Here is a 115,239-nt window from a genome sequence, read left to right on the forward strand (position 1 = left end):
TATGAGCATCCACAACGATAGAAGCATTTACCTTAAAATTCTGCAGCTGCAAATTTTAGGTGTGTGAAAAGGAATCCTGGAAGCGGTTGGCGACTTTACTCATTTGATTTACGATTGTATAGGATATAGAAGCCACATCGAGTACATACATAATCGCCAATTAATTGCACTGTAAGGGCCCATGCATTAATTATGTCTCGCTAAATCGAGGAGAAATTCTCCTAATGCATTGCTTGTCACAAAATCTTAGACCCCCTCCCCCTCTAGAGCGTGACATAATATATGCATCAACCCTAAGTTGTGTTGTTGGTGACAATAAATATAATAATCATAAATAAATTACGTCAAAATGACAATTTAAGTAGGAACTATTTAGGGTGGAGAACGGCTTCAGATCCTCCGTGTGTGTGTGTACAATATAACCCCCACTGTCCGGCAGTGTTATTATGGAAGAAAACTGCTTTTTATTATCCTTAAATTAAAGCAGGTTTAGTCCGGGAGTTATAAGGTGTTAGCTCTATTGCAGCTCCAGTGACCCGTTTCAGAATGCCTGGTAATTCACGACCACTCCGAGCTCACTTTTACTTACAATAAGCCCCGCATGTTCACTTTACCTTTATCAAATGGATAATGGTATCATAAACACACTTCCAGATTCAAAAAATATTATTTCCAAATCTGGCACGTATATAGTTTTGACATTTGTTCAACTGTATTAAACCGATTTGAATGGACATTTCTTATATATTTTTTTCTAAGTCTCAAAGCTCTCCGGACGTCCCCTTGAAAATGTATAATAACAATCTTCAACTGGAACGTACTCACCAAATCAATACATCCGGGAGCACATTCCCGATGCCTATTTTTCTCTCGCAAACCCGTCGTCGTCGAACGGCAAAAAAAGGGAACTCGGTGAACCGGGTTCTGGTCTACGAGACAGACATGGGACAGAGATCGATTAAGATCACAGCGAGAGTTCCACAAGGCTCCATTATTTGCCCAACGCTTTGGAACGGGATGTTCAACGCCGAAGCTGCCAAAAGGCGTTGAGATCGTTGGCTTGACGGTAACAGGTGAGACGCTGGACGAGGTGGAAATGTTGGCGACCGAGGCGATCGACATGATTGGTAGCTGGATGCAAGGAGTGAAGCTGCAGATAGATCACCACAAAACGGAGTTGGTATTGGTCAGTAACTGTAAAGCGGTGCAGCGATCAAAAAACATTGTCGGGGAGCACGCCATAGCCTCGAAGCGCGTGTTGAAATACTTGGGAGTGATGATCGATGACTAAGCTTCAACAGCCACGTTGATTATGCCTGTGAGAAGGCTTCGAAGGCCATCAACGCGATAGCTAGAATCATGCCAAACAGCTCTGGTCCCAGCAGTAGCAAGAGGCGTCTTCTGGCCAGTGTCTGGGCGTCGATACTGAGGTATGGAGGTGCTGCCTGGGTTGCAGCGCTGGAAACGAAGCAGAACCAAATGAAAACTGAACAGTACGTTCCGGCTCATGGTCATGAATGCGTACAGAACCATCTCGTCGGAAGCAGTATGCGTTATCGCCGGAATAATATCGGCATCACCCTGCACAGTGGGGCGAAACCAGTCGTAATTGATTTTTGATTGATTGATTTATCATGAATTGTTATTTTTATAATATTTTTTTTTTCAGTTTGGCTGATAGAATTTTGTCTCAAATACAAATTTTTAGGATGATCCAACAAGCACTGGACTTTGTGCATAGCAGTGAAGATGAAAATTCGTTGAAAAACTCTAAAGTTTTGACCAAGGCACACGTCTTCCTAGAAATTCAATAAATGTGAATAGTTAATTTCAATGGCTTCATATCTCTTTATATGATAACACGACCGTTGTAAGCTTAGTTTAACTAAGTTATTATATTTTTTTCTCTGTTCGGGACATAACACTACTGCGACCAGTAATTTGGTCTATTGTAGTATATCCCGTGTCCTTAGTTTAGTGCATGTCGTATTACTCCATCACTATTGAGAAATGATGAAGAATTCGGTTTTCATACTGTTGTCATTCTTGCCTTCATCGCAAGGAATCGACTCTAATTGAAAGGTCCCGCTATTTATACCCTTCAGAGTGTTAGGACCAGGGCGTCACAATATCAGCTTCAATCGACCAAATAGATGCGACGAAGAGACTGCTGGCTTTCTTTTTCTGTTAAAGTCGAACAGCTTCGCAGCATTCTAGAACCTCAGTCGGCGTGCAAAAACAAATGTTCAATCGCTTGTCTCTCTTTCTCCCGTCGCTCCATTGGTCTTCCTTTCAAGCTTCGTCGAAATGGATGAGCGAAAGAACGCTCGAGTTTGATAGTTTTCTCTTTCATGAAACACATCAACAGAGGTTTCATGACGTATATGACGGAAAATGAAATAACACATTTAAAGCATTTCTCACGTCAAAACACTTGAAGATTACACGTGATATTTCTAATTTATCTTCCATCCATATATTTATCTAAAAAAAATGATCGAAAACGGGACCTAACGCATTTTAAACAAATTGAAAGAGCGGTGATAGAGTGTTCGTGAAAGGGGATTGAAAGCCATAATGAAGTTCGTTTAACTAGAAAATCGACGTTAGTTACATTGAAAGCTATGAGCAAAGCAACGACGAGAAGTTCCACAGCCAGCCTTTCCTTCTAAGCGTCCTTCTTTTTTATTTTCGTTTCTTGCTGATAGTCTAGCTAGGCGTTATAGAAATGAAGCGTCGAACACGTATGTATGAGAGAAACAAAACACGAGTTCATTTTAGAGCTTCGAAATTGTAGAGCCCTGGTTAGGACACCCTTCAAAGGTGCGCCCCTTTGTCAGTCAAAACTGGATTCCTTAGCAACAAAAACAAACAATGACACCGATAATGACCATGCATCAGAACCCTAGTCTTAACCACTTCAAACTAGGGAACAACGAATAGAAGATTACTAAGATTAGGAATCACATAGGTGAAGACTAACTAACCCTTTTTTTTCCTTGTTTCAAGTTCATCCTCGGTCCAGCCAACCCGAGGACTTATTATCACTATCAACAAGGCATAAAAAGTAACAAGGACTAAGATGTGTTCCTTTGATTACTGAAAAATCCTGTTCCCCTAGTTTGAAGTAGTCAAGACTAGGAATCGGTGGTAGATCTCACATCCCGTAACGTACCACGATAAGGTGATCTACCCACGTTACAGGGCAAGTTATTATATTACTATTTAAAATTGAAAACTATAACTAAAATGCACCAAAATGCGTCAATATGTGGTTTGTATTGTCTGAAAGAGTTTTTTTTTTGTGACCTTTCTAAATATCTGTTCCACATTTTGTTCCAGTTTGTGCTTCTGTGTTAACTTGATTATTTCCATGAAAATCGATTTTTACGGTTACATGTAGGTTCCACCATGGTCTTGATCTAGAGCGCAAAACATGTAAATGGATATTAAAACAAACTTATACAACGACCCAGAAAAATATGCTACTATTGTTTTCAACTTGACATGATATTTGCTATAAAAATACCTATAAATTGTTAGAAAAACCCTAGAATATTACATTTTTAAATACCTCAATTTATGATTACCTCATTAACTGCGCCGGTGGTGTAGTGGTAAGCGTGATTACCTCTCACCCCAGCAGGCCTGGGTTCAATCCCAGTCGGCGCCGCCGGGATGTTCTGAGGCATAACATCTCTGATCACGCCTTCCTTCGGATGGGAAGTAAAGCCGTTGGTCCCCGGTTCATGAGTTGATGGGTCGGTAGGTAGGGTCCAGGTGTGGGAGCTGCCTTCTGTGGTGTTTAGCTTTAGCGTGCACCTTCTATGCGTACGCACACATGTCAAACATCGGTCATCTTCGTGCGATGTTTTCCGTGAACATTGCTAACCAGCGATCAGAGAAATAAACGATCGAACAGTTTACGTTCAAACGCCCAACCTACTAGTTCAACATTTCTCCTAGTCCGAAAGTATATCTTTTAGTTAAGTCTGTTAACAGTAGAATACAAGAACATAAAAGTGGCGACGACGGTGAAAATCGCGAATAGTGATAAAGTGCGAATGTTTAGTGGTCGGTAAATTTATCCCCCGACGGACAAATTCTCCTGTCAGCCATCAGTTTCGACGCGCTTCACTGGTCGAGGTACAGCAGCACATCAAACAGAAGAGGATTTTCGCTTTCTGGTCGTTATTTTTTACATTAACATTACCAGCTGACCGAAGACAGTGGTGATAAATAATATTATAGTGTTTTTATCACTGGTTCACATTTTTGGAGTTCTCGAAGGTACTTCTGCAGGCTGTAAAGTCCCGGTAGTACCGGTCGAGAAGCAGTAAAAGCTGCTGGAGCGTTCCGCAAGAAATCAACCCAGGATCGGTTTTTGGATCGTTTCCGATATCTGCTGAAACCAAGGGCGACTGAAGGTCGGTACAGAGACAAATTAGCTAGGTGAGTTTTTGGTTCACTATTTTCTTTGTGTGAAAATATTCATAAAGCGATAATTGAATTTCCTTTTGTTAATTGGATTTTATTGTATTTTGGTCTTCTTTGTTTAAATACCGGTTGTTTTATTGAATTTAAATTGTGGTGTGTGCTGCTGCCATTTTGATTAGTTTTTTTTGCCATTTTGCTCTGGATTATAAAATTTAACTTTCATTTACTAAGGATTGCCTTCTTGTCTTCTAATTAAAATCATTTGTTGGTATCCATTTTCCTTGGAAATAGGATTTTAATATGAGCGCCAATATGGCTTTTTCTATGGAACCATACCGGAGAGGCAATTCATTTAATGATTGGTTCACCCGTCTAAAATATTTTTTCCGGGTGAATGGTGTGAAGGACGACGATAAAATGGCGTACTTCATAACCCTCAGTGGGCCAACAATTTTTGAAGAGATCAAATTGTTGTACCCTGCAGGGAATTTTGAAGAAGTTCCTTTTGAGGATTTGATTGCTAAGTTGAAAAATCGCTTAGATAAAACTGAACCAGACTTAGTTCAGCGATACAAATTCAGTACTAGGGTGCAGCAGCCGGATGAAACCACTGAGGACTTCATTCTATCATTAAAGTTACAAGCAGAATTCTGTGGTTTTGAGAATTTTAAGGAAGTCGCAGTGCTCGATCGTTTAATTGCGGGCCTGCGAGATAAACATTTGAGGCAAAGGCTACTTAGCGAAAAAAAATTGAAATTGACGACGGCTGAAAAAATTATTGCTACTTGGGAGGTCGCTAAGGCAAATGCTGACACTGCTGAGAACCCTAAAAGGGATTCTCCAAACATGATTGCTGCAGTAGGGAATCAGCCTAGAGCCGAATATGGTTCTGCTTTAGGGAAACTGAACAAGGTTTATAGTTTGGCGAACAGATATCAGGCGGATAACTATAATGAAGGTGCTGGAAACAGCAGAGCTCCGGTGAAGAGCCGTTTAGGGTTCAAACCATACGAAAAAACGTGGCAGGTAACCAGAGGTGGGCACCAACATCCCGGACCGAGGAAGAGCAACCCATACCAAGGAGGAAGACGAGAGGATACTTATGGACAAAGACAACGACCTGATTATTCGCAAATGGTTTGCAATTTTTGTGGTGTTAAAGGCCATATAAAAAAAAATGTTTTAAGCTAAAAAACTTACACCGTGATTCAATAAATTTGGTAGAATCGTATAGGCCTGGTCCATCATCAGACAGACATATCCACGAACTTCTCAGCAGGATGCGAACAACGGACTCGGATGATGAGGACAGTGACACAGGTGATTTGGAATGTATGTTGGTGTCGTCCATCAATAAGATTAGTAATCCTTGTATGATACAAGTTAACATTGAAGGCAAAGGCCTCGAAATGGAGGTGGATTGTGGTTCTTCCGTTTCTATTATAAGTAAAAAGCAATATTTATCTAAATTTGACAATCGTTTGAAGGTTTATAGCAAGCAACTTATTGTTGTTAATGGAGCTAAGTTAAAAATTGAAGGAGAGGCAACAGTCTCAGTGAAATTTAATGGCAAAACGGAAATGATGCAGCTTTTGGTGCTTGATTGCGAAAATGAGTTCTATCCTTTATTGGGCCGAACTTGGCTAGACGTTTTTTACCCAAATTGGAGGGAATTTTTCACAAATTCTCTGATGATTAATAATTTACAAAATGAGCCCAGTGATAATGCTGTTGATGAGTTGAAAAAGAGGTACAATAATGTTTTTAAAAAGGATTTCTCTGTGCCTATTAGTGGATTTAAAGCTGAATTGGTTATGAAAGACGAGACCCCTATTTTTAAGAAAACGTATGATGTCCCATACAGGTTAAGAGATAAAGTAGCTGATTATTTGGACAAGTTGGAAAATGAAAAAGTTATTACACCAATTGACACAAGTGAATGGGCATCGCCAATTATTATAGTAATGAAAAAAAATAATGATATTCGTTTAGTAATTGACTGTAAAGTGTCAATTAACAAATCATTAGTTCCCAATACTTATCCATTACCTACCGCACAAGACATTTTTGCAAATTTAGCGGACTGTAAGGTTTTCTGCGCCCTTGATTTGGAAGGTGCTTACACTCAGTTAGAACTGACAGAAAGGTCCAAGGAATTCGTGGTTATTAATACCATGAAAGGGTTGTACACTTACAACAGACTTCCGCAAGGAGCTTCCTCAAGTGCTGCTATTTTTCAGCAGGTAATGGACAAGGTATTGGAGGGAATCGCTAATGTTTCATGCTATTTAGATGACGTTTTAATTGCCGGAAAAACCCTCGAAGAGTGCAAAAATAAAATTTTATTGGTATTAGAGCGGTTAGCTAATGCTAACATAAAAGTTAATTTCGACAAATGCAAGTTTTTTGTAACAGAGCTGACTTATTTGGGGCACATAATTAGCGAAAAGGGGCTGATGCCTTGCCCAGATAAAATTTCAACCATTGAAAGAGCAAGTGCCCCGAAAAACGAGTCGGAATTGAAATCCTTTTTGGGGTTGATAAATTACTATCATAAATTTATACCGCGGCTATCCTCAAGTTTGTTTCATTTGTATAATTTGCTCAAGAACAATGTGAAGTATGTCTGGGACGAAAATTGCCAAAAGGCGTTTGAAGAGAGCAAAAGATTGCTAATCAACACAAATTTTTTAGAATTTTATGATCCCAAGAAGCCGATAGTTGTTATTTCGGACGCTTCAAGCTATGGCCTTGGCGGATTAATAGCACATGTGATAGATAATGTGGAGAAACCGATTAGCTTTACATCATTTTCATTAAATCCGGCACAGAGAAAGTATCCAATTCTGCATTTGGAAGCTCTAGCACTAGTGTGTACGATTAAAAAATTTCATAAATATCTTTATGGACAGCCATTCACAGTATATACAGATCACAAACCTTTAGTAGGAATTTTTGGAAAGGCGGGTAAGAACTCAATTTATGTTACGAGGCTTCAGCGATTCATTCTCGATCTGGCGATTTATGATTTTGAAATAATATACAGACCATCAAATAAATTGGGCAATGCGGATTTTTGCTCGAGATTTCCATTACAGCAGGAAGTTCCTGTAGAACTAGATACGGAGGTTATACAAAGCATAAATTTTAGTAAAAATATTCCCCTTGACTCAATAATGATTGCGGAAGGAACTAAAGACGATGAATTTTTAAAAAAAATCATAGGGTTTTTGCACAACGGTTGGCCTGAAAGAGTGGACAGACGTTTTGTTGATGTTTTTGCGAACCAACAAGATTTAGAGCTGGTAGATGATTGTCTGCTCTATAAGGATAGAGTAATTATACCAAAAATACACCAAAAACAGGTGCTTAAAATTTTACACAACAACCACTTTGGTATCGTAAAGATGAAGCGTTTGGCAAGACGAATGGTTTATTGGTTTGGAATTAATACAGACATAGAAAAACACGTTGCAGATTGTGATGCTTGCAACAGTATGGCTACTTCCCTAAAATCTAAAGAGACATCCAATTGGATACCAACCGCAAAACCTTTTAGTAGAATTCATATAGACTTTTTCTTTTACGAACATCGAACTTACCTATTGATCGTTGATAGCTTCTCCAAATGGATTGAAGTCGAATGGATGAAACAAGGAACTAATTGTAACCTAGTGTTAAAAAAACTGGTGGCATTTTTTGCTCGGTTTGGGTTGCCAGACGTTTTAGTTTCGGACAATGGTCCTCCTTTTAACTCCAATGGTTTTGTAACTTTTCTTGAACGACAAGGTATCAAGGTGAAGAAAAGTCCACCTTACAATCCCTCAAGCAATGGACAAGCAGAAAGATTGGTCAGAACAGTTAAAGAGGTCTTGAAGAGGTTTCTATTAGAACCAGAAGTTGCGGAGTTAGATCTGGAAGACCAGATTAACCTGTTTCTATTTAATTTTAGAAACAACAATTTGACAATTGATGGCCATTTTCCGTCTGAAAGGATATTTTCCTATATGCCAAAGACAATTTTAGATTTAGTAAATCCGAAGAAACATTACAAAAAGCAACTATCTGTACCACAGCCAGAAGATGAAATAGTCCAACCAAAGCTGGGCGGGACAATCCCGAAGCATTCTAAGGATGCTATAGATAACCTGATGGCTGGTGAAGAAATATGGTACAAGAATAATAACCCACACCATCATGCAAGATGGATTAAGGCAACCTTCATTAAAAGGTATTCTCACAATATTTTCCAGATACGTGCTGGAAGCGTGAGCGTAATGGCGCATCGCAGCCAAATGAAGGTTAGCAAGGAGGCTTCAGGATGGCAACGGCCCAACATAGTAGTACAACAACGGAATACGAACCACGACTACGAACCAGATAGCACTACCACTATTAATGGAGCCGGGACGGACGAAGGTCATGAAACCGAAGGAGATACAGTGCCAAAACGAGTTTCCGAAGGGAGAAAAAGAAAACTAAGTAGCTCGGCGATCGAACAACCACGAAGGTCAAAACGAAGAAGAAAAATGAAGATAGATGAAGATTTTTGTTATAAATTCTGATGAATTACATTTTCGAATTCACTATGATGTAAATTTTTGGTTTTAAAGTTGAATGTTATTGCCCTTTCGAAATAATGTGAATATTATAGTTGGCGAAGGTCAAGCTCTGAAGTATTAGGATAAGTTCTCTAAAAGGGGAAGAATTGTGGTGTTTAGCTTTAGCGTGCACCTTCTATGCGTACGCACACATGTCAAACATCGGTCATCTTCGTGCGATGTTTTCCGTGAACATTGCTAACCAGCGATCAGAGAAATAAACGATCGAACAGTTTACGTTCAAACGCCCAACCTACTAGTTCAACATTTCTCCTAGTCCGAAAGTATATCTTTTAGTTAAGTCTGTTAACAGTAGAATACAAGAACATAAAACCTTCCTGGCACGTCGGTAGTATTGGTGCTCAGCACGGAAAACAAGATCGACGGAAAAAACAAACCAAAGGAAAAAAAAAAATGATTACCTCATTATGAACGGTTTTTGCATGAAGTCACCCCACTGTGCAGTGGGTGTAATTGATTTTTTTTTTTCAAGATTTGTTTGATTTTGTAGCATTTTTTTCAGACTCTCAGATAGATTTTAGCCTCAAAGGCAAAATTCCAGGATAATCCGACAAGAGTTGGATTTTGTGCATAGCGGTAAAGACGAACATTCGTTGAAAAACAGATAATTTTTGACCAAGGCAAGACACATTGATCTTTGAATAAATAACACTTTATATAATAAAATTACCAAAAACCATTATAAGATTTGTTTACCTAAATACCTATTTTATATTGAAACTAATGTTTAGACATCTATAACTAATAAAGGGTGTACCGTTGAAAATCCATTCTCAAAATTCGAGTTTTATCCGATTATCACCAAGTTTTCAGGAAGTAAAAATCGAGGGGGGCGACACATCTAAATCTCAAGTTTAGATGCTCAACAAATCTCACACTAGCGAATCAATCTTCGAAAAATCTTCTTTCATTTGTCGCATCTACTTGCATCGCGCATCATCTTTTTGCAGGAAATCTTCAGAATCGTCATAAATCTTCTTTCTATCTACTCAGCGTGCGCGCAGCTAGCCACAGCAAAACACAATCTTTTCTGCATCGTAGATAGAGTCGTTCCCCTCGGTAAAAATAAACAATTAAAGTTAGTTTTAGCATCACTCATTTATTTTATTTCGCCTTTATATCCCAATGCACGAACTTTGGCCTTAAACCCAGCCATAAGGTTTTGCACGACCTCAGAATCGACAGTTTTTTTGCATATTAACCCATGCTTTCTTCATTTCTTCTACATTATTCTCCACTTTAGGTCGTTTTAGAAGGTGCTCCTTCATAATGGCCCAGTATTTTTCTATTGGGCGCAGTTCCGGAGTGTTTGGGGGGTTCAGATCTTTCGGCACGATATCGACATCATTCGCCTTATACCACTCTAGCACGTCCTTCGTGTAGTTGCATGATGCCAAATCCGCCAGAAGATCGTCGGACCGTCGTGAGCCTTTAGGATAGGGAGAAGCCGCTTTTCGAGACACTCTTCCAAATACACCTGTCCATTCATGGTGCTTGCGGTAACGAAAGGTGTACTCTGCTTTCCGCAAGTACAAATCGCTTGCCAAATCAAGAACTTCTTGGCGAACTTCGACATCTTCTGTGTCCGGAGGTTCTCGGGAACATCACTGACGACTTTTTTCCGGATCTTCGCTTCCGATCAACAGTCAGACGTTCTTCGAACCGTTTTATGATACCAGAAGCCGTGGAATTCGCGATTCCCAACTTTTTACCGATGGCACGATCCTTATTCTCAAAGTACTCGTGCAAAACTTTTTCGCGTACGCACTGTTTATTCGTCGCAATTCTGAAAACTTTTGCGCACCTGATGAAATCAACTCACTGAGTGTAAACAATATACATTAAACTTTGTCTACGCAAAATTTCAATTAATTTTACCCAACGCATATGCGCATATTTAATTGCGGTTTTTTGATACCTTTCTAAATATTTAGACCAAATTTTGTTCAAGTTTGTGCTTCAATGTTAGAATTGATTATTTTCAAAAACATCATTTGTTTCGGTTCTATTTAGGAACCACTCTTTTTTTGGACCCCGATTAGATATGTTATATTATTATTAATAAAATCTCCACATAGACTAATACTCATTATTTCAACATGGGTGAACAGGAAACACGGAGAAGTCAACTTCCACCTAACGCAGTTCCTGTCTGGCCACGGCTGCTTCAGTAAATACCTGTATCGGTTCGGACATGCAACGTCACCTTGTCCTTAACGTGGAGAATGTCGTCGATGAAATGTATCGAGAAGAGGGCACTTTGAATCAGGGCTGGCAAATGTCATTTTCAAAGCCAAATCTCATGCGATATTGTCAGAGATATACTTCTGTCACTATCATCGGATGAGAAAACGATGATAGAGATTTTCACCCAAATCTCATGATTTTTTTGTCATGATAAAACGTGACAATGTTGGGATCATTGCAATTACTAGCTTATTTATTGATATTAGCGTTACATGAACCGCGACAATCTTAAGAATATATTCACTCTACAGATTACATACTGTTGCTTGCCTAAATTAATCTAAATCAGCTAGACATTTTGATTCCAAACCCGTATGAGAACTATTCTCATGAGTGCATGATCATTGGAAAATCTAGACTAACATTTGAAAAGGGCGTAACTCCAAAATGTAAACAAACCATATTTTGTTACATATAGAGAGAACTGTTCACAAACTACTCGATAAACACGAAAAAGTAGAAGAAAATATCACTTCAAATCACCAAAAACGTTTTTTCTTACATGGCGTATTTCCAACTTTCAACTCTATGATGCATCTGGTTGTTACGCCTTGCACCAGAACTACGAATTATATTGTTTTAATATGCCAAACGTACTGATTCTGTAGTAGGGTAGAGAACTACTTCGGCCTAATCGCCCATTTTGGGCCTATCAAGCAGAAAACTTCAAATAAATCCATGATTTCAGAGTCAACAAGTCAATTATGCGTTTGGTACGATACTTTAGTTAATAAGCTACCGAACGAAGTCCATGAGAACGTGTGATATGAAGCTTTGCACCCATTATTCCCAAAAACTAAAGAAGCGCTTTGACCGAATCAATTTTCATCTTCATCCGATAAGCCGAAGTGAATTCATTGGCGTTTCAATGGCGTTTCAATGAGTTAGGCCGAGTTTAAAATCCGTAGGCCGAGTTTGACGTCAAGAAGCAGTGTTAGACTTTTGACAATATCTCAACGATTGGTTTCTCTTTATCAAATCTTACGGTACGTACGGAAAGGTAAATAAATTTGGAAGCCATAAGTAATAATAACATTCCGTTTGGTGCTAAACTGCGCTAGATTAAGAAAGACTAAGTGCGGATTGTGCTTAATAGGCTGGAAATGGGGTAGTTAACCCTATGTAGTCACGTCCGATTAATTTGAAATGCATTCGATTGAGATTTCACGTGTAAACAACGATAAAAAGGACCAAAAAATCTCCGGGCGTAATTCCACTCTCACAAAATTTGCGAACGAAGAACCAAGGCGGAACAACAAAAAAAAAATCCCGAGTGTGTATTTCCACGGCGTATCACCAGTGTTGGCAGTTCAAAGGATGGAAGATCCGGGGGTAACAACATGTAAGAAATTATCAACGCGTAAGATGTTTTATTCTCAATTTCACGACAAAGAAAACTTTTTGGAGTTACGCCCTTTTCAAATGTTAGTCTAGAAATGACAAAAAGGCTCATGATAGGTAGTTTCGTCTCGTGATAGTGAGAGGACCTGTTCTCATTTTCACATGACGGTCGTGATATTTACCAGCTCTGCTTGGAATGCCGTCAACAGAGCCGTCACGCAGATTATGTCGGAGCTGCAGCGTAAATGGAGAGAGTAGTAGCGATCTAGTAACGCCAGCTAGCGCTGATAGTAGTGCATGAGTGATTGATGGTTTCGAAGAGTTTTCACAAATAATAGTCATAAGTATAACAATTAAATTCTGTAATTAGTTATTACATATTCTGTATTTAGTTTGTTCGAAAAAATAGTAGGAATAAAAAAATTAGCCATAACTAATCCATCTACCTTAGGATTAAAGTTATCGCGAACGTTGAACAACGCTTTTCACGGAAACCCAGTGATTTCAAGCAACAGCTTTGCAAATTAAAAGGATTGAAAAATGTGAAACTAAAACTGATAAATATTTCCAATTATCTAGTGCCGTAAATTGATCCTCCTCTGTAGTAACATGCAACAGTCAAAGCGCAGCGTGCAAAGCCCCACAGTACGCTGGGGACCAGATGTGTACACTCGTCTATACTGATTATAATGTTTGTTTGAAATCCTCGACATTTTATTTAGCTTCTCCATGATATAAGGAAGAGCATACATAAATGTTATACCAGCTTTACTTATGCCATGCGTTCACATTGCTGTTTGTATAGGATGACCACATTTGCCTCGAGGAGCGTTCAGAATTATGGGACCGCACGATGAGAATTGTACATTGTCGGATATAGGGTTAAAATCCGAAGAGCAAAAAAAATAAACAAACCTTCAATCCAACTCACAGACTGTGTGACAAAGCGGTAAAAGTCTTCCCTTTCATAGTACGCACGCAACTTTTATATCTAGTTTGTCGACCAGAGGCTTAACTACTTACTGGGAATATTACTACAAATAAATATGACAGCTGAAATTCATACGCCACCCTCTCGAAACCCAACTCATCATTCCAAATCTAGCACATTTGTCCGGCATTCACTTGAAACTCTATATCACTGAGGCAAAACTAGCATGGCACTCCCTCCTTCATTTCAGCAAAATAATGTAGGGGGGGGGGAATAAATTGCATAATAGTGCTAAAATAGAACTAGCATTTTGCAAAGTGGTACCGGACATTTCCGGGACCTTGTGATGAGGAAACTGGCTGATCCGAATCAACCCCATATCTAATTTCAAAAACTCTGAATTCATTTTCACCTAGTGCAAGGTAGCTTCCTAGCACTGCTCTGTCAATTTGAAGCAAACTCAATACGTACTTCATGGATGATGGGAAACTCTTCGAGAGACGAGATAAATATATCATCTCATAAACCTTGACCGCGCACTTATGTATGTATTACACTACACTGTGTCCTGGTAGTTTGCGCTTCTTCCGTTGGCTTCAATTAATTGAATTTAATTGATCTTGATGAGAGCAGGATCAATGTGTCGTCGTTGGATTGAAAATTTACACATCGTCACATATTACCCGCTACGATAGCGATGAGTGGGCAAGTTGTGTATGCAACATATTGTGTACTGTTCTGTTTCAATCCCAATCGATCATTGAATAAATTCTAGGCATAAAAAACAATCAATTGCCTTTCTCAGAAACTATGTTGAGGTGTACAAGATGGGAATTTAGCAGGAAAGTAGTCCTAGACCCTCTTGTTTAAAGTTTAAGACGGTTAACGTCTTCGACGAATTGTTTGTGTTTGAATAAATATTGTCTTCTTTTATGATGGCAAGCTCCAACTGGTATTATCCTCGGATTAAATCCCGACCAAGACTTTCCGGCTGCTTTGATGTCGACATCAGAGTTAATCAACACGATTCTAAGTAAACACTTTTCAGATCGTCCAAACAGGGACGGGATCAAAAGTTAATCCGAGTTGAAGCTTGCCGCCATGCTTGGCATACACAGTTTTGGTCACGAACTGCTCATTTGCTAATAACTTTGCACACAGTTGACGAAACATAATTCTTTTTTAAGCAGTAGATATAATAGATTTAAAGCTTGTTATAGGTACGTTAAAAAAACAGATTTAAATTCTAGTAATAAACCGTATTTGTTTTGCGTTGTAAAAATGAACTGAGAAATGCTCGCTGCACATCTCAGACTTTAAGTGTAAAAAATCATTAGTGTTGATTCAAATGTTGAGATTTATGTACTCTTTGCATATCTATAGTAAGCTATGATCCTAAGCTATCAATTACTTTAAAGAAAACCAAATTTCAACAACTGAGTGAAAAGTTATTAACAAATGAGTAGCTGGTGTGTACAACCATAGAGGTAACTCTAAGACTAGAAGGTCCCGAAGAAACGTGCTCAACTTTTTGGCTCAGGTCTGGTACTATCTTCGGTCCCAAGCTAATCCATTCACCCCTCGAAACATAGGAAAATCCACTAACCCCTCATTTTATCTGTCAAACTTTCATATCGAATCAAAACAAACATTGTGTAGTACTAGAATTTTGACTAGAATGGGGTACGTTAATCGATTTGCTTGGTACCAATAGGCTAGTCAAGTAGTGAGCCAATTTAAAATCGTTAGTTTCGTATTGATTGTTGGTACAACCACAAACGAAGTGACAGACGACTAACTGGCGAAGAAATCAATTAAAATAATGTGGTTCGCAGTAATAGAATTTTCTAAGAAGCTTGTGCCATCAGCCACTAGATGGGCTAGTATTTTTGTTTTGATTTGAACATAGTTGATTTTGTGTGCTATATGATCTTTGACAGTGTGCAAAGAGTGTATCATTTTGTCATTTTTTTATGCATTTCAGTTTAGAGTAGAGTGAAAGAGATAGAACCAAAACATTCTAGTACATTTGGTGAAAATGCTAGTTCAATCCAATAGTAGTGTTGCCATGTGGTACACTGAAAAATTACAATAGCAGGTTAGTCACCAAAGTTTTCGAGCCGCTCCGTCTGTCACTTCGTTTGTGGTACAACTGTGCATGGCAAGCATGCTTACCGCCATTAGTGATTGTAAACATTAGGGTGGTCCTTAAACTACCCATAATCACATATCGGTCCCATATGAATAGAAAATCAAGCAAAGCGGCATTGTACTGATATGTGATTATGGATTGTACATTAATTGATATGGTAGGACTCGATTATCCGTATTTTTGACTCGTTTATCTGATTTTTTTTTCAATATTTTTTTTAAGTCAATGATCCATGCAAAGGTATTATAACAGTTCGGAAACCATAGTGGCACGTTCATGCGGTCAAAAGACACATATTTTTATTTAGTTATTTTTTCAAATTTTTTTATTGTTTTTTGTTTCACTTTGTTTTAAATTTACTTTTGCCCTTTTGAAACAAAACATACAGAATTAAAATATGTTTTTTACGAATATCCGATGAAAACAAATACAATAAAAGCAGGCAAACGACGAAAAACAATTTAATTTGGTAAGATGCGATTATCGACAACCTGTATTCAAAACCTAACTTTCTTGTTTTTGAAAACAAAGACACATATTCGTCGGAAAAGTTGTAGCTGCACAGCAAAAAATAAATTTTAATATTACATCCAATAGGATGCACTTCAATCATGTCGAAAAGCTCATGTAATTTTTATGGCCACAAAAAGTTAGCGCCGGTGGTGTAGTGGTAAGCGTGATTACCTCTCACCCCAGCAGGCCTGGATTCAATCCCAGTCGGCGCCGCCGGGATGTTCTGAGGCATAACATCTCTGATCACGCCTTCCTTCGGAAGGGAAGTAAAGTCGTTGGTCCCCGGTTCATGAGTTGATGGGTCGATAGGGTAGGGTCCAGGTGTGGGAGCTGCCTCCCTGGCGTCGATAACATTGGTGCTCAGCACGGAAAACAATATCGACGGAAAACAAATCAAGGAAAAAAATGGCCACAAAAATAAACAAATGTAGTAAAAGCAGCGTAATGTCAGTTCATGCACTGTATTAATGATAATTAATAAATAAGGTAACTCTAAGACTAGAAGGTTCCAAAATAAAGTTGTTGGTACTACCAACAATCAATACGAAACTAACGATTTTAAATTGGCTCACCACTTTAGTAGCCTATTGGTCCCAAGCAAACGATTAACGTGCCCTATTCTAGTTGAAATTCTATTACTACACTATGTTTGTTTTGATTCGCTATGAAAGTTTGACAGATAACATCAGGGGTGTGTGGATTCATGCAGAACATGCAGGGGTGAGTGAAATAGCTTGGGACTGCTTGGGACCGTTGTTCTGGTACTGAGTGAGCCAAAAATAATAATGATTTTCTTCGGGACCCAGTGGTCTTAGCAACCGGTGAACACTCCGTGTTTATTTCAGTTACCATGGAGACGTAATTTGTGATTAGCCCCGGTCCCTTTCAAATTGTATCGTTATTTATGAACGGCCTTATATTTGAAATGACGTTTCACATTCATCTAGTGATGTCCGATTTTCATTCGAATAATCGATTAATCGATTAACGAACCGAAAAGTAAACTATTTATAATCGGTTAGATCATGCCGATATAAGCATCAACATCTCCACAGGATCATCACCGATCGTTTCAAACATGTGCTGCACTCTCTCTGGTGGAAAAATGGCAGCACAGCGAACAAAAAATAATCGATTAGTTGTTAATCGAGTAATTAAAAAATGGGACATCTCTGATTTTGGTGTGATTGTTTTGATAAAAATGAGCGCAAAATTTCATCTCTTCCGAGGGGGCAGCAAAACCACAAAATTACCTTGAATACGGGGGGTTCTCATTGGATGAAAGGGACCTTGAAAGAAGACACTAAAATAGAAAGTTTTTCTTCCGACAGTTTCATCTTAGTATTCATCTTTGGTCTTAGAGTTACTTCTATGGTACCACAAACGAAGTGACAGACGGAGCGGCTCGAAAACTTTGGTGACTAACCTGCTATTGCAATTTTTCAGTGTACCACATGGCAACACCACTACTACTGGATTGTACCATAGAGGTAACTCTAAGACTAGAAGGTCCCGAAATAACGTGCTCAACTTTTTGGCTCAGCTCTGGTACTCTCTTCGGTCCCAAGCTAATCGATTCACCCCTCGAAACAGAGGAACAACCAATAACCCCTCATTTTATCTGTCAAACTTTCATAGTGAATCAAAACAAACATTGCGTAGTACTAGAATTTCGACTTGAATGGGGTTCGTTAATCGTTTGCTTGGGACCAATAGGCTAGTCAAGTAGTGAGCCAATTTAAAATCGTTAGTTTCGTATTGATTGTTGATTGTACCACATGGCAACACTACTACCAACAATCAATACGAAACTAACGATTTTAAATTGGCTCACTACTTGACTAGCCTATTGGTCCCAAGCAAACGATAAACGTACCCCATTCTAGTCGAAATTCTAGTACTACACAATGTTTGTTTTGATTCGCTATGAAAGTTTGACAGATAAAATGAGGGGTTAGTGGATTTTCCTATGTTTCGAGGGGTGAATCATTTAGCTTGGGACCGAAGACAGTACCAGAGCTGAGCCAAAAAGTTGAGCACGTTTCTTCGGGACCTTCTAGTCTTAGAGTTACCTCTATGCTACTACTAGATTGAACTAGCATTTTCACCAAATGTACTAGACTGTTTTGGTTCTATCTCTTTCACTCTACTCAAAACTGAAATGCATGAAAAAATGACAAAATGATACGCACTCTTTGCACACTGTCAAAGAATCATTGTACACAAAATCAACTTTGTTCAAATCAAAACAAAAAACTAACCCATCTGGTGGATGATGGCACAAGCTTCCAAGAAAATTCTATTACAGTGAACCACATTATTTAAATGGATTTCTTCGCCAGTTAGTCGTCTGTCACTTCGTTTGTGATCGAGGGGGGCGACTCTATCTACGATGCAGAAAAGATTGTGTTTTGTTGTGGCTAGCTGCACGTACGCTGAGTAGATAGAAGGAAGATTTATGTCGATTTTGAAGATTTCCTGCGAAAATTTGAAGCACGGTGCAAGTAGATGCGCAAAATGATAGATGATTTTTCGAAGATTGATTCGCTAGTGTGAGATTTTTTGAGCATCTAGAATTGAGATTTAGATGTGTCGCCCCCCTCGTTTGTGATGGTACTACCAACAATCAATACGAAACTAACGATTTTAAATTGGCTCACCACTTTAGTAGCCTATTGGTCCCAAGCAAACGATTAACGTACCCTATTCTAGTTGAAATTCTATTACTACACTATGTTTGTTTTGATTCGCTATGAAAGTTTGACAGATAACATCAGGGGTGTGTGGATTCATGCAGAACATGCAGGGGTGAGTGAAATAGCTTGGGACTGCTTGGGACCGTTGTTCTGGTACTGAGTGAGCCAAAAATAATAATGATTTTCTTCGGGACCCAGTGGTCTTAGAGTTACCTCTATGATAGTACCAGAGCTGAGCCAAAAAGTTGAGCACGTATTTTCGGGACCTTCTGGTCTTAGAGTTACCTCTATGGTACCACCATAGAGGTAACTCTAAGACCACTGGGTCCCAAAGAAAATCATTATTATTTTTGGCTCACTCAGTACCAGAACAACGGTCCCAAGCAGTCCCAAGCTATTTCACTCACCCCTGCATGTTCTGCATGAATCCACACACCCCTGATGTTAATAGTCAAACTTTCATAGCGAATCAAAACAAACATAGTGTAGTAATAGAATTTCAACTAGAATAGGGTACGTTAATCGTTTGCTTGGGACCAATAGGCTACTAAAGTGGTGAGCCAATTTAAAATCGTTAGTTTCGTATTGATTGTTGGTACCACTGTAGCACCTTCCGGCAGTAGTGGCAGCTTGCCAAATCTGGCCAGAACTTCAATAAACCTTTGTGAGCCTTAATGAAAGGTAGTATACATTTCTCCATGCACTCGTTTGCTTATACAGCTTCGAGTCCATCGTTTTTTTCGTGATGGAAAGCTTGGTTTTGAATCCGCAGCTGCAAATTCCTTGCCGGATCATCAGTTTCCGGGTTTGTTGGAGTCATCGGCTTCCTATTCGAAAAAATCTGCTTCGGTTGTCAAACCGTTTCTCAGCTGTTTCAGACCTTAGATTGACAAATGTCCCGTCCGCTTGTATTACAGATCGATTGACTTTGTTGAGAGCCCTCGAGGGTTGCTGATTCAACTTGAAAAGTCCATTCGGTCGATGTCCAGTCGCGATTCGCTTACCATCTTGGTTGATCACCTCATAGCAAGACTGTTTGAAAGAAACGGTATGATATTTATCGACGATTTTACTTATCGGAAGCAAATTAGCAGCCAGCTCCCCAGTATTAGTTGAACTTCGTTGAAATCAATCCAAGGACTGAAATACTTTCCAGGAGACACCAGAAAAACATCTCAAGAAATTAATGAGGGAAATAATTAGAAATAAAAATACGGCTGGATGAAGTTGGAAGAAGCTTACGGGAAAAAAAGGGAAAAACCTCTTGGGAAGTCCGAAGACAATTTCAAGAAAGCCAGAATTCTGCATGTATCGTTAAACAGATATTAAAACATGATCATTCTGATTAACCTACCTGAGTACTGACTAATATTTCTCGATTTCCTGGAATTAGCGGGAAGAGTCACCTGCTGTTTCCCGAATTCAGGGTAATAAAAACAAATAAGAACTGGAAACACTGCTCAGAATTCAATACCATCGAAATTGTATTGGAAATCTCATCAGAACTCTCTAAAAATTAGTCTCAGAACTTATTTAGAACATTTATTAGAAATGGACCTGCAATCCTCTTCACAATCATCATGGAATTTCTCCTAGAACAACCTTAAACATCCACTCGCACCAACGGACTGGCCCTGATTTTTCTTACTCGTCTTGGATCGCTTCACCGTGACGGAGGACATCGGTGGGAAGAGTAGCGTACCTATTTGAAATAGGTACACTCGAGCTACCCTCACCACTGTTCTTCTCCGCTTTCTCACGGAGCCTGCTCCGGAGCGCTGTCTTCCCATCACACGATGCGACCGACACTACTGACGACGCGAATAAACGTTTGGAACAAACTAGAATATTTATCGAACAACTCGACAGAGCGAGCAAAAACCGGACTGAACTGCTTGCCGGTCAAACACTGAGTAATTACAACTACAAAAAAAGTAGTAGGTATTCATTTGTGAGTAACAAATACTCATAAATTGGTAATGTTTTTACTCATTTAATGGGTAGTCCCAGTCTCCCTCGAATATTCTAACTTTGTAGTCAATATCGAGTCTTTTAAAGTCATTATTTGGTATTTTGAGGTTACCGTGAAGAGCGCTTATGAAATGGACCTGGTGGAACGAATGGAAAATAATATTGTGTCATATAAATTTCACTCAGATCGTGTGAAATACATAATATGAATCGTATGAAAACATTACAAAAATAAAAATCCGCTTCATAAGATAGATCTTATGAAATTCATATGCTGAATTTGTTTGGTTTTCATATGCTGGTTTGACTAAGTTTAGCCAAAAAAAAAACAACCAATTTAGGAGTTTCTTTCGTCAAACCAAATGCTTTCAAGTTTGCATTAATTTTATATTCTAGAATTACATGACAGATACTTTTACAAGCCTATCCTCGCTGGAGTCCGCCTTGGCGTAGCCCCTGGGGTGATAATTTCCTGCTTAATCATCTGCTGCTGTTGCCGTTCCGTTTCCTCTTGCTTTTGCTTCACCATTTGTTCCTGTGCCTTCTGCATCTGCGATTCCATTTCATGCAAGTGTTCAGCAGCCTGACGATAATAGAGATAAGATGTTTATGGTTTCAGAACAAGGATTGTTGAAATAGTGCATTTACCTGCTTCCGCTTCTCGCGACTGCTTTTTCCGGTTTCCTTGACCGAAAAGAACATGGGACCGAGTTCTGCAAGCCAGAAGCCATCGACAGCGGTGGCACATTGCATATACTCTTTGGCCGTCATCACAAGCTCGTGGTATACCACGTAGTCGGGTGTAGTGCCCAGTCCATACAAAGCCGACGTCGGGTGCAAATAGCAAGGCATACCGGTTCTCAGATTCACATACTCGCCAATACCCTTCAACCGAGCAGCTTGGTAGAAGTAAGCCGAACAGATGCACTTGCGTACGATGTCCCAATTGGTGCCACAAGATTGCACCTTTAGGCGCTGTTGTACGTATATGTCCTTGAGCTGTTGACGGACTTCCCGAACCTTACGCATTGCTTTGATGTGAATGAAGTGTTCGTTACACCAATTAGAGGAGTATCTGCAAAAATGGATAATAAAGACATTCGTTAGAGTTTCATTCAAGATGATGACGCATTCTTTTTAATCATACTTGTTCATCTTCCACTGCTGGTACACGTTCAGGTATGTCAAGTGATCCGATTCCGGTACTTGAAACTTTTCTCGAACGCTATCCGCTTCTTCTTCTCTTCCTTTCGGACGGTAGAAAATTGATGGAACGGAAAGCATTGAAACTGAAATAAAGATTAGCAATTCAGTAATTGAACTTGAATTATCATAATAGAAAAGTAACTTACCAATGATTAAAATTTCCGCACTGCATCCCATCTGATTGGCGACGATCAACATCTGACACTGCGGTGGATCCAGCGGGAACTCCGCCATCTGCCGGCCGAGCGATGATAGTGCTCCAGTGTGATCCAAAGCTCCCAGAATCCAAAGTTGGTACAACGAATTCAGAATGTTGTCCTGAGGAGGTGGATCCATGAAGTGAAACTGAAGAAGATCTGCAACACCAAGCGATTTCAACAGGAGCACGGTGTTGGCTAGATTGGTACGTTGGATTTCAGGAACTGTCAGAGCGAGCAGCTCGTCCTTATACTGCCGCTCGGTATACAGACGGAAGGCTTGACCAGGGCCAGTTCTTCCAGCACGACCGGAACGTTGGTTTGCGTTTGCCTGCGAGATTGGGTAAATCTGAAGAGCGTCCATACCGATTCTGGGGTTATACACCTTGAGTTTACAGTACCCGGAATCGATGACGAAAATGATGCCATCCACAGTGAGCGAAGTTTCGGCGATGTTTGTTGCCACAATACATTTCCTGTTGCCCTCTGCCGAACGCTGGAAAATTTTCGCTTGCAGATCGGATGGGAGCTGAGAGTAGATCGGCAGAATAGACAACTCCGGAGCGTTTTCGATTTCCGTTAATCGCTCCGCTATTATCTCGCAAGTGACTTCGATATCTTCTTGACCAGGCATAAAAATCAACATATCACCTTCCAACTGCTGAAGATGTATCTGCAGAGCTTGCTTGACCGCTGAATCTACGTAATCTTCGCAAACATTTTTGCTAAACATGATATCTACCGGGTAGCATCGTCCGGGAATTGTAAATGTTGGTACGTTTCCAAAGAATGTGGCAAATTTGGTGGCATCCATAGTCGCAGAAGTAACAATCAACTTCAAGTCCCTCCTCCGAGCGACGATGTCTCTCAGCAATCCAAACAGGACATCCGTAGACAGGGAACGTTCGTGGGCTTCATCCATGATTACCGCAGAGTACCCGTCCAGATCGCTGTCTCTTAAGCTTTCTCGCAACAGGATACCATCAGTCATGTACTTGATGACTGTCTTTTCAGAGGTACAATCCTCAAATCGGATAGCATACCCAATTTCCTGTCCCAGCTTGGTGTTCATTTCATCCGACACACGTTTAGCTACCGACATGGCTGCTACTCTTCGAGGTTGGGTACATCCAATCATACCCAATCGACTGTATCCATCTTCGTGCAGGTACTGGGTCAACTGGGTCGTTTTTCCACTACCGGTTTCACCAACAATAATAACCACCGAATTTTCACGAATTACATTCAGTAAATCCTGCCGCACGGCGAACACAGGAAGCGATCTACGCTGTTCATAGATGGGTCTCTTCTTGATGAACTCAGCATCGTTGTCTTGGGCCTGCATGTGATCCGCAAACTTTTGATCCTTCCGATAATCCGCTGTATCCGTATCGGCATCATACTTGGAATCGTCGTCATCTTGTTTTTTGGCCACTCCCATAATATTTCCCAGCTTTGTACCGCCCAGTTCCCAATGCTTTTTCTGGGCTTTCCTTCTTTCTTTCTGCTCGCGGTAAGTCCTTACCAGTAGACTTCCTTTTCTAGCGACCATTGCCATATCCGAAGTTGCGTCCTTCACCGGAATAACGGGTTCCGGTTGCTTTGTAAACACAATGCGCCCATCCAAAAATGGAGGAACCGTATGATGCACCAACAGATGTACTCGTTCCACAGCTTCCTCGTCAAAGTCCTCGTTGAAATTGATCGACATCACCACTCCAGAAGTGAGCAAACGATTCTTCTCCCACAACTCATTGTCTTTGTTGATCTGCCGTTGTTGAGCTGACATTCGTTTAATCCTACGTTGCTCTAATTGTTCCTCTCGTTTCTGCAAATACTCCGAACTGGTACCGGAGAATGGATTATTTTCTTCGTCATATCCCTCGCCAATGCTGTACCATTCGCGATCCAAACGAACTTGCTCCTTTTCCCACAGATCTTTATCTTCTTCCGATTCCCAAGGGACGTTCTTCTTACTACCGTGCGGGGTGGCACCAGATTCCTTTCGATCTGGTGCCCATTTGTTGTACTTGTGTGCCGGAGTTGGTCGAGGTGTGTCCTCTTCTCTGCCTCTCCGGGAAGATGGCGGGCGGCTACTGCGCACAGATTCCGACCCTTTCGGTATCTTAGGCGTAGGATAATCCCACGATGATTTACGCGAACTCGAAGCTTGTCTGTCATCGTCGTCCTCCCATCCAAAGGCATCCATTCTACGGTCGCTTCGAGGCGTTCGTGGTTCATCTTTATAATGGCTAAAATATATAGATAAAATACGTTCAACACAAATTAGTTAAAATCTACTTCAAAAATTAATTTACCCTGGCGTTCGGTGCGATGATTCTCCTCGATGGCTTCTGGAACTGCTCGACGAAAACTTGTGCCGCTGACGATCGTCATCGCGGTCGTCTCGTTCGCGATCCTTCTTGGATTTAGTCGATGCATACAAACCTTTTCCCTGGTAATCTTCCTTGGAGCGTTCATCTAAACGCTTCCTAGCTGCTTCACTCACTCCTCCGGTGTAGGAAGGCGTTTCCACAGCACTTTCTCTATACTTCTTCGATGCTGACGACGACGACGATGATGATGAAGAGTGCTTATTTCGGTCACGCCTCTCGGAGTAATCCCTGGTATCATCTTCATCATCCAAATCATTTCCGTCCGAATCTTTAAAAGATAGTCGTGCCGCTTCCTGTTGTTTCCGGGCCCTCTGGGTTGCTGCTAGCCTGTCCAGCCCCAGCAAGGACGGTTTCGGTTTCTTGAAAACGTCCTTGTCTTTGTCGGATTCTTTTTTCTTTATTATAAGACCACCAACACTGCTGCCACTTTGTTCCAACTTACACACATCGGAGAACTTATCCATGATGACTTTCAACGTTACTAATTAGCAAAATGAATCAATATTTGAAATCATTTTCCAAAATTAATCGAAAACGTTTGGAATTTGCTTTCAGTTCGGTTCGCCAATGAAAAGTACGCACAAGGAACGTAGCCACACACCATAACAAAGATTGACAGTTTACAGTGGTCATCCTTGTATCACGCCACTACAATGAAGATGTAATTTTGCAAACGAGAAACCAAGATATGTAAATAAGGATAGGAATTTACAATATCCTCCTTCTAAAAAGGCTGTCCACGAGACAGTTGCGATCCGCTGACTTTTTTTGTTAACCAAGAACTTTTGACAGATCACAGTAGAACTCATAGTTAATTCTCATATTTCTGCTTTGTTTATGTTTACATTCAGCACCATTAACACCAGATCACTCACACACTCTAGATTTCTAGCTGTCAGATTCACTAAGAAACGTCTCTTGGATCACCTTATTCTTTGGTGCAAACTCGGGTGCAAACAATGTAAATATTTACCTATTTTGACAAAACCCAGGTAATCATGACGTTTGATTATTGAAAACAATATGAATGAAGAAAAGAGACCAACTGCTGTCATGATTACCTGAGATTTGTCAAATAATGTAAATATTTACATCGATTGCATCGAAGAATACGACAAAATCATGGCAGGGCAATCGAGGATTTACTCACTAATCAAAATGTCAAATCGGTACTAAAAAATCAAAACAATCAGACAGCATGCTTACAGTAGAGTCTGTGTACAATGTCGTTTTCGTTCTTGCGGTGTAGCTACATAGAGGTAACTATTATCCGAGGTATTATCGACCGGTGGAAACTAAAACCATAGAGGTAACTCTAAGACCACTGGGTCCCGAAGAAAATCATTATTATTTTTGGCTCACTCAGTACCAGAACAACGGTCCCAAGCAGTCCCAAGCTATTTCACTCACCCCTGCATGTTCTGCATAAATCCACACACCCCTGATGTTATCTGTCAAACTTTCATAGCGAATCAAAACAAACATAGTGTAGTAATAGAATTTCAACTAGAATAGGGTACGTTAATCGTTTGCTTGGGACCAATAGGCTACTAAAGTGGTGAGCCAATTTAAAATCGTTAGTTTCGTATTGATTGTTGCTAAAACGCTGTCCAGACTGGAGAGTTATAACAACGGGTGGAAACTAACGATTTTAAATTGATTCACGCTTGAGTAGCCTATTGGTCCCAAATACTTCTATGGCGTATCCCATTCTTGTTGAAATTCTATTACTACACTATGTTTGTTTTGATTCGCTATGAAAGATTGACAGATAACATCAGGGGTGTGTGGATTCATGCAGAACATGCAGGGGTGAGTGAAATAGCTTGGGACTGCTTGGGACCGTTGTTCTGGTACTGAGTGAGCCAAAAATAATAATGATTTTCTTCGGGACCCAGTGGTCTTAGAGTTACCTCTATGGTTATAACATGTTATAAAGGTTGTCAACTAATTCCAACACATAAACCACCATCAAGATAGCGCTATAACATGTTATAACTCTGTAGTCTGAACGTACTATAACACTCATAAATTTCGACACATTTTATTGGCGAATTTCCATGTAAAATTCCCCATGATTTTCATGTGTCCACACATAAACATAATCCACTCAGAAGTACGCATGAAATTTATGAGTCAAATGAATAGTATGTGTGGTTACACATGAATTTGACGTGTACACATAAGATCTATGTGCCCGACACATATATACCACAGACAAATAGACATAACACATTGAATATTTCTCACTGTAAAGCATCGTCGCTAAAACATTACCGCCATCTGTTGAGTACACTGTGGTGGGTAGTACGCTGAACAGATGGCGGTAGTGTGTAAACGTCAAACGCAAGGGAATTGACTATGCGCGCCACAGGTGGTGGTACTACCAATTACGATACTTTTAAATTGACCGTTAAATGCTTGTTCGATGACCATTTTGCGAGTGTTATGTCTGTTTGTCTGTGTATATATCATTTGTTTATCACATTGCAAAAATTCATTTGTGGGACACATAAAAATAATCATTGAATTTTTATTAGTGAACGATTTAAAATTGGCTCACTAATTGACTATTGGTCCCAAACAAATCGATTAACGTACCCCATTCTAGCCGAAATTTTACTACTACACTATGTTTGTTTTGATCTGCTATGAAAATTTGACAGGGGTTGATTTTCCTATGTTTCGAGGGGTGAATCAATTAGCTTGGGACCGAAGATGGTACCAGAACTTAGCCAAAAAGTTGAGCACTTTTCTTCGGGACCTTCTGGTCTTAGAGTTACCTCTATGGTATTATCCTTGGATTAAATCCTGACCAAGAATGTTCGTCTGCTTTGATGTCGTCATCAGAGTTGATAAACACAACTCTAAGCAAACATTTTGCAGATCATCCATACAGGGACGGTATTAAAAGTTAATCCGAGTTGGAGCTTACCGCCATTAGAGTTAAGGCCCAATCGTAATGACAGCGGAAGCGGAACGGCAGCGGCAGCGAAAAAGACAGATCTGAGTAAGCCAACTTGTCGGATTGAAAACTAGTTAGAACCAAATCGACTTCGGTTAGGCATCTTGAGGTCATTTGTGACAACTGTCAAACTTTCCGTTTCCTCTCCGCTTCCGCCCACATTGTGTTTAGGCTTATATGCTACAATCATGTCTTACAAATAAATTACTGTAGCGTAGCGTGAAGGTTGCAATCCGTGCATGGGGCTTATCATCTCACATTTTACGATGAATATCGGTTAATATGAATCTTTTCCAAGGTGTTATAAAACATGTTTAACGCTACGAACACGATGCCTCCGGCGAGGCATCCGGTAAAATGTAAAAAGGTAAAATGTGTAGTTTTCACTGGAAATCATATGTATGAGTGCTCATTGCAAGACAACCTATATTACAAGATGTAAGCCATAGTCTGTACGGGGTATAAAGTATATAGTTTCAAATGGCGTCAATAGATTTGAAGTTCGTCAATAAATGGCTGAGCTATGATTTTTCAAACATTGCAAGTTTGTCGTTACACGTTTTACCGGAGGCATCGTGTTCGGTGTGTTAATAAATATTTTACAATTCTGCCAATTATTTATACAAATGCTAACACAAACAATAAATTATGGTGCGCAAAAATCGAGCTGTCTCTGTACCAGGTAACATACCACAGAATAACCAGATCAGACCACAATCTTTGAAAAAATTCAGAAAGTGATTCACTGCTGCATGAGATTGTTCAATAATGAGCGCCTTAAAATGAAAGTTCAAAAAATATAGGTACCTAAATACAACTGAATGTCAAATATGCGTCTAGAAAAGCTTCAATTATCACTTAAAACCCTTAAAACCCGTAGTTATATTTATACCTGTACGTGGATCGCCTCGTAAATGCAGTACGCTAGCTGTCACACACGGTCGATGCGCTACATATATCTGTGGTACGACGTCAAACACAAATCAGCGCGTTTGTATTCCAGACTCTCGCTGGAGTTGTGGAAGTAGAACGTTAATTCAGGCATAAGCGCACAAATTAGTCCTGGATTGTTACATCCGTCGAGTTAACGCAATACAGTACAAGTGGTTCGGAGCTTATTTCGGACGATGGCAAAAACCAAGTTAAACACTGAAGCCGAGAATGGTGGCAAATCATCGCCACCAGCAGAATCTGCAACGGCCTCGTCATCATCATCAGGGCCGACTCCAGTTGTCCCACTGGACAATGATAACATTTCAACCCGTGTCGGTACCAGAACTAAGGTAATTCTTTAATGATTTTCACTTATTATTTATACGATTAAGTAACAATATGGTTCACAAAATTTGCAGAAAGCAAAAGTCGTGTTCGATCCATCTGATAATTATGTACCAAGGAAACGCGTACGCAAAAACGATTTGCCACAGCCGGAATCACCTGTGGGTTCATCTTCAGCGAAATTGGAAGCTGTGGTTCCTAAATCGCCAGCTAAGTCGGATGGGCTGAGCGACAATAACAATGGAAGTGTAGCTAAGCCACGATTAGCGCTTAGTCCCACGATTGCCACAAAACAAACAACTGGTCACACATACAGACCAAAAGTTCTTGGCAGTGGTCCATCAACAGAAGCTGCCCGGCTGGTGGGTACAACCGGTGGAAATATGGAGCCTGCTTCTCCTCGAAAACATGATTTCAAACGGGAACCCAATTGCGACATGTGTCACAAGGTTGAACAACAACGACGTGGATTCAAGCTAATTGATTGCTCTAGCTGTGCTTTTCGAGGTAGTTTGAATCCTCTAATACATTATTGATCATTCAATGGTTTCTAATCAATTTAATTCATTACTAGCTCATTCAAAATGTTTGCGAGCCCATCCCGTTTATCAAAAGTTTCCGATCAGACTAAACTTTCGCTGCTTTCAGTGCATCGAATGCGTCGTATGTGGAAAATCGTTGCGGGGTGTAAGTTGAATTATTTATCTTTTCCTCGCCATCCACACTACAGAGAACATTTCCGTTTTCAGGGAAATTTGCTATTCTGTTGTGACTGCCAGAATGCTTTCCACGCAAATTGTCACGGACCATCTGCGTCGAGTAGCAGCAACTCCAACAGCCCTTGGGTTTGCAAACGTTGCTTAGGCGAACGCAGCCCGGTGAAGCAGTCTCGATCTCAAGAAAATCAATCCGTTGTTGATCGCCCGGAATCGGAAGACAATGCCGACGATGAAGCTCACCAGGAATTCGCGGGTTTCAGTGATAATGAAATCAGAAAAGATTCGTTTTCTCTGTCAGATTCAGCACCAGTGAATGACAGTGTCATTCAACCGGACGAGGACGACGACGACGACGACGAGGAAGAAGCAGATGAAGAACCTGACCAGGATGACACGGTGGAGGACAAAGATGTTGGTAATGAAGAGGAAAAGTTCGATCCTCGTCTTGATAACTTTGAGGACATACAAAACTGGTCTTGCGATGATGTGTATCAATATTTCAAGCACTATTTTCCCGACTATGCTCATTTGTTCAAGGAACAGGTAAACTATGAGGAACAATTTGCGCCATCGTAACATTTGCCGTAACCCAACTTGTGTTTCAGGAAATCGATGGACCATCGTTGATTCTGATGAGAAAATCAGATATCTTGTCTGGGTTTGGATTGAAACTTGGTCCTGCAATAGCGCTGTACCAACGGATCGTCATGATGCAGAACAATGATAGGGATTTTCGTCTCACTTGGATTTGAATTACGAAATGTTGGATGTTCTTTTCAATGCTCATTTTCGGATTGAGCAAACTTAATACTAATAAGTTGGATAATTTTCAATTAGTTTGTAATGAAACTTATTTTAGGTGAATTTATTCGTAACGCGCAGAGTATAAAATTATTTCATTGAAATAAAAACGCACTTCAAAGGTTCTGTCTACTACATTTCATTTGAGTTAAGTTTTAGTTCACGATGTGTGATATGTCTTATCAAATAAATAGTAGGTACATAGAATATTCCGCCTATAGATTCACATTCTAACATTGCATCAACGCAACAACTATAGTAGCATAAGCATAAAAATAAGTTACATTTTCTGGTCAGCATAAAATGCGAGCGGGATGTGAAGTGGGCGGGATTGATATTACCGAGGGGCCCCTCGGAAGGGACAGCGATGCCATATATCCTGATTTTTTGTACACGAAAAAAGTTGGGACCCCTTCGATATGAGTCAAGGCCCAAACGCAATGTGGGCGGAAGTGGAACGGAAACGGAAAGTTTGACAGTTGTCACAATTGACAGCAAGATGCTCAACCGAAGTCGATTTGGTTCTACCTAGTTTTCAAACCGACAAGTAGGCTTACTCAGATTGGGTTTTTCCGCTGCCGCTGCCGTTCCGCTTCCGCTGTAACTGCGCTTGGGCCTTCAGGCTGTGTTCCAATTGGTGAATTTTCATTTAAATTTGACGCTTCAAAATTAAATTAAGATGTTCGAAAATCCCTCTGTTGTTGATCTTCCTATTTTCGAGAAGATGTTTGTCAAAATTGATTCCTGGTCTGTCAGAAATAAGTCTGGTACAATGGCAGGTTTATTTGAAAATTTTCCATCTATCAAATTTAAGTGAAAATTCACCACATGGAACACAGTCTCAGAGAGCGAGAGAGCAACTTCTTCTTAGGCTGTTTTCCATTTGGTGAATTTTCGTTTAAATTTGACAGATTGATTTTCGAATAAACCTGGTACTATAGACTTATTTTTGACAGACCAGGAGTCAATTTTGACAAACAACTTCTCAAAAATCAGAAGATTAACAACAGAGGGATTTTCGAACAATATTTTTTATTTTCGAAGCGTCAAATCTACGTGAAAATTTTACAAATGTAACACAGCCTTAGGCTGTGAACCATTTGCCGAGTTGAATTATGTTCGAAAATCCCTGTGTTACCGATCGATCGCTTATCGAGCAGAACTCAGCCACGGTTGTCAAAATTTAACTTCTTGTCTTCTAAAGCCACAGCTTTATAAACAGCTTTTGCGCTGAATGACACACGATTCAAGGAATGTGTTTGCAGCTGAATTATTAACGAAAGAGAAAGTTGATGAAGAGAATCGATCAAACTCACTTACACCCCTTTACTTCTAATCCCCTCAAATATTGGTTGTTTCGAAATTGCGTGTATATATAAAAAATAGTTTTATATTATAATATTTCAAAAACAACATGGCTGAATCCTGAATTAATTTGACACATTAGAACACCTATATCACAGACAAACAGACATAACACTCGAAAGTTGTTCATCGAACAAGCATTTAACGGTCAATTTAAAAGTATCGCAGTTGGTAGTACCGCCACCTGTGGCGTGCATAGTCAATTCCCTTGCGTTTGACGTTTACACACTACCGCCATCTGTTCAGCGTACTACCCATCACAGTGTATTCAGCAGATGGCGGTAATGTTTTAGCGACGATGTTTTACAGTGAGAAATATTCAATGAGTTATTTCTGTTTGTCTGTGCCTATATGCTAAGAGAAGAGATGACAATACGGGAGCGAAAATGAACCACTTTTCTGTCAAGCGTGAACCAGCTCCTGATTGGCCGATTTCATGTGCGCAAGATAGAAATAGAGATAGATAAAGATAGAGATAGCGATAGAAATAAAAGAGGAAGAAGCCAATTGTCACCTCTTCCTCTTAGCCTATGTGTAGCTTGGAGTAAACTAAAGGCCGGCGCACACTGGATAAGTTTTCTATAGTCACTATATTCATAGTCTGGCAGATAGAATTCCGATCTATCAAAAAGTGGAACCAATTCAATATATTTTAGATCAACAATTGAAAAGGTACTATCAACTTTAATAAACAAAACATTGATTATTCTTTCCTCGTCAATCGAACGCAAATTATCGGCATCATCGGATAGGGGAAACTTTTCTCAACCTAAGTTTGGTGTTAGTTTGCGTAGGCGAGCCTTGAGTCACGAGAAAAGCGTTTCCGAAGTTTTGTTCGCAATAGCTAATGTGCTCTTTTCTGTTGTTGGTCGTGATTTGCTCGATTGGTTCCGCTATTTGACAGCTCAATTGGTTCCCGAGATTCTATCCGCCAGACTATGAATATAGCGACTATAAAGTTTTCGGGTTTTTTGACAGTTAGCCATGTGTTATCTGTCGAAAACCCGGAAGATTTTACATTGTGCGCCAGCCTTAAGGCTCTGAACCATTTGGCGGATTATTTTATATCGAAAATCGGTCGATCGATAAGACAGGGATTTTCGAACAAGGAAAATAACTTTCGAAATGTCACTTTTAACCACGAGTTAAATTTAACTCGTGGTTAAAAGCGACGTTTCGAAAGTTATTTTCTGTGTTCGAAAATCCCCGTGCTGTCGATCGACCGGTTTTCGACCCACGGTTGTCAAAATTTTGCGCAAAATGCGCCAAATCCCGTTGTCCATTTGTCAACTTGTCACTGCCTCGCTGCCAACATAGTTTACCTATTTTTGGGTAGGTGACCAATCTTGGTGGATTCATCACAAATTTGGGTTGTTTTGAAAAAGCGTGAGCGTGATATTATATCCCGCCTGTCTTGACAGCCGAAGATTATGTTTATTTGTTTACCTTCACATTTCGCTTCATGCTCTCGCTCTTCTTTCTTTCCAAAACAATTTACTATCTTCGATTTACTAGAATAATACAAATCCAATTTTCTATTATCCAAATTGTTTAAAAATGGTGAAAACAATAGATGAGAACGAAAATGGAGAAAACTACATTTGTGTTCCAGGGCAGAGGCTATGTGCGGTTACCGAGTACACGGTGGGCGGTGAAGGTACCTACGAAAAATTAGGTTACTTGCACGCTAGTCTATCCGGCGTAGTGAGAATCCGTAAGCGGCACAAGGTATATTGAGTATCGCTTATGTTGTTGATATGGGTATGTGATTGTTGGTTTCATTCGGCAGAACAATTATATCTCTGTGGCATCCTTCGGAAGCAAGACAGTGGTACCAGTCGTAGGAGACGTCGTTACCGCCAAGATCACAGTTATAAATCAACGGTTTGCTAAATGTGTTATCATTTGTATAGGAAAAACATGTCTCAACAGAACTTACAGGTAACAAAGTGTTTGCATTCTTTATTTAACATTGGTTTCATTAACAATCTTGTCCGATAGAGGGATTCTGCGAAAGGAAGACGTACGTGCAACGGAAAAAGATCGCGTTGAAATGTACAAATGCTTTCGACCGGGTGATGTCATCCTGGCGCGAGTGGTAATGCAACAGTTACAATATCTAGATCTCAGGGTATTGATAGTTCTAATAATTTTTATATTATCTTCTAGCTCCCACTAGTTGAACTAAACACATATCACTTGACTACGGCTGAAAATGAGCTTGGTGTTGCAGTCGCTATGTCAAACAAAAGCTCCGAACCTACACCTATGGTCCCAGTCGGCTGGACAGAGATGCAATGCCCAGTAACGTTGGCTAAAGAACCTCGAAAAGTTGCGAAGATTGTTCCAGAAACTGCGCCACCTAATTATGATGGAAAGCTTTAAAACTTGGATCATAAATAAAATATTTTCACGCCCCTTAACCGACCGGGACGGAGTTTGATTTACTCTAATGGCTCGTTTTCGACGACTACGTAACTAATTTGCAATCTGATTTGATGATTGGCCAAACCATAGCTCACGCTCGTCTTATTATGATCCTCCCCCTGTTTGTGGGGGGGGGTGTGAATATGAGTGTGGCATTTGTAATATTTCTTACTAACAGCAGCTATATTGACGAAATGTGTGCAATACATCATTTAACTTTATAAGACTCAAAAACTAATCATTCATAACCATGATATCATATTGCACCACAATGGCCATGTGGTGACCCAGGAACAGGTTCCGGAAGCTTTGGGGGGAAGTGGTCAATTTGCATTACAACAGAAACCTATCGAGCAACATATCATCGATCTCAGAATTTTGTGGACATAATATCTTGTTTGACAGACATATCATCTTGTTTTAATCACATTTGATGATGGGGCCCCGCAGGGACCTCCCTTAGCTCAGTCAGTAAAGGCACAGCTACAAAGCAAGACCATGCTGGAGGTGGCTGGGTTCGATTCCCGGGCCGGTGTAGGAATTTTTCGGGTTGGAAAATTTCTCGACTTCCCTGGGCATAGAGTATGATTGTACTTGCCATACAATTATACCAATGCAAAAATGATACAGGCATCGAAAGCTCTCTATTAATAACTGTGGAAGTGCATATAGAACACTAAGTTGAGAGCACGCAATAAGCTAATATGCCATACGCAATAAGCTTGAAATGCGAGGAAGAAGAAGAAGAAGAAGAATGGGGCCCCACAACAGTATCCGGAAGCCTGGGATAAAGTGGTAAGTTTTTCACTACAACGACCTATCGCGCAACAAATTTGGTACATATACCAGGGAAAGACATATCTTTTTTGGGACGCAATAGCGTGTATTGGCTTAGGAATAGGTTCCGGAAGTCTTAGTTGAAGTGGTCAAATTTTCATTGTAACATAAATCTATTGAGTGACACATCTATTCTGCGCGGCGTGTGACGCTAGGTGACTCGCTGTCACTAATGAAGTGACAATTGCCAGCTCAGGTGAGGTGACTCTCCATTTGATATGCACGGAGATTCACCTCACCCGAGGTGACAATTGTCACCTCACCATCACTACACTGTCACCTCACCTCACCTCACACGCCGCGTAGAAGTAGGCCTAATAATTAATCATGTTTTGTTGTCTTTGACATCATCCACATCCAGAGGGCCAGTCACGTTCGAATGTATGGGAATGGTAGGAAACCATTTGGAAATACATGAAAATTTTCAGTTTTTATTCATTATCGTTTTTATGGGCAGTTTTAAATGCACGAGTACATTACTATAGTGATAAGGTGATAAGGTAAACGCTCGTTTATTTGTTTCCTTCTGTGAAAGTATATTATTTAGTCACAAATCGTGGATTTTCTGATATTCTCCATACTGCAAAAATGATTTTCCTACCACTGAAGGGGCGACATCTCTCGGATCTTCAGTATAGCTACTACTCAAATCATATAATTAATTCAAAACCATACTTGAAAGCTCAACTAGATAGATGGTTGCTGGTTTTTACAAAGCTGATCAGATTTATAAGACCTATTGTACGGTGATCAGTTTAGTTGACAATTTATTCACCAGTGTACGAACTGATTTGCTTTCCTTGGCCGAGTTATACAGATGCATAAGACCTGTTAGATGGTACACAGTATAGTTTAAAATTTTGTCACCACACTGAAAATATGTTTCCGTAAATTCTCTTCTTTCTCTCGTATAATAAAAATAGGTTTCGTAGATATAACATATTGTTCGAAAATTTTACGAAATATTCGTATTGCCTGCCATCGGGAAAAATGGTAATATCATAGAGGTAACTCTAAGACCACTGGGTCCCGAAGAAAATCATTATTATTTTTGGATCACTCAGTACCAGAACAACGGTCCCAAGCAGTCCCAAGCTATTTCACTCACCCCTGCATGTTCTGCATGAATCCACACAACCCTGATGTTATCTGTCAAACTTTCATAGCGAATCAAAACAAACATAGTGTAGTAATAGAATTTCAACTAGAATAGGGTACGTTAATCGTTTGCTTGGGACCAATAGGCTACTAAAGTGGTGAGCCAATTTAAAATCGTTAGTTTCGTATTGATTGTTGGTAATATTACGCCTTAGTCGTACAATACACGAACTGAATTTCGTACGGACCTGTAAACTGCTGCGTTTCTCGTCTTCTAGTGTCCGTTCATATTTGTGTTACTTCTGTTGTTGATGACTGTGATGCGTTGAGTTGTGTGTGTTCAACACACTGTGTTGGAATGCTTTATGTTGCTGCTTTTATCCTACTTAACATTGTTGCTGAGGATAATGCTAATGAGTTTGTTTGACAACCTATATGAATGTGTAATCGTCAAAATGACGTTGGAGATGGGTCGAGTCCACATCGTGCTCTCTTGCCGTGCGGATCTATTTGCTCTTTGCTGAAGGAAGTGTTACCAACAATCAATACGAAACTAACGATTTTAAATTGGCTCACTACTTGACTAGCATATTGGTCTCAAGCAAATCGACTAACGTACCCCTTTCTAGTCGAAATTCTAGTACCACACTTTGTTTGTTTTGATTCGCTATGAAAGTTTGACAGATAAAATGAGGGGTTAGTGGATTTTCCTATGTTTCGAGGGGTGATTCGATTAGCTTGGGACCGAAGATAGTACCAGAGCTGAGCCAAAAAGTTGAGCTCGTTTCATCGGGACCTTCTGGTCTTAGAGTTACCTCTATGGTGTTACCAACAATCAATACGAAACTAACGATTTTAAATTGGCTCACCACTTTAGTAGCCTATTGGTCCCAAGCAAACGATTAACGTACCCTATTCTAGTTGAAATTCTATTACTACACTTTGTTTGTTTTGATTCGCTATGAAAGTTTGACAGATAACATCAGGGGTGTGTGGATTCATGCAGAACATGCAGGGGTGAGTGAAATAGCTTGGGACTGCTTGGGACCGTTGTTCTGGTACTGAGTGAGCCAAAAATAATAATGATTTTCTTCGGGACCCAGTGGTCTTAGAGTTACCCAACTAACATTTTCAGCTTTGTAAGCCAACTTTTCCAGCGTTGTGCCGTAAAGTAGCTGAAATGAAGCTGCAGATACAGCTACAAGCAAAAGCTAACGAAATAGTTTTGGAGAGCGTTTACTCAACTTTCTCACAACCATTATTCAATTTGTCAGTCGCACTGAATAACATCAGCCAATAAACGCTAATGTCACTTCTATACACATACTACCCAACTTTCAACTTGTAGCTGCAAAACTAAGCTAACAAAGTGAATATATTACTCATTTGATGGCTTCTATACACAACCAACCACTCTTGCTGAATAACATAAACCTCAAAAGTGCTTTTTCAACAACTAAACAACCTGTACTCAGCTTATAAACTGTGTTAGAGCAACTTCGGAAGCATTTTCACAGTCAACTAGGTTTATTTTTAGACGCGTGCAGTTTTACAGCTTTTACTCTGTTCTTTTATAACTAGTCGAGAAAAGTGATTCATGTGTACTATTATAAAGCCTCTACTCAGCGATTTTGTTGTAGAAGGGCATGTTGATTTGTTTACATAAGTTCAAATTGTTGGCGTAGCCCAGTTGGTAGTGTCAAGGTTTGCCAATGATGTCGTCTCGAGTTCGATTCCAGGTTCCGGTGCAGGGTAAACAATTTGGTGATGATTTGTAACACATTTCGATTAATTTGATTCACAGCAAAATAAACTCAATAAATTCCTTCATAAAAAAAAGCGTAAACAGTATTTAACCCGGCTTCAAGAGAAAGCTGTGTAGTGATTATTGGATAACCGGGAAAAGGTTGAATAAGCGCCTTTCAAGTTCACACACAGCTAAACAGCAGGATAACAGCTGTATAGGAGCGTTAATGGATATGCAATAAGAGCTTCTCCCGACCGTTCCAACAGCCATAAGTAGCTGACTAAGTTCGCCAGATTTGCTTATATAGAGGTTGAGTAAAGGTTTCCTCATATCGTATAACGTTTGAATACAGCTTGAGACTGTATAAATGAAATGAGTAAAGCGTTTACATTGTGAAAATTGTTAGTTGGGTACCTCTACACGGATAGAAATCTCCTTATACCTTTTGGCAAATTTCCATTGCTGATTATTCATAAATTGTATAAGTCGACTAATAAGCAGACGCCTTGCAAAAAGTTAATAAAGATCATGTGTCAAATGAAATGTATAAGCGGTCACACATACCTTTTAAGCATTCTAATAGGACCTATGTGGTTTGTCTTATGGAATGTATAAGGCTGATGCTTTGGCTAAAATGTATAAGTGAAACACATGAATTAAATAATTGATTTTCGTTTCGTGTATGGTGTTACTGCTACAACAAATTTAAACAGCACTTTTGAGTGCTCAATATACCCATAGAGGTAACTCTAAGACCAGTAGGTCCCGATGAAACGAGCTCAACTTTTTGGCTCAGCTCTGGTACTATCTTCGGTCCCAAGCTAATCGAATCACCCCTCGAAACATAGGAAAATCCACTAACCCCTCATTTTATCTGTCAAACTTTCATAGCGAATCAAAACAAACATAGTGTGGTACTAGAATTTCGACTAGAAAGGGGTACGTTAGTCGATTTGCTTGGAACCAATATGCTAGTCAAGTAGTGGCCAATTTAAAATCGTTAGTTTCGTATTGATTGTTGATATACCTGTACATGTTCTACCTTGTTCGGCTCTTATTCCTCTTCGATCCTTGTTTGGACTCTATCCGAGATAATCCTGCTTCGCTAGCGATTTGGAAAATTCCTATTCGATCTTATACACGAAACGAAAATCAATTATTTTATTAATGTGTTTCACTTATACATTTTTGCCAAAACATCAGCCTTATACATTCCATAAGACAAACCACATAGGTCCTATAAGAATGCATAAAAGGTATGTGTGACCGTTTATACATTTCATTTGACACATGATCTTCATTAACTTTTTGCAAGGCGTCTGCTTATTAGTTGACTTATACATTTTATGAATAATACCCCGTTCACATTACAGCGTATATCACGTGATATACGCTGTCTTGCAATGAGCACTCGTACATCTAGTTTTCACTGGAAATCCTATGTATGAGTGCTCATTGCAAGACAGCCTATATTACGTGATATAGGCTGTAATGTGAACGGGGTATAATCTGTAATAGAATTTTGCCAAAAGGTATAAGGAGATTTCTATCCGTGTAGTAATCTGTTTGGAAGTCGATTAAAATTTTGGATAAACGTTTTACCAACCGATTATTGGCTCACTACTTGACTAGCATATTGGTCCCAAGCAAATCGATTAACTTACCCCATTCTAGTCGAAATTCTAGTACTACACTATGTTTGTTTTGATTTGCTATGAAAGTTCGACAGACAAAACGAGGGGTTCGTGGATTTTCCTATGTTTCGAGGGGTGCATCGATTAGCTTGGGACCGAAGATAGTACCAGAGCTGAGCCAAAAAGTTGAACGAATCAAAACAAACATTATGAAGTACTAGAATTTCGACTAGAATGGGGTACGTTAGTCGATTTGCTTGGGTCCAATAGGCAACCTCATAGTGTTATTACTTTTCGAGATTGAGCTTTTATTTGTGAGAAATCGGTGATTGACGTGTTTGTTTACAATTGCAATTACGCGCAAATCTTAAATCACTCCGGAAATAATATGGCCATTTTTTTTTTCTTTTTCACTGATCACGTCTTCCTTCGGAAGGGAAGTAAAGCCGTTGGTCCCCGGTTCATGAGTTGATGGGTCGATATGTAGGGTCCAGGTGTGGGAGCTGCTTCCTGGCGTCGGGAGCATTGGTACTCAGTACGGAAAACAAGATTGACGGAAAAAAATCAAGGAAAAAAAAAAACAGAAAATTGATTATATTTAGCTACTACAGCTCGAAATGCAGCATACTTACTTACCTCAAGAATCAAAATTTTCGGAAATTTTGCACTTATTTCCCGAAATTCACAATTAAAAATAATACTTGCGTGGAATGTGGAAAAGAGCTGAATCAAACGAGAAAAGTTTTGTTATTGTTTACATTTTTGTCCGGGTGAAAACGAGGGAATGGTTGGTAGTTATTTTTGCATTCATGGCCGGAATGGACACAGCAAATAAATGCTAATTAAAATTAACTATTGTTGGCTTAATAATAGAATATTGTTATTTTTACAATAGTTGCAGTTGAAAAGTGGCTTATTAAAACAAAAAGAATCTTATTTTGAATTTATATTAATAAGTATTATTGAAACAACAAAATGCAATATAATTTTTAACCGGAATTGTTTGTTTAAATACAACTAAGGTTTTTTTTTTTGGTTCAATGCAAACAATTTTCTGTTCGTGGAGTTGTGCCAGTCCAAGTAATCAAAATGAAAATGAAATCCCGTCCTGGCGATTCGTGCAACGGAACTTCTTATGATTTTTATTTAGTTCACTTCAAGTTTAGTGTGCATAACATAATTCTAACGGAATTTTGATAATTTTGACTTAGAAAGCATTACCGCTCCTAAAATGGATTTTTTACAGAAATCATGAATTGAAATGATTACTGATATGCTTAAAACTAACTTCGTGTTTGATGCTATTCAAACTGGAGTAAAATTTGGGAACAATATCGTCATGACTAAGAAATTCAGAAATGGATTTTAAATCATTAAATATTTTGAATTGGAATTGGAATAATCTCTTCAAAATAATGAAGGCGTGCTATTTAACTTTCATAACGTGAATATTGGCGGTATAACCAACAATCAATATGAAACTATCGATTTTAAATTGGCTCACTACTTGACTAGCCTATTGGTCCCAAGCAAACGATTAACGTACCCCATTCTAGTATAAATTCCAGTACTACACTATGTTTGTTTTGATTCGCTATGAAAGTTTGACAGATACAATGAGGGGTTAGTGGTTTTTCCTATGTTTCGAGGGGTGAATCAATTAGCTTGGCACCGAAGAGAGTACCAGAGCTGAGTCAAAAAGTTGAGCACGTTATTTCGGGACCTTCTAGTCTTAGAGTTACCTCTATGGTATAACCATAGAGGTAACTCTAAGACCACTGGGTCCCGAAGAAAATCATTATTATTTTTGGCTCACTCAGTACCAGAACAACGGTCCCAAGCAGTCCCAAGCTATTTCACTCACCCCTGCATGTTCTGCATGAATCCACACACCCCTGATGTTATCTGTCAAACTTTCATAGCTAATCAAAACAAACATAGTGTAGTAATAGAATTTCAACTAGAATAGGGTACGTTAATCGTTTGCTTGGGACCAATAGGCTACTAAAGTGGTGAGCCAATTTAAAATCGTTAGTTTCGTATTGATTGTTGGTATTACCCTTGGGTGATATGCAACCCTGTATGTAAGAAATCTAAAAAAGGTATATTTTTGATCAAAATCTTTATTTCACTAAGTTTTATAAATGATCCACGGTGCACTACCAAAGGCTTGGTGGAACACTAAGTACTCCACGGATCATGATCTGAAGACCTCTGTTTTAGAACTTTTAGCTTCCCGATGAAACAACATAATATATTCGTAATTGCAAAAGGGAAGTCTGAATCACCGCCAACTATGTGGTTAACATTTCCTTCCAAAACCTTAAAGACTCATGTTGTATTTTGTTATGCACAATTCCCTCCATAATATGGTTGAGTGCCTCTCCGATTGAAAACCACTGATGTAAAGTTTAAGTTTGCAAACGTCTTTTTTTATTTCACTATACATAAACAAAATTCCACTGAATTCCGTAAAAAAATCATTAACATGAAAGTATTTTACCCCGAATATTCTGATTTATATGAAACGAAAATATATATCTCACATTCCCTTATACCAACAATAAATACGAAACTGACGATTTTAAATTGGCTCACCACTTTAGTAGCCTATTGGTCCCAAGCAAACGATTAACGAACCCTATTCTAGTTGAAATTCTATTACTACACTATGTTTGTTTTGATTCGCTATGAAAGTTTGACAGATAACATCAGGGGTGTGTGGATTCATGCAGAACATGCAGGGGTGAGTGAAATAGCTTGGGACTGCTTGGGACCGTTGTTCTGGTACTGAGTGAGCCAAAAATAATAATGATTTTCTTCGGGACCCAGTGGTCTTAGAGTTACCTCTATGCTTATACCCCGTACAGACTATGGCTTATATCATGTAATATAGACTGTCTTGCAATGAGCACTCATACATCTAGTTTTCACTTGAAATCTTATGTATGAGTGCTCATTGCAAGACAGCCTATATTACATGATATAAGCCATAGTCTGTCCGGGGTATTAAGCCTGAAAAAAGAATAATTATAATAAAACAACGAAATTACACTAATTTTTACTGTTTAGTTTCTAGTACATTTAAATTTGTTGTTCAATTGTTGTTCGACACAAAAAAAACTAAATTCGTTTTTTACCAATACAATGCTCAAACAACAAAAATTAATGGGATGAGTTTTTTAAAAGTTAAAATGCTTTACAACCCCCTTTTTTACTGTAAGTTTATTAAATACCATGATTTTCATTGTTGTGAACCACGCATTTCGTTGTAATTTTATAGTAATCGTCAAAAATGTACAACTTTTTGACGATACATATCATGGTTACAATGACAATGAAAATTGGATTTTTTTTACGGGAGTCTATAGCTTGACTTTCATCTGTGAATATTTTCATGAACAACCTTGCGCTTCCTTTAGAAGCACATGAAAGTATGGGACCACCCCATCGTTAACCTCCTGGCCCGCGTGAAGCCAACAGATGATACCTACCGTGCTTTCGCTCTCTGCTAATCATGTTGTAAACTTTTCTGTTGTTGATTCCTATAAGTACAGCAGACTGCCAGTCGTGAGGATATCAAACAAGAAAAACGCGAGAGGGATAGAGAGTGGGAGTGAAAATTTTACCGGATTTTGACAAGAGAAACAGAGAGTAATCGAAATACAATTTGGCCGTTCTTCTGTGAGCGAGTGACCGACCGCGCGACCGTGACATATGTTTGTCACTGAAGCCTGTTTGCTCGGTCTGTATGTACCTATGTAGCCGCTTTTCCAACCCGACCACCCATCGCTTTCCATCTGAGATGATCGTTGGTGGTCTGCATTGAGCATTAAGTGGAATCTACCTCCTATGGGGAAAAACTCTCAGTTTTGGCTTTATCAAACTAGCACAGCTCAGCGTGTGTCCGTGGTGTGTCTCTGTTTGTTTACGAGAGAGAACGTGATGAGAGCCTTTCGGTGGAAGTTAGAGTTATAGGATATTTTATAGACCGAGAGAGATTGAGAAACGGGAAGAAAACATTGGAGGTATTACGAGGCGATAGGAAAGTCGCTTTTATGGAAAGTGAAAATTTTTGGTGATAATTTTCCGCACAAGCTAAACGATCATCGAGCGAGCAAGTGGTGTCGTCGTCTCCGGGCAAGTGTGTCGGTTGGCTATTCGTACGTAGTCGATGGTTCATTGAAGCATTTGGATATTGGTGATTAATGTGACGAATTCAAAAGGGAATTTATCTTGTGTATTCCGCGTTACGGGTACGACGACTGGTTAGGGTTGGAATTTATTTGTAACTTGGAGAAAATCTTCGGTTCGTAGCATATTCGAAGTGTACATGTATGGCAGAAGAAAACAGGTTTCGGTAGGAGGAAAAGTATGTTCTAATAATAATCAGATCGTGTATGTGTGGGCACATCGTTCACCTAGGGATGAAGCAAGCAACCAGACCAGATCGGAGCGAGCATCAATTGTGGTAGCAAAACAGGCCAGGCCAGGCCAGGAGTGTAAAAAGAGTGTGTTTCCATCTTTCAAGTAACATTTCGATGCCCGTTCGCTCTCAGTTATCAGAGTGGTAACAAAGGAGAAGGATGCGATTAGTATTCCGTGCCGCGAATTCGACGGTGTAAAAGGGGGGAGCTTTTTCTCCTCTCTCTGTGTGTGGAAAGTGCTGATATCGATTTGGTTGGATTCCCAGTGCCACAAAGAGCAGAATTTTTGATTACACCACTGGATTGATTCATATATGCGATGGAATAGTACAAATCAAAAGTATGATTAACGAAATGCTAGCAGATTCTATCTCTTCGGCAGTAGAATTGTCAGTGCCAGTCTAATTAGTGACGTAAATCGGTGAAACTGTATTGTCATCAAACGAGCACGAGCGGCAAAGAAATTGGATCAATTACGGTGAAGTGGAGAGAAAGGTCCTCTTATGCTGTGCAGTGAATTAGAAAAAAAATACATGGAAGTGTATGTGTGTTTTTGAGTAGATTGCTTTTCCTCGTCACAACAAGTTATAGTTTATGAAAAGGCTAAGTAAGGTTCTAGTGAGTGCACTCAGTGTCAAGATTAGCGTAAAACGCACCAGAACGAATACAAATAGGCAACGATGCATGGCAGCTATCCAGTAAAGAAAATTAAATCACCTATGAGAATGCAAAGCAAAAAAAAAGATCAACCTTAACCTATCGGAAGCACACCACTGTACACACACAACCAATTCACTCGATATATGATACGCGATCTATATTTCACACTTATTTATTTCCCATTAAATTTAAACGCTATTACATCCTCTGCTGCTACCACAGCCGCCATGTGTGTCCCCTGAAGATGAGCATCAGTAGTGCATCAATATCGGTGCCCCACAGTGCTTCGATTGATTTGAACTTGAACGAGTACACAGATGCCCGCCGCCGCCACTGCCGATGCCATCGTCGTCGTCGTTGTCGTCCGCTACGATTGATTACTTCATCATATACGATCAAGCACGAGCCAAAACGAGTGTGTGGATTCTTGTTGAACAGTGACTGTCAGAAAATGATCACTTATTGCTACTGTTGCTCGCAAACAGAAAAAAAACATACCTGAGGATGCTTTATTAATAATTGAAATAAGGTGTCCGGTGCTCCCTATCTATCTAATGGTGTTTATTTTTGGATCAGTTGTTGATTCGATTTGTACCAGATTTAATAATAAATGAATCGAACCTTTCCCATCGTCTCAATGGTTTCGACCGGTTGCAACATAAACTGTAAGGGACACATTTCGATAAGATGTTTCGTTTGAAATGGATGACCGAGGGGTTGATTTGACGATAATGGGATGAAAATCACCAGTTCAACTTAACCCTTTTTCTGAACATATCTTAAATGAATTCAATGTTGAAATAATTTATTATGGGCCATGTTTATAGTAGGACTAAGGTGGGCCAAAGTCAGAGCCCCCAAGCTGGTGGGGGTCCTCCAGAGACATTCTGAAGAGAGCATTGTACGACGAATCAAATTTTAAAGTTATTTCTGGCACCTTCTAATCGTTTCATCCAATATTAACTACACAGCAAAATCCAAGAGGATGCACTTCAATCAACAATCAATACGAAACTAACGATTTTAAATTGGCTCACTACTTGATTAGCCTATTGGTCCCAAGCAAACGATTAACGTACCCCATTCTAGTCGAAATTCTAGTACTTCACAATGTTTGTTTTGATTTGCTATGAAAGTTTGACAGATAAAATGAGGGGCTAGAGGATTTTCCTATGTTTCGAGGGGTGAATCGATTAGCTTGGGACCGAAGAGAGTACCAGAGCTGAGCCAAAAAGTTGGGCACGTTTCTTCGGGACCTTCTAGTCTTAGAGTTACCTCTATGCTTCAATCATGTCGAAAATCTCATGTAATTTTTGTGGCCACCAAAATAAACAAATTCAGTAAAAGCAGCGTAATGTCAGTTCATGCACTGTATTAATGATAATTTTGTCCTCTTTGGCAAGTAATATTACACCATATTTTCGACATGATTGAAGCATAGAGGTAACTCTAAGACTAGAAGGTCCCGAAGAAACGTGCTCAACTTTTTGGCTCAGCTCTGGTACTCTCTTCGGTCAGCTAATCGAATCACCCCTCGAAACATGGAAAAATCCACTAACCCCTCATTTTATCTGTCAAACTTTCATAACGGATCAAAAAAACATTGTGTAGTACTAGAATTTCTACTAGAATGGGATACGTTAATCGTTTGCTTGGGACCAATAGGCTAGTCAAGTAGTGAGCCAATTTAAAATCGTTAGTTTCGTATTGATTGTTGATTGAAGTGCATCCACTTTGATGTGATATTAAAATTATTTTTTTTGTGGTGTATTACGAGGCGATAAAAAAAGTTGCTTTAATGGAAAGTGAACATTTTGGTTGATTATTTTTCGCACAAGCATTGGTTTTCAACCGGGAAGTATTCATCCATTCTAGGGGAGAATTGGGCCTGAATTGTACATATTACTTTATATTTTTAGGCTGTGACCCGACTTCCGAGTTAAATTTAACTTATGTGACATTTTGAAAGTTATTTTCCACAGATTTTCAACCCTGTGCTATCGATCGACCGGTTTTGAGCAGAACTCAGCCGCGGTTGTTAAAATCGACTGTCAAAAATAATCATGCTCGGATAGGTTTTAATCAATAGCTTTCCATCTGTCACTTTTAATCACGAGTTAAATTTAACCTGGCAATTTGTAGACATCCTTGGGCTTTGAACCAATTGCCGTGTTAAATTTGAACCAATTGCCGTGTTAAATTTAACTCGGAGTTAAAAGTGTCATTGCGCAAATTATTTTCCATGTTCGAAAATTGCGATCGGTTTTCGAGCAGAATTCAGCCACGGTTGTCAAATTCTAACTTCTTGTATGTCAGAAATAACCACGATCGGATAGTAGGGTTAGTTAAGTTAAGTAAAGTTAAAAATGGTTCAGAGCCTTCGATTCAGACCTAAAATATTCCCTTCTGCGATTACGATTAAATTATTTTCCTTCATCAGCAACCCAGATGCTCTAAAAATCTCACGCTAGCGAATCAATCTACTTAAAGTCATTATGCATTTCTTGTTTCTACATCCTTTCAACTCTCATCGTGCTCCGTCGTTTTGCAGAAATTCTTCGAAATTCTCCAAAACAGCTATTAACTCCGTAGACCGTTTTGGAGTGGTTTTAGACCGCCCCGCCCACGTAGGCAATCATCCATATTTTGTTTTAAATTTGTATAGACTGTAGACTTTGGACTTAAGGTGACAGTGACCTAGTGAGAAAATAAAAATGTCAAAAATGGTTTGTCTGCGACATCACGTTTGTCTGCGACATCACGTTTGTCTGCGAAATAATAAAAGGTAAACATTGACGTAAATCGAGGTAAACGAGTTTTTAGCAATATGAAGTGGTGTCTCAGAGAAAAATATGTTTGATTTTTTAATTTACTCACCAGGTCACTTTCACCATAATATCAACAATCAATACGAAACTAACGATTTTAAATTGGCTCACCACTTTAGTAGCCTATTGGTCCCAAGCAAACGATTAACGTACCCTATTCTAGTTGAAATTCTATTACTACACTATGTTTGTTTTGATTCGCTATGAAAGTTTGACAGATAACATCAGGGGTGTGTGGATTCATGCAGAACATGCAGGGGTGAGTGAAATAGCTTGGGACTGCTTGGGACCTTTGTTCTGGTACTGAGTGAGCCAAAAATAATAATGATTTTCTTCGGGACCCAGTGGTCTTAGAGTTACCTCTATGATAATATTGTGGAATTAGCTTTGAGCATTTCCAGGCAAAATAGCAAAAAAACATATATTTCAGACTCGACCTTTTCCGATTAGCCTGAAACTTTGCACAATTGTTTGCTATGGTCCATCATTTACATTTGAGCTAAAATTCGGCCAATCCCGAGCAGGAGAAAATAACTAATTCTGACCTGATACCAAAATTTGGTATCGACCAGCATGACGTATGAGGTAAAATACCAAAGCATAATACCAAAAAATTGCATGCAAAATACTTTGTAAATAACAAAAATTGATATATGGATACCAAAAGAATACCTGTATGCTGTATGGTATTGCTTTGGTATTGCATTATCATAATTTGGTATTAGGAGGGTATTGTGGGAATATTTTGTTGACATTTTTTTTTGGTATTTTACCTTTTATGTCAGGCTCATCCATACCAATTTAAGGTATCGAGATATTTGTTCCTGCTCGGGATTTGAATCTCGAAAAAAGTTCAAAATGGCTTATTCGATATTTTTTTACGAACTACAACTCGAAAACGTCACTTCCAATCAAAATGTCTCCTGAAACAAAGTTGTATGAAAAATAATTGCTTTTTCAGGAAAAATATACACAGTAAAACGTTTCATGCAATTGAGTTAAAAATAGTCGTGTTTAAAACTAAAATTACAATAAATGACCATCTTCAATATTTTTTGGATATTTTTCATTAAAAAGCTTGATATCTTCTGTGGGAATGTTCATGTTTGAAGTTTCAGTTTTAAAACTTTGGTTAAATTTTTGAGCTTTTTGATTATAATTTTTTATGCGAAGCAAAATTTCACAAAAAATGTTTTAACGAAAAGTTTAAAAAATTGTTCATCAATTGTTGTCGATCTTGAAATGTTCACAGTTGCCATAATTTTTTACATGCTTTTAATGAAAAATATTGTAAAAATATTGAAGATGGTAATTTTTTGTTATTTAAGTTTGAAACACTGTTTGTTTTTTTTTAATTACTTGAAATTCTTTACCGAGATAATTTTACTAGAAAATGATATATTTTTTCCTACAACTTTTTTTCAGATTGGAAGTGACGTTTTCGTTTTGATTTGTTGAAAAATATGGGATACGCTATTTTGATATTTTTGTGAGATTCAATACTGCCGAACTTTAGCTCAACTGTTAATGATTGATCGCAAAGTTTCATGCAACTCGGAGATGGTCGCATCAGATGGAAATTCGATCAAAAGAGTTTACTACACAAGCATGAGCATGAGCATGATTGACCACCCACGGTTGCTACTGGACCGTATTACGGGTGTCACTACACGATAATAAGGAAGTGATACTCAGAATAAGAGCCGTGATTGTCGTACAAATCAAACAGGAATCACTTCACCGTGACAACAAGTGACAAGTTTTCACCGTGAAGTGACATCCGTAAATAGCCCCACTTTGCTGTTGCCAGATCATCTGAAATTACACAAAGAACCAATAGACGATGCTTGGAACTAGCAATCATCCTCAATGTGTAAAAACTGGTGATCTCAAACTAGACAATACCAGCGCCGGCTACGCCCGAACACAGGTCAAGAAAGGAATGGGTATTCACACTCGCTTTGATGGAAGCCGAGAACACCTCTACACTTCTACGAGGGACTGGGCAAGAGAGTTGGGGTTGCAGCATGGTTCGTTTTTTTTAAACGATTAGCTGAATTGATGTCCTAACGATCATATAACGCGAAGGAGCATGGGATTGAACCTACGGTCTTCTGCTCAGTAAGCAAACACGTTTTTTTCCTTGATTTATTTTCCGTCGATCTTGTTTTCCGTGCTGAGCATCAATGATACCGACGTCAGTGAGGGAGCTCCCACACCTGGACCCAACCTATAGACCCATCAACTCATGAACCATATATTATTTAAACAAATTTTTGTTCGTACCGTTCAGCCCGAATTATATCAGTAATGGTTTTTTACAAGAGAGGCCCGGTTTAAATCAATTCAGGCTTGGTCGCTAACCCATGATCTTTTGCTCAGTAAGCAAAAACGGTTGCTCTAAAGGAACCGTGCCATTTACATCACACTACGCTAGTACCAACGATATATCATGCCCCGGTAAAAATCAATTTAAAAAAATACGCCCCCGAAAGCAGTTAACAATGTTTTTCATTTCCGGATCAAGCATACGTCCAATTTTAATATAGGGGAAATGGCCTATGGATCTAAGATTGGGCCCATCGCTAAAAATCTGCTATTTGTCAATTTTATCTAGATGAACGCGTCATTGGGATGTTACTAATGGATGTTGGTCGCTATTGAAAATTTAGTCGATTGCTTGAATTTATGTATGGGCCCAAATTAGGGGCATTTAGGCCGACATTACATCCATTTCCCCTACTTATTACTTTTTCCGTATCGTTAGGCCTGAGTTTTATTCTATCTGAAACGATCTTCAACAATAGTGGCCTGGGACAAGGGCGTAGCCAGCCCAAGCATCAATTTTCGTTTTATGAGGGTTCTGTAGACCATGATTTAGACTTTAAACCACTATAAAACTTGCAATGTTACTTGGGAGGTTTCGAGCTAGGGAGGGCAAAAAAACTACTATGGAAAATTTGGCCGAATGCCATTTTACCGAACGCCAGTTCCCCGAAAACCTGGAACATATTATTATTTGCATAATTTAATAAAGATGAAAACATTTCTCTGTTTGAATAATTCTTTTAGAAATTCGGGGTAAAAATAAATTCTAGCACTTCCACGCCAACTGCCGAATCGATTTTATTTTTTCCTCACTGAATTCTATGAAACTTTGCATAATTGTTCACTGAAAAAATGCTAGCTTTTCAGAAATGGACATAATGAGCACTTCCAAATTGACCAAAATCATAGAACATAAACTTTTAGTAAATTTTTTGAACTTTTGATTTATTATTATATTTTATCGATTTATTGAAAAATATCGAATAAGCCATTTTGAAAAATTAAGCTTTAGTCAAACTGGCTGAATTCCAGCACAACCTTGGTTCATTTCCCCTAGCGAATACTTATGCAAAGTTTAATGGAATTCTGAGAGGTATAATCTAAAATTTGTTTATTTTTTCGCTATTTGGCCGGAACATGCAGAATGTGCACATTTTTTATTGCTCCGATTTTTCTTACTCTAAAAAAAAGAAAAAAAAAAGAAAATAGAATCGGCAGGGAAGCAATGGCCACTCTCCAAATGCAGTCATCGTTTAGTATCGGCAAATGACCAAACCCTGTTGCGTGTGTTTGTACTTCAGTTCTGCTTTATTTTCCTACTAAGTATACCTACATTCGCACTATAGGTCTTCACATTGATCGGTACTTGCATGCTTTTTATATTGCGGCTCTGATGGGAAATAAAACTGTGGTCGATATATGGAATAGAGGTTCTTTATTCCACCCTGACGCGCTAGATTGCGCTATACTAGATTCTCCTTAATGTGTAGATATTATAGAATAGGGAGTGGATGGATGAGCAAAATGTGTAACGGTGCGGCACATGTTACTAAACAGCAGTGCTCGCGATTACTCAATATATACAAACCCTCATTGTCGTCGTCGAGCAGCGAATGACCATCTGTTCGCCTCCACCGTGGTGAGCAAGAGAACTTCACAGTCTACATCAGTCGATATTGCTCGATAGAGGTACATATAAAAATATATACGTAACATAGTATTCACGAGAGATTGACTGAGGCAGTTGAGCTAATTGATAAATTATTCAAACAATACAATTTTCCATACGCAGTACATTCAATCCGGCCGTTCGATCGGTTGCTCTGTACCATACCGTATGCCGGGCGGATTGGATTCGCCCAATTTGGCTAGATTAATTTATGTATTTGACAGCCAGCAGCGGGGGCCAGCTGTCACTTTCATTACCGGTGATTCAGTTAGTTATTTGCTCTGTTGTTTTGGTAACTGTTTTGATTCAATTTGATTTAGATTTATACTTATGACTTTATCTCTAACTGTATCTCTCATTCCCATCATAACCAATTTAGTGGAATTTAGTTGAAAATTTGTAATTGGCAAACACAGATCAGGACGTATCTAGAACTTTCAGAACATTTAGCACTATGTCTTCTTACGATGGCTGTTATTATGTTTTATTAAGTAGAATAAAAATGTACACGTCAGCGGCGCCGGTGGTGTAGTGGCAAGCGCGATTGCCTTTCACCCCAGCAGACCTGGGTTCAATCCCAGTCGGCGCCGCCGGGATGTTCTGATCACGCTTTCCTTCTGAAGGGTGGTCTCCGGTTCATTCCGGTTGATGGGTCGATAGGTAGGGTCCAGGTGTGGGAGCTGCTGGTAGCATTGGTGCTCAGCACGGAACACAAGATCGACGGAAAACAAATCGAGGAAAAAAAAAATGTACGCGTTAAAAAAATATTCGTGGTACATCCAACCCAACTAACTTTTTCAGCTTTGTATGCCAACTTCTACAGCGTTATGCTGTAAAGTAGCTGAAAACAGCTGCAGATACAGCTACAAGCAGAGCGTTTACTCATTTTTTCACATCCATCATTCAATTTGTCAGTCGCACTGAATAACAGTAGCCAATAAACGCTAATGTTACTTGTAGCTGCAAAACGAAGCTAATAAAATGAATAGGGTTACGGTATGTAATGTGGGTCTAGTCCTTTCATTCGGCCTATCACGCAAATAAATAATTAATTAAGGAATATTACACAAAAAATAAGGAAAATATTGATCACTGATGATTGATAAATGTGTACCACACACAAATCAATTTATATCACAACATTTCAATACATTTTCAGCTCTCGTAAGTAATAAAACTGGTTGAGAATATCACTCTGTTCGGAGTTTTTAGCCGCCATGACTTCTAAGGTTAAGATGGGAAGGTTGCACTGACGATCATCAAATGGCCTGATTATGGCATTTATTGAATGGAATTACCTGATAATACACACTAGACGTAAAACTCACAGTTACTGTTTGAATATTTTATGTTTATTTTAATTGTTTAACAACGTTTTCACAAGTAAATCATGGACCCAACTTTAGGGACACATTTCTTTTCTATGTTCCTAACTTTGGCCCATGAAATTCATTTGACAGCATATAGCAATAAGAGTAACGTCAACAATGTGGTTTGCATTTGGATGATAAGGAACGAACAGGAAGGGAGATTTTTTCTGCCAAATCTGTATAATGAACATCACAATGTTTTGATTTAGATATTCTGCGGTCGAAAGACGATAAGCGAAATTTTTAATTTTTAATTTTTAACTTGAGTGATTTAATGTAGTTTTCGTAAAATTTTCTCTAAGAAATGTTTTGAGGAATGAAGAGTATTAAGTTAACAGTGATAGTGATAAAAAAAAAATACATAAGAAAACGTTACCAAGAGCGTTTTTTTGAGAATCAAACAGGATAGGACGAAGTTGCATCCATAAATAGACCCAATTTGGGGACAATAGACCGATATTACATACATTTCCCTGGTGAGTTTTTGTCTTAAAAAAAGTAAGTTTTTCAACTTTTTGCGGTTCCTGATAGCAAACGACATGATAAGCATATCTAAGCATACCATTTAGCAGTAGAATATCGTTTGCAGGTAAATTAATTGATGAGTTATGATTAAAAACGTAATCTATGGCTGCATATTAGACCGAGGTTAGGGACGTATACCCTATATTACTTATTTGATGGCTTCTACACAAACAATCACTCTACCTGAATAACATAAACATCAAAAGTGCTTTTTCAACAACTGAACAACCTGTACTAATAAACCGTATTAGCGCTACTTTGGAAGCATTATTTCAGGTTTATTTTTAGACTTGTGCAGTTTTACAGCTTTTACTCCGCTCCTTAACAAAGCTAAATTAACTAGTCGTGAAAAGTAATTCATGTGCTTTATTACAAAGCCTCTAATCAGTGATCTTGTTGCAGAAGCTCATAAACCGTATGCGTGATAATGTTTGCACAATTGAGCAATGTCAAAATTAAAAAAATTCTCAACAATTTCGTTTTCGAGTTTTTTTTATTTATTCAAAGAGGGGATGTTTCTCAGAGTCTTAAACTATGTTAATCATCGATCGAGTTTCCACTTGCTGCAATTACGGCCTCCACACGCTTCCGGAATGCACGGCAGGTTCTAATAATGTAGTCTGGATCTATTTCTCTCCAGGTACGGGTCAATGTTTGTCTGAGGCTTGCTGTACTCTGGTGGCGTTTAGAACAGGCCTTGGCCTTCATGACGCGCCATATTGAGTAATCCAGTGGATTAAGATCGGGGCTGTATGGCGGCCACATATCCTTAACCCAGAACGGAAGATTTTCCTGCAACCACTTCTGAGTGCGGTTCCGGTGAACAGGATTACCGCATTTTTTTCGCTTAAGGAAGTTCAAGATTTTCTTGCATCATTCAACTCGTAGCTCCCGGATGCGGTTGGTAATCATGTGAGTTTTTTTCGTGCCCTCGACTTCGCCCCGCAATCTTCCTTTACGATCTTCCGTGCCGTAAAGTCACTGATCCCGTATTCCTTTGCCATTTACCTTATTGAACGCACTGGATTCCGAGCGATAACCCTCGGAACCCGAGCTGACCTCGGATGACCTATGGCCACCTTCGCGGATAGTTGTCCTTTCTTTTCTCGGTCTAAAACCCTTTTGACGGTACACCGGAACACTCCCACGGCGATTGAAATGTCTTTTTGCTACATTTGCGCGTGGGAAAAATCACGTATATGCTGCCACTTCGTCATGGTGCAACTGTCAAACTAAGAAAATCATTTTCTTTTATACACAGCCTACTACGGTATGAGCTATTGGCGTTGACGAGAGCTCTGTAACTCTTTACTCCTATGGAGAAATCTCATATGTAACTGTCAGTCTATGTGTGAAACATGGCGGACTTTTTCTTATTCTCTCACTCCAACGTAAAACCCCATAAGGAACTGTCAAAATGTGTGTGAAGAAACGTCACTTCCGGACTGGTGTCAAGGCGAATAGGTTACGTGCATGCAAAGAAAACCAAGGCATTGTATGCACAGGTGAAACGGGAACCTTATTTGTACGATGGTGCAAACATTATCACGCATACGGTACACACTTAGAATAGTTCATATAAATTTAGGTGCTCTGAGAGTGACATATTCGAGCATAAATTTTGACATAAATTTGAGTCATAACAGACGCGAAATATAGCTCAATCAAACGTACTTTTCGTTGAGCAACGAACTTTTCAGTCTCGGAGACTTTAATATTACATGCCATGTTTGTTTACGTCTCATCATTTATGTCAAATATGGATTCCGTCGGGTGCAAAATTTGTTATTTCTAAGTGTGTAGATTTATTTACGTTAGTTCAAAGTGTTAGCGTAGCTAAGTTGGTAGTGGTTTGCCAATGCGGTCACCTCGAGTTCGAGTCCAGGTTCCGGTACAGGATAATCATTTCGTGGTGTGCTTAATTTCGATTAATTTGATTCGCAACAAAATAAGGTCAATAAATTCCTCCAACAACAAAACATACAATCAATATTTAACCTCACACTTAGAAATACCTAATTTTACACGTGACGGAATCCATTTTTGACATAAAGGATGCGACGCAAACAAACATTTCACGTAAAATAAAGTGCTTACGCTGGTTTATATAGGTTGAGAAATATCCGAGGTTTTAAACTAAACGGTCTCTTCCCTGGAAAGTTACATTGTAAGTAGTAAAATCATCATACATAATATTTACTGGGGACCTCCGATAAGCTACACAGCAAAAAAATAATTTTGATATCACATCAAAGTGGATGCACTACAATCATGTCGAAAATTTCATGTAATTTTTATGACCACATAAATAAACAAATGTAGTAAAAGCAGCGTAATGTCAGTTCATGCATTGTATTAATGATAATTTTGTTCTTTTTAGCAAGTAATATTACACCATATTTTCGACATGATTGTAGTGCATCCACTTTGACGTGATATCAAAATTATTTTTTTGCTGTGTAGTCTGTAAAGTATTATCAAGCCGGAGTCGGTGTGTTCATTCCGGTCCGGTCCGGACGAGGATATCTAGCCCTCGATCATCTTGGCAGATCAGAATAGTTTCACGTACCCATTTATTTGTTTATTTATTTATTTGTACTTCAGCAGTATTTAATAACAATCTAATTTAACAAAGAAAATGAAATGAAATCTTAAAAAAATGCTTTGAATTATCGAAAAAAATTACACTTTTATTCATTCGATTTGACAGAAGCAGAGAACCAAGATTGTTTTGGTACATTGACATTACACTGAAGCTGTCATCATGTTCCCGGATTGACGAAATCTTTTGGGATGGAAATTTTCTCTACTTCCCAGCCCGAAAAAAATAACAACAAAAATACACTAAAAAAACAATGTAACAATAAGACGAAAAATAAATTTACCTTGATTTATGTTGTACAAAACAGTAAATTTCATGGAAAATGGAAAATTTACAATAAAAAAGGGGGGTTGTTAAATATCTTAACAATGAAATTTTCGTGATTTTCCCATATATTTTTTTTTCAATAACATTATATATTATTGTTATTTTACTGTTGGTTGGCGAATTTATTGATTAAAAAAAATAACAGTGTACTTAAGAGTGTATGTGTTGGCTTGACAGATCTACTTTATCGACTTTAAAAATAAATCGAAAAAATAAAACATCGCCCCGGGAAGGGAAGAGGGTGGTATGTCTGTTACGGGTGAGTCCTTTTTTTACTGGTTATGGATTGAGATTCGATCCGGAACTTGTGAGAAATGGAGGCCAACTCCCTTGCACTCGATCTCTCTAGGTAACGTCTCCTTGGTGGTTGAGCGTCGTTGATAAGTTAATGCATTCTACTTGAGAGAATCGCCCATGAAATATGCTTCCACCTGAGAGTTCCTTCCTGACATCTTCAAGTGGTGGAAATTTTTATTATTATATTGTATGATTATTGACTGCACGGAAAAGGTCTGCATTAAGCGGGATTTAGATGAGGCAGGTGAGTTGAATTCAACTCAAACCGATCTGGTCGTAGGCGTTCAATTGACTTGACAACGAATAGAGCAAGTCCGATATCGGTCAGATTTCTGGACGTTCATTTCGCAGTTCAAGTGAGTTGAACGCTGAATTGAACCATCTTAACCCAGCTTTAGAGAGGGTCTAGGATAAGAGATGAGCGGACGCGGACTGGCTGGTTTTGAGCCAAACGAACTGTCAAAGCCAGAGCCATACGAGCAGCGCCTATCTTGATTACATTGGCAGTGTTGCTGACCCTCTCATAGTCTGCATGCTTCAATCAGATTTATTTTTATTGTTCGTGAAGTAACTCACAATGAAAACACACCAATATTTAATGTAACAACAATTTTTATTGTAATAGAGTTGTTCATTATTGTTCATGATCGAATCATGTTAACAATAAAATAAATGAAAAATACGATAAAAATCATTGTAACAACATTTTATTATGTACATTCATTGTACAGCTAGGTAGCAGTTTTGCCGTTTTCGGAAGAGTACAACATTATAACAATCATTTTTATTGTCGACAGTAAATATTAATGTTAGAGCATTGTTTCCACTGTAAATTTCACTGTCATTTTTTTTTTCGGGAGGGGTTGAAACGGTTGACGTTTTTTTACTACACTCGCTTCGTTGTCGTGCACGACAGTCTATTTGTATTCGTATTCTCATGCTCTACCGTCGTCTCTCTCAAACAACACAAACGGTAGAACAACATTCGAGGAATTAGAAAGTTATCAAATAGGTATATGTGTATGTAAAAATGTGTTTTTAAAGCTTTATTAGCGACATTATGACAATGTGCGATTTCGTTCTACACACAAAAAAAATTCTGAATTTTACTGGCGATGTAAACATCCATGCATGCAAACATTCATACATGTAAACTTCCTTTTCACGTAAACTAGCAGCTTGCAAGAAATGTTACAAACAAAAGTGGACAGTTGCATACAATATATGGAATATTGCATGACATGTCTCATAAATTTACACGATCTACAATCTAAACTTGTATGATATATGACGCTCCATTTATGTGCATCATAGTAACGGAAATTTACACTACTTTGTTTTAGCTGTGTAATTCCTCAATTTTGTGTAAATTAAACCAGAGATATTAAAGCATCTATTACTTGCCAAAACTGGTGCACTTCCCCTACAAGCAAACACATCTTATTGAATGCAAAAAATGCTTATACGTACGAAAGAATAAATTCAACCTTACATCGGATGTAAGAGTAATTTGTTTTCCGTGCAGTCGTGAAACTTTTCGGTCTGGAATTTTTTTCACTTCCCTGGGAATAGATTATCATTGTGCTTGTCACACAATCATAACAAGGTATGATAAGCTTTAAAACTCTCATTTGCCAACTGGAGATGTTAACACTAAGCTGAGCGCAGTAATAAACCAGAAAAAAGTAGATAAGTATCACAATTCATTCTTTGTTGTACATTCCACAATCTTCCCAAAAACAGCAGTTTTTCTTCTTTCTTTTCTTCTGATGTATCATCGCACTTCTGATTCGTTTGTTAGCGTTTACCTTTTATGAAGGCGTTTCAACAATAAGAACACTCTCAGACACTTTAAAACTGTTTTTTGTCAGTTCCCAGTCTCATATTCAACAAACATCATTCATTATCCCGTTTCAGTGAGTGTTTGTGGAAAACTTTTGAAGTGCGTTCTCAGCTGTAATTGAAACCACCAACCTGTCCACTTTATTCTGTGCGCTGGATGCATTGAAAATAAACTCTGTTGTAGCCGGTAGGCATCGGTTTATCAACCGCAACATTGAAGTGGACCAGCACGCTTTGCTTCGGGGCTTTTATAATCACTTCATTAAGGACATTTTTGCTAAGGCAGATCGTACTCACCACGGTACGAGATTATTTCCCTTGTCGCACAAGAAGCTGCAAGCACCAAGTCATTTGCATTGGACGAAATAAACATTAATGTCGGGACCAGTATTGAAAAGAGGAAGCAACTAACTTTGACTTAAAATGTTAGATGGCAGTACAGAATGAGAAGGTACCGCCGGACCGGACACGTGCGAGATGAAAATGGAACAAAATGCCAGGAAAACACAACGCGAAAATAATGGCAATTTAGCTTCTTACCATCCATTAGGACCTGCGTGAAACCCGGGCAAGCGTAAAGCACATTCTGTACCCAAAAGCTAATATAATGGAAATGAAAGAGGCTTACGAGTACCGTTGACCTGTCCAGCATGACTCTTCTTCTTCTTCGTTGACTTTATTGCGTCCCTACCGGCCCTCAACTTAGTTTTTTTAGCATTTCCACAGTTGTTAATTAATAGCTTTCTAAGCCTGTACCATTTTTGCATTATTGTAGCAGGTACAATCATACTCTATACCTAGGGGAAATTTTTGCAACTCGAGAAATTCCTAGACCAGTCCTGGAATCGAGCCCAGTCGCCTTCAGCATGGTATTGCTTAATAACTGCGCCTTTACCGACTGAGCTAAGGGAGGTCCCCGGCATGACTCTGCGCGAGGATAATTTTGGGACACGTTAAATTTCAGGCACTCATTAAAAACAATTGAAGTCATCGCAGCGTAAACGAACCTATAGTCGAGGGTGTTCCTATGCTGGAGGTACTGGAAGGAATTTGAATGTTATGTTTTCTTATAGCACGAATTAAAACGCCAAGTCCGGTAAAATTGCATAATACTAAAAATATTTCTTCAAAATTTTGTTTCCATTGCAATTATAGTAGAGGTAGTGTACCTATCAGAGTCAGTTCTTCCGTTATTTTAGAGTGGTTTGTTGCTTGAACTTCCTAAATACAAGTCTCTAATGTTTAAACTAAACTCTTGTTTAATGCACTGATAATGAAAAAACAAACAAACAATTGTGACATAGGGGAAATGGCTCTAATGTTGGCTTATGGATCTAAGATAGGTCCCATCGTTAAAAATCTGCTATTTATCAATTTTATCTAGATGAACGCGTCATTGGGACGGTACTAATGGATATTTTTGGTCGCTATTGAAAATTTAGTCGATTGCTGAATTTATTTATGGGCCCAAATTAGGGGCATTTAGGCTGACATTATATCCAATTCCAGTATGTATATGCTGATCTTATTTTGGATGGATTAACGGTTCAGAATTTGAACTTCATTTTACAACGAAACACCAATGCTGCTTTCAATTTTGTCAATTGGATTGTTGATTTTGAATTCATAATATTAAACTGGGTCGAGTCTGATGTAATGATTAATCTAATTAGCTTAAGCTAATAAGTATCCAGGCTGGACCTCCATACCTCACTATCGACGACGACACACTGGCCAGAAGACGCCTCTTGCTACTGCTGGGACCAGCGTTGTTCGGCATGATTCTGGCTATCGCGTTGATGGCCTTCGAAGCCTTCTCACAGGTATATTCAACGTGGCTGTTGAAGTTTAGCCGGTCATCGATCATCACTTTCAGGTATTTCAACACACGCTTCGAGGCTATGCCCGAGTAGCATTTCTTGTTTTATTGCACTCTATTAGTGGTTATTGAGATCAATTTTATAAAACCGTCAATAAAATTAATAGCTCCAGCACAACCTCTTGATAACCGCTATAAGATCGTCTTCCAGCTTAGTGGACCACTCTTGATAAGGTTTATAAAGCATGTTTGAGAATCACAATAAAGCTGTCTTAAAACCTTTTATCAGAAAGCCCCATACTCTACAAAAGGTTCTCATAGCCTCTTTAAGAGCAATATTGTATTCAAGCAGTTTTATTACGCTTTGGTGAAAATCAGTTATAAATCCAATTTATTTTTCTTTGCTTTAAAGCAACCGCCATAAATTAGCTTGTTGTTGTTCTGTTGGTGCTGGTGTTCTGGTGTGCTCCCCGACGGTGATTTTTTCCTGCTGTAACGCTTTACAGTTACTGACCAATAACACTTCCTTTTTGTGGTAGGCTATCTGCAGCTTCGCTCCTTGCATCCAGTTACCAATCATGTCGATTGCTTCGGTTGATAACACTTCCACCTCTTCCAGCGTCCCGGCTGTTACCGTCAAGACGACGTCGTCCACAAAGCCAACGATCTCAACTCTTTTGGGCAGCTTCAGCGTTAGCACGCCGTTGTACATCCCGTTCCAGAGCGTTGGACCAAGGATGGAGCCTTGTGGAACTCCCGCGGTGATTTTAATCGATCTCTGTCTCATGTCTGTCTCGTATACCAGAACCCGGTTCTGAAAATAACTCCTCAGGATCCTGCACAGGTAGTTAAGCTATGCAACGCTCCGGCGATGGCCTCCCAGCTGGCGCTGTTGAATGCATTTTTGACGTCGATCGTTATCACGGCGCATTATCGATCTCCTCTCCACTTCTGTTTAGACGCCTTCTCGGCTCTCTCGACCACTGTGCGAATTGCACCCACCGTCGATCTCGCCTTCCGAAATCCGAACTACCTCTCCGACAATCCGTGTTCACTCTCCATGCAATTCGTCAGCCTGTTTAGGATGATCCTCTCCAAGAGTTTTCCAAGTGTATCCAGCAGACATATAGGCCTATACGTTGCTGGATCCCCCGGTGGTTTTCCTGGTTTCGGCAGCAACACTAGTTTCTGTATCTTCCACCTGTCAGAGAAGTGACCCTCGTCCAGGCATTTCTACAGCACCATCCTGAATATGTCCGGGGACGCCTGGATCGCCAATTTCAACGCTACGTTGAGGATTCCATCCGGACCGGGAGCTTTCTTCACCTTTAATCCTTTCGCCACTGCTACGAGTTCCTCGTTGGTGACTTCAATGTTATCTCCCTCTCCTTCTACGTACGGTGTAGTTGGCCAGGTCGTTGGGTTGTGCTTTGGGAAAAGTCCTTCCACGATGACTTTCTGCTTCTCTGGGTACATTTCAGCGGGCATCATTGGACTTTTGATCTTCGCCATCACGACTCGGTATGCGTCACCCCAGGGTCTCGGCACAGCTCCTTAAATAGTTTAACTTGCTCTGCTTTATTACTCGTTTAACTGCGGCCCTGGCCGCTCCATAAACTCCTCTTCGTTCCTCCCTGTCTGCTTCAGCTCTTGCTCTCTGAACACGTCTTCTGGCTCTGAGACAACTAGCGCGGAGGGTGCTAAGTGCCTCGTTCCACCAGTAAACTGGACACCGTCTGTTATTTGGCTCCAGTTTCCTCGGTATGGTTGTGTCACATGCTCTCACTAACATTTCTGTCAGCTCGTTCTCGTTCAGAACCACGGGGCTCCTGTCCACACGGAGTGCCTCAACGAAAAGATCCTTGTCGAAAGCCTTCGTCTTCCACTTCCGGTCACAAGTTCTCGTCCTCCGTACTTCTTGAATATTGTATAGCCGCCATCCCAGCTCTATCCGCGACCCAGTTACCGTTATCGGGAGGGACTCAATACGGTTCCGCAATAATTGCAACGTCACACTTTGTTTCTTTTGTCCAACAGTTGCTGAACAGTGTCGCAGTGATTGAGGTTTTTTTGGGTTACCTCCATTACTGTTGGCCTGCCATCGCTTTTTTGTATGCTACGCATTTGAAGCCTCCCGTCGTATGATCGTTTCCGTCTTCATTTTTGCATAGCATACCCATCGGTTGCTTCGTGCAGCCTCTTGCAATATGACCTTTCTCCCCGCATTTCCTGCATAGATCAGATCTGTCAGGGCCATTGCAGTTCCTCGCCTGGTGACCGCTCCAATTGCTTGGTGACACACACAATTATCTACACTGAGGCAAATAGACCTAAGAAATCCATGAGGCTCAACTTATGAAAAACATATATAAATTTCATAAGCGTGACTTATGAATGATTTTCGGGTAACATGATGTAGCTCTTATTCGCCTTTAACCATTTCATTTTCCCAAGCGTTGAAAGACGAGTGGTGAACACACGGGCCCCTAACCTCAACGTTCATTTTCCGGTTCCAGTCTGCTCCGATTTATTATTTTGTTGTCAACATTATTTTTCATAAGGCAAATCAATGAACTTCACACTCATTTATTATGGCTAAAATGCATAAGTGTTTCTTATGGAATTCTTACGTTCTTTTGCCTGCGTGTAGAACAAAACAATAATTGTTTTTTTTTAATGCGAAGTGAATTGAACTAGAGAGGGTCAAGTATAAGAGACGAGCAGATTCAAAACTGCCTTGTCAAAATATGCCTGGGTGGTTTCTAGCAATACTGTCAATGCATTAAATATATGCACTGCTCGATTGTCTCTGACATTGAAAGGTCGGTAATGTTTTATGGAAGGATTTTTTTTATTATAATTCAAAATGGAAAAGTATAAAAAAATAGCCGCCGCTATTTAGAGATGTCAAATGAAGCAATCGCCGGCGCTGGTGGTGTAGTGGTAAGCGTGAATGCTTTCTTACCCCAATGGGTCGGGGTTCAATCCCAGCCGAGGTTGGTGGGATTTTTCTGAGGCATAAAAACCTCTGGTCACGTCTTCCTTCGGAAGGGAAGTAAAGCCGTTGGTCCCGGCCCCATATGTGTTGGAATGGGTGTGATATCCTACGCAGGTGTGGAAGCTGCCTTCCTGCACATTCGATTGCCATCAATGGATGGAAATCGATGTCCGTCGGTGATTGGCACTAGATTGCGGAACAGAGACCGACGTTAAATAAAGGAAATAATAAATGAAGAATAACATATCCGAATAAAATGGATTGCCCGTTGACAAAAGTACTTCAAATTAGCATAGACAGATAGAAATCTCCTTATACCTTTTGGCAAATTTCCATTGCTGATTATTCATAAATTGTATAAGTCAACTAATAAGCAGACGCCTTGCAAAAAGTTAATAAAGATCATGTGTCAAATGAAATGTATAAGCGGTCACACATACCTTTAATGCATTCTAATAGGACATATGTGGTTTGTCTTATGGAATGTATAAGGCTGATGCTTTGGCAAAAATGTATAAGTGAAACACATGAATTAAATAATTGATTTTCGTTTTGTGTAGATAAATGCGCTTCTAGTCTTCTATTGGGTGTTACATCATAACATCATATGTGACTTATTTCCGTAGTATGCATCAAATCCAATGAAGAAAAACAGCTACATGCAACATTTATGCATCCAACTATTTTCTCCTGAGTTGAATATCGCCTTATCTAAAAAATATCTACAGGGCTGTCCAAAAACCGATTTATTTGGGATATTCCGAAACAAAGTGCAGTACAACGAAATAATTCCCCACCGTACACGAAAGAACAGTAATCGTGTGGAATCGTGTGGAATTGACTTCGAATCGAATCAATTAACCTAACGTTCGACGTTACTATAATCCCGGTCAACCAAAGAGCTGATCCCTCTCTCCGTCTTATGTTTCGTTAAGCTATTTAAATTTAATCTGGCAAATATATATTAAATCATCGTCTTTTTTCGCTCCTTTTCGATTTTTCACTGCAAGAAGGCAGTTGCGTGGGAGGATCGCCTCCAACCGAACGAGCTGGGCTGGTATATATTTTCATGAGACACACTGCCAATCGACACCCGCTTGTACATTATACGCCTCAGGTGTAGCGAAATGGCCTTGAACAGGTCTAAAAATATACGAAATTTGATTGAAATATTCCGGAAACCTCGTTTTCGGAACGAATTTGGAACGCAAACATGCTACAGAGCGTCATAAAGTAGCGAAAAAAAATCGTTAATAGCCTACAGATGACGCCGGGGTACACTTACTTCAAATGTGATGGACAGTAGAAAGTGAACCGTTTTGGAACAAGGCTCAGTTTCCAACAGTGAGACGTGATTTTCCTGTTGGTAGAGCACTCAGCAATTCAGATGATTACTACCCGTTGATAAATAGCGCACCTAGCTTTGCTACATGAGATTCTACCCTAACAATTATCCAGTAGTTGGCACCTCCCTTTGCCAATTAATCATTGCCGACCGGTGACGATATATGGAGTGGCAAATGCGTAATTATTGTATACTGGCAATCATCGTGGCATGCATCAAGCCATGAATTATAAATAGATATCTTGAGGGGCTAGCCAGCATGACATGTTTAGTGAGTGGTATGTAGGTAATTAAATGTAAATATTCAATTTATCAATTGAACCGCATTCCTTGATGACCAGCGGACAACTGTAATCAGCGATTTGTTTTTGCTGTCCATAATCACCGATCAAACATTCAAAATTAATAAGCAATGCAATGCAGTTGACCTCGTTGCAATCAATGTGTAAGAAGAAACCAGTGTACCGTGAACCCCTGGTAATCTGACCGTTTTTAATCTCAACAGTTTTTATTTAGACGGATTCATCGCTAATTTGCACGCCGTGCAAAAGCTGAAACGTCATGCAGGAATGGAGGAAAGCAAAATGGAACACAGAATCAAAACAACAGAGCAAATAAGGCTGCCACAAACATGCATTTTTGATGCTGATAGAGTTACTAGAACTGCAATTTAAAAATGAGCGTCGTTAATATGCATGAAGTGCCGTTCACATTAAAGGGTTATCACGGTATGTTGAAATAGTGCTACTGTGTTACCTGACTTATAAAAAATATACGTTGTGTCCGCGGGCCTCGGATACAACGTATACATCTTCTAATTTAACATAACATAATCAAGTAAAGCAACACAGGCTTTGAAAAAAAAAAATATGTTTAAAACTATTACAACACTGTAATATTTAATTGTTTTCATCGAATATATGAACTCGGTCAACTAATAATTCAACTATCAACTTTTGACGATTCACCATATCTAGCACCACTGTCTGCGAATTAAAAGCCAACATCAATCCGATAATAATATGAAAAACAACGATAATGTTAAATTAGGCACAAATTGGCTATGGCTAGTATTTAGTAGTACCAACTCTACCGTATGGCGGCGTCAAAGTGCATTGAATGTGAAAGTGAATGAGTAGAATAGACAAATAACTTTGAGGTAACTAGGGTAAAACTGAACTATCCTATCTATCCTAACTAACTATAAATTAAAATATAATGATTCTTTTCCATGAAGGTTATTATGACTCGTCATTGTTCAAAATATAATTCGCCCCATTTTTTGGGATCAAACCCAACTAACATTTTCAGCTTTGTAAGCCAACTTTTCCAGCGTTGTGCTGTAAAGTAGCTGAAAAGAAGCTGCAGATACAGCTACAAGCAAAAGCTAGCAAAATAGTTTTGGAGAGCGTTTACTCAACTTTTTCACAACCATTATTCAATTTGTCAGTCGCACTGAATAGCATAAACCAATAAACGCTAATGTCACTTCTATACACACACTAATCAACTTTCAACTTGTAGCTGCAAAACAAAGCTAACAAAGTGAATATATTACTCATTTGATGGCTTCTAAACAACCAACCACTCTTGCTGAATAACATAAACATCAAAAGTGCTTTTTCAACAACTAAACCACCTGTACTCAGCTTATAAACTGTGTTAGAGCAACTTCGGAAGCATTTTCACAGTCAACTAGGTTTATTTTTAGACGTGTGCAGTTTTACAGCTTTTACTCTGTTCTTTTATAACTAGTCGAGAAAAGTGATTCGTGTGCACTATTATAAAGCCTCTACTCAGCAATTGCGTTGTAGAAGGGAATGTTGATTTGTTTACATAAGTTCAAAGTGTTGGCGTAGCACAGTTGGTAGTGTCAAGGTTTGCCAAAGAGGTCGTCTCGAGTTCGACTCCAGGTTCCGGTGCAGGGTAAATAATTTGGTGATGATTTGTAACTAATTTCGATTAATTTGATTCACAGCAAAATAAACTCAATAAATTCCTTCATAAAAAAGCGTAAACAGTATTTAACCCGGCTTCAAGAGAAAGCTGTGTAGTGATTATTGGATAACCGGGAAAAGGTTGAATAAGCGCCTTTCAAGTTCACACACAACTAAACAGCAGGATAACAGCTGTATAGAAGCGTTAATGGATATGCAATAAGAGCTTCTCCCGACCGTTCCAACAGCCATAAGTAGCTGACTAAGTTCGCCAGATTTGCTTGTATAGAGGTTGAGTAAAGGTTTCCTCATATCGTATAACGTTTGAATACAGCTTGAGACTGTATAATTGAAATGAGTAAAGCGTTTACATTACGAAAATTGTTAGTTGGGAAGCTATTTTAAATCAAACCGTATTGTACATGACGCTTTAGAAACATAATTACTATGAACTATGAATGAATTCTAGGGGATAATATTCTAGGGGATAAATGAAGCATTTCCGAGACAAGGTGCCTTCACCATAGTTGCTTATTATATATAATGAGGTAAATTTTTTGGTAAACAAATAGTAAACAAATACTTCGAAACAGATACTTCGAAACAAATAGTATGAAACTGGAGACGGGCCCGGCGTAGTGGATAGCAACCATGCCTCTTACACTCATCCTCGGACAAATCACGAATGACCTAAAATATGTTAAAGGGACTATATACTTTAAAACAAATAGTTTATCAGGGCACCAAAATCTATCTTTGTACTCTAACATTCTAGAGGTCTTCGATAAAGCTGATTATCTCAAAAAATAAACAACTCTTCTCAAGACGTCAAAATCCGACAGTGTACTGTTCTGTGTTTTTTTTATGGAAAGCATACAAAATTAGTGAATAAATTGTTTTCTCAATCTTTTTTGATATTTTTATTAATAGCCATGAAATGTTACTTGGGTATTTCCGTAAAATTTCACGTGGCTTTTGCTCTAGGCAAAAGACGCGCCACGCTTTTCGCTCCCAGTTTACATGATCTTTATGGGGAAAAGCATTGCGACCTTTCATTAGGAGCGGTCGTTTGTTTCAAAATACAAAGGCTGCCTGCAACTTTGTGCAAAGAACCGTTTTGAACAGTTCTAGGTATGTTTTTTGAATCGACCTTCCCGATTTGTATGCAGAGCCACACTCGGTGCTTTCACTGAAAGTAACCTAAGGTACCTTCAGTGAAAACACATAGTGTGGCTCTATGCTGTAGAAATTTTGCAATTTTATAGGGGGATTAATAGCATAAACTATCTTTTTTACGATGAGTTATCTCAAAATTCAACTGGATTTTATGTTAGCATTCTATTATAAAAGTAATGATAAAGTTGTAAAAGAACAATTCTTGATAGAGCTGGAATTAGGGCGTAACAGCTTTTGTAAACAATGACTTCTCTCGATGATTTCTCGAAACTCAAGGCACGCCCACGCAAACCAACATAACCAACGGGAAGGGGAAGTCTTCCCCTACCCGATGGTTACGTTGATTTGAGTGGGCGAGCCTTGGCTTTCTAGAAATCATCGAGAGAAGTCATTGTTTACAAAAACTGTTACGCCCTAATTCCAGCTCTATCTAGAATTCATCACTGCCCATAAGAAATCATAATGCAAAGTTTCATGCTCATCGAAGAAGGTCGTGTTTTTCCGATTCGTCATTTGGTGTGGAACTGCTCTATTAGTGCGGTGTATCAAATCCAATGAATGTTACGATATATATTTTTTTTATTTAGGTGTATATAGGATGTAGAAATGCAGAATTTTTGCTAAGGAATAAACGCCAGAGTAGACCAGGAATGCAATCTAGTGGGACAAAATTAATAATTTAGAAGCAAAGCATTTTCGTGGATTGGTGTATTGAACGAAGTGATATTGCCGGACGTGATCTCTGGCTCTAAGTATTGATATCATGCTAGTCCAATCATTATGAATTCTAATCCAGTATGATTGAGAAATAGCTTAAAGCATGTTCATCGAACAGATCCAGCCATTTAAAAAGCAACTTTAGAAAGTTTGGGTAGGCATGGCATAAACAAAAAGTTCAAAACTCAACCGCATGTATGGCGATAAATCTGGAGAACTTCGAGATTAGGGTGTAATTGCTTTTGTAAACAAACACGTCATTTGCCGATTTCTCGCGAATTAAAGCTCAATATAAAAAAAACTAATAACACGAACAGGTAGAGGAATAGTTCCTCTATAATTTGGTATTGTTTGTTTGCAAGATTGTTCTTTTATTCGAGAGAAATCGGTGATTTGTGACGTGTTTGTTTACAAAAAGCAATTACCGCAATAAAAGCAATTTGCCGAAGATGTCAAGTTTTCAGAATATCAGAGTAAAAAGTTAGATGTGTGTTCCATTTATGCGTGAACTATCTGTTTATGCCAATAAAATTTACTATAGTATTATGGTACTTATTATAATAAGGAACTTCGTTGAAGACACCAACTCATGGAAATGCATCGGCTCAGAACTATTAATTTTATCTCGCTAGATTACATTCCTGGCACATAGTGCATTGGTGACATCCAGAGACATTCTGGATGGGGAAAGGTCAGAATAGGACATTTGCATCAGCACACCATGTAATTTCACATGACAACTCAAAAATGAGCTTATTGGTAATGATATTGGGACTTAAATTTATGCCATGTATAATGTCGCTGATTTCAGAACAGCAGAAAAATAATTTTAAAATCACATCAAAGGGGATGCACTTCAATTGTGTCAAAAATATGATGTATTATTACTTGCCAAAAAGGACAAAATTACCATTAATACAGTGCATGAACTGACATTACGCTGTTTTTACTACGTTTTTTTTTTATTTTTGTGGCCATACAAATTACATGCGATTTTCGATATGATTGAAGTGCATCTTCTTGGATGTAATATTAAATTTATGTTTTGCTGTGTGGCTAATTACGGCATATATTTGACTTATGCTGGAATCAAAAGATAAGAATGAATAGGGTGGATGTATTTAGCATATGGGAATACACCATAATAGGAACGTATATCAATTTCTCATAAGCATAGATGTTAAAATTCGGCGTAAATAAATGAGTTGGTAATTTACTGTCACAAGTAAGCTTGCAACGGTAATGATACTGTTTGCAAAAAATGGACAGCGACATTTTTCTTATTATCCGTTCGCTTGAAATGTTGCCTTTACACGACTGCCAGCACACGGGCTGTTTGTTTAGCTTCGGATTCGGACGATGGTTTTGAAAATAATGTACTTTTGCCACCACTGATCGCTACAGCTAGGAGTTATTGTACCACTGTACCACTGAGACTAGGGTGGATTTTTATCGAAAAGGAAATTAATCCACCAAATTGCCTCCAATCCCGCCCAATCTAAATCGACGGGGAAGTTGAATAAGATTAGCAAGGTGACTCGAGATGATGCAGAATTGGTCAGATTTTGGTACAAACTGGCCGTTGTGGCATGCTGAGCTTGACCAGTAGAAAGTGCGAGAAATAATGGTGGGAATTTCAATAAAAGTGCGTGATTTGATCATAAAACCATTGGAAAATTTTACTTACTTACTTAAGGGTCCTGTACACCACCGGAGGTGCAAAGGGCCAACGTGAAAGACTTCCATCCTGGGCGGCTGCTCGCTTTTGCCTTGACCTGAGCCCAGGTCAGATTTCTATCGACTTGCTTCATTTTCTTGTTGAGGCTCCACCGCCATAAGCCCCTGGGTCTGCCTCTGCTGCGATGTCCTGCCGGATTCCAATCCAGTGCTTGCTTGCAGATTTCGTTTCCACCCCGTCGAAGTGTGTGGCCGGCCCACCTCCACTTTCGCTCTTGAATTTCTGTTGCTATCGGCTTCTGATGACATCGAGGATGGAGCTTGGTATTCGAGATCCAGTTTTGAGGCCACCAGGCACGAATTATATACCGCAGGTTGATGAAGACCTGCAGCTTCTGAGTGTTCTCCGCTCATACACACCACGTCTCGCTGGTGTATAACAACACAGATTTCACGTTCGAGTTGAAAATTCGGATTTTGGTGCGTTGACTTATCTGGTTTGATCTCCATACGTTTCTTAAACTCACAAAGGCAGCCCTACCCTTCTTGATTTGTGCACATATGTCGCTCTTGGTCGCACCGTGCAACGCTATTTGGCTGCCAAGATATTGGAAACTTTCGACCATCTCCACTGCTTGCCCCGCTACTGTAAAGTTGGAAGGGTTGCCCGTGTTGACATCCAACAATTTGGTCTTGTTGACGTTGATGGTGATACCTGCCGCAAGGAAGCGTTTGGCTAGGTCATTGAGCTTACTCTGCATATCAGAGCGCCGTTGTGCTAATAGAGCAAAATCATCAGCCGAAGTCGATGAGATGCTCCATGGTGAGAGGCTGCCAAAGCAGCCCACGGTTTGGAACACGGTCAGTTGTACCCACCATGATCTTGTCGATTACGATGAGGAACAGTAGCGGTGATAGTAGACATCCTTGTCTCACACCAGTGACTACCCGGATAGGGTCAGACAAGGCTCCGTTATGCAGTATTCTACACGTGAAAGCCTGGCGATTTAATCCGGGACTCCCTTGCGTCTCAGATTCTCGTGATTGAGTCAGTCGAAAGCTTTTTCGTAGTCAATGAACACCAAATAAAGGGATTCTTGGAATTCATTGACCAGCTCCAGGATGATGCGGAGCGTAACAATATGGTTCACACATCTTCTGGCACGAAATCCTGCCTGCTGCCGCTGGAGAGTCACGTCGATCTTCTCCTGTATCCGATTCAGGGCAACTTTGCACAGAGCTTTGAGAACAATACACAGTAACATTATGCCTCGCCAATTTTCGCACACAGTCAGATCCCTCTTCTTTGGGACCTTCACTAAGAGGCACTGCATCCAGTCGGGCGGAAAAGTCGCGGTGTCGCCGATATTACAGAATAGTTGATGCAACATTTGAGCGGATAGCATGGGGTCTGCTTTGAGCATCTCTGCTGATATGCGATCGACCCCTGGAGCCTTGTTGGATTTCATGCTTCGGATAGCTGCTGCAATCTCCTGCATTGATGGGGCCTCGGAATTGACGCGAGTGATGCACCGCACCCTAGGCGGATCATGTTGAGATGTTGATGACTGGTTGGCCGTCGAAACTTGAAGAAGTTGTTCGAAGTGCTCAAACCAGCGTTTCAGCTGGTCAGTGGGGTCGGTAACCTAATGTTCAGTTGTGTCCTTCATTGGTATCCTCAGGTTCATCCTTGCTCTATTCAGGCGTCGTGAGATATCGTAGAGGAGGCGTATATTGCCAGTGTTTGCGGCTTTCTCCACTTTGTCGGCCAGGGAGTTCACTCACGCTCGGTTGTCCTGTCTGCAAGAGCGCTTGACTTCCTTTTCTAGAACCGAGTACCATTGACGGGCTTTGTTCTTGGCTCCTCTGGTTCTCGCTCGCTCTATCGCGGCTTTTGCTTGTCTACGCTCCTTAATCTTCCACCAGGTTTTATCAGTGATCCACTCTCTCCTTTCTGGGTGCGCAACTCACCCAGGTTGTTCTGGCATTCTTGATGGCCGTCCATTGTTCTTCTACGCTGCCACCTTCTGGAACTTCCGCAGCTCGAGTCTCAAGTTCTTCAACGAAAGACCTTTTTACCGCTGGATCATCAAGTCGGCGTGTGTTGAACCGCCTCATAACTTTGGATTATGGTAAGGTTACGAATCCGTGTTCTAAATGTGGCAACGAATATCCTCTCATTGATAGGCTCCCACTTGCGCAGTACTTGCATAGAGGTAACTCTAAGACTAGAAGGTCCCGAAGAAACGTGCTCAACTTTTTGGCTCAGCTCTGGTACTCTCTTCGGTCCCAAGCTAATCGATTCACCCCTCGAAACATAGGAAAATCCACTAACCTTTCATTTTATCTGTCAAACTTTTATAGCGAATCAAAACAAACATTGTGTAGTAATAGAATTTTGACTAGAATGGGGTACGTTAATCGTTTGCTTGGGACCAATAGGCTAGCCAAGTAGTGAGCCAATTTAAAATCGTTAGTTTCGTATTGATTGTTGGTACTTGCCTGGACGCTAAGTAGGAGACCAACTCCATGATGGCGGGGAGCGTTTTCACCTCGAATACCAGAGTATAGTAGTACCTGTCCCGACGGCAGTTTGTGTTCTCCAAAGTTTGACCAACAAACTAACATAGTCCCAGAATTTCTAGCTTCATGCGTCGCGCCTCGTTGGCGAGTTGTGCCAGTTTACCCTGCTGGGCTAACGTTCAATTCGTGTTCATTGTTTTGCGCTAAAAGTAGTTGCCGTTAAATCAGTTCGATGTCTTTCTTTGGTGGTTTCTTGAACAATTATAAAGGTTCCAGATACAGTAGGTGGTTAGCCTAAGGTCTCTTATCTGCCGTGATGGGACTGTCATCTTAGGTGTAGCTTCCGGGGAAGAGCATTTCCTATTCAGCCGCTGGATGCCAGTCAGATGCTGTTTGAGCCGCACCTCCATGGTGAGCTGACGCTCGGGTTCACGAAGCATTTCCTCTATCGCCGTGCTATCGCACCTCCTCACTCTGCTATTGTAGGACAACATTGCCCAGGCTACGCCAACCAGCTGTGTCCAGGTGATCAGGTGATCATGTGACTCGTGGAAGCGTGAGGTAGGAACTTGTGAGGACTGGAGCTAGGTACATCGCTCCTTCCAGATTGCCATTCATCATTTTGTAGCCCTAAAAATATCGAAAATGTTAGAAATAGTTTTTATCGTAAGTCCAATAAAAAAGAGAAAATTTGACTTTATAGGGGTAATGGATTTTATGTTGGCCTACGAATGTAAAGATTAGGACCATCGTTAAAAATCTCTTGTTCTTTAATTTTTCTATGAACAGTGTGTCATCTGGCCAATACAAACAGTCATTTTTGGTTATTAGTGAAAGAAAGTCCTTCGAATTTTATGTATGGGCCCAATATTAGGAACACTTTGGCTGACATTGGGGACATTAACCCTACTTAACATTTGTCATACGTAAAACTAATCCTAGTATCCTGTGTCTAGATTAACACGTGCATTCTGAGGTCCCTTTCATATAGCTTCATACGCAGTTACGTCAGTTATCTTCATATTTTTTTTCCTTTGCTTTGTTTTTTCCGTCGATCTTGTTTTCCGTGCTGAGCACCAATGCTACTGACGTGCCAGGAAGGCAGCTCCCACACCTGGACCCTACCTATCGACCCATCAACTCATGAACCGGGGACCAACGGCTTTACTTCCCATCCGAAGGAAGGCGTGATCAGAGATGTTATGCCTCAGAACATCCCGGCGGCGCCAACTGGGATTGAACCCAGGCCTGCTGGGGTGAGAGGTAATCACGCTGACCACTACACCACCGGCGCCGTTAGTTATCTTCATATGGGTAAATGTCGGCTTCGGCACCCATTGACTGTTTTCGGCAACCACAATTTAAAAGTTAATTTCACTGCATTTTCCCTTCAAAACACTTCGCTGAATGTATTCTAACGGATCTTTAGTCTTTCAGCTTCAATCTGTTTTAGCTTTTACGAGTGAGCAATAATAGAACAGCTGGTTAACACGCAGTTCAAATGAAAAGGTTGCCGAAGAAAAAGAGGCTGCTGACAATAGTGGCAAAATTAAATTTGGCGCGATCTAACCAAAATTTATTGTTTGTAGCATGTTTCATCTTTTCGGATAGTTTTATGGGTCTTCTCGGGCCTTTAAATTTCGTGGATGTTTCTTCAATGGGCTCCACTTCCACCCAAGTCTATCGTGTGTACACTGCACATTCACGAGCAACCAGGAGGCACACAACCAGTCAGTCAGAGTCCCATTGGGAATCCGTTTGTAAATATGTATTGCATATTTGTACCCCAGCCACCTTTAAATTGTAACCCAAAGCTGCTCTTTCACGAGTAGTATACGGATTATGGTAAAGTCTTACACGGCCGATGAAAGTATCCAAAAAAAGAGTCAAATGCAACTCAGCTACTGAGTTACTTTCATCGGCCTTGTAGAACTTATGATTAAAAATGAAAACATCAACCCTTCAAAACAACACTCACCATCTAAAGCCTCTAGCATTTCTGACTAACCTTTCAACAGAGGAAACTCGGGTCACCAAAAATATACATAAATAATCTCCAAGTACAATCTATTGATACCGGGCTACCTTCCCAGAAATTTCACGATTTTTAAGTGCTAAATTCAAGCATTGACGATCTAAAAATCCTACTCACAAAGGCCACCCGCCTTTATGACATATACATCAGAAGGGAACAGCATAAATCCATTACCGAAAGACTGCCCGCCGACTTCCGATACTTTGTTTCCAAGAGCAAGGGAAAAGTTATATTAGCACAGCAGACAGAAAACATAAACATAGATGTATAATGGTTTGGCGTGGCATTTGGCAAATTTGCTGCCAGCTCGTCGAAGCTTGCCGGTAGCGCCCCACGTATTTCATTGTGGTCTGGAAGCAACAATTTATCACAATTATAAACGACTTCGTGAGCGAACGCAACCGACAAGTGGACAGATTCGCCATTGCTCATTACACATTTCTGCCTACCACCTCATGAAAAACTTTCACTAATGACAATACAGTAAAACGATCGATACACACATTTTGAGAATTGCAAACCTGATTATTTTAATACTTCCAAATGATATGTAAATTTACAGAAATTCAATTTAAATTGTGAAACCCCGTATCAAATACGGACGGCTCGTTTAAGGATGTTTTATATTCTGACATTTGGTCCAATGAACTATTGGCATGAAAACATTTGGTCGAATGAACATTTTGCTGCAGAGAGTTTCCACACTAGCTGACGAACCGATCAAATTTTACCCTCTCAGATTTCCGTAAGACTTTGGTCAGGCAATCATTCAAATTTGTGCTGGAATTCAGCCATTATGACTCGCACCTCATTTTTCGATAATTTTCAATAAATCATAACGTAAACTTTTCGTCTAATCAAAATGACATCTGAGACAAAGTAGTAGAAAAATAGACGGCTTTTTCATGAAAAAAAAATACATAGTGAAAATCCCAATTTTTTCTCAAAAAAATAAATAAACAGTTGCTGTTGAAGTTTTCATTATTTAAATCGTAAATTAAATATTTTTAAACCTAATAAACATACTTAATTTCAAAATTGAAAAAAAAAAAATGTAAAATATCATCTTTTACTAAAGTATAACAGGCCTGTAAAACATGTAATGATGCAGAGTGTGCATAGCGAGTGAACTCTACCTAGGTACCTTTTACCTATTATTTTTTTATCTATGACCCTATGGTTTATGTAAACTCAAAATCTACTTATCTTTACCACTTTCAACGAATATTTTGAAATTTTTGAACGTTTATTATAATAAGTTTATCGGAGTAGCTCTTGAATATTCATCAACTAAAAAGTTAATAATGGCTTTGTTTGTGAAATAGAAGCATTTCATTCTCATGTCCACAAGGGTGGATCAATTTTAAAAAAGTGGAAAATTTCTTATTGGCCACCCTCTAGTTCGATTCAATACCCCAAAATAAGAGTCTATGCAAAACATGGTGAACATTGATGAAGGTTTAAAGGTCGTGCCAATGGATTGAAGTTTGTGATGAGATTTTGATCAAGGTGACTACATATAGGTGTTCGATTGAATCAAAATCATGTTTTTTCCTTGATTTGTTTTCAGTCAATCTTGTTTTCCGAAGGTGCATAGTCGAAACTCTCGTAACGTTGTGTCTAAATGATCTCAAATTTTGGAAGGTCTATCATGTTTATGTGACATTGTCACATTGCGGAATTCAAAGAATATAAACTTTTTCAATTCGAGCATCATTACGAAACAAGAAGCCCGATGCAGTGTCACATCAATCAGCCATCGTCAAAACATTCTTTCTCTCACGGAAAATCCTCACGAAGATCCACTCATTTCAGTCCGATGAGACTAACTCATTGTAAACGAGAAGAAAAGGAAACTAATTTGATACGCTTGAGATGATAAGGAGAGATTTATTTTATAATTCTACAAATGCCTCCTCAGCCTTACCTTGTTGGCCCCGGTTCCCTCACCTCACATTCAAAGGACCTCCATCCGCAAAGGGTAACTTGATGAAGAAAAATCTTCATTTCTCGAGAAACGGTACGGAGGACCGACTGAATGACTTGGCCATACCTATACGTGGATTTACCAACCGAGCAAAAGCAAATGAAATTCCACCTCCGCTACTGGGTTAGCTCTTTATCACACCACGCACCAAGAGATTGGGAATGAAAATGGCGTGGTGTTTCAGACTAGAGATCAGATGCGATAAACGAGCGGATGATTCGCACCTTTCGATATGCAGTGAATAATGCAAGGTGTAAGCCAGCTTATGTATTATTCATAACTTTTATGCTCCACGCTAGGACTTTAGTTTGAAACATCTTCTTCCGCTCCTGGCGCTCAAACTCAAAGTAATGGAAAATTATTAAATTATTTTTCATTTTCCGAAGAAACGAAAAAATTCTAATTCACCATTTGCTGGATACCTTGAAACCAATTAGGGATCATTCCATCTAGCGTCACAGAAGTAAATTGCCGTCACTTATTTTGATTCTAGGGAAAAGAAAACTCATTCAACTTAGCTTTCCAGTAGGACTAACGTGAATACTTTCATTAGTACTATTCGAAACGTTTCTCAGTAGTGGAACATTTTGTCCGATAATTGAATTGCAAATGGAAAGAGTGCTAGCCAGCACCATCTAAGTACTTGCATTGGATCCTATATTTCAACTACAACTGGATACAGGTGAAAAGTTGATAATTTGATAGAAGGGAGGAGGAACTTTCGTAATTTTGAGGAGCCGTGCATTCTTTTTTGCTTGTGAAAAGTCTGGGAGCACTTTTAATATGACTGTTTTTGGACTTATGTATCCAATAAGTTCTCATGTTTTGCAGACAGCAGCCCATTGTCTTCGATAAAGTCTAGAGTTATTTAACTATTTTTCTCATACAATGCAGTTTGTCGCCACTATACGGTAGAGTTGACTTGTAATTTAATAGTCATTTAATTGACAGTTCCTTAACCTAGAACTTAACTGAAATTTCGGAAGCTCCATGTATTATCTTCCAGATTTTCTACTATTTACTTTTTGTGATTTTCAGCCGACGGCTGGTTTATCACTATTATCTACCAGAGATATTAAGCTATTTTGCTAATGTAATGTACTATCCAAAGTAACAATTTTGGTTTTATGAGGGTTCTGTAGACCATGATTTAGACTTGTAGAACGCTATAAAACCGCGATAAAACCTGCAATGCTACTTGTGATGGCAGATCCATATGATAGAGTTTGGTGGTTATACACAGATAAAAGTTCTGAATTTTAATAGTGATGTAAACATTCATTCACGTAAACTTGTATTTAATTTCACGCAACCGAGCAACTTGTAAACAATGTTGTTTACAACAATGGGCTTTTGTGTACAATATTTGCTACAATGCATGAAATGTCTCATAACTTTACATGATATATAATGTAAACTTATATGGTATGTGACGCTCCATTTATGTGCATCATACTGAACAGAAATTTACACTACTTTTTCGAACTGTGTAGAATGGCCATTTAGGAAGAAAACAATGGTTGTGCCTAAACTGTTAGCAGGGTTATTGGAAATTTATGCGTTATACTTATCTTAAACAAGCAAGTTAGGGTGGTCCCTAAAGATCAGTTGATGATAATGTTGGTCCCACCTCTTACCCACACAAAGGTTTGAGCTGGACGATTTATCTTTAAGATAATTAAATATGACATTTTAACCAGGTTAGCAAACAAAATCGAACTGGTTACAGTTACAGATATTAATTTCTTCTATAGTTTACAGTTGCTTCACAGCGATATATAAGATTTTTTATGCAGGGGGGAATCTGCTCCCAGACACCTGAGAAGATAACTCAGGATATGGGGATGTGAGAAGTAGCGCTCCCGACCCACTAAACCTTACCCTGTGCTCTTGGCCCTTGCCCTCCCCGGAACCACCCGAAAGCATTACATCATTCGAGGGGGCCGTTTGCGCTATGGCGCATCACACTAGTGGTGTGTCACAGACGTGACACTCGCTACTGCACAGTGAGCAGCTGTGCAGGGCCTCCCTCTTATCGTTCGCTGTTAATTGTTCGCCTAAGTTCTAGAGCAGACGTGATAGCCAGCCAACTGTCCACGGCAGGACAGGACAGATGTGACCGCGGCCGGCGCCGGTGGTGTAGTGGTAAGCGTGACTGCTTTCTCACCCCAATGGGTCTGGGTTCAATCCCAGCCGAGGTCGGTGGGATTTTTCTGAGGCATAAAAATCCGAGGTCGGTGGGATTTTTCTGAGGCATAAAATCTCTGGTCACGTCTTCCTTCGGAAGGGAAGTAAAGCCGTTGGTCCCGGCCCATGTGTGTTGAATGGGTGCGATATCCTACGCAGGTGTGGAAGCTGCCTTCCTGCACATTCGATTGCCGTCAATGGATGGCAATCGATGTCCGTCGGTGATTGGCACTAGATTGCGGAACAGAGACTGACGTTAAATAAAGGAAATAAGAAGAAGAAGAAGAAGATGTGACCGCTTTTCAGATGCGTGTGCTGCGACTTGGTCAGAGTCGTCTACACTCTAATAACCCGGTGTCACTCCTGCCTTTGCACAACGAGGGTTTGTGCAGGGCTTATCGACCTCTTGGGACGAGCTGGATGGTGCTATAGCGTCCTTACTCTGCTGTAGTTCGTTTGGACGCAATATCTCTCCCTTGGGTTCGATAATTAACGTTTCCAGGGCACACCACGAGGAGGTGTACTACTTCATGCCCCACAGCGATATAAATGTGAAAAAGCTCAGGCGTCCACCTCTTAGTTCGCCTTTTTGTCCACCTAAAATATTCATAAGTATTACAAGCGATCAAAAGTTAATTAAAAATCAACAAAGCATCCTATTACACTAGCAACACCGCAATCTGATGCTATCATAATTTTTAGCAATGTCAGGAATGCTCACGAACCCCCAACATTTGCCAGAAAACTTACTACTAACTCAAGGTATCAAATTTTAAATTCAGTCCTCTTTATCCATAATACGCGCGCGAGGCTCAAACCTTTGTAGACTACTTTTTTTAAATCTACTACTATTTAATCAAATACTAAAAACCCATCATAACTATCGTAGCGAACAGAAATAGTTTCTACAGTGCTACAATAATTATTAATGACAGCTATCCATGCAAAATAATCCGTTAGAGATTACTTCGTCAAGATACATAATTTGTCAATTAAAAAAAAATCACTGGATAACTGTTCAAACGACAGTTTTAGCGTTTGAAATTCAGTGTCTTTTAAATTCTGTAACTGTTGCTGAACGTTTGATATGTCTAGGCATCGAGTTGAATACATTTATTCCTTTAAAATATAATGAATTTTGTGAAGCACAAGTTAAGAAATGTGGTGTTCTTATTTAAACCACGTTTCTAGTATTATATCTATGAAAGTCACTTCCTCTTTCAATTCGATCACACAAATATCGAGGCAGCAAATCGTTAAGTACTTTAAAAATGAACACCATAGTCAAATATACAATTCTTTGCTTCACCGACAACCATTGTAAGGCGTCTAGCATCCAAGTTGAGGAAGCGAATATATTACATCTCAAAATCAAACGCATTATTTTATTTTGCAAGCGCTGTAATCTCGATATTTGTGTTTCATTGGCCAGAAATAAAATGGGAGGCACTTACTTAACTTGATTTCTCACAAATTAATTATTTTAAGCACTTTCATAAATTATTGGACACGAGTTTCATCAAAATGACGCGTCGTAATTTTACACACTACACAGCAAAAAATTAATTTTAATATCACATCAAAGTGGATCGTGTCGAAAGTATGGTTGCCAAAAACGACAAAATTATCATTAATACAGTGCATGAACTGACATTACGCTGCTTTTACTGCATTTGTTTATTTGTGTGGCCAAACAAATTACATAAAAATTTCGACATGATTGGATGTAATATTAAAATTATTGTTTTGCTGTGTACTGTCACGGTCTGTCACGGCAAAGGACAAAGAAATGAATTAGATTGCGACAAAAATGTTTGTCACTATCATTCCATCAACCCTGATGAGAACTAAAATTTCCCTTTAGAGCATTCTTCTGAATCGTGGTTTAGCTTGCGTTGCTAACTTTGAACATCGATAATGCCAATCAATTAGTACAGTCCAACTGTATTTTGAACTTTTGTTTGATCTGGCTAGTATGCATTTGAAGCAAAGGTTAACTTTGCTCACTTTCATGATTAACTCGGTCTCCAGCAAATCCATAGTTACCTTCTTCGAAGTCTATCACCTATCGCCTCACCTGAAGCACTCGTATAGTAAATAGGAGCGTGCCGATATCAATCTAACTGCATAATTAATTGGCAAAAGTTCATTATGTTGGCAGAAAGTTTCCTGTTACTTGCTTTCTCATACCCAACCAATCATCGCAGTCATGATTTAGGCACTTATGCTGTCATCATACGGTTAAAGGTGAACTGATACTTACCTGAAGGTACCGGGCCTCATGTAGAAGGTGCTCTCAATCAGTCATATTTGGCCATCCTTTCGCCCCACGAGTAAGCACCGCTTCCACTACTGCATACTCCAATGCACAGTGATCCAGGTTGAGAATTTAGTAGGAATGTAGTCCTAGTACGTATGATTTAATATTTAGACGATTGCTGTCTTGGGTGAAGTTTTTATGCTTAATGCCTTCTTTTGAAGGTTGTACAGATTAGGGCGGTCCTCAAAACAATTGATATTCAAAAACTAACAATTTTCAAAAATACAGGCATTTGATTTTTATGAAGGGTGTAGCAACTTTGTTGACGAAACATTTTATCTATATCTTAAAGATCTCATTCACGGGTAATTTTTCAGAATTGAATTAGGATGTTCCTCATCTTTAAGTAACTTTTAGAACTTGTTAAAATGTACGTTTTTGATCAGTAATGGAAATCGATATCTTTTAAATATCAGTAGATATATACGCTCTTTTCAAATGTTATTTATTCACACATTTGATATTTATTGTGTCTCTAAGTAACTCTTTTAGAACTTGTTAAATAAAATCGTAAAATACGCCCTTTTCAAATGTTTCTTTTTTTTATTCTGGGTCAAATACACACAAATTTTCTAGTCAAAGTGAACAACTTGATGTACAGGATACGAAAAAATGAAGACATTTTATTATTTAAACTCATTTAAAATCAAATTAACTTTATCCATTTTTTCAAATATTACTTCTTTTTAAAAGTAGATACAAATTATTATTTTTTCCAATCTTGCGACTTAAGGGGGGAAGTACAATTAGAAGGCCTAAAATGAGGCCTATCTTTGAGAGTGGATTGCGAGTAGGGAAATAAATGAATGTTAGCGATTCTTTATGTATGTTATTAAGGATTTAATGAAGATTAATTATCAGTGACATTTTTTTAAAATTTTGCAATTTAGCCCAATTATTATAAATAATGTGAAGTCAATTTTTTAAAGGAGCACTTCGCGCCGTGCAGTCTCTACGTCCATGATCACGTCTGAAACAAAAAAAAAACAGGACATTAAATTTGAAGGTACAGCGCACAACATGAATTAATTCGTATGTAAAAATAATGTTTTTTTCACAAAAAAATTTGAAGTTAAAATTTTTTTTTAAAAAATCCTATTTTTATCGACTTTGTTTATAAAAAAAAAAACATGTTATAACAAACAAATCTATAAAATCTTTCTATTCATGTTGTGGAGAATTTAATTATGAACATAAAACAGAAAACCGGAATCGATTTGAATGAAAACTCTGACCTGTACATTGCACGGCGATTTTGAAAACACTACTTTTCAGTAGAAGCATTTAAAGTTCAACTTTGACATGTTCAGCCATTTGACATGCACTCACTGAATTGCGTATAACTTTTTAAATAAGTTCCGGACGGCTTTATGCTTTTAAAGGCTCATTCCCAGATACATATAGAGTAAATTAAGCCAACAAAATTTTTTTCGAAAAAAAAAATTCTAATTGTACTTCCCCCCTTAAGAAGCTTTAAAAGTCTTGAACTCCTGACTTTGGCGAATGGATGAATGTGCATTTTAACAACTGCAAAACTACCTTCACGGGAAATTTGAAACATAAGATTTAGAAGTAACAAACTTAAATTTACAGGTACACAATATTTAAATTCTGAAAAATCAATCTAAAATGAAAACGTCAATAAAATGTTTTTTCAACAAAGCTTAAAATTCCCACTAAATTCCCATTCTGGACCACTGTCCAATGAGCCAACAGTGTAGCACACACTTGGTAGATAATTACCGATAAGAGACAACCATCAGTAAAGGAGCTCTTTGGCTCCCCCTTGAAGCCAAAGCCAAACGCCAGTGGTGGAGACAGTAGTAGCAACAGCAACGCCACCCTGGAGTAGCGCTAGTAGTAGTAGTAGCAATTGATGAAGATGACGGCATCGACGTGATAATAACTCATCGAACTCGAGATCTCGTGCCAAACCCAAAAGCACATGTTCGGTGCATGTCTTTGTTAAGAGTTCTATCTTTAAGAAAATGGAACGCTGGTTGGTCTTTTTTTTTATAAAAAAAAAATGATACCACTGGCGTGTACTGAACGGGAAAAACTGCATTTGTTTATTTTTGTGACCATAAAAATAACATGATTGAAGTGAATCCTCTTGGATGTAATATTAAAATTTATGTTTTGCTGTGTATGTTCACTGGAAACCTGCTTCTTGGTGAAATCGACTGTTCAACATTGCTGGCACAGTTAAATCTGTACCCTCCGAGAGACTTCTTCGTCAACCTGATTTTCTGTTCTTGAATCCACGTAGCAGAAAATATGTACTGTTGTGTTTGACTTCAATTCATCAGCTGACGTTTTTCGTCATCGGCTACTTGGTCTCTTTCGTATCGTTGACCAGGGTTGCCTGCACTCCCCGAGCAAAGTCTGAGATCAAATTGAAATCTAAATTTGATGTTTTGTGATTTCGCTGATAATGATTACTCAGGTTGCTGTCGTTTTGGTCGTTTTAACGGTTAAAATATCACAATTGAGAGCAAAAAAATCTTCCTGTGACATCACATTGAAAACTATTTCTGCTATCAGTGAGAGCAAACTGAAAACTCAATTTGATATCAATTTTTCCTGTTGATAACAAAACAAGTAATAAATTTGATGTTATGCTAAAGCAATGAAAACAAACCCGCAACAACATATTTTTGTAGAGCAAATGTACAGCAAAATGAAAACGAAATTTATCAATTGCATAAACTGAAATCAAATTAGGATTTCAGTTTTATGTTGATATCAAAACTTGATTTCAATTTGCTGTCATTTTGATGCTGGACTTTGCTCGGGTCACTTGCTATAAAAAAATGTTTTTCGGATTTATGAAATATTTAGACGTTAAAATGATAATAAGTTCTTGTAAGTTACAAGAAAGAGGTTGTAAAGTATGTGTTTAACTCATAAAACCTGTCAATATTACTTTCAGAGAGTCACAATTGCCGATTTTACTATTCATGAGCGCTCACGCTGAGTGAACGCTCACGAATCATAAAATCGCTTATAGTGACGCTCTTAATGCGAAATTGACAGGTTTTATGAATCAAAATAATACTTTACTACCCTTTATTGTAACTTAAATTCGATTCAATTATAGACGATGATCTTCAGCTCTTGATCCGTGTGAAAAATTTCCGTAGGAGACAATATCAAAGAACACGCGATCCTGCCATGAAAGCTATCTGGCAGGATTTGCAAAAACAAATTAAAAAGCGATTCTCTGGTCTGAAGAACAAAACTTTTGAAAATAATTTTTCGAAATTAGACCCGAGTTCTAAACTCTTTTGGAAGCTCACAAACATTTTGAAAAAACCTCAAAAGCCTATACCAGGTAAAAAAAATGATAGAACTGTTTCCAACACATCGTAGGTACATGAGTAAATTGGCTATCATCTCTTTTTTCCCTCTCCAACGGGGGATTTTGGTAAAGAGAGATGAACAACCCTATTTGTAGCTTCCTCAAAATTGTCCTTGCTCGCTTTCTACTACTTAAAATATGCTACGTCATTTATGGGCCCCATATTGGACAAATAAGCACGTTTTAACTAATGTCGTTTTCGTTTTTACTACACTACACCGGTGTAGTGTAAGCAGCAATAAGCGCGAGTCATTGACAGTTTATCATCATTTGTTTGTAAACAAAGGTGCAACCGATAGCTACACCCTAAAATTTTTCAGTGTTCGGCGGTGTAGCACCGGTGTAGCTACACCGCAAAAACGAAAACGACATAAGTACGACTAATCGTCTTTGAGTCTTTGGCGCACTCTATTCCTTATAATGCAAGCAATAAGCGCGCCGAAGACACCAACACGATTTGCCGGAAACGTGCACTTTTATCACACTTTGTGCAGTTTTGAAGGCAGTTCAGTTTCAGATGCCAACAGCAATATAAGAAGTAGGGTTAACTATCCCATTTCCGGCCTATTAAGCACAACCCGCACTTGGTCTTTCTTAATGTAGCGCAGTTTAGCACCAAACGGAATGTTATTATTACTTATGGCTTTCAAATTTATTTACCTTTCCGTACGTACCGTAAGATTTGATAAAGAGAAACCAATCGTTGAGATATTGTCAAAAGTCTAACACTGCTTTTTGACGCTAAAATCGGCCTACGGATTCCAAACTCGGCCTAACGCATTGAAACGCCAATTAATTCACTTTGGCCTATCGGATAAAGATAAAAAATGATCCGGTCGGAGCGCTTCTTTTGTTTTTTTTTTTCGGAATAATGGGTGCAAACTTTCATATCACGCGTTCTCATTGACTTCGTTCGGTAGCTTATTAACTAAAGTATCGTACCAAACGCATAATTGACTTGTTTACTCTGAAATCATGGATTTATTTGAAGTTTTCTGCTCGATAGGCCCAAAATGGGCGATTAGGCTGAAGTAGTTCTCTACCCTACCTGCTATTATGCTATAAGACTGTGCAACATAACTTTCTATGACAGACAAATTTGGCCATATTTTACGTTCTTTGACTGACACGTCACGTTTTTTGGGTACCACGCTATTATGAGGCTGAACTGCAAGCAACCATGCAGCAAGGAAGTGCTCCGCGTACTGTAGGCACCGGCTTAGTATTAGAAATATCACAGAAGTAGGTGTGAAACTTAGAGATAGCGTTTTCAAACGGTCTAGACTGAGTTATTTTCTACAAATGATATTTGTACAATAATAATGCCACATTCTTAGGTTGGTAGAATGTGAGCAAAAATGTGAATAATCTTTCAATACAGAAAAGGGGTGGTACCTAAATAACGTGACGCGTTAGGGTATAAGTATATTTTAGACTTAGACTCAAGGAACCAAAATAAAGTCAAATATGTTCAGTAAAGGAAAATCCAGTTTGTCGTACAGGTTTCAATAAAATCATCATGAAATCAGTTTCTAGCGCTTCCTTCAATTGGTTTAGGGTACAGAATTGTTGCAAATAAATTTTTAATTAGTTTGATCGACAGCATAGTATTAAAAATCATTGCATAATCCGATCGGAAATAGTACACATTGATAGATTTCAATGGCGAATAACAAATGTTGGCAACACTGTACCAAAACATCTAGTTGTAGACTCTTTGTGTAGTTAACGTTTTTTTTTTTCCTTTGGTTTGTTTTTTTTCCGTCGATCTTGTTTTCCGTGCTGAGCACCAATGCTACCGATGTGCCAGTAAGGCAGCTCCCACACCTGGACCCTACCTATCGACCCATCAACTCACGAACCGGGGACCAACGGCTTTACTTCCCATCCGAAGGAAGGCGTCATCAGAGATGTTATGCCTCAGAACATCCCGGCGGCGCCGACTGGGATTGAACCCAGGCCTGCTGGGGTGAGAGGTAATCACGCTTACCACTACACCACCTGCGCCGTTAACGTGTAGTTAACGTTCAAAAGAATAAGTTTGGGAATGAATTAAATGTCTTAAGAAAAGGCGGCAAAAATAATAAAAATCACATTCTTGTAATTTTTATTTTTAGTTCCAAATAGCACACAGGACCTACATTTTGATTTTTTTGTCGTTTAATATATCTTATGTAAAAAGGCCGAGGAACACGATGCTTTTATCCAATTGAATGCATTCACTTAAAAAGTGCGTGTTAAGTTTTCAGTTGCAAAATTAAATTTACACACTAATCCAGGCCTCCGTCGTTCGGTAAATTTTAAACTACAGAACTGTTCGGTAAATGTTTAAAAATCAGTGAAAAATCCAATTATTAAAAAATTTACCCCGAACTTGTACAGAAGTTGTTCAGTTTACCCCATTTATTGATGAAAAATAAAATTCATACATTTTCTTGATTTCTCACGTGTAACGGTCATTTGAAAATTTTACCGAGTTGTTCTGCTGTTCATAAACCCAGTAAATTCCTACCGGCTTCGGTGCTCTGAATTAAGTGTGTATATTTTACGACACTGCACATGAACTTTGCTTTTAATTATATTCCATATTCTTTTCTCTCAAAAAATATTTGAAACAATAGGCAAAAATGAAAATGCAAAAAATGTATTTTTTCGTAGTTTTTAACTTTGCGTAATTCATGAGATATTGCATTTTGAATTAACGCAAATCTTTTTTTGTCGTTAAGTGGTTCGTATGTTATAATGATGGGGAACACAAAGGTGACATAAAAAATATATATTAAAAAAAAAACAAGCATTTTGTAAAAATTTGCGTTTTAAGTTTTAATGCATTTTTTAAAAATACTTGGCATCACAGCTCTAATATAATAATTCCAGATTAAGATTCTTTGTCAATTGTTGTTATAAAAACAGTACCTAATGCTATCTGCAGCTTCATTCGTATCAATGATATTAACAAAAGAAAGTAGTGCTTTTTTGCTAATCACGAAAAATAGAAAATGGTCCAGGGTCCAGGAATCGGCACAATAATTTGTGTTTTTAAAAGTTGGTCTGAAATACGTGTCTCCTTCAAATTTCGTCCAAATCAGAAGAGGTCACTTCCATTTGCCTCGGTCACTTGGCGCGGAATGACCCAGGAATGTTTGATGTTTCCTTTTAAATAAGACAAACATAGGCGCTCAGGCAGAAGTAGTGCTTTACTCTACTATAACTTCTCGTAGGGAAAGTTATATGTCATGATTTCCGTAGGTACGGGAACATGATGTGTCAAGCATAAGTACTTAATATTTCTAGCCGATATCCCCTTTAATCCCGAAATGCCTACGCACGCTAGTGTCCACAACGTATAGTCTTGCTGTTGTTATCAGGTTAGTGACGATAAGGACTGCTAATCAAACGACGATATGACGTAATGGGAAAACGTGTTCCGCAGGGTTTGGAGAGGCGCACACAGCCTAGTCGTACCGCATCTTATCGTATGCGCAAATCGATGTGTGTGGCGCGTGATGGTGGGCGGTGTGAGATACCTACCCATCTACTATGTAATGTAACGACACTGATGACGGTGCAACTGGCAACGTTCGGTAGCAGTAGCAGTAGCAGCAGCACCAACAGTGGCAGCGGCGGCGACGGCGACGGCGGTGATATGGTGATGGTGGATAAGTATTTGTACAATCTAGCCAAAGCACGGTGGTAATCAGTACGACACATTTGTGACTTGTGGGTTCGTTTAGGGTTACGATATCTCGCGATTGGCGAGCAGTTCGGGTTTTGCCTTTTCGACATATAGAACAATGTACATAGCACGCGCGTGAAATCGGGTGGCGGACTGCGATTGGATTTTTTTTTGTTTCGAATCAATTTGAAATCAATATCAAATCAATGCCTTTAATGAACTCGCAGGCCGTGCATTATGAATAAAGAAAAAGAACAACAAGTGGCAGCAGAGGAATAATAGTGTCTGTGCTTCGGCTGTTTGATGATAAACACAGAGAGCACATAAATAGAATGATACAGTTATTGTGGAAGGTCACCAGTGACGTAATGAACTGGAGATATCACGTATAAATAATGCATTAAAACACTTTTAATTGCTACACGTAGAATCACAACTAAATCATAAAGGTATCACTTTTTTTTTTTTTTGCGCTCTCTAATCGTCATTCCACACAGTACAAAAATATCCAATCCCACCAGAGCTCTCGATATGTTATCTCGGCAACATTGACATTGACTAGCATCGTTAGCAGTTTCCTTGTGTTCTTCATGTTAGCTGAGTGTGTTGCCATGGCGAGCAATGCAAGCAATTAATCATCGCCGAAGAGTACATATTACATACTAAAACAATAATTACAAAAACCCACAACTCATCTTGTCAGCTGATTCCCATTCCAGTCTAGAGCAATGATTATGTGATGTTTTTGGAACTGGAAATAATGTGCTAATTTTAAATTGATAAACCAATTCGTAAGTTATTCGTCTGAGGTTCAATAAAAGTTAGATGATATGAATGCATTGCTCTAGATAATATTACATTGAGTTTTTTTTTAGTTAACTACTGAACACCATTTAACTACATCATTAACCCAATGGCTCTATATAGGTTCAAATTCTACCAGCAAAACATATCAACAAGCGTTAATAACAAATACCATCCGACAGTAGCGGCAGAGTTCAGTGCTAAAACCCTTAGTTTCATGAATTGTACAATCAGTGTTCGGTGCAACATACAATCGCAGTTTAATTGGCATCCCAACGGATCGGAAGCAAGCAAAATTAGCCGGTGTGTTCTCTCGTGTCATCATCCGAAATCATATAATCGCAAAATGTTCGCGTGTGTGTTGTACTGAAATGCAAATCATCCGTGCATAACAAACAAAAAACACTGATGGTCAGCCATTATCAATTGAAAATTCCTTCGATGAGTGGCGCGAGAAGAAAATCCCGCCAATAAAGTCGCACCGGTGGCACGCTGTTTCGGTGTTGTTTGCCTTGTCGCGGGGGCTCCTCAGCCCCCGCTGCAAACCACCAAAAAAGCAACACGTCGACAATCGATGACCACATTGTCGACTACGCCACCGAAGACGAAGCTTTGACCAATAGTACTACCGAGCTATACCAATATCAGCATCAGCAACTACTCGAACAACAACAGCAACAACAATCATCTAACAGCACCACCGCAAACAAAAACAACAACGGTAGCAACATTAGCAATCAACTAGAATCACTTACGGAGGCACCCGATTTGAACCAACAGCAGCAACTGCAGCAATCGCAATCTGGGCAGCTCAAGTTGCCCCACATTGAAGAGGAGGAAGACGATGAGTTTGATATTGGTATGCAACATTTCCATAATCCCCTGCTACCATCCCGCATTAAAGCATGTACAATTCGCTATGCAGATGTCGTACGCTCGTTGACACCTTCGCCGAAAATCAATATCAATCGCATCAAGATCAAAGCGAAATCAATCGCTTCGAACTCAAGCAAAGCAGCAGCAACAGCAGCAGCCGCAGCAGCAGCGGCAGCAGCAGCTAGTGATATAGAATCCAGCAGCAGTAGCACAAACATCTCGTTATCAACGAGTAAAATGCAAGCCGAGCAAGGATCGATTGGCGACTTGCAAAAGTACCACAGTCGATATCTGAAGAACCGACGACACACGCTGGCGAATGTACGGTGAGTACCAGAATTGTATTGTTTGTTCTGAATAGCATTATTGTAGGTACACCCATTACAAATAATTTTGAATCGTTTGCGGCTGTATTCATCCCCACAAAAAGGAAAGTAATCCTTGTTCAACCACCTTCTTCAGGGACGATATGAGCTTAGGGTGATTGGTTGAGAAATTATTGGTTGTTGGTGGTTACTCCGATTTGTTTTATTTTTATCAAAACTAACTGGCCGCAGAAATATAAATCTACATGCGTTTCTCTTATAAAAGTTGTGCACCAAAATGCATTGTATGAGCAAAATTACGCTGCAAACATACAATAAGAGATGTATTCTGCCTTTATCCAGATTCAATCAGAAGTAAATGTCAAATTAAAATATAACAAATTCAAAAATAAACATTTAAAATGATATTTCAGCAACAAATGTGTGAATATGAATATGTATGAATATGAATCATCAAATATAAAATGTGTTGCACCCATCAGGAACAAATATTAGGGAATTAATATTTAGATTTTAATTTGGGTCGCCCACCTATCGTGATTGTATTTATGATTAGAGTCAACCATAAACTTTTCACCTACATAAAATCAGCTAGGTTAATGAACAGCCAAGAAAAAGTGGCACAATTAAAAAAAAAAGCTTTGGGGAATTCCTGTATTATAAAAAATTAAACTTGTTGCGCCCATTAAATATAAAAAGTTTGATTTTATTTGGGCCACCTTATGAATGTTAGAGGTTTAGAAATCTTCATCAACATTTATTTTATGGTAATTCCAGGAACATCCTCAGATGAAAAACGACAACTTCAGGGAAGTTCCACGAACATCAGGGCGGTCTACCATTTTTTTTTAAAGAAAGAATAATTATAAGAGAACTCCTGAGAACTTCTGTAAAGTTTCAAGCACTTCACTGGTAAACTGCAAGAACATTTGAGAAGTTGTAAGAATTTCATAGAAGTGCACAGAGCTACAGGAAAACTGTGAATACTTTACAGAAATTCCACGATCCTTTAACTCCCTAAAGAAGCTAGCTAGAGAAGCTCAGCGATCTTAAGGATCTCAATAACTTTAAGAAAGTCTTAAAATATCTGTAAAGGATAGTTTCAATAAATTCAGGACAGCTTCTTGAACTTAAGGAAAATTTCGTAAAACTTTATGAAGTGGTGAGAATTTTAGGTCCAGAAAATTCCTGAGAAATATTTGATTAGATTGACCGACTGGTATGTTTGTTGATTCCTGGTTTTGGCTTTCTCAGTCTTGGATAATCCAAATGGTAAATTTTGCATTATTTCGACCGTTTATTGAAACCTTTCTCATCGTAGACGTTTCATCCTTGAGAAAGGCCATAATAAACGGCCTTAACGTTGGGCAATGTAAAAATGACCTTTGAATTTCTCAATACTGAGAAAGCCAAAATTAAAACCCATGAGGATTTTTTTTTTTTTAGTTTTACAGTCCATAGATTATCAGGGATGTTAAAGATTTTTAAGACAGTACTATTAATTTCAGGGCATTACCAAAAACTTAAGACTAATTTCGAGTACGCCAGGGTAGCTCCAAAAACATCGGAGTTGATCAGAGAACCTCAGATCAGTTCAATTAACTTCATGGAAATTGCCGGAAATTTACAGATGGTTAGAAAACCTCAGAGAATTTCCGAAAACTTCCGAAGTCCAGAGCAGTTTTGAGATTCTTAGGCACTTTAATTATTTTCAGGGATGTTGCACTTGAGGGAAGATCAGAGAACTTCAGAGTAGTTGCATTGATTGTTTCCAGGAACTTTGCAGTAGTTCCGAGGAATTATGGAAAATTCTGGGAATTTCATGAATGTTCCGAAAATTTCAGGAATATTTCAAGGTTTCATGAAGGAAAGTTTCATGAATATCAGGAAAATTGTTGGATCTTTAGGGCTGTTCCAATTAGAGAAGCGCCGGAAACTTCAGACTATCGGGGAAGTTTAAAAGTCTTGAATAATTTGTATTTTATTTCCAGACTTCTAGAAAAACTCTGACTCCAGTTTTATCCTAGCCATTGTTTCGATCCAGGGGTTTCGTAAAGCTGTTTGCCCTGAACGAAAGATGGTACAACTTTATATCTCCTGATGAACCAGGTTTGACCCGAGGTTTGACCAGGAAATTGGAACTCCATTCATAGTGACTATGTGACTACTACTAGTTTTCCAAAAAGCAAGCTCTAGGCTTTTGTAGAAATATTATAAGTTGAGTTTTGGGAGCGTTAGGAGAAATCTTCCATTTTTGTAAATTAAAAGAGAAAAAGAGAAATCTAAACTTTTCTGCAGTCTGCTGCATATAATAAAAAGACTTCTTCTTCTAGCGGAAATGCCTGTGTCATCGGCGAACACAGATTTGTGGCAACCCTTAGGCAAATCGGGGAGGGTCGAAGTGAAAATGTTATACAATTATACAATATAGGCCCAAGAATGCTACCCTCAATTTGCCAATCAAACCTTCATGCCAAACACTTTCGAAGTCTTTATTTATGTCTAGATGAGCAATTCCAGTTGAGCAGTCTTCAGATTTGTTTGAACAAATTAAATTGGTAACTCTTAAGATGGCCATTAATGGCGTTTCGCTCAATTTCAACTTCTATTCAAATTTTAACACTGTCGGACTCTAGCGGAACTATCTCTTCAGAACTTTATCTAGCTAATATATTATCACATGTGGGAGACGAACCAGCCCAGGGCTGAAAGTCTCCTTAATAAAGATATAAAAAAAATATATTATCACACTAAAGCTTCATGTTGATATTAGATAGCATTTCCAACCAACTCTGAAAACTCGTAAGAGTTGATGAGTAGTTGAGTAGGTGTTCATCTGTAAAAATTGAGTTCATATTGATGTGAAGCATCATTCTATTCCAAATTATCTTCAAAAAAGTGTTAACTACTTGAAATATCTTAAGAAGTATATATATATTCAATATTTATATTTTTAAATATAGCTCACGCAAATTGCGATCTTTAGGAGTATTTTGAACCATGGACACTTGAAAATTAACAAATAGTGTAGCTTGTTTATGTAATTTTTGCGCAGATAACAATTCAGAATGTTGTTTGTTTCATGTGTAGTAATTACATAAAAAAGCATACTAGCAAAAGGTTCACACACATTGAGGATGTACGTTAGTCAAAAGCATCATCTGTTGGCTCTCTGTGGACGGTCATTCATGCTCATGCTGATGCTCAGTAGCGCCGTCAGCTCACTACAATGTTGATGTGCATCACCTGCTGTTAGGCAGTCCGATAGATAATACGCCTTCAATGATTTGATCGACCCTTGGTGAATGCTTTAAAAGGGTTTTAAGATAATTAATAATAATTGTAAAACAAGTTCATAATTACTTCTGGACAAAAGTGCAGAGGGATCCATTATTTGTTCACGTATTCTAATAACTCCTTACATTGTTAATGCAATTTGTGAAAGTGATCTGGGACACAGGAAATTTGGCTTGTACATAGGTATGAGAGCATGTTAACATAATATTAATTTGTAATCCATTTAACATGGGATGTACGATGTAGGATGAGCTTAATGTTGCCATAATCGAAAAATCTCATTATTTGTATCCTTTTCTACCGTCTAAAAATGGCTAATACACTCATTAAGGAGCACGTTGAAAAATCGTCAGACTGCTGATACTGAGCCTGGAATGTGTGTGACTATCAACCTATGTACCAGACCAAACAGCAGCAGAGCGGGTGATGCCATGAGACGATGATTTCGATCGAAGAGGACTGTCCGCGGGGGAAAATAAACACTTTCGAAGCACTTATGTAGATCGTGGGATAAAGACTAATTACATGATTAGAATCGTGGATTGCATGCCATCATGTATAGCAGTAGTCTGATTCTCTCGTGCAACTGATAACACTATATATATGTATGAATACGGACTGAGAGTGAATGGTTTGAATTACGGACAGGGATGTAATCGATGGCGTCCCGGCAAAAGAAAACATTGATCTTCAATATTATGTGGACATAACTATGTTTAGTTTATATTTTAATTAGTTGCGCGTATTATATTCCAGGGGTCATTTGTAGAGTAAATTAATCTGAATGGCGGATAATCCTTCATAAACCCGCTTGGGTCTGAGTAGGTCCCCGATTGTCTATAGCGATTCCCTCGACTCGAAATTCTCATAATTGAACTGCTCCCGCTCTGTATTTAAGTTTTCCTATGAGCACAGTTGACCAACTGAATGGTACTGTATACTGGGGTTGCTTTGAAATGGGCCCATTGGAAACGATGGCAGCTTTTATATGTTGAAGAAATTGCAAGAGATGCATCGTTGCAGATCACTATACATCAACTCTCCGGCTGTTACGAAGCGTTGATAACTTACGGTGCCTACACAAACATCGCATTGCTGGGTGGGCATCCAGAACCTCTGCTAACGACCGGAGCTGTGTGGAGGAGCGCTCCTCACTATATACTAAATCTACTATTACCCATTTGGCTTAGTGCAACACAGAGACCGCTCAGTTGCGCGCCCGCGTGATAATTTACCGATGAGAGTGTATAATTATAAAATATAAATGCATTTTGATTTATTTTTCGCATGAGACTCGTTAATTTGCGCTGCTCGTCTAGTTTGATTTAGAACCTGGTTCCGAAAAGTTGACAAGGCGAGACAGTGAGTGTGAAGATTTGACCACGAAATAGAAAAAGAAACAGGACAGCCATCCGAGAAGAGGTTGCGCCTGGGGTAGTGAATGCCGGGCCTATCCAAGCAGGAAAGAGAGTTAATGGGATTGAAAATTTTTGGCAAATGCGGCATCATCCATCGTGTCAATGTTCTGCCGTGTGGTGTAACGCGTCACATTAGTGGGTGGCAGTGGGGTAGTAAATTGATTGCTTAAGGAAGCGGAAAGCTCTTTGCATGAAATATTTTCCTTCTTCTCAGTTCTCATGTCGGTGTTGAATAAAGTGTCCGTGAAGAGAAGATGATATTGTTGCTGATTTTGTGACCCGGCTACTGTATTGCTGTAAAACAACAAAGTTTTCGAATGAATTTTGAAGTGCGCATTACAATACAGTTATAAAAGTTGATAAAAGGCTCACATTGTTTGTGGCTCGTGCGGGAGGGAGGTTTTATCAACGCTTGAGAGGATGTTACCGGATCGCAAATGGAATCGAAGAGCGTCTAGAACCCTCAAAGTTAGGTAAGTGGGCTGTCAGAATATTGGTCGAAATAAAAGTCAACCATTGTGACGTGCAATCAAATTTATGATGATCTTCTCGGAATTCTTGAAGTTTTGATTTCAACTCGTTGATGTTGGAGATGGTAGCAAGATGTGGGGAATGCGAGTGGACGAAGTTTATTGCTGATAAATGGGGCATGATAAGTGAAGATTATAAAAAACAAGATATAAGTTTTGAAGAATTGTTCTACTTTGCTGTACATTACGATAACTATGTTCATATTGTAACCCTTCTTACAAAGAAGATATACATACCGCTTGGGAAATCGACTTTCGATTCGAGGCTCGGACTCAGCTCGACGAGATTGGAAAATGTCTTTGTGTGTTTGTGCTTCATATAAATAAAGCGTTAGATTTCTTATAGGACACCCTTCAGACTGATTTATAATTCCAAAATATGAGTATGTGCAGAACATCGGGAGGTCACAAAAATGGTTTGAAGTTTATGTAGTGATTTTCGCAAATTACTATGGACAATTATTGAATTTCACTTACATGGCGCTAACTTTGGTTCTAGTTGTCCAAACGTTGTGGTTGTCATGACATGACAATGACCAACAAGCCTGTTGTTGTTGTTGTGATGAAATTATCGTTGTCGTCTTGTACATATTCAACTATCCATTTACCATACCTATTTTGTATTTTTTTAGATTTCTTTCTTTCTTGAAAAATCTGCCAAACTGACCGTAGCAGCAACAGGCGGTTTGGTCATTATCATAGCAACTACACATTCATTATTCAAAACCAAAGTTGGAGTGTTATAAGTGCAATATATCAGTTAATTGCATAGATTTCTTCCCTGGGGTGACCGTACAAGCTGGCTTCGTGGTTGCGGATGTCAGCTACCTACCCATAGCTTTAGTTTTCCTCTGATGGCTGCAAACCAGAGAAAAATAAAATAAAATGCATTCATAGTAATTCCCATATAAATTTCAAACCATTTGCGCGATCTCTAGGCCTTTATCAATCTTTACCATTTTTTTCTTAGTCTCATATTTGGGGCTATGAATCAAACTATAGTAGGGTGACTAATAAAAAAATCTAACAATTTATGGAACGATTTTTTTAATTAGGCAATTTTTACGAATTATTCGCGCCAAGTACACCAATGTTGCCTGATAAGCAGTTGATGGAGCATGTCCGAAGAATATCAAGTTCTTAGTTAATTAATTATCCTGACGATCAATTAAAAAGTGGTCTTCAGCAAAGTTGTAGTTGAGAAAAATTTCCATAAATACAGATAGAAAATTTATCTGTAGATCAGTATGGTGAATGGTTAGGATGAGGTGTACAAAAAGTTCACTTTTCCCATGATATTTCCCATACAAACTTCAAAGGGCCAGTGCAGTATGAATTTGCATCCAAATGAAATAAAATTTTGGTAGAATGATCAGAAACTGATTTGGAATCGATTGAGCTTGGAGGAACAAAATTCATATTTTGAGCCACCCTTATGCTCATGGAAGTGTGTCTATGTAGCAATTCTTTGGTATAACCGTCAAAACAGATTGTATTAACACACTACTGGCTAAGATATTATCCAAATTATAAAAGGGGGATCAAGTACCACCGTCTCCATAGCATGGGGTCTCTCTCGGACTGTATAGGTGCATTTCTTTAGACAAAACAATCCATGTTAGAAGTAGCGGGGTCGGTTCCTGGTTCGGTCTAATTTTTTTCGGAATGGAAAATGTAACGACATCTATATGCTGGGTAAACAATACAGAATGGGTCTGATTTTGGCAACAGGCGACCACATTTTTTTTATTTGGATTTCTTCGCTGGATTGACTACTGAACTGATTTATTTTGCATTTTTAATATTCATAATTTCAAAGACAAAAAGGATTTGCACGTGGTAACTAGTTAGGTCAAGATATGAATATTCATTCATATGTCGAAACACTTTCTTACTTTACCAGTCAGACTAAGGCCTAGGTGTCCTTTGCTGTGCACAGAAGTCGCCTACATTCCACGGTTACACGTTGCCAGCCTTGCATTCTGCGAAGGCTCCACAGGTCGCCTTCCGCCTGATCGATTCACCTTGCCCACTGCGCGTCATTTCACCGCGTTGTCGTTTAACATTCTAACAACGTGCCCAGTCCACCGTAGTCTTCCTTTTTTCAAGATTTGGACGAAGGATGTTTCTCTCAGCAGCTGGCAAAAATCTTACTTGGGATGTCTCGTGGCCATAGAAGACTGCCGTCAGCGTTTTGTAGATATATAGTCAACTTCTTGCTGTGGTGAAATTTATTCGACCGGAGCGTTCCGGAGTCCAAAGTAAGCACGATTACCTGCCACAATACATCGTTGAATTTCTCTGCTAATGTCATTATCGGCATTGAGCCCAAATAAAAAAAATACGTCAACCATAGGGTGTCCATTTCGGAGAACAATTTCCCGAGATTCTCGATTACCGAATAAAACAATACTTCCTTTTCAACTCTTAAATTTATTTTTAAGAGTTTTTCTCATTCCCGGGAAATAGGTTTTCCATTTCCCGATTGCCGGGAAATTTGGAAGCCCGATTTCATCCCCAGAAATCCAAAACTTCCAGGAGGACCGGGAAACTGTCGACTTCTGCGCTTGCTCCTAGATCTGCTACCGGACCATCTTGATTCTCTGCTGTATCGCCCTTCACACTCGTTCTTAAGAAGAAACAAAAAAATAAAGTACAGAAAGAGAAAAATAATGATGAAATAACTATATTCATCCAATTTGAAATGTGTAAAAGCAGGGACATCAATTCAATATGCTAATAAAATGAATGTGGTGAGGAGTGAGTGGGGAATCAATCTATTACTTCATGCTATAATTCTTTCAAACTAAACTTAAGCAATTCGATAAATCTATTCAGCATGCTTCTAACTTCATTATGTATATGTCATGCATTGCACCTCAGACGACAAGCCGAGAATAGCAGGTGAAATATTGTATCCTATGTTGGAGATTTTCCATCATCAAAACAAATAAATTAGTTTGACTTTTGTTTTCTTTGCCCAAGAGAAACTTTTCCACTAGGTAGGTAACTTTCTGTCGTAGAAAGTTTTCCCACCTTAAGTGTGCATATGGATGTGTGCATTTTATGTTTCCCAAATACTGAGAGAATTGGGAGCATAGCTCTCCATACGCTGGAAAATGGACGGAGATGTACACAACTTATGCTTAGGATGCTGCTATGCCATTCAAATATAGTAGGTACACATTGTTGTTGTGTCTATATTGGGTAATAAACACTACTAGGTTTTTGATTTAATTTCCGTCCTACTAAGCACAATACACACTTTACCTTTCTTTTTCGAACAGCTATGAGCACAAAATGGCATGATTCTACTATAATTCTTCTTCTTATTCTTCGTATATCAAGCTTATTGCTTATCGCATATTAGCTTATTACGTGCAATCAACTTAGTGTTCTAGATGCAGTTCTACAGTTATTAATAGCAAATATATCTAGTTAACAAGATATCCCACTAATAAATTCATCGAACAAGGCAATGGTAACACCACCCTTATGTGATCACAGTGCCATCTGGTGAGTGCACATTGAAACTGTTGGGAGTCCACCAACTTCACAACCAGGGCTCAATAACTGGCAAGGGTCAGGATGACAGCTGCCGCGCGGACGTTGATGATCAGCCGAAGGAAGAGGCCGATATCATGCTCGATGTCATCACCGTTATATCACAGAGAACAGACGTTCAAGTTCGGTCAGAAACTTGTGTAAAATAAGTGGGAACGTCGCCGTTACGTGGTGTTAGCATCTCCTGATTTTCTCTATAAATTTTCCACTTTCGACCAATTTGGCGCTAGTATCGATAAATTTTCTGTTGAAAATTGCCACTTGGCGCTACTAGCACTTAGTGTCTAGTGTAATTTGTGCAACGCCAGTGCCATCATGTTGTCAAAGAGGGTTTTTTAAGTGGGGAAGTCGCCGTTAGTGGCGCTTAAGTCGAATAGGAATCTTTACACAAGTTTTTAGAGAAATTTTGTTCGAGCCTCCAAGTCTGTTCTCTGTGGTTATTTTGCGATAGCAAGATTCACACTTTTTTGTGATTGTTCCGTTTTTAAATCATTACCACTTTATATACAAGAGAAACACTTGATAAATCAATAACACATCCGAGCTCACATTTGATGGGCTTGTAATATGTTTTGCTTTCAAGTGAAGAGTTGCCAATACCCCCACCATGCCAATTTCTAATAGTAATTGATGATTTGTGAAGCTGTTGCTTAAAATAATCTTTATAGCATTGTAAATGTAGACGCAGCACGCATTCTATTCTAAAATTATTTTGGAATAATGATTACTTTCCTATTTTATAACGTGGGAAGGTATTTGACAACGCCGGCGAATACAAATGCAAATGCAACTGAAACTGGATGGGGACGATGAGTGATGACACCGTTTCGTGTTTTGATTTACCCTGTTCGGCGAATGAGAACAAGCCAAATTTGAGTTTAGATCGCTCCTAACTCAGCTTTGAGAAAATTTGTCCACGGTTTTTTTTGTGGAAAACCTAAAAAATCTGCCGGAAAATGAGGAAAATTGACGAAAATTTTACTCAGTCTATGAGTAGTACCAATAGACTGAGAGAACCCAATCTATACTTTTTTTTTCATATTCAGAAAGTTTTTCCAGGACAAACTTGGAAAAACATGAGGCAAATTTACTCATCGCTGAGCACATTATGTAAGATAAACTCAGATACACTCAGTTGAGTATGTTCGTCCATGCATAGCTTTTGGTGTTTTCTTCCAACGCTGTAGTTCAACGTTGTCTTGTCACAAACTGATTGGCGCTGCTATCTGTCTCTATATAGACGAGTGCACGGATGGATTTGAGTTCACTCATTCGACAAAAAGTGACACAGCAGCGGGGCCCTGTTTACTAAAAATGAACACATGAATAATGCTCGCGTAACATTTGAAACAGGCCTATCAACTGTTGTACACAAAACTTGTTAATCCCTTTTCGTGCGAACCGAATACGCCCACGCAAACTAACAACACCATCGGGTAGGGAAAATTCTCACCTTGGCTTGAGAGCACCTTGGTTTGCGTGGGCGTACTTCGGTTCTCGTGAAAAGGACCAAGGAAGTTGTTTACAAAAGTTGATAGGCCCTTTTCATATGTTACGCGAGTATTATTCATGTGTTCATTTTTAGTAAAAAGGGCCCCGCTGTTGTGTCAATTTGTTTTCAGTAGATAAACAAAAGTTCACCCGTGCACTCGTCTATATATATTCCAAAAAGTGAAGGGGGTCTGTTAATAGGCGAATCCAATAGAAAATAACCGATCATTTCGGCACCTGGCGGTGAATTGGCGAATCATCAAAAGAGTGATGAGGGCTGAAATTCTCGCCAAGAGGCATAGAAAGAGGAACATATTTTACCTTTCCTGATTAATGCATCCATCGCAGGTGCTTGAAATCATCATCCCCGTGGAATATTTTGTTTTCTGTATCAATTTTGCAGTGATCAGGCTGGTGCTTCCACATATTTTTGCTGAGATAAATTTAAATTTATAATAGGCTTTTTTCATGCACCATCAATGTAGAGTGCGCTAGTCGATTTTAAGAGGGAATGTCATCCAATCCATTTGTCTACATCATAATAACGAGATTTAAAACTCAAATTAATGTACATTTTATTGCACAACTTGCAAATTTCCATCGCGAGTGGTATTATTTTTCGATTATCTACAGATCTGAACTGATTTACAGCTGAAATAACCATACATTAAAAAGCCGAAAGTTCATAACCGCTGGGACAATTTTATAAATCTTAATTTTTTTCATCAAAAATATTGGCACATATTGCACAAATTACACTAGACACTAAGTGCTAGTAGCGCCAATTGGCAATTTTCAACAGAAAATGTATCGATACTAGCGCCAAATTGGTCGAAAGTGGAAAATCAGAAGATGCTAACACCACGTAACGGCGACGTTCCCACTTATTTTACACAAATTTCTGACCGAACTTGAACGTCTGTTCTCTGTGCTATTATGTACATTTGTTAATTGGGTGGGGATTGTTAGAATTTTGAGAAATGTAAAATTTAAAATCTCAAAATTAAGCTGTAATGTAAATTATTAGTACTGTTATTATTTTCAACAATTTTACCTAGTGTCTCACTGTCCGGCAGGTGCTTCCAAAAATTTGGTATTTTGTAATCATAAAATTGAACATATTTGTAGTTCTGTGGCGAACGTTTCAGCTTAATTGATCTTAAGAGAGCAAAGGTACAACTTGTCGAAGTTGACCACTTTGCATGGAAATCGGCATGCGCTGCCATTATATTGAACACAGGTGTACGTATGTTACACTCACAACTTTTACTGCGTACGTACTACACAATTTATTTCTAGATTATATCAATCATCACACTAAATGACTATTATAAGTGAAATGTCATAACAAGATAGCTTATGTCACGTAATATCAACTTTAGACTGAACTTGGCATTAATTTGCACCAACTTTCCTATGGTCCGTCACATTTGAAACATTTTTGTGCCATTTTGAAAAATGAATCGATTCAAAATGATTGATTAAATCGGTGCATCGATTATTTTCAAAAAAATGAATCGATTCACTTAGATCGATTCTTGCCTCAAGATCGCCCAATGCTAGTCAATATATAGATTGTGCCTGAGACACAAGTTCAACATGATGTCATTTGCAGACCGATTACGTTATTATCATCTTACACGAGCTTGTTTTTATACGGCTTTAGTCTTTTCCATATCCCAAGCGTTAACATGCGCACCAAAATCTCAACATTCCTGGTTCTATCACAGTCTGTTCCGATTTTTTTTAACATCATTATTTTTGACGTAGGACTACGTCTTTCGGGAAGATGGGGGTACAATTTATGAAAAGCAAAAAATGAAATCATGAAAGATTTTGAACGTTAATAACTTAGCTACCCCTGGACCAATTTCAATTATTTTATCACCAATCGATCAGAAACATTTCTACGCATCGATAACAATGCTCTTGACTGTTGATTTTCAAATTGAAACTATTGAAAAAGTGGTAAATGTCAAGCATTGTCCAAAAGCTTCTAAATAACTAACAAATCCACCAATTACGTACATGCATGTGCTGCTTCCCCAACACAGTCATCAGAGAATGGTTCCTAGATGAAACAAGTCGAAGTGTCATTCGCCTCCGATCTTCGGGTGTGTACGAATAGGGAGGATATAATTGCGGAACATTTTGTTGCCAATTCAGAACCACACGCCCCCAACGACCACACAAAATGCTGTTTTTTTTCCTTGGATTTGTTTTTCGTGCTGAGCACCAATGCTACCCACACCCATGCTTGGCATACACAGTTTTGGTCACGAACTGCTCAATTGCTAATAACTTTGCACACAGTTGACGGAACCAAACTTGGAAGCAGGGGATACTCGATATATAATTCTATTCTAACTCTTTTCTGAAATGAACTTGGTGGCCCTGAAAAGGGCCGTTTTGTTACATTGGTGATAAGTTTTAACCTCCGAAACCGTACAGAATGCGTCCCTGTTGCTTCAGAGCGTAGACGACATCCATGGCCGTGACGGTTTTGCGCTTGGCGTGTTCAGTGTAGGTGACGGCATCACGCATATTTTCTAAGAACACCTTCAGCACACCTCGGGTTTCTCAAAGATCAGACCGGAGACGCTTGACGTAACCACGTCGAGCCAGACGACGAATGGCATGCTTGGTACCCTTGATGTTTTTTGTACCTAGAACCTTCCGATGACGCTTGGTGCCTCCTTTTCCAAGCACTTGATGCTTGTTTGTCGTTGTACGGGTGAATCGAAACTAGGATTGGGCGAACTTGAATTGATCTTTGGAAGATCGATCTTTTTCATTCCGATTTCCGATTTTTCGAATCGATTCTTTGTCCACAAAAAGATCGAAAAAATCGATTTTTTTTTCTATCAATCTTTTCGATCTTCAATAAAAAATATGTATTAAATTTTTTAAGAGCATTTATATCGAAAAAAAAAAACGATTTACTCTCACCCCAGACTTTGTGGTAAATTTAACAAACGTAACGTCAACATCCGCATCGGTCCCTACACGGATAGAAATCTCCTTATAGAGTTCTCCAGATGCACAAAAGTGTGCGTGAGACCGCGCGCTACCTTTTTAAGTAGTAGTGATATCGCGATACCTTTTAGGTTCTTCTTCTTCTTCATTTTTATATATGGATGTTGGATTTTAGTGTTCGTGAGATTGCGCTTGGAGATCTCTATACCTTTTGGCAAATTTCTATTGCTGATTATTCATAAAATGTATAAGTCAACTAATAAGCAGATGCCTTGCAAAAACTTAATGAAGCTCATGTGTCAAATGAAATGTATAAGCGGTCACACATACCTTTTATGCATTCTTGTAGGACCTATGTGGTATGTCTTATGGAATGTATAAGGCTGATGCTTTGGCAAAAATGTATAAGTGAAACACATGAATAAAATAATTGATTTTCGTTTCGTGTATGTTATTAGCTGGACTACAATGACGTCACTATTTTCGTTTCTAATATTTACGAATACAGCAACTTCAAATCATTAATGTATCATTCTGTTTCTCCGTGGCAATCGAACTGAATTGACACTCACATTGACAGTGAGCAAGTGTGACGTTCATTTCCTATTTGTTTTCGTTTGCTCGTTGTTTTGCGCGCATTTTATTCAAAGAAAAATTTCTGGCCGGTGATTTAATTGAATATTCTTCTTCTTTTCCTTTATTTAACGTCGGTCTCTGTTCCTCAATCTAGTGCCAATCACCGACGGACATCGATTGCCATCCATTGACGGCAACCGAATGTGCAGGAAGGCAGCTTCCACACCTGCGTAGGATATCGCACCCATTCACAACCATACATGGGCCGGAACCAACGGCTTTACTTCCCTTCCGAAGGAAGACGTGACCAGAGACTTTTATGCCTCAGAAAAATCCCACCGACCTCGGCTGGGATTGAACCCAGACCAATGGGGTGTTAGAAAGCAGTCACGCTTACCACTACACCACCGGCGCTGGCTTAATTGAATATTATAAAGGATAGAAGTTCTTGGGGTACCAACGTAAACAAGCGTATCACAAAAAATCAAAAGATCGATCTACCAAAGATCGATTCTTTGGTACCAATTAATTCAGTGGATCGATTCTAGAGCCAAATATAAGATCGATTCATCAAGATCGATCTTTCTCTGAAGATCGCCCAATCCTAATCGAAACCAAGCCTAAAACGTAGATAGCAACCTGTTATATAGACAACCAGCTCTGCCGGTACGGGATGGTCCATTAATTATGTCACGCAAGTTTGGCCCATTTTCAACCCCCCTCCCCATTTTGTCACATTTTTTGTATGAACCTTAATTTTTTTTTGTATGGCTCCTCACAGTTTTCAAAACCCCCTCCTCCTAAATGTGTGACATAATTAATGGACGACCCCTACCATATTTTCTCGCTTCCCATTGGCTATATTATATAGCCAATGGGAAGCGAGAAAATATGGTACCGGCAGAGCTGGTTGCCTATATAACAGGTTGCTATCTGCGCTTTAGGCTTCACAATTCGCTGCCAGACTGTTGAGCAGTTCAGTCGATTTGAATTCTCTCTAGTTTCGTTCGTTCGTTCGCAAGTCGAATTAGCTCCGCGTTGTATAGTGACGCTCTCGCTGACCCAGCCATGGGTAAGAAATCGCGCGGTAACGCGAGTGCCGGCTTACCGGGAAAACAGACTCTCCCAGGAGACGGCGCGACCACCGAGCCAGCTCAGAAGAAGCAGAAGAAAACCCCATTGCCCGTCCCGACAGGCGTTGCGGACCCGCAGCCGGGGCCTCCCGGAACTAAACGACCCAGACCTGAAGACATCAGCGCCACCGCATCGGCAGCAAAAAAGCTGCTGAGCAACAATCCGTTCTCCGCCCTGCAGAACGGAGCCCAGCCGCAGTCGGACCCTGAGACGGTGCCTAAAAAAGTTAAGTTGCCACCCTTCTATGTGAAGGGCTTCCCTCCCGGGCTATGGGAGCAGCTGGATTTCTACATTAAGCAGGGCCTTCGCTGCACCATTCAACGGTGCACGGAAGGCTACAAACTGATGGTCTCGGCTGAAAATCACTACAACGCAGTCCAGGCCCTCTTGGACAGGATGAAGCTGGAGTACTTCTCCCACGACGTCGAGGCCACCAAGCCGCTGAAAGTGGTGCTGCGCGGGCTCCACGACATGGACACCACCACCTTAATGGACGAGATTAAGGCGAACGGCCTCAAGCCGGTCGAAATCCACAAGATGACCCGCAGCAAGGCCATCAAGTATCGTGACCAGCTCTACTTGGTCCATCTGCAGAAGAACTCCACAACCGTGAAGGATCTCCATACGACACGCACACTGTTCCACATCGTAGTGAAGTGGGAGCGGTATAAGCCAACCCACCGTGGCGTCACTCAGTGCTCGAACTGCCTATTGTTCGGGCACGGCACCAGGAACTGCCGCATGGCCAGCCGCTGCATCAAATGCGGCAAAAACCACAAGATCGACGACTGCGACAGCATCGAGGAAGCCGCTCCCACATGCGCCAACTGCGGTGCTGCCCACAAGGCCACGAGTAAGGCCTGTCCGAAGCGGGCCGAATACGCCGAGATCCGGAAGAAGGCCTCGTCCAACAACCAGCCCGGTCGCAAGAAGGTCCCGGAAAACAACGCGCAGAACTTTCCTCCGTTATCACCGGTCCAACCACGGCCAATTCCAGTGTTGGCGCCGCTCCCGCTCAACCAACAGTTGGCTGCTGCCCAGTCGGCTGCCGCTGCAGTACCCAGTCAAGCCTCCGGCCCATCGACGGATCCCCCTGCTCCGGGATTGGCCGGTACAACCGGTGAAGCTACAGACGATTCTCCGCTGTCAACGGATGAGATCGTCACACTGTTGGCCCAGGCCATCATCATCAAGCGCACCTGCGCAACAAGAACACAACAGCTCCAAGCTATCATCTCCTTCGTCGCTAATTATGGACCGTGAACCCATAAAGATCGCCAACTGGAACGCTCGCTCCGTAGGGGCGAAAAACATTGAGCTTGCAGACTTCCTCCGCAAGCACGACATCGACGTGGGCCTCCTCACCGAGACCCACCTCAAGACCGGTGACAGCTTCTGGCTGCCCGACCACAGCACTGTCCGGCTTGATCGCACCAGCTCCAGGGGGGGCGGTGTCGCGGTCATCATCAAGAAAGGCATCAAGTACTGCACCCTACCCCACTACCGCACTTCCATCATCGAGGCCGTCGGCGTAGAGGTGGAAACATCGACCGGAAACATCCGGTTCATCGCCGCCTACTGTCCCCGGCAATGTACCGTTAGCAATGGTACAGCACAGCAGTTCAAGAACGACCTTGCCATCATAACCCGCACCAATGCCCGCTTCGTAATCGGAGGGGACCTGAACGCCCGGCACGAGGCCTGGCGGAACTACCAGCAGAACCAGAACGGCCGCCTGCTATTCGACCATTCCCAGCATGGTCTCTATTCCGTCTGGTTTCCGGACGAACCAACCTTCACATCACCGACGGGCAACCCATCGACGCTGGACCTGTTCTTGGCAAACACCAGATTAGCCAAGCCGGTTGCCATCAACGACCTGAGTTCGGACCACCAACCGGTGCTGACCGAGCTGGGCTACAACGTGGCCCCTGCACCGTGCCAGCGGAAGGACTACCATCGAGTCAACTGGGTCCAGTTTCGACGCGTGGTCGACCGCCACATCGACGACAACCCACCGCTCGACACAGTGGAGGACATCGACCGGGCCCTGGAGGGTCTCCATCAAGCCATATCCGTGGCTGACGAAGAGTGCGTTCGACGAGTTCCTGTGAGGGGTAAGTTTCAAGCAATTGATTCCCACACCAAACTCTTGATTCGGCTCAGAAATGTTCGTAGACGCCAGTTTCAGCGGACTGGGGATCTGCAGCGTAAATACGAAATGGTCGATCTGAATCGGCAGATCGCTTCCAGAATGGTCTCAATCCGGAACGAGAGTTTCGGGCGGCTCGTTCAGAACCTGGACGACCGTTCCAGACCATTCTGGAAGGTTGCCAAGGTGCTGAAGTCTCACCCCAAGCCCATTCCACCACTTAGAGTCAATGACGAACGGCTTATCACCAACGAAGAGAAGGCCAATGCGATTGGGGAGCACATTGCCCAGTCGCATTTGCTTGGCTCTAAAATCCCAAGTCCACTCGAGAACCAGGTTGCGCAGTGCGTCCTGACGTTAGATGCCTCCCCTTGTGCCGTCCCTCCAGAAGAACGGATTACAGAGGAACAAATTTGCTCAGCGCTGAAATACAGTAAGAACATGAAGGCTCCCGGGTTTGACGGAATATTCAACCTAGCGTTTAAAAATCTCAGCCCGAGGGTGCACTCGCTGCTAGCTGCCACCTTCAACAGATGCTTGGAGCTGCACTACTTTCCAAACATCTGGAAGGTGGCAAAAATCATCCCGATCCGCAAACCTGGGAAAGACCCTTCACTACCGTCAAGCTACAGACCGATTAGCCTGCTCTCAGCGCTGAGCAAGCTGTTCGAAAAATTGATCCTCAGCCGACTAAACAAGTTTGTGGAGGAACATGACATTCTTCTTCCGGAACAGTTCGGGTTCCGTAAGGGGCATTCCACCAATCATCAGCTAGTGCGGGTGATGAATAACATCCGGAGTAACAAAGCTGTATCCAAGTCCACAGCCATGGCCTTGTTAGACGTCGAAAAGGCGTTTGACAATGTCTGGCACGACGGACTTATATACAAGCTTTGTAACTCCAACTTTCCACCATACCTTGTGAAAATCACCCGTAACTATCTCCAGCAAAGGTCGTTCAGGGTGTCGTTGAATAGTTCCCTTTCGGGACAATTTCCGATCCCAGCAGGTGTTCCGCAAGGGAGTCTGCTGGGACCACTGCTTTACAGCATCTACACGTCGGACATCCCTCCTCTAGGAGACGGTTGCGTGTTCTTTCTGTTTGCAGATGACACCGCGATAGCCGTCAAAGGTAGGATGCCTCGTGAAATTACGAACAAGCTCCAACGATGCCTTGACACCTTTACTGATTATGCCACCACGTGGAAAATCAAAATCAACGCCTCGAAAACCCAAGCGATCATGTTCCTTCACAGACAATCATTAAAACTTAAACCGTCTCCCTCCTGTACCGTAATAATGGATGGTACAAGGGTCGAGTGGTCCACTGATGTTACTTATCTCGGGATGTTGTTCGATGAGAAGCTCCTGTTCCGCTCGCACATAGAGAAAACCCTAGTTAAGTGCTCCGCCTTGGTTAGGTGTTTGTATCCGCTCATTTGCCGCAGATCCCGCCTCTCAAGGCAAAACAAACTGGCTGTCTACAAACAGATCATAGCCCCCGCGATCTTCTATGCCACCCCGGTGTGGGAATCGTGCGCTCAGACCCACAGGAACAAAATCCAGGTTGCACAGAATAGAGTGTTGAGGATGATCCTAGATCGTCCATTCGACACAAGAATAGCAGACCTCCATCAAGAGGCAGAAATTCCCAAAGTAGATTCCAAAATTGATGATATGACAACTAAATTTATTCAAAAATGCAATCTTTCTGAACATGCTTTAATAAGCAATTTGTACATAGTAGGTTAAGTGTATATAGTAGAGTAGGTTAGTTTTAAGCTGTAAATAGTAGTATTAAGTAGTTTCTCTTCAAATTCTAAAAACAAAACAAACCAATCCCACCAAGGTGGTCGACCGTGTACTAAGTCTAGGACTAATTCTGTAAAACAAATTTTGAATTTTGCCCATACCTAAAGATGAAGAAAGCAATTGAATCACTTAGTAAAAAAAAAAAAAAAAAAAAAATTATATGGTAATCGTCCAAGTTAAACTAAAATAAAGATCATTTAAACGAAACGCTTTAGGCTTAGTTTCGATTCACCCGTTCAACGACAAACAAGCATCAATTCAAAGGGAAGCAAAGGCTTGGAAAAGGAGGCGCCAAACGGCCCTTTTCAGGGCCACCAAGCTCATGTCAGTAAACAGTTAGAATAGAATTTATATAGAGTTACCCATGATTCACCCATGGGGCCTCCCTTAGCTCAGTTGGTAAAGGCGCAGCTACAAAGCAAGACCATGCTGGAGGTGGCTGGGTTCAATTCCCGGCATAGAAGTATGATTGGACTTGCCACACAATTATACCAATGCAAAAATGGTACAGGCATCGAAAGCTCTTAATTAATAACTGTGGAAGTGCATCTAGTAGAACACTAAGTTGAGAGCACGGTATAAGCTAATATGCGATATGCAATAAGCTTGAAATGCGAAGAAGAAGAAGAAGATGATTCACCCATTCAATTTGTCACTAAATACACCAAAATGATTCAAAAATAAAATAATTTGGTAGGGAAATAAATTATGTTCTATTTGTAGTCTTATCGGTGGGTTAATTTTTTTCCGTTTCACTTTCATTAACTGAGAAGCCCTCATCGTATGCATTCTCCTGCTGCGCGACATCTTCGAAAACGTCCGAACCGTAAAAAATTTCGTAGTCCTACGTCAACAATGCGGTTGTGTCTTGTACACCACCCTCCAACTTTTTATCAATGAAATTCATACCGATTTATTGTGACTTGAAAGCACAAGGCAATCTTATAAATATCGCTTCTAACGTATTGCAACTGTAGAAGCGTTTACGCTACTATTATATTAGTAAAAGTTAGAGTGATCTTACGGTACAACTTTCGGTCCGCAGAAAATTGCATTTTCGGCACACATAATGTTTGAACAGTAAGTAAACACATAGAAGAACAGCTGCCAAACGTAATCGATTTACATATGGTCAGTGTTAAGTCAAAGAGGACTAAGTAGCAAAATTTAAAACAAAAGATAATGATAGTATTGAATTAAGAATTTCCTCAGTTACATTGAACTTTTGTCAGATTTGGTAAATTTTACATACAGCAAGGGAAACTGCTAACAAAAGAAACAAGCTAACCTTAAATTATTTTTTCTAGAAAAAAAATGTCACTTAGTCCGGCTGACTTAACACCGACCGTTTACACTTAAAAGAAGATTTGCGTTCTCTAGGTAGATGGTTGAACTATAAGCAATCAGGTGAAATTGAATATAAGTAAATCTAAATACATATGGTAATTTCACGGTATCGAGTAAATGAGAACGTCTCTGTTATAATTGATAATGAGACTATTGATCACGTTCGGGAGATTAAATATCTTGGCATGATTGTTGATGATATACTTAAGTTCAACTCTCACATTGACAATGTTATCAAAAAAATTGCCAATAAGTATGTAGTTGAATGTCGTTTGAAAAATGATTTAACTATTTGCAGTAAATACAGCTGTACAAATCAATCACCTCTCCTCATATGGACTTAGGCCCTGACATTTTATTTTTGGCCAATGAAAAACAAATATCGAGACTACAGCGCTTGCAAAACAAGACAATGCGTTTGATTTTGAGGTTTAATAGATTAATTTCCTGAACTTTGATGCTGGATGCTTTGCAGTGGTTGTCGGTGAAGCAAAGAATTGTATATGGTGTTAATTTTTAAGGTATCGGCGCCGGTGGTGTAGTGGTAAGCGTGATTACCTCTCACCCCAGCAGGCCTGGGTTCAATCCCAGTCGGCGCCGCCGGGATGTTCTGAGGCATAACATCTCTGATCACGCCTTCCTTCGGATGGGAAGTAAAGCCGTTGGTCCCCGGTTCATGAGTTGATGGGTCGATAGGTAGGGTCCAGGTGTGGGAGCTGCCTTCCTGGCGTCGGTAGCATTGGTGCTCAGCACGGAAAACAAGATCGACGGAAAACAAACCCAAGGAAAAAAAAAAAAAAATTTAAGGTACTTAACGGTTTGCTGCCTCGATATTTGTGGGATCGAATTGAAATAGAAGGTAACTTTCATTGATACATTGATTCACCTGCTCTCTCGTTTTATTGCTCCCATGTTATCTGAAATATTTTTCATTTTCCTCATTGCTTTCATAAGTAACTCTGACCTGATTTCGTTCCCCAGTGGACCTGTCGACATATTTGATCTAGAATTTGTTGCAGTTTGCAAAGATCTTGCTTCACTCAACCGCTCCTTGACGGAAAGCTTATTCATGTAATGTTATTCATGCAATTGTCACTTTTGACTTTATGCACCTCTCATTATTTAAGTGCTATCTGGCATTGCTAGCATCCTGGTCGTCTCACCACTTACGTTCGTCGCAGAGATGAACCAGCATACGGCTGAAAGTCTCTTAGGCTCTGAACCATTTGGTGGATTATTTTAACTTTTGGTTAAAATTTGACAGATGAAAAGTTATCGATTAACCCTGCTATCCGAGCGTGGTTACTTCTAACAGACAAGAAGTTAAATTTTGACGACCGTGGCTCGAAAACCGGTCGATCGACAGCACGGGGATTTTCGAACATAAGAAATAACTTTCGAAATGTCACTTTTAACCACGAGTTAAATTTAACTCGGCAAATGGTTCACAGCCTTAGGCTCTGAACCATTTGGTGGATTATTTTAACTTTTAGTTAAAATTTGACAGATGGAAAGCTATCGATGAACCCTGCTATCCGAGCTTTGTTATTTCTGACAGACAAGAAGTTAAATTTTGACAATCGTGGGTTGAAAACCGGTCGATCGACAGCACGGGGATTTTCGAGCATAGAAAATAACTTTCGAAATGTCACTTTTAACCACGAGTTAAATTTAACTTGGCAAAGTTCACAGCCTTAACTAACGAAAACCAAACCAACCACTCTCCGTACATTTCGTCAGCCTGTTGAGGATGATCCTCTCCAACTGGCATATAGGCCTACACGATACTGGATCTCCCGGCAGTTTTCTTGGCTTCGGCAGCAACACTAGCTTCTGTATCTTCCATCTGTCTGGGAAGTGACCCTCGTCCAGAGATTTCTGCAGTTCGCCGGCTCCAGTGGTGTAGTGGTAAGCGTGACTGCTTTCTCACACCCCAATGGGTCTGGGTTCAATCCTAGCCGAGGTCGGTGGGATTTTTCTGAGGCGTAAAAATGTCTGGTCACGTCTTCCTTCGGAAGGGAAGTAAAGCCGTTGATCCCGGCCCATGTGTGTGTTGAATGGGTGTGATATCCTAGGCAGGTGTGGAAGCTGCCTTTCTGCACATTCGTTTGCCGCCAATGGATGGCAATCGATGTCCGTTGGTGATTGGCATGAGATTGCGGAACAGAGACCGACGTTAAATAAAGGAATGAAGAAGAAGAAGAATAATATGTTCGGAAACGCTTGGATCACCGCTTTCAACGTCACGTTGGGGGAATCTACTGGAGCTTATTTTAGAATTCTGGGAACCTGCAAATCCAGGAGTAATCAGCATCATAGTAGTAGTAAGAATGTTCGGTGGCATAATTGATAGGGCTGAAAAAACGTCCTTTTCAATTGACGATGAAATTTTTCTCCGTCGAATCCGAGAATTTGCGATGACTATATGTCTTGGAAATCGAACGTCAATCAAAACTTTTATGTACCATGCATTTTTTGAAATATGGTAATGGGTTATGCATTAAAAATGATTTTTTCCAGCAAACAGCAATTCAAAAATAATAATTCCTAGTAGGGGAACACGGAGTAAAATGAACAATTCACCTTTTAAGCTGTGAAACCATTCAAGGTAAAAGCTACATTTATTGAAAGACCTGTGGGTTGAATTGATTGATATCACTAGTTTACAAATAAAAGTAAAAAAAAATGAACTTGAATCTTTCACCAATGATTGTTATGTAAAATCGTACGCTGAATTCAAAAATGTAGTCAAATCAAAATCTTAGAAGGCTAGTTTTCGAGACCCAGCTAAAAAAAAAATGAAAATTTGCTTTAAAAAAGTTTGCTTACTAAAATACAAATATCTCCGGTTGTAATGAGACCATATCAACACAAAAAGGTAAGCAATTTTTTTCCGATCAACCTATTATCAATTGTCAGTGGTATTGTTTTTTTTTCTTGATTTGTTTTTCGTCGATATTGTTTTTCGTGCTGAACACCAATGCTTCCGACACCAGGAAGGCAGTTCCCACACACCTGGACCCTACCTATCGACCCATCAACGCGAATCGGGGACCAACGTGATCAGATATGCCTCAGAACATCCCGGCGACGCCGACTGGGATTGAACCCAGGCTTGCTAGGGTGAGATGTAATCACGCTTACCACTGCACCACCGGTGTTGCTATTAGTGGTATTGTTGTTAATGAATAGTTTTTTTGTATTTATTTTTTATATTTTGCATTTTTCCCAGAAAAATTGCAAAGTTTTTAAGCAGTGTAAATAGAAATGTTTGTAGTGGTTGTACCACTAATCTCACTGAAAAATAGTTTCCAAACAATCGAAAGCAAATGTTATCACCTTTAATTTGGCGTTAAAATTATTAATGTAACTTCATTCATCGGAGATATTTGTATTTTAGTAGACACATTTTTTACAGTGAGATTTCATTTTATAGCTATTTCTCGAAAACTACACAGTTCGAAAAGTAGTGTAAATTTCTGTTCAATATGATGCACATAAATGGAGCGTCACATATAATATAAGTTTACATTATATATCATGTAAAGTTTTGACACATTTCAAGCAATGTAGCATATATTGTATACAAAAGCTCATCTTTGTAAACAACATTGTTTACAAGTTGCTCGATTGCGTGATATGAAATTCAAGTTTACATGAATGAATGTTTACATTACAATTAAAATTCAGATTTTTTATCTGTGTATCCTACTGAGATTTTTTGGACTAAATTTTTGGATTCAGTGCGTGATTTTACATGGGAAATCACCATCAGCGTACAAAGTATGTTGTAAACTAGTGTATTTGAATGAATAAGCATCGTAATCGCCCATTTCCGTTCTATCGATTAGAAAAGATCAATAATATCAATGATTTCACCATGCACAAATCAATAATAGGTTTGTTCCGATGCGTTAGTGCATTAGCTACACAGATAAAAAATCTGAATTTTAATTGTAATGTAAACATTCATTCATGTAAACTTGAATTTCATATCACGCAATCGAGCAACTTGTAAACAATGTTGTTTACAAAGATGAGCTTTTGTATACAATATATGCTACATTGCTTGAAAATGTGTCAAAACTTTACATGATATATAATGTAAACTTATATTATATGTGACGCTCCATTTATGTGCATCATATTGAACAGAAATTAACACTACTTTTTCGAACTGTGTACGTTTATCCGTAGGACGAAGACAATCTAATGGCGTTTCAATGCGTTTGGACGGAATTGAAACTCGTAGAACGAATTTAGAATCAAGACACAGTATTAGATTTTAAACAATTTCTCAATAATTGACTCTTTATCAAATCCAACAGTACGTATGGAAAGGTGAATAAATTTGGAAGACGTCATCTTTGACAGAAATATTCCATTTTTGATCAAACCCGTTAAAAAAAAGTGGTATAGCGCGGGTTGTGTTTCGGCGGACGGAAGTTAGATCAAAAACCTTATATGCTTTTAAAAAATTACACAAGTGAACCAGTACGAGAAATAAAATGAGCGGCCACAAACATTGGAAGCAGAATATGTGCTTATTCAGGCAAAAATATGCTTCTTCAGCTAAAATATAACATATTCAGTCGTTAAGCAGCTCAAATTGTCTGTTGGGATCAGGGAAACGATACTCATTCAGATGCATTTTATTTCAAAAAAATTTACGCACAACTGCTATGGCATGCGACCGGAATGGAAAGAATAGATTGGAATAAAC

General features: G+C 39.5%; 3 protein-coding genes and 1 pseudogene across 3 annotated transcripts; 3 read left to right on the forward strand and 1 right to left on the reverse strand.

The window, feature by feature from the left end:
• Positions 1 to 21,294: 21,294 nt before the first annotated feature.
• On the reverse strand, positions 21,295 to 25,271 carry l(1)G0007 (ATP-dependent RNA helicase l(1)G0007). The gene is made up of 5 exons (XM_065224019.1): positions 24,632 to 25,271; positions 22,263 to 24,565; positions 22,058 to 22,199; positions 21,559 to 21,985; positions 21,295 to 21,493 (listed from the first exon to the last, which is right to left on the reverse strand). The coding sequence occupies exons 1-5, from the start codon at positions 25,171 to 25,173 to the stop codon at positions 21,326 to 21,328; spliced, it is 3,582 nt and encodes a 1,193-aa protein (XP_065080091.1). The 5' UTR covers positions 25,174 to 25,271; the 3' UTR covers positions 21,295 to 21,325.
• Positions 25,272 to 28,661: 3,390 nt separating this feature from the next.
• Lint-O (L(3)mbt interactor in ovarian somatic cells) lies at positions 28,662 to 30,569 on the forward strand. Its single transcript, XM_065223868.1, has 5 exons — positions 28,662 to 28,957; positions 29,027 to 29,459; positions 29,527 to 29,639; positions 29,702 to 30,214; positions 30,277 to 30,569. The coding sequence occupies exons 1-5, from the start codon at positions 28,802 to 28,804 to the stop codon at positions 30,421 to 30,423; spliced, it is 1,362 nt and encodes a 453-aa protein (XP_065079940.1). The 5' UTR covers positions 28,662 to 28,801; the 3' UTR covers positions 30,424 to 30,569.
• A 2,753-nt stretch (positions 30,570 to 33,322) lies between these two features.
• Csl4 (exosome component 1 Csl4) lies at positions 33,323 to 34,253 on the forward strand. The gene is made up of 4 exons (XM_065223878.1): positions 33,323 to 33,565; positions 33,627 to 33,778; positions 33,839 to 33,935; positions 34,007 to 34,253. The coding sequence occupies exons 1-4, from the start codon at positions 33,395 to 33,397 to the stop codon at positions 34,220 to 34,222; spliced, it is 636 nt and encodes a 211-aa protein (XP_065079950.1). The 5' UTR covers positions 33,323 to 33,394; the 3' UTR covers positions 34,223 to 34,253.
• Positions 34,254 to 43,693: 9,440 nt separating this feature from the next.
• On the forward strand, positions 43,694 to 90,537 carry LOC135703041 (3',5'-cyclic-AMP phosphodiesterase-like; annotated as a pseudogene).
• The last annotated feature ends 24,702 nt before the right edge of the window (positions 90,538 to 115,239 follow it).

The sequence above is a fragment of the Ochlerotatus camptorhynchus genome, unplaced genomic scaffold, assembly GCF_037179485.1.
Source record: "Ochlerotatus camptorhynchus isolate MF236.1 unplaced genomic scaffold, CSIRO-AGI_Acam_v1.1 ptg000019l, whole genome shotgun sequence".
Lineage (NCBI taxonomy): Eukaryota > Metazoa > Arthropoda > Insecta > Diptera > Culicidae > Ochlerotatus > Ochlerotatus camptorhynchus.

What these genes read in the sequence shown, in the direction of transcription:
- Lint-O (XM_065223868.1), top strand. Translation starts at nt 28,802, where the DNA reads ATGGCAAAAACCAAGTTAAACACTGAAGCCGAGAATGGTGGCAAATCA. An exon ending in GTGTCGGTACCAGAACTAAG is followed by an intron (nt 28,958 to 29,026) that starts GTAATTCTTTAA and finishes CAAAATTTGCAG; the next exon opens with AAAGCAAAAGTCGTGTTCGA. An exon ending in CTCATTTGTTCAAGGAACAG is followed by an intron (nt 30,215 to 30,276) that starts GTAAACTATGAG and finishes CTTGTGTTTCAG; the next exon opens with GAAATCGATGGACCATCGTT.
- Csl4 (XM_065223878.1), top strand. Translation starts at nt 33,395, where the DNA reads ATGGTGAAAACAATAGATGAGAACGAAAATGGAGAAAACTACATTTGT. An exon ending in TGTCTCAACAGAACTTACAG is followed by an intron (nt 33,779 to 33,838) that starts GTAACAAAGTGT and finishes CTTGTCCGATAG; the next exon opens with AGGGATTCTGCGAAAGGAAG. An exon ending in ATGTCATCCTGGCGCGAGTG is followed by an intron (nt 33,936 to 34,006) that starts GTAATGCAACAG and finishes ATTATCTTCTAG; the next exon opens with CTCCCACTAGTTGAACTAAA.